This window comes from Seriola dumerili, unplaced genomic scaffold, assembly GCF_002260705.1.
Source record: "Seriola dumerili isolate Sdu_G_001 unplaced genomic scaffold, Sdu_1.0 BDQW01000413.1, whole genome shotgun sequence".
Lineage (NCBI taxonomy): Eukaryota > Metazoa > Chordata > Actinopteri > Carangiformes > Carangidae > Seriola > Seriola dumerili.
The window spans coordinates 1,562-142,741 of record NW_019174668.1 but is presented as its reverse complement, the minus strand read 5'-3'; the positions used below and the strand labels follow the sequence as shown (position 1 = coordinate 142,741).

At 40.1% G+C, this 141,180-nt stretch overlaps 5 protein-coding genes across 9 annotated transcripts; 3 read left to right on the top strand and 2 right to left on the bottom strand.

Annotated features, from left to right (window-relative positions):
* Nucleotides 1-21,019: 21,019 nt before the first annotated feature.
* arhgap42 (Rho GTPase activating protein 42) lies at nt 21,020-79,581 on the top strand. Of its 5 annotated transcripts, XM_022761504.1 has the most exons (26): nt 21,020-21,259; nt 37,697-37,792; nt 40,707-40,768; nt 56,196-56,267; nt 63,831-63,932; nt 64,176-64,286; nt 65,599-65,703; nt 66,560-66,689; nt 67,046-67,146; nt 67,773-67,882; nt 68,549-68,605; nt 70,327-70,405; nt 70,728-70,767; nt 71,087-71,149; nt 71,321-71,395; nt 72,359-72,443; nt 72,635-72,693; nt 73,914-74,019; nt 74,279-74,438; nt 74,722-74,872; nt 75,125-75,526; nt 75,880-76,036; nt 77,806-77,868; nt 77,972-78,051; nt 78,904-78,995; nt 79,107-79,581. In XM_022761504.1, the coding sequence occupies exons 1-25, from the start codon at nt 21,106-21,108 to the stop codon at nt 78,990-78,992; spliced, it is 2,709 nt and encodes a 902-aa protein (XP_022617225.1). In that variant the 5' UTR covers nt 21,020-21,105; the 3' UTR covers nt 78,993-78,995; nt 79,107-79,581. The 5 variants fall into 5 exon arrangements, with proteins under 5 accessions (XP_022617225.1, XP_022617226.1, XP_022617224.1 ...); XM_022761505.1 differs by having other exon boundaries at nt 75,137-75,526; nt 78,904-79,581; XM_022761503.1 differs by having other exon boundaries at nt 78,904-79,581.
* Nucleotides 79,582-79,681: 100 nt separating this feature from the next.
* pgr (progesterone receptor) lies at nt 79,682-86,599 on the bottom strand. The gene is made up of 8 exons (XM_022761509.1): nt 85,401-86,599; nt 84,780-84,889; nt 83,759-83,875; nt 83,127-83,432; nt 82,639-82,783; nt 82,348-82,478; nt 81,802-81,959; nt 79,682-81,699 (listed from the first exon to the last, which is right to left on the bottom strand). The coding sequence occupies exons 1-8, from the start codon at nt 86,297-86,299 to the stop codon at nt 81,544-81,546; spliced, it is 2,022 nt and encodes a 673-aa protein (XP_022617230.1). The 5' UTR covers nt 86,300-86,599; the 3' UTR covers nt 79,682-81,543.
* Nucleotides 86,600-88,450: 1,851 nt separating this feature from the next.
* On the bottom strand, nt 88,451-96,190 carry trpc6 (transient receptor potential cation channel subfamily C member 6). Its single transcript, XM_022761501.1, has 12 exons — nt 96,115-96,190; nt 93,987-94,755; nt 93,605-93,790; nt 92,729-92,893; nt 92,101-92,317; nt 91,317-91,544; nt 90,629-90,893; nt 90,295-90,490; nt 89,768-89,977; nt 89,486-89,542; nt 89,054-89,129; nt 88,451-88,957 (listed from the first exon to the last, which is right to left on the bottom strand). Exons 2-12 carry the CDS (start codon nt 94,731-94,733, stop codon nt 88,791-88,793), a joined length of 2,514 nt encoding a protein of 837 aa, XP_022617222.1. The 5' UTR covers nt 94,734-94,755; nt 96,115-96,190; the 3' UTR covers nt 88,451-88,790.
* A 1,089-nt stretch (nt 96,191-97,279) lies between these two features.
* On the top strand, nt 97,280-107,598 carry cep126 (centrosomal protein 126). The gene is made up of 13 exons (XM_022761497.1): nt 97,280-97,359; nt 97,654-97,710; nt 97,901-98,020; nt 99,608-99,753; nt 99,859-99,970; nt 100,192-100,363; nt 102,967-103,045; nt 103,979-104,929; nt 106,144-106,262; nt 106,616-106,685; nt 107,030-107,239; nt 107,363-107,427; nt 107,515-107,598. Exons 1-13 carry the CDS (start codon nt 97,280-97,282, stop codon nt 107,596-107,598), a joined length of 2,265 nt encoding a protein of 754 aa, XP_022617218.1.
* A 4,461-nt stretch (nt 107,599-112,059) lies between these two features.
* Nucleotides 112,060-136,669, top strand: yap1 (Yes associated protein 1). Its single transcript, XM_022761502.1, has 8 exons — nt 112,060-112,792; nt 114,072-114,307; nt 124,138-124,256; nt 124,883-124,996; nt 131,189-131,355; nt 133,487-133,614; nt 134,832-134,944; nt 135,809-136,669. Exons 1-8 carry the CDS (start codon nt 112,592-112,594, stop codon nt 136,042-136,044), a joined length of 1,314 nt encoding a protein of 437 aa, XP_022617223.1. The 5' UTR covers nt 112,060-112,591; the 3' UTR covers nt 136,045-136,669.
* Nucleotides 136,670-141,180: the final 4,511 nt, after the last annotated feature.

Genomic DNA, 141,180 nt, shown 5'->3' with positions numbered 1-141,180 from the left:
GAGATGAGCAGTAACTTCGCTTTTCAGGCAGGTCACAGTTTAATACTCGCTGCTGAAATTGAAGAGCAGGGCCCTCCAACAACCCTGTGCTTCTACAGTGGGAGGTAAACTGAAATATCATACAGTAAGAGACTTTTTCCCGTGCGCTATACAATTTTCCATCTTGCAGTTGATGTCTGTGTTGAGTTTTTCCACAGCTGATACTGTACATGACACTACAAGTGGTCGAATGTACAAATATGAGAAGTTTTTCAGGGGTTGTGGAGCTGAGGAGTCGAGGCAGGAGGATAAAAGATGGCGGTGAAAAGGCATTTCTCAAATGTTTCTTAAAGATTAGGGAAGAATGGGACAATAATAGTGTGTGTGTGTGTGTGTGTGTGTGTGTGTGTGGGGGGGGGGGGGGGGGGGGGGGGGGGGGGGGTGTGGGGACTTCTTCAAGACCATTAACAGATTCCATTGAATTATAAGTAATAATTGTGGTTCCACCCTATTTCAATTCTGCCTTCAATCTTTCTCAATAAGCTTTAATTAAGTGTGCTCAATTCATAATTTTCTTCCTATGTATGTCTGTTTAATAGTCTTATAGTATAATTAAAAGCTCACGTGTGATGTGAAACCCTGTGTGGTAAAGAAACATTCTCCAGATGAGATCATTTCTAAACCGTCGAGTGAGATAGCCGAGTTATTTCCTATCTTTGCTGCTGTACGAGACATCCTGTGTTTTTTTGTTTTGTTTTTTTTTTTTGGTATATAAATGTAAAAATATAACTGTTGGGTCTTCTGATAAAACCAGCTAATTTGTGTTTGCTGGAGGAGGTTTCTGTGATGTTTGGATTTTTTCGTCCTGTTGGTCCCCCCCCCCGGCAGTGGCAGAGATGGCAGAGAATGAGAATTAGGGAAGTGTGCCATGTTCTGTTGAAGACTGTGAACAGAGGGATTAAAGGAGCAGCTTTGCAGCGAGAGTCAACATCCAGCATTGTATTGCACCAGTCCAGTAATTATTGAAGTTATAATTGAAGTCGTCTTTTGACCTCTAAAACCAGCTGCACTGGAGAAGTACCATCAGGAAGCAACAGTGCACAATGTGTTGTGCTGCTGAGCTTTGCAGGAAATAAGAAGAAATCCTGTCTTTTTTCTGTTGTTTGTGTACAGTAGCATTAACAACTTGTTCCTCGTGTTGTTTTTCTTCCCTTTTTGGTCCATGAGCTACTAGAAAATGATGTGAGTTGGTTGGCCGGTCCCTCTGACACTTTGGTCAAGAGGTTGTTGAGATATATTTTCAATTACTGTTCAATGTGGCATAAAACCTGATATGGATATTCAGGCCCCAGAAGGTTAAATTGTAATGTTTCTGGTGAACACACTGACTTTTTCTACAGCAGCACACCAAGGAAAAAATAGTTCTACTCAAGAAATATAAAAATCTAATGAGCTGTTTTGTGATTACATTTACATTACAAGCCTCCGAGAGGATGAACTTGTTTAATTCCAGACCTTTTCTGTAGCTCCACACTCCACTCCACACAAAATTTCCAACACACACACACACACACAAACACACACACACACGATATCGGGCTGGTAGACTATAGAAATGCTCTGGCTGAATTCATGCTCCCACAGAGATAAACGTTTGTGATTGTAATGACCCAGTGGCCTTTCCTCTAGCACCACTCTCAACATTTTAGCTGTACTACCGAGGCTCAACTTTAAGTGCATTGTTTGTTACAACACTTTTATATTGTGTCCTCAGCAAGATAGTATGTTGTGGCATCAGTGTTTGTTCTACATGTCTTCTGTTGCCTTTGCAATACTATCTGATATATTTGAAAGAAAATAAAGAACTGCCTCATTCGGTCCTGAGATGGTCCGACATGTGCATGCATGGATGGTTTTATTAGAGCCATTAATTCAAAATGCAGCGTCCATCCAGCGTCCAGCACTTAAAGCCAAACTAAAGATCCACTAGTTGCAGATCTTGGTTATATTTTTTCAAAACAAATGCTCTTGCCTGTGTGATGGCAGATGGTGTACTATTAGAGGGGAACTTCAAGCAAATTTGATATACTGTGGATCCTCCCTCATAAGAAATTAAAGCAGAAGTGCCCTGCTGAGAGGCCTCATTAGGGAGGCACATTTAAGAGTAAATCAGAGAAGAAAAAAAGACAAATCCTGTTGATTAAACTTTCCCTCCCTTGTAGTTCACGCCTTGTGTTTTTCTACTTCCAATAATATAGTCATGGACTGCTCTATATAGTTGTACTTGCACAAAGCTCTATGTCTATACCATACTTTGCTAAACCACATGATTTCTAATTTTTATTTTTTTGCGTCATGCTGCTCAAGAGAAATCACTTGGAATAATTTCCCCTGCAGGTACAATCCCTTTCAGGACATTAAAGTCACATGTGGTGATTTGTTTATAGAGATATTGGAATTCAGCCAAATCCCTGCAGATTGGTGAAGGTGGTGATTCAATTTGGAGATCCAGGCTACTTTACTCCAGACCCATTGTGGGACTGAATATAATGGGCTGGATTTGTAAATCTGGAGGCTGCATAGGGAGATTTAAAGGTCAGGCAAGAAAGTAGTTATCTCAATGCAGACCTCTGCCAAGACCTTATAATCTGCCCAGCTACCTGTCTGTTATTGCTGGTGGCAGCAGCACAGGCAGAGAGGACCCAGGTGCAGACACACAGGCTGATAGACGGATGGATAAGCAGGTAGGCAGACAGGCAGACAGACAGACAGACCAACAGGCAGACAGGCAGACAGGCAGACAGACCAACAGGCAGACAGGCAGACAGACAGACAGACCGACAGGCAGACAGGCAGGCAGGCAGGCAGGCAGGCAGACTGGTAGCAGCTATCAGGCACATAGGGAAACACATAGAGACATGAGCAGACAATCTGACAAATGACTGGGAAAAAGGACTGGCATAAATAACAGGGAGCAAATCAGGGAAATTAGGAACAGGTGTGTAAGTGACTGAAATTAGGAGAGCAGGTGAAAGTGAACAGAGCTGAGACATGAGTCGTGACAGTGGGTAGGTAGGTCCAGAGGAGGGAACGAGAAGACGAATCATGACACCCTTTATTTTTACAGTCAATGTTGTACCATTTAGATAATTTATAGTCATACGAACATGGACAAAATTTGACCTGATGGTGACACAGGCATAAAGGTCAAGGAATCACCAACATCAAAAGGTTACTTCCTGATGGAAACACTGATGTGCACAATAACTTTTAGTAGATGGCATAAAATTTGAGCTGATGGTGGCGCTAGTCTAAGGGGCAGTAATTTGCATGATAAGTTTTATGCAAATCCATAAATAAGTTTTTGAGGTACTGTATCTAGGTTACACAGTTTATTCTCAGTTCATTCTCCTATTGTACAGATGTGGGTGATCTGCGGGGGGTCATTAAAACAGAATAGATTAGAGAACAGAACGGATAGATGAACACCAGATAAAAATCGGCATAACTCAGCTGTAGTTTTGTAGTTTTATTGCTTTCCAACCAGATAAACATACATTTAAAAGGATTTATATGTAAAACCATGAATTGAAAGTTAAAACTGAAATAAGAAATCATGTGTTTTTGCTCAACAGTTTTATTATTGTTATTATTTGACTGTTTTGGAGGGAAAAAAGAATATTATTAGACTGACATGATCTTGTACTGGGTTGATTAGATATCAAACTAGTGGGTAAAATCGAGCTGCAAAATAAGGCGCAAATTTGTACTGCATCTAGTGTTGTATAGTTTTGACAAGGATAAGCAGATATTCCATCAATAAGTGTTAAAAATGCCAAAGCTTTGTGCAGCAATAAGCTGTAATAACAGGAACAATGTATCTGTCTTCTTGTCCAAAGGATGCAGATAGGTAAGTAATAAATTAGGTATCAATATTAGCTACTGTACTGCTACTGTCACACTTCATAACAGCTGACCACACCCTCTTAGGAGGCAGGAAGTGTATACCATTTCATACAGCTTGTAATGGGTCATCTTTATTATAGAGCATCTCTGCACCCTATACAAAAAAGTAAACTCTGACCCCAGAAGGCAGAAGTGTGACATCACTACAGATACCCAACCAGCGATCATTACACTGTGTGCAGTCATTTTTAAAGATGTGAATTTTTTTTATCTAATTCAAATGCCATTAAATTGATTTTTTTTAGAAAAATCAACACAAGACCAAAAAAATCTGTAATTTATAATGTACACACACGGAAGAAAAAAAAGCTTTAAAACTTAAAAACACACCCTCCTCAGGCCTCTGGCCTGAGGAGGGTGTGTTTACATGATAACACAATCCTTGTATTTAATGTTTAGCTTGTCATCTTGCCAACGTAGATATAATGTAATATAATAATTTAATCTGCTAGGCATTGTGGGGATCTATCACTTTAAGAAACTTTTGGTGGGGTTCAGACACGCCCACCAGTGTGCCACTGTGAACACGACTCACCTGTGAGAAGGTCCACCGGCAATAAATAGAGGAAGAAGAAGAAGACGGTTCTACTAGGTCCAGTTAATCTGTAAAACGGTTGGTCACCAGGCTCTTAACTAACCCCGACAGTCCCACAGTCCACACGTCGTAGTCATCACATCCTACAGAGCTGACACGTCCAGGCCGTCCATCACGTGCAGCTGCTCTACGTCAGGTAACACACGAACTTTATTTAAGCTTATTGCAGCAGGATGTTCAAGTATGTGAGTTACTTCTGACTATTGGCTCAGAGCAAATAACTCAATTTGTTCATGCAGCCTTTACCAACCACAAAGTCCATTTCTTATATATTATTCTTGATAGAACATTGTGTGTATATTGTGCATTTTGATGCTCCTGAAGTCACTTTGCTGGCTTGCATGTGGTTAGGTTTCTTCTTTCATCATTGGTTCGTGGGTTTTCTTGTATCCATGTAGGCCTCACTCTGTATGGCACTCCTGTATTAAAATCCTACATCAAAACGTTAGCATTAGTTGGAAAAATACAGCTTAAGCTGATGGGAATTCAACCATCTGTTTTAGAGGTATTTTGCAATGAAAAGTGGTGGACAAGTGGAGACTTTTATCTGCTGGTAGACGGAGCCTTAAGCAATTTTTTGGTAGTCTGGATCAAAGTGTTTAACTGACAGACTGACCATCATCCTGAGACTCAGTTTAAAATTGCTTTGAGTACTGCATTTTAACTTTGTGAACCAAGTGCCATTGACCTTTCCCAACAAGAAGAGGCAACAATAATTTTATTGCACTTTTTAGTTCAAAGCTCAGATACCATCTATGTTATTTTTTTTAAATGGGAAAGAAAGAGAACCTTTCAATATTTTACACAGAGGATTTTGGAAAGTTAAGCATCTGTGAAAAAAATACAGATGTCTATCACCAGAATGTCACATACATGAGTTTTCTGGTGCCAGTGAATGCAGGGTGACTGCAGATGGTCAAATCTAATTTCGTCAAGGTTGCCTTGTAAATTTACCCATCACAGAATAGAAGAAGAAGCAATTGTGGCCACTCTCCTCTTTTCTAGGTAACAATTTTCCTCCTGAAATTAAGGCTCACTGAGTCGTTCTTTAACAGTGCACCTGTGATCTTGTACAGCTGGATATGAGGTGTACGGCGACAGGGCTACAAGCTTTCCTCAAAGGTCTCCAGTTGTCTATGAATTGTACTGAATCAGTCCAGCTTCACTGTTCCTGTGTCTCGGGTATTATTTATATATTTTTTATAGATCTAAATAACAAGTGGGTCTGAAGGTAATACTCAATGTTTTATTCATTACTTTCAGATTCAGATGAATCAAAGTCTCATCAGTTCCTTTAATGCACTGGCTTCTTCCGGGATTGAACTCTTCTGACCTGTCGCTAAGACCTTGCTGCAGCCCCCACCGTCGATTTTCCATGGAGGAAAGAGAGAGAGGTAAATGCTGGGTTTATCCTTGGTCTGGAGCCCGGCTGTGCAAGGGAGCATCCAGTTCATCGTTTGGCCTTTTACAGCTTCATTGCCTACTTTACAGTAAAGCCAGGTGCAGCAAACCTTTCAAGGGGCTGACATATTGCCTGATTTAAAGATTCCCTGGGTGGCAGGCCACAGTAAAACCTGGATCAGTTGAAGCAATCTGAGGGTTCCTTCAAAGTGAAACTAAGTAATAAAACAGTAAAGAGGCCACACTCTCCTCATCTCCTTGCTTCTTTTTGCTGTTCATCTCTAAGTTTAAATTGGGTGGATTATTGGAAAGCCCCACATTTGCCCATTGCAGACTCTGCAGAAGAAGAGATCTGAGAATTTCCATGACTAATAGAATAAAGTTGAAGCCCTTTTGAACTTGCATAGAAGTTTTGCTCTTATTTCAGCTTGACTGAAATGTGATTTTCAAATGTAATTAGCAATGTGCAAAGTAACAACAGCTGTATCATTTCACTACCCATTTATTCAAGTATCAAGTCTGTGACTATCATTGACGCTGACTGCTAACCAAGTGTTTCGGTGAGGATGTTGCTGATGGAGCATTTGAAATAATTCAATGAAGCTCTATTTGTGTCATGATGCATGAAATCAAAATGCATTATCTGACAAAGTGCATGGAATGTGTACAACATAAACCACTCAACGAATATGCTCAACGTTAAATAAACATAGGGGACAACAGCAACAATGTCTATTCACTCTGTTCACAGTTATTTCACTTGGCTCCTGAGATTCTCATTGTGAGCATGTGAATGAGCTTATTGTATTATGTTATTCAGAAGATGTACACTAAGAAGACATTAAGCATTGCCATGATAAGGATGAAAGAGAGGCAGAGGTGCACCTGTCAGGAAAGGCAAACCAGCCAAATGCTTGCGGCCCCCAAGGCCAAAGGGGCCCTCGATGGCCCCCCTTTAATGCCACATTTTGCAATGACAACTATAACCCCCCATAAACCTCCCATAAAGACACTATACAGTACACTGTTGCTGTCCCTAAACCCCCCCCAAAGTGGGGCCCCTGATGGGCGTTTACTGATTGCATACATGTGAGGAAACTTGGGGAGATATGTGCGAATTGTAGTGTCTGCCAATAGTCTACATGTTGGGTGTTTAGGGAACATCAGTAAATTGTAGTCTCTGTCAATAGTTTGCATGTGAGGCGTTTTGGGGACACCAGTAAATTTTAGTGTCTGCCAATAGTATGCCTGTGGGATGGTTCTTGATGTGCTTCTTCGCCTGGCCCCACCCCCCACCCCCCACCCCCAGAGTCTAGGATCACCACTGAAGAGAGGAGTAGACCTTTTAACCTTTTTATAGGCCAAAAAAGAGAGATAAAATAACTCCTTTTTCACTTGAACTGAAAGCATCAGTGCAGTCTCTTTCTATCTCATATTATTGTTTCAAGCATGCGGTACACAGCTGAAAAAGCCATTCACTCGCTCAATACAGAGGCAGATTATTATGGTATTATTATGTACAAATACACATACATTGAAAGTGTGTGTAAAAGTTTAAAAGTTTTTACTGGAGCTTCTTTCTACCAAAGAAATAGTCCGTTTGAAAACTGTTCACAAGGAGCATCAGTTGTTTATCCAGAGTATCCAGGACAGTGTTTTTGAAAGACACACTGCTGGGGTGTTTTTCAAATGTAATTCTTCAATGCTCTCAGCAGCACAAATAAAATTACCTCTTTTACAGTGGGATGACAGCAGAAGATTCATCGACCTAAATCTCAAAACTTCTGTGTATGTAAGACCAAAACTGTCGGCATGGCCAGAGACCAACGGGGGTGAGAAAAAATTTTTATTTTTGTTGTAAATTGTCTGAACCAACCTTTCAAATCTTTCATCTCTGAGTCCAAACTCCCTTCTCTTTGACCAGAGGAACACTTCATTGTATGAACTAGCTGGCTACAGCAGGTCATGTCGGTGTACGCCTCAAATGCCCTGCAGGAAACCAACATCTAAAGGGTGGATATAACCATGATACTTGGAGAATCAATGCAAGTGTCAATACCGTACAGACTGCCAATGCGCTCAAGGCTTAAATCATTCAGCTCTGATGTCTTACACAAGGTGTTGTCTGTATGTCGTCCTCCCTGTATGACAGTTGCACACAATCAAAGCCTGACAACAAACCGAGGTATAGTCCCAGTCGGGCTGCAATGTCCTCCAAGACTTGAGTGAAACCAGGTATACCCACATGCTGGAGAATCAATATACAAGGAGGCTGCAGCTGTAAGTCAGACCATGATGAATGAGACAGACTTGGAGGTGATTGAGCATGTCTGCTCTGATGGCGGTGCATTTAAATTGGGCTGTACATGTAAATGTTTTCCCTTAATTGGTAGCCAGAAGAGGTTTATCACCCGAGGTGAATACAGATCTGCAACACAGGCAACTGAGAAGAAATTCAATTCAGATTTAATGAGCTGTAGGCTGGAAATCTAGCTTTACGCTCATAGGTTGAGCAAGGAGCCACTTGTCTTTGTACCCAGACGTAGAGATTTTCTCCTTTTTTTTTTTCTTTTTTTTTTTTTTTTAACTCCAATGATTAATGTCCTATGTTTGACCTTATTGACTTAAAGCTCAAATGAGGAAATTGCTCTCAGGAGTGGTGCACTTTACCCTTCATTCAGACCAGTATGTCTCATGTACGGATCCTGTTTCCGTGGATGGTAGATCAAATCCGACTGATTTTCCTGTACAGAAGAAAACAGAAGCCAAATTAATTTAGAAAATGCACTACAAACATCCGGGATGGGCCACAGATGTCAGTGCTGTCTCTTCAGGTGGACCGGACATCAAGGTTCTTACTGTTGAGAGGGCTTCTTGATTAACGTTGTCTTGGAGACTAATCAGCGCGTTAGACAGCTCCTTTATGGTTGCGACAAAGCGTAGGCAAAAATACACGACAGGAAGGAGCCACGGGGAGCTGGAAAGTAAAGATCTGAAAACAAAGCAGATGCCCACACTGAGAGAATTACAATAAATCATCAAATAATAGTGGGAGCTGTCGGAGCTATCGTCTTCACACATCACAGCATGCAAACTCCTCACATTAAATGAGATGCCTCTCATTTCAGAATGGCCATGCACACATGTTTGATGCTGCACATGAGAAGATAAGTGCATTGTTGAGAGACCATTTATCCATTTTAACAGCTGAGAATTCTTATCAGGGTTGAGAGAAACAATTTGACTGCACAGAGAAAAATGATTTATGGATATCCTCTTTATGTTAGTAAAATCTAAATGATCTGATGCCGAAGTGAAATTGAAATTATTGTAAAGGCACTGCATGGAAGCACCAACGTCAAACTCATGTACTGATAGATGACTGTAATAAAGTGTTGCTAGAACGTGGCATTTTTCAACCAATGTTGAGGATTCCAGAGGTTATGAATAAAATGGAGATTTTGAATGAATGTACTTGAAATAAAATCGGCCATTTATCCCACAAAAACAGAACCGCAGAAATCAATAGAGCCACTGCTGTGTTTACTGTGCGTACGCTGGTACAAAATCAATGTAATATGGGCTTCAGAATGTCCTGCTGGATTTCTTAACTTGTGCAATTGGTGGATAATCTTCAGACATTTCCTTTGGGTTTCTTTTTGGAGCAGCTGTACAGTCTGTTTTAAGTGGTTCAGTTACAGGGCTCTCCACACCATCAGAGCAACTGTGTGATTACCGCGCACTCGTCTGAGGCTCTGTGTAGCCTGCTTGACCGCTGGAGCTAATCTCAGTTTAGCATTTCCACACAAAAGCCGACTTTGTGTTTATTCAAACAATGGCAGACCATGAGAAGCCTCAGATCAGGCCGTTTTGTGAAAACAGATGACATGTAGCCCTCGGTTTCAATCTTTTCCGAAATGGCAGTTCGCACATGTAAGCCGCAGCTCAAGTGGTCTCCCGCCGGACTGTCCCCGAGGTCTCGATCCTTTGGTATGAACACCGCCATGTTTTTGAGTCACGTTGTGCAGACAGCAGTGACAGCTATATATTGAATAAATGAACGTTGCGTACATGCATAGGGGTGAATTATGTATGCTGATGCGTCTTCAGTCGGACTGAGCTCTTCAGGCTGGTGAATCCAGAGTCCGAACTGCAGTGACTTGATCACCTCTGTGTTTTCACTCCGGTCACTGAAACAGTCAAAAAGTCTGAACACACACACGCTTGATGGCTCCTGGCTGTGATGTAAAACTGTGCAGCAACTCTGCTGCTCTAGCATAATGTTTTAACATGCTTAGCATTTCCACTGAGCCCTGTTGAAGTCCATACTTCGTTTATGATTCATGGCTTGCATACTAATGGGCCCTGTGCTAAACAAGAAATCCTGCGCTCGCCGGCTATTTGTAGCTTGTACCAGGATCACAAAATAAAAGCTGAAAGGTTTCTAGGGAAACAACACGCAGCGGTCTGGAATCGGAGAGAAAGAAAAAAATAATCACTGAACGTAATGTACTTTGACTGTAGGATCATTTCCAAATAAAAGCATGAGTCACATTAAAAATTTAGTAATGAAATGGGCATAAATTGGCCCAAGGATGATGAGCAAACCTGCAGCCTTCAGTGTGCTGAGACTGGATCTGGCCTGGGACCTTTTCTACATCATTTCTTCTGTGTCTTCATGTTGTTCCTCTGTCCGCTGCCTAATGAATGCAGAGGCAGATCGGTCTGTCTGTCCACACAGAGCAGTCTTCTGTGGAGAGAAAAAAAAAAAAAAAGAAAACACAAAGAGGGCTTCATGTATTACTTGTACTTGGAATTGTTTACTTATCCATGATGTACACATTGCATGTTTGCAAAGGATTTAATCTGTTTATTATATGCTGTTAAATGGAACTGTGTAAGATATAAGCACCATCACAGTATAACTGCAACTTTCACATTTATATTTATGGTATTCATCTCAAAACAGTGCTGCTGAGTTTTGATACAGTTTTGCCGACAACATCAGTGAGAGCAAATAGATATGGATGTTTAAATTATGCTCGCACTGCAATATTTATGATAAAACTGTTATTTGAAAGTTGTTTCTCACCAGGTAAGAGCCGCCATCAGAGCAAATGGTGTGTCACGCTGTAGACTGAAGGATTGTATTTTTCACACAATGTGTCAATTGTAAAATATAGTTATTTTACCATCCGCCTTGTCTCAAAAAACATGTTTATTCTTTATTCTATAGCATCCGTTGAAAGTAACGTATGTCATGATGTGCAAAGGGAGCGTATGTAAATAATAACGTAGACTCATATAACTTAATTGTTTTGTATCATTCAGCTGTGTCACATCCCTCCTCTCTGAGCTGCCTGTTTATAATCTGCAGCTGTTTTATGACAAAATTCACAGAGGGATTTGTCACACCTGAGCATCAGAATATTTTCCTCTCCTTCCTACAATACACTCCGTCCCACAATGCCTCGCATTTAACAGCGAGAGATGTTTGGCAAAGCAGCTCATCAAACCACATGACACATGAAAGCTAAGGGTATAATCTGCTTTCAAGAAAAGGATAAATCCAGACACACAAGTGAGGTATTGATAGTGCGGTCGCTCTGGTGCTTTCTGTGTGCACAGTATTTGTTACATAAACAGAAAAATGTTGAACACAGATGTTATATCAAGCCTTTTCTCAGAGGAATCGAGCTACATCCAGTTGAATATCAGAAAGATTGTTTTTAATTGTTTTTGGGCGTCTTTTATCCCGACGTGTTCATAAAAGCTGACACCGTGACAACAGCTGACTTGGCCAGTTCAATGCAACTTATCAGATTAGCATAAATCTTTAAAGTGGAAGCTGTCACTCATTTGGTTTGATTGGCATTGCTGGTGATGTGAGGCAAACGAAAAGTGGTTAGATAAGCCCTTTGTCTTTGTCTGTTAAATGCCCTGACCTTGGATTATTGAGTTTCTGTCAACTGCAGTCTCCAGTGCTCGTTGCTTATTTACCAGCTTTGTGCTTGTGTAAGGACATTGTGGTGAGGAGATGGGTGACAGTTTTGACTCTGTCTTTACAGACACTCATGACAGTCATTAGTCCTGACCTCACCTGGCACTCAGACCTAGGCTGCGAGGCTTTACTTTACAAAGTTTAACATGATGTCTGTGAAAGTGAAAATAATAACTTGACATTTGTGAGCAGCATCTGCTGCGCAGTGAGCACTGTGATGAGAAATGTGGAAATGTGGTCTTGTTTGTCCATTTGGGGAAAATGCTTTTGGACAGCATTGAGAAATGTCTGGGTCCAAATGTCACTGTGCCTACTTTAGAAAAGTCATGCCTGCTTGGATACCAAACTGATTTAACTAATGTACCAAAACACGACTACACAGCTATAAATTTAGGTGCTGTTGCAGCTGCCTGTTAGTTTACAACGCTTTGGAAAAGTCTTTAGTCTCCAATAGAATCAACAGTGGATTCATTTAGAGTTAGAAATGAAGTTACAGTGTTTTATCAGATTTTGTTACATTATATCTTGAGTCTGCTTTTACAGGAATGTCATTTTTGGAGTTGTGTTAACTTTCTTTTTTCTTTTGTCTGTCTTTCATTCCCATATACAGTAACTTGGTCATTGTCAATCATTGGGATCCATCCTCACTTCATCTTAAAGCTGCCAAGAGATCTAAATTTCCACTTTATTGCCACTTCATCCTTGTCAGGCTCAGCAGTAAGTAAAAGCAACACTATGTAAGTTCTGATAATGGACACATTATAGTCTGTCTGTCACTAAGGAAGAGCTCAATGAACAGTGAAACACGTCCTTGCTTGATACAACACACTCACTCTTACTCAGTCTGCTACAGCCTGGTAGCTTATGATGGCTAATAGCCACCTACTTGAGTCAGTTTTTTGACTTCATTAACGTTCTCTATTCCTTCCTGCTTCGTCACTTTTAGCCACAGCAGCCACTTTTTAATAAAAGTTACATTGTCTTACTTTTGCTTCACTAGTGGTGAGGAGCTAAAAGTCGTCTCTATATTTTTATGCATCCAACAATATTGTGTTTCTTGGCATTTTATGAAAATTACATCCTAGTGGGGCCTTTAGTGTAGCTATAGATTTTAGTCTAGAGGTGGTGTGGTTATTACATTCTTGTTTGTTATGTTATGTTTAGTAGTAGTAGTAGTAGTAGTAGTAGTTGTTGTCGTTGCTTTTGTATTCGTATAATTATCTACTTTGAAAGCGTAACTACCTGCCATTTCAATTTTCTAGTTTGTGCGTCTCGTTACAAAATGTCCAAAGTAGCTTGATTGAAAGGCACAGCGATGATGCAGCGTGGCACATTGTATAAGGTCTGCGCGGCATCAGTCTATTGAGCCCATTCAGAATTATGTAACTGCTGATGAGGCTGGTAGTGTTATGGATTTGTTGTCTCTCATCTGTGCCAGTGCTCAGGATTTAGCATTTCTTTCTGCTCTGTGGCAGCATTTACCCTGTCAGATGATATTCTATGCGTCATGTTGATGGACTGTGAAAATCCTAACTTCATTTGACTGAGCATGGAAGTGCAGGCTGTATTAATATATGTGTTCGTCAGAAAAAACAGCAGTGACTTTCAGCCACTTACTGCTTTTAGTTGCATAGGTCCTTTTTAGGTTTGACCAATACCAAGACTTTTTTTTTTTCCTTTTCAATTAATTACCTGCTCAAAGCTATAGGGATCCCATAGACAGCAAACAAAGCTTCCATCAGTCAATCACCAGCAGTGGAGGCATGTACTTATGTGCTTTTAAAATTGAAAGCTATTAGTTATTAAGGCTTTCCTTCAAAGCACACACCTCAGCAAGAAATACTGCTCTCTTCTGAGGGAGCTTTTCTTCCACTCACTTTATATTTTTTTTCAAACATGAAATTGACCCAATAACAGTTATTCAGCCTGAGCTCCAAAGTCATTTTGTTTCATCACCAGTGGCCCAAGATTGCCTTTGTGTCAGGTACTGAATGTGACATATACTTACAACAGGTCGCTCACATTTACACAGAAAATGTCTGAAGTCCTTAAAGTCTTGAATAGTGTCTTTCTGTGAGATGATGAAGTTTATCTTTTTAGCAACTCACTGCCACTCCGTGTCTCCACATGTAACTGCGCACCTACTGTATGTGCCTATATCGCTTCACTTAGAAACATAATACTCCTTCGTTGCCTCTGGGGAGTTGTACTGCAGATTTGAGTTTTGGGAGAATTGTTTGCTTGATTTCTCCTTTAGCATGCTCCGTGGAAGTTAATCTCTTTGGCCCTTTCTCTCTGTCAGCGGAAGAAATATATTGGATAGAGAAACTTCAGGTGACATAAAACTAATGGGCTTTAAATTTAACCATGAGAAGGGAAGATGATTGGAAAACTTTTTGAAGAATGTAAAATTATAATTCAGCCTCCCTGAGGAAGAGTCTGAAGCACTGGAGGACCTGTGTAATTCTCTCTCTGATGAAAACCCTTAATACTGATTTATCTGATCAAGAGCGTCTCAACAGCTTTCTCAGGTCTGCCTGAGGAATACTAATAAACCAGTCATCCAGAGGGCTTGTTCGGCAGAGAATGGAACAGGACTCAGGCCTTACAAACAACATCATTTGAGGGTGCAATATGTGATCAACCCACAAATCAGAACTGTGACAGCTCTACCGTGCCTACTGAAAAATGCACTCATTTTGTTCTCACTTTTACCCAGTAGTATAACTTTTATTACTTCAAACATTAAGTAAGTAAAAACCGAAATGTTGGTACCTGAAACTTTTAAAAACCAGCTTTTAAAGCACCATTAAAAAGTGCACACCACCGCTGCAATAGAGAAGAAAACACTTCACATTCACTTCACATTCTTCATGTTTATATTAAATGACATGCCGGATGGGGTAAAAATAAACTTGCCCAAACTTCTCTCCGTATCAAATATTTCCACAAAAGCTGCTAAAGCCCAGGATTTAATGAGGACGAAAGGAAAGCAGTGGCATCGTTTCCAACTGAAATGGCACTCAAAAAGGATGTCTGGTCAAAAGCATAGTGTCCAGATGGATTAAGCAGCGAGAGAGATTGATCCAGTTTTACATGCAATCTGTTGTTTTCTGTTGGGACCAGGATATGAACTGAATCCTATGCTATTAACTCCCAGATGGTTAAAAATGAATTGTCCAATAAATTATACCACTTATTGCATGTGGCTGGTTTTTAATCATGGTTTCTTTGAAATTTACTTCTTTTTTTTTAAGTAATGAACTAGTGTGTTTATTGGCTTGGACAGCAACAAATATTACTCCAAAGAATTGTGTTCAGGATTTTCTAAGACTAAAGAGATAAAAAAAAAATAAATAAAAAAAAAACATTTAGAAAGTAAAGAAAAAATATCTCTTGACAATTAAGGAAAACGGTAATAAATCGTTATATATTTATATCATATTTGATACATAAATGATAAAAGTTCCTGCTCAGTCTGGCTTTTCTCTTTCTTCCAAACAGAATTGTGTTTTTGTGGTCAAGGGGCAAGGAGGAAAAAATCTGTGTTCTCTGCCACGAGGAGAAGTGAATCATTCATTTTCCAATGACGTATTAGATGTGAAATATTCTACTTTGAGTTAAAATGGAATCAAAGTCTTTTCTGAGATGCAGAGTAAATCAAAAGCGGCTGCTGGCATTTGAAGTGCTAACCTGCATCCTACATCTGGTTTTAAAAATAAGAACAAAGGCTCCTCTCCAGTGTAGTAATGCTAAAATCTCTTAAGCACTATCCTCTGCTCCACAGTTTCAGAAATTTCACGTTCAGTGCGATGATCAGTGATGTATCAAAACATCCTCGCAGTGTGGGGCCAACAGATGAAGGTGCCAAAGAGTAGTTTATTTGGCTCGACAGGGGCGTGCTGCGGTTGAGAGGTCTCTTTTTGAATTTCTGCTGCTTCAAATTAAAGCCAAAGTCCCAGCAAAGCACACAGCAACTGTTTGCTTACAAAGCTGGTAGAGCAGCACTTGTAATTTATCACCCAGACTTAAATTTGTGCCCTGGGTCCACCTGGACAGGTTTCACCTTATGAAGGTCAATGAGGCAAAAAATAAAACCGCCTCTGTCCCGAGGACATCCCTTCTTAGGTGCACTGAGAAGATTTGTAAGTCAAAAGCTACAAACGCGGAGACACAGATGAGGCTTTCGTGTGTGCCGGATTGTATTTACTCTCCAGCATCTTGTAGAGGATGTGTCTCTGCTCGGACACGGCCGTGGGATTTCTAGCTAAAAAAAAAAGCTTACTATCCCATTTTTCTCTGTGCAGCGAAAAGCAATAAATGCAATCCCTGTGGACACTCGCATGCTTTAGAGACGCCTCTTTGTGTAAAGAGGAGGTAATCACGCATAACTGCTCGAACGTCATCTGGACATAGGAGTCATAAACGAGAGCCCGGCACTCGCCACTTTGGCAGATTGCACTGTCAGGAGGTAAACAACGGAAAGAATGAGGAAGGACTCATCTGATAGGAAATGTCAGAGCTTGATTGGATTAAAAAAAAAAAAAAAAAAAACTTCTAAATTAGGGTCATTAATCATGAGCTGGGAAAAACAGTGACAGGTCTTGTTCTCAAAAGCTGTCCTCTGGAACTAAGCTGCGTGCCACCCGGAAATTGTGCAATTACCTTAATACCTGATTGAAATGAAGAGTATGCATGGCAGTGTCAATTGTTAATTGGGGAAAACAGTTCGTGCTATTTCGAGGTAATTGTTGTCACAAGACGTCAAGTTATCTAATCCTGTCTTTTTTTTTTTATGGGGCATTTGTTTGTCTTGAATGCATAATTAACTCAATTAACATTGCCTCAAATGAACTTATATCTGATGCTACCCTACACGATGCGTCTGGGGCTGATACTGAATGTGATATGAAATATCCTCCTCTGGCTTAGTCAGAACTGTTTGCCAAATCCCAGCCAGTAATACACATGTCAAGTGTGACATCTTAAACTCTATCATTTCTGCACTTTCAGATGGAAAATTGAGAGCTGTGCATTGAGCAGAATTTTTTTTTTTTCTCGTAGTCCATCTCACAGTCATCATCTTTCACCCAATAACCCAGTTCAGCACTGCAGAGTGCACACAGCAATTAACTCGGAGCAACAGGGTTTCCACTAATGTATCACATTTCTCTGCTCGCTGTGTCGATGTAACAAACTGCACCCCTGAGGGCTGCTGCTGCAGAATGATGGCACGAGAGCTGGAATTGACAGGGGCATGTTAGGAACCAACAGCCCCCCCACCTCTCTCACCACAAGGAGACCAGACATCTTCCAACATACACTGACTGCCCTACTGTGTGATGCAGTGATATCAGAGGAAATCTAATCAGAAGTCTCCTGACTTGTGCATAGCTCACTGCAGAGCTAATCGATGCTTATTCTGCATGGATTATTGATATCTGTTGTGAAATCCAAGCCTTTTTTCCATTTGAGCTGATGATTCTCCATCAGGAAAGGCCGGAGAGGCCGTGTTTAATGCAGTGAGAACAAGACTAAGGATGTGGGAAGATGTGTGTCTCATATCTAATTTCTTCCCCCACATGTGTGATATGTGAAAGATGTCTCACTCACTTTGTGTGTGCAAAAAGCCAGTGTGGTTTGAGCATGTGTGTGTTTGGTGTGTGCATGCTCCTGTGGTTTTTTTTTTTTTTTTCTTGGTCTCCGTAGGAGCAGTCACAGAGAAAGACATGGGCACTGCTCCTCGGTAGACTTATGTTTGCATGACTAATATGAATGTGCACATGCCTTTTATGAGAGAGGAGTACAGGGACACAGTTCTCTATTGAGTATCATCTTAATTAAACCAAATTTCCCTCAAAGACTCTACAGGCAGCTATTTTAGATTGCAATTAGCCATGCTTCATACAGCTAACCACTCGTCCACAAGTCTCTGCTGGTGTGTTGTTGAGGCAATATTTTAGACTGCTTTCCTGCATAATTCTTGAAAAAGCATCATACAGCTGGAATGCACTATTTAGCTTTATTTTCGGGGAATTACCTCTTCACCGAACCATAGCTTTCCCCACAGTCATATTCCCACCAAATGGATAATGGATGCAAGAGTGTTATTATGACTCCAATAATCACACATCCCCAGGCAAACTGGGCTCTTTGGCCTTCTTTGTCACATGTAGATTTAATATGATTTTAGTGGTGACCATGATGAGCGTTACACCTCCCGATGAATCACCCTGGGTTTCTATTCGGTTTCATTACAAGACGTGAGATTTCATCACTGTAAATACATATGTGTAAGGAAACAGATGCGGCGGCTGTTGCTGCCTCCTCAGGTGCAGCCAGAGGCCAGTCTTCGTTCCACTTCCATGTCCTCACAGCTGTTTGACTGTGGCTCACTCCTGCCACGACTGAGGTATTTTGGGAATGTGTGTCACAGATTCAGAAATAGGCTAACACTGTGTCAAACGTGTAGACGGTTACCGAGATCAGAGGTGAAACGTTAAGCAGCGGAAGGTGATGGCAGATGGTGATCAGAGAATGCACGTAGTCCAGAGCCTGTGTGACTTTTAACTGGGAACCTCTGCACTGTAGTGTATACACATTGTGGTCTTTGGGTCCAAGTCTTTTGTTGTATGATTTTCAGTGGGAATTTCTTAGTGTTAGAGTGTCATGACTGTGGATTAATTCCTGGGATATGAGACAGGTTCTTCATCCTATATATGTAATATTTCTAAATCGGAAATCAAAAATATGAAGCTATAGACCTGTCTCCTTTAATTATAGGACACATGGGAAACAACCTTTTCAGCCCCCTTGCTTTAGCAGATTCATAATATAATTGGGGTCCTGCAGGTTGAAGCAGGAGCTAATTGATGCTTATTCTGCATGGATTATTGATATCTCTTGTGGAATCCAACCCATTTGAGCTGATGATTCTCCATCAGGAAAGGCCAGACAGACCCTGTTTAATGCAGTGAGAACAAGACTGCGGACGTGGGAAGATGTTGATATACCCCCTGTTGTATGATTTTCAGTGAGAATGTCTTACACAGTGTTAGGGCGGCGTGACTGTAGATTAATTCCTGGGATATGAGACAGGGTCCCTATCCTATTTATGTAATATTATATAAGTTGGAAATCACAATTTTGAAGTTGTACACCTGTCTCCTTCAATTACAGGACACATGGGAAACAACCTTTTCAGCCCCCTTTCTTTGGCAGATTCATAATGTAACCGGGGTCCCCTAGGGCGAAGCCGGACATGCTTGTCAAAGTTCTGACAAAATACTCCTGGCATGCTGCTTAAATTATTATTTTTTTTTTACCTGATCAGATGAAGCATCCTGGCATCACTTCCATATAGTTCATGAGCACAGTAAGTGGTAAAAAAAAAAAAAAAAAAAAAGTAATTTAGTGAAAATGCAGTTTGACCACAGGCCTAGTGGCCATTGCTGGAATTTGATGTTAACACACACTAACAACTCGGCTGCAGCCCCATGACGCTGCCCAGGAAGGTTATCTGTCTGGGATGATTTATCTCACCGCTACCTACAGTCAAATCAGCCATCTTATTAGGAAAAGGTTACTAGTTAGTTATCAGGGAAGAAGGATACAAGTCTCCCTTCCAAATGGCACTGAGCCAAAGCCTATCCCCACTCACAGAGCTTATGGTCTGCTCTTGATAGTGAAGCATTAAAATATTAATGCATTTTCATTTGTCTGTGTTGGTTCTAGCCAATGCTGCAACATCCGCCTCTCCACAGAGATGGTTTTTACACTTTGCTCAAAGATAAAGCCTCTTTCCGGCCCCCTGATGCTGTAAGTAGAAAGAGTCATCCAAACGACTTAGTGCCACTGGTGACAGAGCCTCTGCCTCATGCCTACCAAAATACTCATTTGGAGTGTGACATCATTATCACTATCCTTCCCTGTTGCATGAAGAGAATGTGACAAATTCCTCAGACTCCAATTAGACTCTAGTTTAATTACTTCCATTTACCAAGGTATTAATTCAGATCCCTCTCCTCAAACCCTCACTAATTCCAGTATGATGCATTGTCACCCATAATGTCTGCACAGTATACAATTCACAATTTTAAGCCCCCTGGCATAATTTAACCAAAAACCTAAGATGGGGGCACAGTCACTGCTCGGAATAATAATAATAAGATAAAATCAAATTAAAAAGTATAATGTAGCAACAGTGTTTGATGGAAGCAAACTTTAAAATACTACGATATTCAGCAGTTTGCTTTGTAGAGTTTGGATGTGAAGCGCAAACTCATTCATTCACTCACTCAGACTCAATTTATCACCAAATTTTCTGCCAAGAATAGTCTGTTTGGCAGCTCTAAAATATTTCTAAAAGGCTTCATCAGATAAATGCATGCGTGAACAAAAAGCATATTGATGACTGAAGAATGTCCTGATTCAAATCTGACCTGAGACTGAAGCAACCAGTGCTTTGGGCGTCCTGGCTACTATTTTGTCAAAAAATTACTATCTGATTATGATTTTATCTCATGGATCTGTCCTTTTTTTGTATTTGCACAAAAACTGAACTCAAGTTCAATTTAATCCAGTTATGGATTTATCTTTCTCTCAGTGATTTGTGGTTAAAATCCATAAAGAGTGTAAAGGGGTGGAGGTCAGAGTCTGCTTATACTTATCAAACCATAATAATGTGTAACCAACGGGGAAATCTGTAGAGATAAGCCTATAGTAGCCAACATAATTATGCATATGTTTTATTGTCTTGGTCTGCTGTTATTGAAATGCATTCATTACTAACGTGGGGAACATGTAGCTCTTGTGATTTTACAGACGTTTGAAGTGAAATGCACCATTTGAACGAGGCAGCGTGATGTAGACTATAAAGTGTAGTCCCTGAATGAGTAACACATGGACCGAGTCCTGGTCTCCAGAAACTGTTATAAACTATCCGAAACTAACCAGCAGGAGTCACACGACCACTATTTTTTATGATGGGGCGAAAAAAAAAAAAAAAACGGAGAAAATCAAAGCGGAAGTGAGGAACTAAGCGGAGCAGGAAAACTTTTTTTTTGGGGGGGGGGTGAAGTAAATCGGGACTACGTGATGAAAAGTAAAAGCTTCTACATGCCGAGTTACACAGATTGAAAGGCAACTTTGTCGTTGAGCTACAATGGGACTCCCCACTTTGGAGTTCAGTGACTCTTTCCTGGACAGTCCGGACTTCAGAGAGCGTCTCAAATGCCATGAAATAGAGCTGGAGCGGACGAATAAATTCATCAAAGACCTCATCAAGGATGGGAACATGCTCATCACTGCGCTCAAGAGTAAGTAGCCCAACACGGCCTCTCTCACTCCTACGGCTGCAGAAATCATCTTTTCATAATTGAATCTACCTGAAACCCACGGGCGGCTTGTAATGAGAGGATGCATTCATCACAGCTTATTTAAGTCTACTGTGATAGTGTGTGAATGGTCCCGTCTCTTTCTGAATAAGCCTGTGGTCTCCCACTGGGAAACATGTTTTTCTTGTATCTCAGATAAAAAGCTTGAAATCTACACACAAAAAAAAAAAAAAAACCAAGCGCACTTCATTATTCGGAGGTTGTTGTCATTTCAGGACATTAGTTTGCCTCTGTCCGCCTCCCCGGCTCCACTGCGTGCACAGGCTTGTCCAACAGAGCCGAGAGTAAATACCGGAGTCACAACAGTTACTGTGATATGAATGGCTTTACTCTGCTCTAATACCTGATCATAAGGCCACAGCAAGACATATGGAAGTCATTAGTGAAGGTCGGAATTTGCTTTAACTTAACGCTGTTAATAAAAGATGCTTTCACTCGCAAGGGCTTTTAAGTCACCTGTCAGAAGTGGAGAAATTATAGACGGTCTTTAATGGCTGCAAGAACCAGGGTTGTTTATCTGTCTGGATGAGGATGCCAGGACTTTGTTGTGGGTCATTGTCCTCTCAAATTCCAGCATGCTGATTAAAGTGGACTTCCTGTTCTGCTGTATCTCTGTGGGGATGAGAGTTTGGGCCATTAACATCAGAAATGTATCTGTGAAGTGCAGAAACACCATTAAACAGAATAATAATAACTTTTTCATAGTTCAGCCTAGCACGATTCTGCCAACCTTTACTGAAAGAAAGTATAATTCTATTAATGTGTTCACTCTTTTTTTTATCCCTATTCCTGCACAGTACGTGTTTTTGCCTTTTGCTGCTCTTGTGGTGAAGACGGTCGCTGTAAGTCACTGCAGCTAAAACGCCACCCATTTGTGGGGTTAAAGGCACAATATCAAAATGTTTTCACATTGTGTCAAATATATATATTTATTAGGTTTCACATTATTTGTCTGTATGTGTATATGACTGTGTCAAAGTCTAAATGTCTAAATGTGCCTGAAATGTCCGGGCCTTGTGCACAGTATACCATATCACATAGGTTTGAACCATGATATAGGCCTATACCCACTTGAGTTATATGCATCTGTTGTGTAGTGAGTGCTGAGCTGAGCTGTAATGAAGCACAAGCCCAGCACAAAGGCATTATAAAAAACCACAAAGTGTGTTGTTAACACAAATGATCATCTTCAGTATCAACTCTCCATTAACCAGTCAGTCATTTTAAAGAGGGGACAGTGATGAGCCTCTAATGTTTCACGAAATGTCTTCAGTATCCAGTCTGGCATGTAAGAATTTGATCGTGATGGGAAGATGAGTGGACACAGAGTAAACCAGTCAGGGAACTTTTTGCATTTTGCTTGATTTCCTCATTTGCTTCTATGGTGCATCCTCCTAAGTTAGAGCTACTCTGGTTAACCAAAGTGACTTTCAAAACATTATATTCTGTCATAGTGAGATGCTGGATTATTGTCACACTGTTTTAGTTTCATGTTTCTATACTACGGGTAAAACAAAAAAAAAACAATGAGCAGCACTTAGCATTTGGATCATCGTGTCTTACACTGGTATTTAAATGATTATACTATTTCTCAGAGCAGCTGAAGGCCAAACCTATTTCATACCTTTTTTCTTTGCAGGAAAGCTGTTTTGTCAGTGGGCAGGGCACCACAGGTGGAGAGGAATACCCTGCTGAATGGTTTATTCATGGCAGCGGGGAAACTCAGTAGCACAATGTCAAAGGTCTATGCAAACAGTTTAATACCAAATAAGACCTTAACACTCCAGGTTTCATTATGCATATGAGACAGTGGCGAGTGAAATGAGACTTTGATTGCTTTTGAGTGGGTTATTGATGCAGAAAAAACTTCATGTCCCACCAGGTTCAAGATTAAATTAGAATAGAGGAATGTTAATCAACTGGTGATGAACCTTAATGTGTAAACTTTTACAGTACATAACCCCAGAAACTGGGGCCAAACTCGACAAACCCATAGAGCCGTTTGGAGGGAAATTTTGGGTTGTATTTGTCTTTTCATTGTCGTGATGAGCGGGTCGGTCTTTTAACTGGAAATCCCAGTTTCAGTCAGGGGCGGAGTGAGAGTGCAGGAAGCGAAGAGACGAAAGTAAATAATTGATGGTCTTTAACTTAGGACGCCACAGAGGTTTATGACCCTTTATGACCTGCCATCAGAGGTGACATTACTGGAAGACCTTCAATGGACCTTTTTTTTTTTTTTTTTAATAGTAATCATCTCATGTTTCAACATTGAGTAGTATACCATAATTTATGTCCTCGCATGTGCTGTCTGTGTGAAAGATGCCCGGTTAGCAAAGGTTGACTTTCATGTTAATACATTACCTGTAAAATGGATCTTCACATTACTGAAACTGTACTTAGCAGTTTTTTAGCATTCGTAACTGTATTCTTACTGTGTGTGTGTGTGTGTGTGTGTGTGTGTGTGTGTGTGTGTGTGTGTGGTACATGTACATGGGATGTGAATGGGAAGTCAGTCACATGTTTAAAGACAATTATGTGTGATTCGAAACAGTGCTTTGTTTATTTCTTACTTCTTTATAGGATTAACCATGTGGTGACAGCTGTAATTAAATTTTACTGCGCCGATTCCGGGTTGTTGCTGAAATAATGAAGTAGTAAAGAAAGGCACATTATTGGCTTTGTGAAAAAAGAAAAGCTGTGTTATTTCATTGTTTATTATTATTTTTGCCACCCACCTCTATATGCAAACTATATGGTTATGAGATATAAAACACTGAAGTCTCTGTAGATGAGGTTTTCATGCTTGTATCTCCATTACAACGTGTATGTTAACGCTCATGATGAGGAGCGTGGTCGAAACATTCCCAAATCCCAAATGTTTTTTGTTGGCATGGATAATTTGTTCCAGGTGCGAGTAAGAGCTTCGCCTTACTGTCTGTGCCTGGTGCTCACTGTTCACACCTGGTGTAAATAACAACTGCTGACTCTTATTAATCCCCTCCGCTTGACTGCAGTAATTGAATTTACTAAAGGTACTAATTACCCTTTGGTGAGTAGGGTGGGAGAAACCACAGATACGAGGCAAATAATCATTTTAGATGAGAGTTTGTCTACAGGGTGGATAGCATAGGACGGCCGAAGTGTCACTTAGTGAAGTCGGATTTTTATTTTTACTTAAAAACCAACCACTATATCAACATTTCCTTTTGAGACCAAGCAGCAGTTAATTAAGGAGCTTTAGAGGTTCTGATTGGCGGAATTTGACACTATATATGCTAAAAAGAAAGAAAAGCTGCTCGCTATAGGTTTATTTTTACTGTGCACACAAGTGAGATCAATCTTCTCATCTGACTCTCAACAAAAAAGCATATAAGCATATTTGTCAAACTTGCGTGAGGACACATACTATTGCTTGGTGGATACAAAAGCTTCCACAAAATAAAAAGGTCCAACTTTATATTCTATAATAAGTTGGGCGCCCTGTACTTAATAGCCTACTCACTTCTTTCAATTTGTGGTTTATCAAATTTATCTTAGACCTCTGATCTGCATCAAGCATTAAAAAAAAAAAACTAGCAGGAAGAAAAACAACACTACAGCAAGAAAACGTACTACTGTATGATAATATTTGGGGTTTAGGTTCACAAATAATTGCCTTTGATTGCTTACGTTATCACCACTGCTACAGAAAATACTACTTTATAATTGGCTGGCAGGCATCTGTGAAAATGATGTAAAAGGATAAAAAACACCTGCTTCGTGCTAGCAGTTAACTCCAGATGGATGAAACTGAAAAGGTTAGAAAAAGAAATGGCAGTTTGAGCACATGAGATTTTCTATACATCGAAAATAATGGAAGGAAAATCATTTTCCTCCAATCCTCCGTCATTATTTTTGTTTATCACATCCTCATCATGAGTTGTTGTTAACGTGGGCATCCCATTTACAGCCCTCTTTCTCTCCCCACCTGTCAAGTACTGCAATTCCAATACTCATTAGCCTTTTAGCGGTGAATTGACTGACTCGCTGTTAATAAAAACATTTGAGACTGTTTGACTCTGCTCACTACGCGTTTGACCTTTTTCGCCAGCTGCTTGCTTCCTTGGCTTATGTCATTTTACACCGAGCGTGTAGCATACAGGAGGTATGTGTGTCAGCCTGTGTGCTGAAGAGGGGCTGCTATGCATCGGGTCATTTGATTCAAACAACAAGCTACAAGGCTACAGGTGATGACACAGATGCTCCATCTATATTTTCTATAGACTGGTTTAAACTGAGTCACTGGCAAAAAAAAAAAAAAAATCAAGCATTGTTAAAAACTGTTTCAAGTGGCTCCAGGGAACCACAAGCTGTTATTGTGTAGTATATTACATTTTTGTACAAACGATACGGATCGCAATTTGACATTGACGATTGATAATTGACAATGACATTGATAAATGTGCGTGGAAAACATGGTAAAACACTGCACTAAAGGTCCCATAGGTGGTCCCTGTGCAGCACAGGAATCCTCAGAGACCTGCTCAGACTCGGGCAGCCTTTGGGCGATGGCTTGTGTCCTTCACATACAATTTGTACAAATTTACAAGTAACAAGCCAACTGCTTGTTCCTTGCTCATAGTGGGAGAAGGTAGGGCACGTATTTTAAGAAATTATGCATCACTGACCTTTCTGCATATTACCTGCTGTTTAATTTTCTGAAAAAGTTGTCAAATTTAAGGTGTATTGTCCATTTTAAAGTTTTTTCTCTGCAAAGTTATTATTAAAAACCCTTTTGAAAAGAATGTTGCTTTGTATAAATCCAAGTAAGTATTTAATCTTCATAATAAGCTTTAATAAATGCAGCCAGATTAACACAGTCTAAAGCAGAAGACAACCCATTATTATGTAGCTGACTGTGTCTCTCTGCCACCACCCCATACCCGCGCCTGTTCACCAGCTACACAGCAATGCTTCCTCCCCGGGATACATGCAGTAATGAATGGTTGACATGCATGGGGGTTGTTAGTCTAAAAACTACAGTATTTAGCAAGTCTGTAAACAGCATCTTTACTTGCTCCAACAGTGCCTGCATAATTCTGAGGTATTTATTCAAGCTAATATAGCTGTAATTAGCGTTATTTTATTACATGAGGACATGACGTGTAGACTTGTTGTTAAAAGTGATTTCACAATAGCTTTCAGCTTTGGGAACTCTCAGTGTTTGTTTGTCTGAGGACAGATGATGCTCCCAAGGCTCAGTCACAGGAAATGTCCTGTAAACATGCTTGTATAACCATCCCCCATCCTCCCTCAGATAGCATTTGGCCTGACATCATTCTGCTTCAGTGTGAGGGTGTGTGTGTATGTGTTTCCTGTGTGTGTGTGTGTGTGTGTGTTTGTGTGTGTTTGTGTGTGTGTGTGTGTTGTACTGTGAAGAAAGAGCAGGCTGTGTGTTGCAGGATTATACCATTTATAATGTATTGCTGCTGCTTTGACTACTTTGATAAATTTGAACTCATGTAATGGAAATGAAATACAGCAGTACATTATGTGACTTGTTTAGCAATAAAGCTGAACGAAGCGGTAAGCACAGCTCATGCAGCACTGCAAGGGACTCGGCTGTTTTTGTGGACAGATTTTGATAAAAGGATTACACGTTGTATTCCTAAAAGCTGCTTCCCCTCAGACTGTGCAGGGAAATGTGTTAGACTCCAGATTGAGGTCTGTTCTGAAGTACTCTGTTGTTGCCCTGTCAGTCAAAGTGATTGTCACACCGAGCAAACCATTCTCATGCTCACAGTCGCATGGCATCGCATGCTGGTACGTTTGTTGCTTCTTCAGACTGGAAAAGGATGAGGCGACGCATTGTGTTTCTCCTCCACAACATCGAAAATTCCCTCGCTCTCTTCAGCCGGACGCGTTTATTGTTGCATCAGTCTGTGTGAATTTCTATAGATGAAACGGTAGTCCAGGTTACTAAAAGTCACATTGTGATGAGAGCAAAGACTGATCGGCTAAGTGTTGTGTCTTCCAAATGCAACGCAGTCACATTGTCTTGTGGTGCGTTAGCTTCGGTGCACATACTGTGTGTAGGTGATCTGTTAGAAACAGCTCATGCAGACTTGGCTTGGAAACATTATACAGTAAATGTTAAAAAAAAAAAAAAAAAGAAAGATTGTATGGTACAATATGGTGTGTTTGTGTGTCGACTTAGCCTACGCACATGCTAAACTCAGACTTTGGATGGCACATGAAAAAGTCTCCAGTGCCTGGCCTTATCGGTTGCCAAGTTTCATCAGAAAGTGTTTGGTCAATGGGGGTTTAAATTAGTTCTGTACACCTCTTGTTTGTTTTTTTTTAAATTGTCAAACTTGGAAGCGTTTCCTTGGCTAATTGTACTTCTCTTCATAAGAGCAAGAAGTCCTCTCACAAAATAGATCCTTTGTAAAAATGTTATTTGTGAAAGATCCACTGCCAACTTTTACTACCAATGTGAAATTGTGGTTTATTTTTCAGAGTGCTTTTTCTTTCAGAGGCAAGTTCTTCTCTGTCAGAACTTGTGTCAGATGTGTTGTCTTTGTGTCCTCTGAAGGAAAATCTCTCAACTCAGTCTAAAGGCTCTAGACTTGGTGATAAATGGCGGAGGCTGGCTTGGCTGGCTTTTTCCATTCCAGCTGAATTGCAGGGCTAATAACTCTGATCTTTCTCCTTAGAGCCAAAGAATAGGTTGTAGCATTGCATCAGCCTCGTATCAAAGAGTATCAGTATCCTCCATCTCTTCAATTGTCTTTAGTAATTTAGATAGCGGAAAAACAATGCAGATGTGTATTCAGCAGGAATTGTTGGGTATTAATGAGATTATTAGATGAGTTGATTTAATTAACTAACCAGTAATCAACATGCACACAGCAGATTGCTGTAAACAACTTGAATTATGTTAAGTTTGACCGTCCTTACACCACCCCAAACCGTGGAAATAGAAAGTGATGTGAAAACTGTTCAATTACGTCACAAAGCATCACCAACAGGACTTTTTAATTGTAAAGCATACCGTATACAGGCTATATCACTGCACCCCAGAGATGAATGTAGGTGCTGTAGTCTCTCTCGTTCATGTTTTATTCAGCCATGTTATGACCCCCCCTGTTGCTTAAGAATTAGTTTGCACTTTGCAGGTTGACCAACTACCACCTAAAGTTACTGCCTGCTACTACAGCCTCGAGTGTGGAGTTATTAGATTAGGCTTTGTTTCAGGCAACGGCTGGTGGTGGGAAATGTTCGGTATGCTTCGGGAGTGCGAGACCCCGTCTAGCTGGCTCTCCTCACTCTGCTACACTCCCTCCCCTGCTGGGCAGCTGACAGCCGAACGTAATAGTAAGCAAGTGGAAGAGGCCTTACCTGAAGGGCCGCTCCCCCGCTACAATCCCTCCAAATGGAATCAAAGTGGCACAATGCACCCTACTGTTGCATCAAAGAGATCTCCCTGTCTCTAGTTAAGCTGGGTGCATAGGAGCGTTCCCCTTTGAAGACCTTCTCATCTGAAATCAGCAGTGTCTCGCTGACAAGATAAAGTAGATATGGTGTTTCTCACTACAATGTTGATGTACAGGCAGACAGTGTGCTGCTGTCGCTACAAAAGGAGTGCATTGTTGTAGGATGCCTTTTGTTTCTGTTTGTTTGCCTCAGCAAAACACAAATATGTACAGTAATGTCAAAAAAAAAAAAATACCTCGAGTGCGTTCGGAGTCATTTGAAGGGACGTGTTAACGTGAAGCTATTTAGCAAAAGATGAAGATGACACATTCATGCCTGGGACTTCAGGTTTTCGAATCTTTTCTGCACTAATTTTTGAGTTAGCACTTCTTTAGAACCCCAGAGACTATTCAGAGGAGTGAAAGCACAACAAGGATGCTGCTCTGTAATTAGCATTGTGATGCGTACGTCAATCACATAACACAGGGTGCTGGAACTGCAGTACACTGATACTCTGGCATGCCTCAACACGTGGGAGTCGACAAGACATTTTGAAAATACTTTTTTTATATCCTCTTTTAGCCTTCAGCTATAGGTTTCTCTCTTTAAAAGGGTAGAGGTGTGACGATTCGTAAACCAAGACCAAAACCAAGATACAAACATCCACAATCTGTTAATTGCAACACAGGATGATGGAAGACTGATGAAGGAAAGGACCGACCAGCACCTCCCCCCCCCCCCAATTCCACCCCTGCAGGTGCAGTCTGTTGATCTCGTATTACTTTACTAATGTAACAAAACAAATTTTTCACACTTTATGCTTCATGCCTGCTCTTTGTTAATACAGTTTGTCTCTTGTTGGCAGTGTGATTTTTGAGACTATTCATATTACATTAGTTTAGTAGTTTAGCAGTTCCATTGACAAGTGCCTTTGCAATTAAAAGTTCAATTGCCATGGTATCCTTGGAGGCTTTTTGTCACATTACATTGAAACGTGAAGCAATTAAGAGAGAGATTCTGCTAATTGGGGTTCAACTCAGTATAACTCACCTTTGCATGTGTAATTATCTAAGTAGTAGTATGTTGTTGTATGTGTAGTTTATTTCTGAGATATTGATGTTCTAATATTTGTTGTTGCGCTTGAAAAAAAGGTACTTTATGCTTGTGTGTATTAGATGGTTGTGGTTCTGTGATACTGGGTACACTGGTTATTTTTCAGCACTATTTCATTTTTATATGTAATATGAAATATTGATTATAAGATATCTATATATCTTTATACAATATTTTGCCTGAATGAAATATGTGTTTCTGTGTGACACAGATACATACAAATATGTTACACAAATGTCACATAGAACGTCAGAGCTACATGTGAATCGTTTGAGGAAGTCATATTTTCAAAACTGCAAAATATGCAAATTATAATTCATGTGCTAATAGCTACTAAAGTAAGCATATACTGTCCTTAAGCTTTTTGCAAGAGAGCTGCAGACTTCCCTGCAGTGTTGTCTGTGTTTTGTCAGGGTTGTCGGCAGATGGAATTTTGTAGTATGTGGTTGCCCTGGAGACGAGATAAAGGGGGTACCCAGGGGGCTCTGCTGTGTGGTGACTGACAGTCATAGTCCTCTTTCACATCTCACACACTAGGCACTAGCTGCAGAAGCTGCTCCACCCAGGCATGTCTTGGCTGGGTGGTCAGAGCTCTGCTCTTTGATTAAAACCTGCACAGGAGGATGGTACACCATAACTTTTGTGCTTTCTATTACCCCTTTGTGCATGCCCGCTGTGTGAAGAATCATTACTGCAGGTCAAATACTGTGTTAGGAAAGTTGCCTGCTGGGTAAGATAAAATGTTTGTTGGGAGTAATAAAATTAGAAGGCACTATTTTAAGGTGGTGGTATAAATAGTGTATTAATGAGACAAATTTTCAAAAATAGCTTGTTTCTTTTCTTAATTCTTTCGCTCGTGCTGCAATAGCTCTTTCTTTGCTTATTTCATTGTTACACTTCATGTAGTAAATAAGAGATTCTTCAAATTCAGACCTTATCAAAGTTATGCTTTGTTCCTTATATTACTCCCCTGAACGGGACAGCTCTTTTTCACCACACATAGCGGATTGCAGTGGTTCTGTCAGAGGAGAGGAGTAAGATGAAATACCTGGAGGACCGTGAAGTATCTACTGTACTTCCAATACACCCAACAAAAGGGGCCTCTTTCTGCCTTTTATTGCTTATTTCCTTCCTTTCTTCTTGAATAGGAGCCTATCTGACCTGCAGCTGTATGTCTCTGTGTTGCATCAGTATTACCTGTGAGGTGTTATTTACTCTAACCATTGTAAAATGGCTGGCAATGACATTGCAAGTCTGCACAGAGCACCATATATATGAAAAGTGTAGAACCCCTAACCATAGCAAATGTTACTACATATAGGACACTATGTTTGTTAGTTTGTTGGTCAGATTTGTTTTGTTACACTTATTTGTAGGCTTGCTTGGTCATTTAGTATAGCCTATATTAAGCTAAATTAAGTTTTTAATTATTAAAATTTCCCCTTTGGAAGCTACACATCACCATTACTAAATTAAAAAGCTGATCAACAAAAACTTATAATAACTTATATTTTATCAGTAGATGTAAATAGTTGCTTGCAGAGGGCCAACAGTATGCATTGGCATTTAAACTGATAAACACACTGAAAGCAGAGGGTCTCCGTCTGCAGTGTCTCCACTTAAACTTTCAAATGTACAACCTGGATTGTGTTTCACCGATCATGACTTTACTGCTTACCTAAGGTTAAAAAATGTAAGCTGTTCATTTATCTTCCTTAATCCTGATTCTGTTTCCATTTATCTTTGCTGCTCGGCTTTGTGAGCATTTTAAGTGAGGCGGGTTCTTTGTAACTGGTTGAGCAATATTTTCTGCTTTACACGCTAATGGGCTAAAATCATTTGTGTCGATTCCCAAATGTAGTAAATAACGCATATAAATAGAAAATAAACTATAAAAACAGACTTATTGTTGCAGGACTTTCTTGAGCTTTGCCCTAATTAAAATATGGAAATATTCATTCATGCATACGTTCACATTGAGGTATAGCTTTAGGAGAATGTTAGTAGTGAGCCTCACCATGTAGGCAACCTAATTCCTAGTATTTTTCCTAGTAAAGTTAACATCTAAATCTTCTGTAGCAAACATAACATTATTGTATATATTCTTAAGGCACCGCTTAAGCAAAATATTGTTTATTACATTCCCAAATGTATATTGTTATCAAAATGTACAGGTGCAGGAGGTACATTTCCTTGTGATTCATCACATTGATATTTAAGAAAATATAAATAAATGTTCTGACATAAAGCAATCCATGAGATCAGCCCCCAATAAAAACAGATCATAATAAATGTAATATAGAGCTGGCAAATTGCCTAGTTGCATGTGCAGGCTTCAGCTGCAGAGAATGAACTGTGAGCTTGACCGCTCGGTTATAGAGGACACGAACTGTGAGTAAGTAGCCGAAGCCTGTGGTTAGTGTAGTATCTTTGCAGGTTAGTTAGGAATACAGAACCAAAATGCTGTTAAAGACTAATGAGAGCTGTGAAATGCTAATGGTAAATGCTCAAATAATCATTATCAAGTTAGCAAGCAAATAACTTACATCCATGTGTTTTACACATTTGCCTGCGCTGTGGCTGTGGAAGGTAAAATGACTGAAATTGAGATCTTTGAAGGAAAGTTGTAATCAGAAATATGTTTTATACCATTATGCTTTCAGCAGATTTTTCTAAGGTGAGCACATCAAGGCACCTTTGAAGATATGATATACTGTGTACTTCTTGCAGTTAGACCTCAGTTTTTGTTATAGTGCTGAGTCTGTACCTGAACCTTGGGGCCAGCAGCAAAGTTACACTCTTTTGATACCTTACTTTTAGAAATATGAATATGTTTTTCTACCATATATTATGTTGTTCATTCAACAAAATGTGCCAAACTGTCTGTTGCATTGGCTTAGTTATGTAATAGTTTTAGATATGAGCTATGGTGGACACATTTCAGTTGCTATGGTAGCCAGACATTATATCGGATGTTGTCACTTCAGAATTATTGCAAAGAAAGCAAAGATCGTGTGATCATGTTGATTTTGTTTTAGTTTTTTAGGTCAGTCGTTATGGGGGTTCCTGTGGGTCCCATTTATTTTATCTACAGTTCCATCCATAAGTAACACAATGACAGCACATGTGACTATTTTGGTCATGGGTTCAAACACTTCCTGTAATAAAACATCTGAAAGCAAAAATCTTGTCAGATGGGGGTCCATGATCTAATTTGTGTCAGTTTAGAGGTCCTTGATGTGAAAACGTTTGAGCACCACTGTTTCCCCTGGTTTTTGGGTGGCTGTAAGAAAACGGTGCACTCAGTGGACAGCAACATGTTTTTGTGAGGCTGGGGCCTGTCTGAATGTCAGAGCTAAAAGATCATCCATTATTGATGGTCCTGCGAGCATATCCAGACAACTGCAGCGAGGTATTGATCTCAAATCAGCAGCTTTAGAGTCAAAGCAGGAATGATACGAGCTCATCACTTGCACAATACATCTTCTGGAACAGGTCCACTCAGTGGCACCCAGGGCAGCCTCAGCAACATTTACAACTGGTCAGACATACTCAGTCAAGATAGTGTAGATGTCTGTAAAAGCCTTTCAATCTGTGGTCTCATTGAGTATAAGTCTTTTTATTCTGTTCCTCCGATAACTAAAACGCACTAAAAATGCAATATAACAATGGTGGCTGTTAGATATATAAAAAGATACTCACTGACAAATATGAAATCATTCTTTTTTTTTTTTTTTTCATCAGCTTTTCCAAGCAATTTATGTTCCTGTGGAGATGAGAGCATTGATTTTTGTGGGCTTTTAAGGCTGTTTTGTACTTTGTGAAGCCTGTTAGATAAACTATTGTTGTTAGACTTGGAGCTGTATAGATTCCAGCCCAATGTCCATTATGAACTGTCAAAGATTATCTCAAACAGACAAGTAATGGCAAACCGTAGAAATCGAAAAGTAATAATTGAAATCATAGATTGCTTTTTGCCTTTTATTCATTAATAATCTTATGTTTAGTTGCATATCAATAACACTCTGCTTTTATTTATGTCACACTTTATACTTCTTATTCTGTGTTAGCTTTTGTAAGTAGGGTTATGCTTGAGGTCCTTCTTAAAGAGCTAGAGCATAAATGTGTAATACCAGGATATTAAACACATGCACTATGAAAAGCATGTGTATCTATTCGTACAGTATATTACAGTTACAAGCTGCAAAACAAACCCTACAAATCCTTAAAAAGAAATAAATAAACAATGAGTCTTCTGTTAAATGAACAGGAGTTTGGCTGTCTCCATTATATACTGTATTACTGTGGATTTTCTTACTTTCGAGGCAAGACTCTTTTTAAGTTCACAGTTGTTTGAATAAAGACGTGGCTGCTGATGCGAGAAGAAGGGAGAGGAGCAATTAGTAAGCCATTGTCAATAATGGATATGAGAAAAAATGTGTACATTTCAAACAGTGTGGGCTGACAACTAAAATGTCAGAGTATTTTAGAATCTCTATCTTGTTTTGCCTAATTCAGCTGAATTATGAAATGTTAAAAGCCTCCATTACGCGCTGAGGCCTCATCCCACTCTTTAAAGTACTTGTAAACATAGGTTAGCTTCAACTCAGCAAGAATATCCTCACAGCAGACCCACACACTAACCTTTATGTAACTGAGGTATGAAACAAATTGAAATCAGTTGCGTAATAAATTATTAAATAAAACTACAAGTGATTCGTGCGCTTGGTCAGCTGTACGCAGGTCAGCGCTGCAGTTACTTTGCCCCTCGCCTTAAAAATGCAGCCTAATTGGTTCTCCCCCCAACGTGTTTGATTTTCTTGTTTCTCTGACTCGAGCCTGGTTACTAGCACGCAGAAGATGTGTACTCTGTATCTTTTAAACAATAGGTCTATGTTTTCATGCACTCATGAGTCGTATTAAAGATACGATCCAGATTTGAGAAGTGTTGGGTAGCCTTTATTTTTGTCTTGTACAGGAGTTGTTAGAACTCATCTTCTTACTTATTTTCCCCCAGCATAACTCTGAATCCATGCCATTATACAACTGTATTCAATAATTAGAAACATTTTATTGCCTCAAAATACAGAGTGATTTTGGTCCAGCTGATACAGGCTGTTATTTCAGAGAGGAAAAAAAAATGTCTGAAGCCCCGTAAAATCAGCTGTTGAGCGGTTCAGCAGTTTTGCCTTGATGTTGCCTAATTAGGGAGTTTAAGCGTTCTGATACTCCACATAAACTTTTGAAAAATGTTGCCACTGAGAGAATTAGCGTCACATCTCAACTCTAGCCTATAAAAACATAAAAGCCCATTAATCAACTAAAAATTGAGTATGAACACAATAATAAACATTACACATTTTTTATCACAAACATTAACTGTGATTTTGGACCTGAGAGAAAAGGTAAACACTGGTAAGCACAGGTCATGATGACATATCTGACATTTCAGGGCCCATTTTGTTGTTTGCTGCTGTGTTTTTCTTGATATGGATAATGGAGAAACAAAGTGTGAGGCTTTAGATGAGGCAGGCAGAGTTCAGGAAATGAAAACCTAGTCTTTTTTTTTTTCATAGACGGTATCAGGTCAGAGGCTGTTAAAGAACCTCTAATTCTTGAATGGACATGCAGCACTCTGGTTGACTCATCACAACAAACAGTGAGCAATTGTTCTTGGCTAATACTGGCTCACTGTTAATAAGTCGGTAGAAGGTAGAAGACTGTGTTCATAAAACTTTACGAGAGAAGTCAATGACCACTTTCAGAAGCCTTTGTGCTGCGCAGACACAGAGCTAACTGCTGCCTGTGGCTCTAACAGCTGGAGGAAAGCAGATTCTGAGCTTCGTAGAACTTGTTAAATACGTTGAATCAAGGCTTTCTGATTTTGGATGATATGTGGAGGATTCAGCAGCTATGATGCAGTGACTTGCTCCTGATTGCCACATTTGAAGCTCTATAAATGTGCTTGAACTGATTTACACCTTTAGCTGGCTTCCTCTCCGCAGCAGGATTGCTAAGGCTCATGTGTACTTTGGTATTAAGAGCCACTCAACTTATCAAAAAAAAAGGTCTCCTTGTCACAGCTGAAATATATGTAACACATGGATAAAAGATAGTTATGTACTATTTTTAATTTATACAGAGCTCTTTAAAGTCATTGAAAGTGAACTGTCAAATGTAAATTTACAACTGGAAAAATACTGAGACCATTATGATACCAATTTTTCCACTGACATCACCATTGAATATTTGAATGAAAGGCGGGATTCACTTTTTCTCAGCTGGAAAGTTATGGAATAGAAAAGGCTAAAGCTTTCTCCCTGGAGGTTGTCAAATGTCACTTTGAAAAAATTAGGGCAGCACTTTATCACAGCTAAAGTCCTGGAATGCAGTAAACAGCATAAATTTTTATCTAGCCGTGTGAGAGTGTCCAAAGGTGGAATTTTTCTAAGGGGTTTTACTCACTATAGTGTACTATATCATTTTCGACACAAAGGTTAGGCAGCTCAAATGGGCTTAATTTTTCTGGACACATCTGAATATTATGATCAATGGACGAGTGTTAAAGTAAATATAGCAGATATTTCAGTCACTCATAGGCCTGCTATTGTATGAATGCCAGTGGGCATGGAATTGGACAGTCAGCAGATCATAAAAGTGCATTCCTTTGCTCTTCTGCTCCCAGAAGCTGTCAGCCAATAGTTTTTTTTTTTTTTTAAGTTCCACTATTGTGTTTCTATAGTTGTTCCTAAAAGAAATACCAAACTAGAACTGACAGGCTCGTGTGTTTAAATATACTAAAAGTACCACTTTGTCTGCATAGGTAGGAACGATCGCAGTCTGCATGCGCGCTGGTGAATGTGATAAACTTGGATGTAATTTTCTACTAATCTTTCTCTTTCTAATTACCCTGCTGATGATTTGTCAGCAATTGAAAGGATGTTTGTGATGCTAAGGCGTCCTCACCACGCTGGTATAAACATATGACTTCTGAGTCATTAGATAACTCATACATAAGTGTATGTTATTTATAGTAAGTAGTTCATGGATGGCTACACTGTATATACATAGATAGGGGTGAGCGATCTGGCAAAAAGATCATGTGACAATCTTTTTGGGTTTTTACATACAGTCTATGGTTTATCTGCATTCTGTTCCACTCTGATTTTACTGTGAAAGTCATGACCGGAAGTTGTGATTCGTATCTTTCTGCCGCTTTGGAACTTTTTCTGGATGTTTGTCTGGCTCTCCGCTATCCTTCCCCCACAATTCTGTTTTTGATTTGTGTCACAACCAATCACATCTTTTTCTTTGTTCATATGGAGTATTTATGAGGTGCTATATATTTTAATTAGAAAGTTCAGTCGTTGCTGATTAGCTTGCCCCGGCTCGTCCCGCCTTGGGTCGTTAGTCCATCGCTTTGGACTGCAGCTGGTGATGCTGGTTCTTGTTCTGCTCAGGTGAAGAACTGGTACATGTGCCACTAAGCCAAGCTCGCTAAGTCTGCATAGCAGAACAAAGACTACCATCACCAACTGCAGTTAGCGGGCTAGCTGTTTAACCGTTAACTTTAAATTGAATATCTAAATATGCCATCTTTTAATGACATGGTCTGTATGATTCATCTGAAAAGTACATGATATGCTAAAGTAAGATCGTCCACGCCTATGCATAGAGCAAGGATGTTGCTTTAAGTTTGCTGTCTACTGCACATTGTTATCCATGTGTCTTTAATGTCTGATTCATTTGTGCAATGCTTTATTCTGATGCTCTGACCCTCTGATTCTCCAGATCTTTCTGCGGCCGTACAGAAGTTCTCCCAGTCCCTGCAGGAGTTCCAGTTTGAGTGCATAGGTGATGCAGAGACAGATGACGAGGTGAACATTGGTAAGTTCAGTTTCACCAGGGCCAGGACGGCAGATCTCTGTCTTTCTGGTACTTCATCATCTTTCCTCTCTGCTCTCCCCAATTAGTGAAACTGTCGCCTTAATCAGGACCTTTGCTGACAGTTCCGTAAGATTTCTGTTGGCAGATACTTGAACACAGTAGTTTTTACACGTACCAGAAGAGCTAATGTCCTGTGACTAAGGACCACTTGCTTAAAATATGATATTATTATATTTGAGGGATTTTACATCAGATAAATTAGTTAATAGAAAAGGGAAAAGCTTTATCAGAGGCAGTGGGAGCTGTTTTTAGACAAAATTAAGCGTACTCTGCATATTCTTGGAATGGGATTTGGCTTTGAGTATAGATCTTAAAGTTGTCTGTGATGCATGTATAATTGATGCTATTGATTTGCTTATGATGCTTCCCCTGTATCTTTTCAAGCCTATAAGAGATCAAAGGGACTAATTGTGATCAGTGTCAGAGATTAATGGAGGTGCGAACCTCCTAGCCTCCTACAGGAATATGAAAGCAGCTGTGCAGAGGGTCTCTCTGGCTCTAATGGGCAGGACTTCCAGTCTGGCCTCTTCTTCCTCTTTTTTTTTTTTTGCACTGCTCATTATCCCCAGCTTGAGTCCTTCACTCTGTGGAGCTGGAGACTGCTGAATTACTGTCCATCTGTGAGGGCTAGACTGGATATCGACCTCCTCTACATGAGGCTGTAATGTTCATCTGAATGCGTAATGAATAGTCCTTTTTCCCTTCTTTCTAACAAAGCTGCAGCGGCTGTATGATGGGCATGGGTGCGGGAGACCAATTATGCTTATTGGAAAAATCCACACCCAAATCCAAGCCTCATTAGAATCAAGCATGCTTTAATTTGAGGCTATGCGCCCCTTTCCTGGCCTTCGATCAAGAGCAGTGTCGAGCTCAGATTGAACAATGGACGTTTTAACTCCCCACCTGATGTGCTGCAGGACCTGCACACTATTTACAGCGCAAATCGCTGGCACAACAGCAGCCAGCGGTTTGGCCGTGCCTGTGGCATCTGTTTGGAAACATTGTGTTGACTGTGTAATGCAGGCAATGGTAAACTCGATCGGGAGGCTTTTAATCAAGACCACCGTGGATGAGACACTGGCGCAAATAACCGTAATGAAATTGAATATGTGAAATAACTCAACACCAGATAATACCAGACTAACTGGGTCATGTTACATGTAAGAAGTTTCAGTATCTTCTTAAAGAGAAATGATGCCCTCACGTTCGGCTCCTCTATTGTGTTCCCTCACAATCACGCAGAGAAAAGGCCATGATTACTATTTGAGAGAAAAAAATGAGACAGCCTGTTGAAATCAATCTAGTCATCAATGAAACTGAGCTTCCTGACTGACATAGCTAGACCCTTGTGTGAATGCCAGCCATGATCTTGATGCAGTATTGGTATACTTCACTTTGATGCTTCCAACTTCCCCACATAACATCGGGATCCTGTACGTGCTGCCAGACAGGTTCACCTGACCTTTTATTGATTTCACTCTATGACTTCCTGCAGTGACATTCACATTCTACAGCAGTTATATAGGAATCAATGGGGCCAAAAGATTGATGTGGCTATAGAAATTAAAATTTTTAGAAGTTACATGCCCTTCTCTCAGAAGGTCAATCCTTTAGTCTTCGAGAACTGTTGAAAGCCTTCTGAGATTAGCTCAAATCTAGACCAAAAAAGTTAAATATCAAGCAGAAAGGCAACATTTAAACCCACAAAACTGATGTAAATAAATATAGGAATCTTCTCAAAGGACACAGAAAAAATTGAGTTGTATGATAAATGTCTTTATTTTCGTATAAGCTCATCTTCCTCATCCACTCTCGAGGTCATACATTTTATTTCATTCAGTGATTCATCAGGTCTTTTACCTTCTCTCCATTTACCAGTGAATGATATGCAAGATGTAACCTCACTTTGACTCCCATTTCCTTTCTTCGGAGTCTAATCTTGTCCCATCAACGGCTCCAGCTGTGCCCTTTACCCCCTGAGAGGTTTGTGCTGTTGATAAAGGAGCTGGTGGCGTTAATAGGAGGCCAGCCTGCCTGCAGGATCACTGGCACAAAACCACTGCTCCCTGGTCTTTAAAATCTTTGGTGTGTAAATGGAACAAAGTGTCTAAGATGATGCATGGGTCCCCATGCCAGGCCGTCACGGCTGATAATGATGTTACTGTGTTGGCAAGCAGAGCAGCTCGACCGCTGCTAAATGGCTGAACACAGGGTGACACCGGGGCTGACCAACAGAGGCCACACTGTATCTGGCCCTCAATTTAATGAAGCTGTGAAGCTATCAAGGCACAATTCTCTGGCAGATAAGGTTCGATGTATTGTATGCTGAATTCATCTGGGCCTGCAGACTGTAATAGAAGCTACTGAAGTATAGCCCAGATGGTGTGAACACATCTCTACCACATCAGTCTTCCCTACATTGTGACAGTATGTTGTAAAGCCTAGCAGGGGCAGAAAATAAAGGGAAGCAATCAGTGGGTTCCATTCAATTAAAGTATTGTTTTTTACTGCTAGTCTTGGTTTTAAATTGGACAGCTGCATGATTTTATTAGGTTCTAAAATGCACTGCACTGAAAGCTCTGAAGCTGCAGTGCAAATAAACATTTTAGCACCATACCACAGTGCTTGTGGGGTTCCAGAAACATCTGATGTTTAATGACTGATCCACTGTGTTTCTTTTAAATATATATATTTTTTAATCATCTGAATGCAACAACACAGTTGTTTCGCTGTGTACTTGCTCGATGGTGAACATATTGTGCATGATGTCTCATATACGTTGATGTATTTATTGACCAAATATTCAGTGCCTTTTAATGTGGTGTTGTAGAAATGATCCATCTGTGTATTTCAGCCCAGTCATTCAAAGAGTTCTCCCAGCTGTTGAACACTGTCGAGGAAGAAAGAAGACGTCTGGTAAGAAAGCAGTTTTGATTTTCTTTTTGTATTTCAGAAACAGAATAAAACAGGAACATTGGATATAACTGAGTTATATTGCCTATTATCTAGTTTACATTTCTCCAATCTTTTTTTATGTGCATGCTCTAAATACATTGTCTCTCAATTAGTTTGCCATTTAAAGTCCAAACATTATGGTTCCAAACCCACTTTTGTCTTTATCATAACTAACCAGGACATGACACATTGTGGATGGAGGTGCAGTGGGAGTTGCTGTTAACTTTAGCTTGAACATTAATGATTAATCAGTCGCAATTCACAAACATATGTTATCATAACCATTTGTTCTCTCATAATGAAATGAATTATATTTCATGATGATGATGATCAGTAACTCACAGGCATTACTGTAGTTTATGAAGATATAGAGAGTGAAGTTAGAAACTGAGATACTTTGGAGGGCTTCTCTTCTTATGCTCGTCTGATAATTGATGGTAAAAAAAAAGAGCCTAATATAATTAATTGTATACAATAATACTTGTGAAAAATGCTTAACGTAAGCACAGTAAAACAGTAATAGAACAGAAAAAAACTTTGACAGAACCAATTAAACCGTCATGTTCTCTGTGATGGATTATTGAGCGCAGTTCATTTTCAAGTACATGGACACTGTTGTTCATTTTGTACAAAAAAGTGGCAGCTTTGACCCTGTCTAAAGGCTGGAAAACAAGCCTCCAATTCTGCTGAATGTCTGCAGACAAACCAGGCATGGCGTAAAGGGCAAGAGCGATGGAGGGGGGTGGGGGGGTGGGGGGGTGCATGTCCCACCCAGTGTGAAAGTGTTGCAGAGCTGGCCCCTTGCCTCCATACAGTAATATGCAGAAAAAAAGGATGATTTTTTAGATGTTTAAAACCAAAGAGACGAAGAACACCTACATGCCTGGCTGTAATGCTCTGTGAGAATAACCAGTCTGACAGAAACTGGTTCGTGCTGTCATATTTGTTTTAATTTAATTTGTATTAATTGTAATTGTAATGAATTTGTATTAATTCTAGCCTGTGGATTCTTCCACTTTGTCTGTATACCAGTCAGTTGCTGTATTCAGCTGTGGTAAGACACTGGTGCTCTGTTTAAAGAAAGGAAAGCTGGAATTATCCCAAAGTCACAGGAGTAGGAACTGAAAGAGAGAAACAGGTACAGGATATACACAGTAAAGCAGAACATGAGGTGCCTTATTGATGTACATGTACATATTGTTTTGCATTCATTTCCTTACATTTACTCGGTGTGCTTCTTCAACATTGTGTGGAAATGTCAAAGCCTTAGAACCAAATTAAAGTTTGAAAAAAAAAAAAAAAAACAATTTTTTTCCTCTTACTTCGTTTTGGCTCACCAGCTTTACGGTTCACTGCACAACTTTCTGAGCTTTATCACTGTGTTGCTCTGTTTGTGCAGAAAAAAAAACCCAGGGCCTCCACTAAAAGTAGACATTTTAGAGGGTGCTACTGAGAAATGCCTTAAGGCAGGAATTAGCTTAGTCCACATACTTCAGCTACGCATCTGATTTACCAAGTCTGATATGCAAATGAGTCCAGGTGCGAGTTTGCAGCCATAGGTTTTGTAGCTACCTGAGACATTTTCATTAGGATTCTGTTCTTGGTGAAGCGGCAGGCGACAAACTTTTTGCAGCCACTTTTGTCGGTCTGCAGGGGGTGAGTATTAGATACTGACACAATTTAGTTTGGCATAACAACTCAATTGGGGAGCACAGATGAGACTTTAATGACAAGTTTAAGGTTATTCTAGGAGTATTAGAATAATGTGATGAAACTGCTGATCAAGAGCATCATTCACATAAAGAACCACAGTTATATTGTACCTCTGTTTGACTGTGCATTGGTATAGACTCAGTCTCTAGACAAGCTCATCCTGTAGAGGTGAATGTAAAAGCTCAAGTTTATGTAGGGCCTCAGTGTGAACATTTTCCTCCTGACAATTCATAGTGCAGCTATATTTAATGATGGAAAGAGTTGGCCTTGATAGAAAGAAGTGGGTCACCTCTGTACAGGTCATGCAGTGTCATTGAATATTGTCATTTAATAATTCTGACAAGTATAAAGTCACTGTTCATAAAGACATATTGCCTTTTCAATGTTAGAGAGTTTGGGGGGGGGGGTCCCCCTAAACTCCTACCCTTATAAATTATTTAGTTTGTGTAGATGATGCATGGCCTGTAATAAGGTGTCAGTCTGAACTAGTAATGACTGGGAAATTTAGCAAATGATGGAGAGCTTGAAAATATTGTCTCCAGGATGGAAATGACATTTGCTTTTAATTAATTAAATAATAATTTTATAATAACTTGATCCTTTTTTTGTTATCCTACATTAACACACCTGAAAAATGCAAAAATATTAATGCCGTGTAGAATATGCAGTGATATTCTTCTGTATCTTAAGCATTCAAAATGCATATAACCACGGTAAGTTAAAACTGTTTGACTGTGTGCATACAGCTCCATTTGCTACAACTTAAGTCGGTCTGGTCTTTGTGTGCATTGCCTGCAGCATGAAATACAGCAAATAGAGCACTTTACCTTTATGGATATGAAGCATCAGGATAGCCTGAGGAGTAGGACTCCAGGCCTATGATCGAGCCAGAATTTGAGTGTGAAAGGATTTTGTGAAAGTAGTTCACAGTATTTAGAAATATTATGTGTATATACAATGTGTTTGGATGCACTGCATTTGTCTAACCTTAATAAGTGCTTATTTTAACCCAACCACGATCTAGAACCTAACTAAGCAGTTTTTGTGTCTATACCTTACCAAAGCGTGACTGTTCCATAAGCCTAACCTGGTGTTTATTATTGTCACCATGACAACAAATATCCAATAAGCCGCCACCGTTGGGGAGCTAGTTAGGAAACACTCCAATGGGTCCAATCAAAAGGGTAGAGACAGTCCAGCTCTTTGCCTTTGTTTATTTCAATCACAAGACAGAGCTGCCGCTGTTACTGCTTGAACCACATCCTGGGCAGCAAAAGGTTTCCATTAACAAGCTTTTCTGGCTGTTGAGTCAAAGCAGCAAAAGCGACACGCATTTCTATTACAACGCATTTATCAGAATCATCCTGGATGCAGAAACAGGATGTGACAATAGTGGCCAGTGAACTCAGTGTGACACAGGGCTGGTTGGCTCTCACTGTCCCTGGTGCCTCAAACTAGGCTCTGGCATATGGTTGTGACTCTGTCTCTCTGGTGTAGCGCTGGTCATTTGATGGCTGTCGAGGATGATCGGGGAAGATTTGCACACAGTTTTGTGACACTTAAAGCAGCCTTTTTGTTGTGTGTGTGTTTGTGTGTGTGTGTGTGTGTGTGTGTGTGTGTGGGTGCCTGTCACAAAGGAGTACAGTATATATTTGGGGGTCAGAAATTTGGATTGCACAAAGAGGAACCACTGTTTTACAGTTTGATGTGTTTCCTGCATTTGTATGCACAAATGATAGAAAGACAGATAAAAAAGACAAATACATATTAATGTCAGTGTTTTCAGGGTTTTTTTTTTTTTAAAAATAAAGCATCTAATTTAAAGGGGTGCAAAGAAACAAAAACAAATCAAAATGATAAGCAGAGACACGGCTGAACTGGGTAACAGAAATTAAATGACACAGCAGCTGAGTAGAAGGAAAACTGTAAGACAACAACAAAATGCATGATTGCATAGTAATCGAAATACACGTAATAAATCAAAGCAGCTATGACTAGTCACAGATGCTATAGGATATGCAGTACTTCATTCAGCCGTGATAGATTTAATAAGTAAAAACCTATTCATAGCACATACACGCCCTCACTCATATACTGTATCCCTCTCTACTTGCTTGAAAAGCATCTTCTTTGCATCATCTCTTTCTTTCTTCACCAAGCAGTCTTCTGTCTCCTCAGATCACAGGAATATGCGGAAAGCCGGCTCTGATCCTTGCACTTTGAGCTGTTGGTTGATGGTAATGTTGGTGATGTAGGAAGTAAAGCTTATTCTCTACTCGCACACATTTTAAACCTCTTGGGATACAAGTGCCACCAATGTTACTAGTGTTATATGTTAACCAAGAACTTTTAAAACAACTTTTTGATGAAGTTTTCCATGAGGTTCACACTGGTGCTTACTTTGAAATGAAAAAGCAACAGTTTTTTTTAAAGTTTAGTTGTTGTTTTTTGGGTTTTTTTGTTCGCTCCCATAAATGAACTGTAAACTACTAATGACTCACCTCACCGCTAGTGTGAAACTGTGATTGACATTGCTTAATAAGCTACTGTAGGTGCTGTGCTCATTTTCAAGTTGTTTTTTTTTTTTATAGAAACAGGCAGTGTATACCAAGTTCAGTGATTATTAGGCAGGTTTCCAGGACTGTGACTTAAAACCAGGCATATTTGATTCCAATTTCCAAAACTCCCTCTCTCTCATTCACAGTATTTACAACACTCCCACCTTGGCATAAATACTGCCCCTATCATAACTAAATAAAAAAAAAAAACTATTTTATGTAATCTAGGCCAAATAAACAGACCCAGCATTGGAAACGTATTAATGAAAATTAATTGACCTCATTCGCGTCATAGCGATTTAAGCTCCCATCAAACCCGAGGTCAGAAACTCACAAAGCTCTGTCCCGCTGTTGTAAATCAAGATGAATGTTAGACAGACTTTGGAAATAAGATAAACCATCATCATTCCAAAGATTCACCACTGAAAAACAGAGAAGTATTATTTTTTCTGAATGTGTATGTAGTCCAGCCAACGCCACAGCAGATTGTCAGAATCCAACTAAGTTAGCGAATTCTCTCAGAAGCTTTCTAACTTACTTTTTTTTTTATTCTTTTATGTTCTTCTTTACTTTATATAGTTTCTTTCCCAGGCCTGCTGCTGTTCTTTTAGAATCTATCACCACAAATATAATATTAACTCTAATGGGAATAAGCTCAGCGAACAGTTCTGAGATACTGTAATAGCTTCCTGTTGATGGAAATTTAATGAGCATCAAGTTATTCAGATGTAATATATAGGAAATACAGACTTCACATGCCTCTGGACTGAGTCCACACTGAAAGGACCCTGAGCCTCTACTTAGTTCATATTCTAGAAGTATTGTACGTGTTCCTATTGAGTTTTATTATGTGCTGCCCTCTAACAAATACATCCAGTGAGCAGCAAACACTCAGCAGTCACCTTTCTAACTACAGTTTGCATACCCTGTGATTTTTAGATATCAAAGAACTGCGATAAAAAGCTTGTACAAATCATGTTTGTCAAGGGAGATCAGGTGTTTACTCACAACATTACACAAAAGAAGTAATGAATCCATAATACTACATAAATACATAAAGTACTAGAACTGAAATGGCTCCAGTGGAGCAGCCAGTTCCAATTCAGGAAGGTTTGTAAATGCTGTTCCTGATGTCAGGTTCAGCTTTTAATCGTGCTCTGTTTGTAGAATAAACACAAGGATCATATAGCGCAGTAGTTCTTAAAATAACTGTAGACCCATTGTGAGCATGTTATAATCTGCCACCAGTCATTAAAATCACTGTTGCACCTCAACCTCTATGTGCACATTCTATTTGATGCCACTAGATATCTCACATATACATATTTTCTACTGCTGTTAAATAATAAAAGGAATAAAGGAATAAAAGAATAACTTTCCCTTTCGTGACTTTCGTAACAGGGAGCCATGTCCACAGCGGAGCTGCAGTCAGGTGAACAGTAAAGTGAGTTCTTCAGTGAATTTCAGATTTCTACCTGTGCTGTATGCTGGTGTTGCGACAGCTGTATCATTGTAACATATCGTGTCATTTCCAAGTAGCACGGGGTGTCACTCATTCTCAGCGACAGATATAATCAGGACTGACAGTATGCAAACAACAATATAGAGATGAGGTATGTGTGATTGTCAGGGAGAGAGGTGCCAAAAAGGCATATTCAGCTGTCTGTCACTGGCTTAAATGTTGTTACAAAAGACTAAAGGCTTATTTGTTATATCCCTTTCGCTGAACAGCTTTTATTTTATGATAAACAGTTCACTAACTGTCACATGAGAGAGTATAACATTTTCCAGATCCTCCAGGCTGTCAGTGTGTTTGCATCCGGTTGGCTGAAAAAGTGCAGATGACCAGAAGCTATCATTCTGGTCTTTGTGTAATTGGAAAGTAGAGCTCAATTAGCACATCTCAAACGAACACATGTTCACCAAATGTATGAAATCCTTCTTAACAAGGGAAGTATGCTACTGTACATTGAGTGGGTGTAAACTTTCAGCAGCAGCTCCAGAAATAAAACCCAGATTTCTCCCATCCCCCTTACTCCAATTTCACATCTGGACTGAATCTGTGAACTAAAAATAGAAGGACACAGACTGATAAGAGTTAGTGAAACACAGACATTTCAAAGCAGATGGAGAGGAAACCTGTATGTCTCAAATCGAGCCCTGTGTCCTTTGTGGAATGTTAACTAGCGTACTGTAAATCTAAGGTGCTTCTGCTGCATGGGAGAGACTCCTACCAGTAGCCCAATTTCTGCAGGCCTTGTCAAGCATGAAGCGTTTTATTGTCTGTTTGCTTGGCAGGTGGCCAAGCCTGAAATCTTTTTGCTTGTGCACTTTGTGATTGGCTTACCAACTACCCAAGTGTGTTATTCCACGTGAAGACTTCCCAAATTCTGTCTTTTTACAAAGATTTCTGCTATAATTCCCCTGCTGATAAACCTTTCAACGGCATAAAAAGAGTGAAAGTGGTTCAAGTTCTGCATGGTTTGAGGAGGTTCAGCACTGCTGAGCATGGATGGCATTTAGGAGTGGAAGGGGCAGTGCCCTGATGTTGTGGCTTTTGGAGTGATGATCATATCCCCCTGGGAGGGAGCCTTTCATGGCTGCGGTGTAGAACAGATTGTGTTTTCCTGTTCTTCTTCTTTTGAGTGAAAGTGAACAAAAAAAAAAAAAAAAAAAATCAGGTATAGCTTCATTATCTTCCAACTCATTAAGTACAGATAGTGAGAATCGGAGGTGTGAACAATTACAGTAAAGTACATTTGTTTTAATGAACAGCTGTGCTAAAAATACAGTTGTATGTAAAAGTGGAAGCATGAGAACTTATTAAAGAAGTCTTTTATTTTCAAATTCCTAAAGAAAAAGGTCAGTAATGTATAGCGTTGAATTATTGGCGTCTTTAAATGGCTAGCCCTCATTATGCTCACTGTTGGTCTTGTAATGTGATCGGTGAGTGAGTCTCACCACGTTAGCTTTAGCCAGGTTGAGCTGACTGTTTTCACTTTTTTATTAGATTTCATCCTTATTGCAAGTTCAAAAAATCATTTATAAATACAAACAAGCCTCTTAATAGTGTTCAAGGACCGTGGTCATGTATGATAGATGGAGAAAAAAGTAAAGACATATTTTGTGTTCAATCCGCTATCAGCTCATTAATGACTGTAATAAATATGAATGACATGAAGTCAGTATTTAGGGTCTCATTTTTCCTCAATTTCATTTTGAATTAGAAAAACAAGCTCGTAAAGCATGACATCTCTCAAATCTAAGAGAGCTCGGCAATATTCAACAAGCTGTAGCATCATTACTTTTCTCTCAGTAAGTGCGAGATACATGTTGTAATTCTCTTCTCCTTTTTCCTGCTGTTCTACGAAATGAACAACAAAAGCCCTCTCTGGTCTCTTAAGTGCTGATTTGTAGCACTGTGCTACATTTATTTCCCATGTTGAGTTTTCCTTTGGTTCACATTTTCTTCAGCAGCCTTTAAACACATACAATTAAACATAATCTGTCAATGCCACAGAACTGAAACCAAATGGTATAAAGTGTGTCTGTGTCTGGGGTGAGGTACATGACTGCTGCTGCTGCTGCTGCTGCTGCTGCTGCTGCTGTGTTTTCAGGATTTAACAGTACAGTAGGTCTGCTCTGTGGGTACCTTGTGTGGCGGCCTGTGAACTGAGGAATGTCCCACTGACCCTGAAACAACAGTGTGAGATAAAGGCAGTCATTGTTCTAAGCAGCATTGGTGGTGGCTTGTTTAATGAAAGTCTGAAAAGTATTTGGAACGAACAGTATCAAACCTTTGTGCTTTCCCACCCACACCACCCCCACCACTGTTGCTAAAATGAGCCAGGATATCACTGTGTATATCATTAAAAGGAACAGATGTTTTTTTTTAACATGAAATGAGATTCAGTTTAGGCTCTGGGCTTCTTTCTGTAGCAGCTTACTGACAGGTATTTGATGATTTGATCTATTTATCCTATCTCAATGTATGTCAGTCTAATTCATGTATAACACTTTATTTTCACTTCACTCCAACAAGCATTCTGTTTGAAACCATAAGCACCTCGGGTAAAGAACAAAACACCTTTTATTCTACAGATTTCCTGGAAAAAAACCCTTACTTATTTCAACAAAGCGAGGCATATTGACTTAGTGCGTTCCTTGTGTATCTCCAGATCACGTGTTGGCTGAGACAAACCACAAGAACAAACCACAATCGCAGCTGACAAATGTCACTGTTTTAAAGCCCGCTCATGCTGCGCTGCAGTGATCCCTTTCCTTCGTGCTGCTCTCGTTGTCTTTATGCTTTCTGCTTGTTATGTGTCACTTCAGTAAAGCAAGGTCACAGATTACTGTGATGGAAAGCATTTTCTCTCCTGATGCAAACAGGCAGTCTGAAGACAGCTGTTTCTTGGGAAGTGTGCAGAGCAAAGACGTAATTTACACAGTCGCCAGAAAGAGCTGTTTGCTGACATAATGTATTTCCTGCTGCACGTCTATGCTAAGGAGGGACTGGATCCCACAGAGCCAGGCGTGCTGAAATACCTCTCCATGGTGAGAATTTTTATGATCCGATATATCAACCTGAAGCTCCACCCGGCATACATTAATTAATACATGAAATATGGTACTTAAATATCTACGTTACTTCAGGAGACAAATTATCTCGCTCACTCAGGGTTCTCAGTAAACTCCGCCTGCCAGCTTTACTAACTTACTGACAGCTACCTTCATTTTTTAGGATCCAATTGAATTTTTTATGGCGACAGTTGGGTTGTTGTTCTAAATGTTTAGTTTCATTGCTCTGGGACTGCAGTGTGGGGGACAGCTTTACTTTTGCACTGGCTCTCTCCCCATAATGTGGCCCACTCACACACATGACTGACAGCAAAGTTTCTTGTTGTGACATGAATCATGAGTAAATTCTAATACTATTTTTAAAAGATCTAGCTGTCATTTCCCCCTGGTGACTTCAAATTTAATGTTTTATGCTTTTCTGTTCAGAATAACAAAAGTTTCACTATTAGACAATATAACTGTCTAACTAACTTTATTTTGTTGTCGACATGCAACAAATGACTTTACAAGTCAATTACAAATGTGGTTATTCTTACATTAAAGGTCCCATATTTAACACTTTTGCTGTGTTTGATTTCAAGTTTTGATATCCAAGTACCAAAAACCAACTCATTGTAGTTTTACATTTCCTCCCTCAGGCTTCTCTCTGTAGCTCTAGTAACAACAGGTCATTGAGCCAATCAGAAGAGAAGAGGCTCTGAGCCTGTCTTCTGATTGGCTGACTGTTTTCTGTGTGATCTAATTAAAATATAGCCGATTTTCAGGTAAACACTCAGAGAAACCAAATCCTACAAGGTTGGTCCAGGTGGGGCATGACTGAGAGCAGTGACTGCTTTGTTGTGACATCACAAAGTTACAGAAGTCCTGATGGCTCGTGAATATGTGATGTGTGCATTTCTCTGTGGAATGAGCACTTTGATACTTTCACAGTATTCATATAGAACCTAGACCTGCTTTATAATCAAAAGAAGACATGAAAATCTACTTCTATACCATATGGGACCTTTTAAAGGTACAAACTGCGATCCAAATGTAAACAAAGGCGTCACCTGATGACCAAATTTCCTGATACCTGTAATAGAAAATCAGGGTTTTATTTTTATTGATGATCATTTGACAGACACACTAAATCGTGATTCTTTATAATTCAGACTTTTGTTATGTGAAAATACTCTCAATCTGTGTTGGCTTTTCTTAACACTTTATTTGTAGAAAGTGGTTTTCATGCACAAGGATAAGCCGACACAGACAACTACTCTGCCGCAGCTCTCAAATTCGGGTATCAACAAGCATTACAATATATCACAGGCAACCAAACTGTACTTAAAACAAACAACAGAAAATCCTCATGGGACCCACAAACCAGCGGCTGGCTCCTTTTCAGCGTCTGCTTCATATCCTTGTTTAACAGCTTACTCTCCGATGAAATGTGTAGGGCAAATGTGTCACATCTACTCTCACACTGCTGTGTGCGACTCTGTCTTCAGAAGGTTTGTTTTTTTTTTTGTTTTTTTTTCTTCTTTTTTTTTTTCATAGCTCATAAAAGTTAGGGGAGGATGACTCTTCAGCTTGCTGCAGGTATCAGTACTGCAGCAGATAAAGATTTAGCTCTGCAATGAGATTGTTACTCCCACCCACACGCGCGCACACACACACACACACACACACCTCCCCTCCAAAACAATCTGCAGAGAGAAGTGACTGAAACGCACAGCTGCAGCACTCCCCCTTTTAATAAAGGTCATATCACACATCAGCATGAAATGGGACATTTTATTCTGTCACAGTGATGAGGGCAATAATGTTTATTATGCATTTAACACATTAATTAGCTTGTGGGGGCTTTGCTTACACCTACTTTAATGAGTTAGGCTAATTCCGTTTGGTTGCGGATGCTGTCACTATGTAGTTATTGGTGTGAGTGTTGCTGCTATTTTTATGTGGTGCTGCTCGCTATCATTAGCTGTCATACGACTCAAGACAGAGAAGTGCAGATGTCAGGCACTCGGGCAGTGTTTTTCACATAAAGGAACACACGTGCATTTTATCCCACTCAGAAGCTCCACCAGTAGCGCTACACATGTCGGCCTCTCACTGCTGGATTTTACGCTTAATAAATTCACGCAATTGTACATTCAAATCAGCTGCATGCCAGCCCCCAAAAGGCTTTAGTCGATCATTCATATACATCACTGAATTTAGATGAGGAAAATGTAATCACTTCCAAGAATGAAGGCCACTTTCAGGATTCATAGTTAAACCAATATATTAATGTTTATATAATGTACAGAACTCTTCATGGTTTCAAGGTGAAAAGAGAAGTTGGTTAATTTTAATCGGACGAATTTCACAAAAAGTGCTTTTAGTATCATTAGAAACAAACTTACAGTATTATTTATTTATGGTTTTTCTAATGCTCTGAGATCGATAGCTTGTTAAAAGCCAGACTTATACATTGAGAAATTCTAGACTTGTGTCTGCTGAGACTAAATGTTTTTTCTGGACTCATCATCTATTCATTCCCTCAATCTGCTCGTGCAAACCAGCAGACTCTAAAACAAATCAATTCTGGCCAAAAGCCTGCATTAGATCACATCTAAAGATGCCAGGGTTTCTGTCAGAGGCTTTTACTAAATTGTCACAGACCGATAAAACACCTACTTGTCAAAGCTTGGTTGCCTTTTTCCTAGAACTTTTTTCTCTGCCTGCAGCCAAGTTTGCTCGGATATTCAATGTGAGGGTGAAATTGCCGAACAACAAACAAAAAATATGCTTTTTCATTTGAATGATATTGCAGCACAGTGACCAAGCAAGCTTTTATGACACCCCTTCAACCAGCAAAATATGGCAGGACTGCTGTGAATGTATATGTGTGTGTTTGTGTGTATTCATATACTATGTATTAAGTTGGCTTTTCATTGTGAGGACATGGAATGGGCAAAAGGCCTATAAAAGTTATTTACTACCAAGTTATAGACATACTGTAACCAGTGAGTCAGAGCAATTCACAGTTAAATGCATTAATGATTATAACGTACAAGCATACACTGTACTATAAGAACAGAAATGCACACACCGTTCCCCAGGAATGGATTTGACCTATACAACCTACAGTATATGCATTTAAATCCATTCCAGTAGATCTGTAACACAATATACGGCATAAAAATTTGCAAAATAAACTGCACGGTCTACAATTCATGAGCCAATGAGATACACCTGATGAGTGCTGTACTAACAAGAACTGGCCTGGGTGATGGTTATCTATGGGCCTCTCTGGGATTTATGCATATGTACGCACACTGTTAAGAGACTGAATATACTGTGTGTGTTGGAAAAGTTAATATCCTTCGGGCCATATTTTTATTGGTCGATAGATGAATGAGGGAGAGAGTTGTGTTTCCAAATAGATGTTCACATTTAAACAAATTCTAAAGAGATTTCTTTTTTTTTTGACACGTGTCAAAGGGAAATTTCAATTGCTCCACTTTGCACTATTCAATTCCCGTTCTTGGTGGCAGTCTGATCTGTCTTTGGAAATTAACCTCAGAGCAACACTTTTGATCCGCTTGATATTTGGACTAGTAAAAGCAGGAGCAAGGGAAATACAGCACATTGACATTCCTCCCCCTATCCAGTAATGAAATTGCTTAGCGCTATTGCATCCTTTCAAGCATCACACTGTGCTCGCTCATATGGATTTAATCCTGTTGAAAGAGGCTGTTGCTAAGGGCATTCGGCACAATGCCAGTTTGAAAGTAATCCATCGAGTCTTAAATAAGTTGGCCTCTTTCAAGTATAGATATCTGAATGAGCTTATTGGAAATTAATAATCAAAACTGATCTGGAATCTTGAGCATTTCAAATCTTTACATGCTGATAACAATCTATATGTTCTGCATTGACTTGGATGTAATGTGCACTGATTGGCACTACCACTACTCCACTGATAATTCTTTTTATATGAAAAATTGATCATATATCTGCTCTCATTGCTTGTCAAGGTGTAAATGTAAGCCTGAACATGTCAGGTCTCAGGTACCAGTAACATTCAGAAATAATTCAACTCAACAACCAACCCTATACAATTTCCATAAAAAAAAAACCACAAGACTTATTTTTTCCTTGATTTAACTCGGGTCTAAATATTGGACCCTAATCTCAAAATGTTATAGTGATGTGTCTTTAATTGTCCTGTCCATTAAACTCAAAATGAAAAAAAAAAGCTAATGGTATTAGAAATCTACATTTAAAGCATGGTAATACTGTAGGCTCAATTAGACTGAAAGCTTGAGAGATGGGAGAGAGGAAATGACATTATCACACTGGCAGAGTGGTATAATTCTTGCTGTTGACACAGTAGATAACACGATGACTTCGATATGACTGGGGGATTATAACAGTTAGATATGATGACCGTCAAATGTCCTCTATAGTGTTAATGGAGTGTCACTTGTAACTGAATTGTCTTGGTTTATTCTCGCAGAAGTACTTTACTTTTCAATGCTTTTAAACTCCATGTAGTGACAGCCTGTAATAGAAGGTTCGAGTGGTTATGTTGTACGTGAAGTGATTGCTGCATACATTCAAATTTATGATAAGCACCTGATTGTGAATACATAGGGTTCTTAACATCATTTGTACATTGGTAGCTTCCTAATTTAAACATAACTCCTTATTATTTCAAATATGTCATCATCATTTAAAAAAAAAAAATCTCAACAGTATGCCTATGTCTTTTTGTGAAACTGAACATAATCTTGCAGGACACATGTCACATGTCATCAAAGTGCGACTTTATCTAAAATGGTCATTCTACAGTCTGAGTAGAGAGTGAACCCATGTGCCACTGAAGGCCCACAGTCTACACTCTTTTGGTTCAGTTAACATTTTCTACGGTACGGCTGTATAATTAATGCTTCAGTATTGATTATCTTTCCATTAATCCAATAATTATTTAGTCCATAATTGTCAAAGATATAAAAATCATTTCAGCCCCATTCGCTTTGCTTTTTATAGTGCACTCAATTCTGAAAACAAATGAAAACACATAGCATGTCCATAGTATGTACATTACTTTTTGCTAAATCAGTGCAATGTGCAAATGATCATTATGCAACATTGCACCTCTCAGTGATGGTGCAAAATGACTTCATGACTCACAGTTTAAATTCTCAGTTAAGTATTAATAGAAATGCTGAAACATGAGGTAGGGAGCGGTAATTGCACAACCAGTATTAGACAGCGAACATTTGGAATTTGCAATATAGTTTAACCACCATAATCTGAACGAGATTATAGTTTCAAGTGTGAAACGTCTGTCTATATTTGAAGGACCACAAATATCACGGTGTAATTAAAGTGCATTATTACAACAAAGCTACAAATTTATACTACAAGCTTACAACATCCCACATCGCTGCATATAAAAGGAGAAGGAGAATTTGCAGGCTCAGGGTGATTGAAGCTTCCTTTTGAAGTCACTCGTTCTGGTTGGGTGATGGAGCTGACAGGGTTATTTTGGGACAATGAAAATGTGCTGTGATTAATGGTTCAAAACAAAAACTCTATCCCGAGACAGTGTGTGTTCAGAGGACTGTAGCTGGGGAGCTGATAGTCCATCTGAGCCGACACCTCTAAATTAGTGCAGGTATGATAGCTGTGTTATGGCGCTCAGGCCTTAGTTTATCTCATACACTCACCACACCGAATAACACCTTAAATCAACCTAAGAGCCATGTCATTTGTGACAGCGCCTCCCGTAGAGCGGCCCCGCCAGTCTGATGTCATCTGCTCTCGGTGGATGAAAGCCCATCCACGGGAAATTCAGCAGCACCTTAATGGCCCCTTTCTGAAATGCTCACCTGCAAGGATTGAGCAGAGACTGTAACTGGCACAATATATCTCACCTTATCTGTTTCTGTCTGGAATGAGAAGGCAGAGCCTCCGGGAGAGACCTTTAACTCCGGTCATGATGCAGAGGAGGTCACCAATATGTGGAGACATGCCTCAAAAATTTAAATGCATTGCAGGCTGCAGTTGTAAAGCTTCCTCATCTTCTGTGCTGTGTCATATTTCAGCGAGGTTTGACAACGCTGGTGCTTCACAGCTCACATAAAAAGGCTTCATTTTCTTCTATCTAGCAGGACCATTGTTGAGTGCTCTATCTCTTATCTCTGCTGTACTCATTTTAGTACCTCATAGTAGTGCATTGTTCATTGTCACTGGTTTAAGAGATATTAATGGATGTGATTGCTCTATCCTCCACTTGCGTTTGGACTCAATGCATCCGTATTTGACTTGGGCCGGATAATTCTCAGTGCTATAATTTCCTGTGTGTCATACACTTTGTGGCACATTTGTAAAGCAAGAGCATTGTAATATAACTGAATGACTGCTAGATTAAAAGTTTTTGTGATATTTTTCCCTCTGATAGTCATATTGAATTATTCAGAAGGTTACAGTGAGCCAGATCACATCTTTCATTCAGTCTGACATCTGTCTGTCTTTGTATTTCTCTTTATTTTTCATTTCAGATTCAGAATGCTGATGATGTTTTGATTACACCCTTGGAAAAATTTCGGAAGGAGCAAATCGGCGCTGCGAAGGTAAGAGACCACCTACATGCGCAATTAGCGGTTGAACAGCGGAGGATATTTCATGTGTTCTGACACTCTCACTTCTCCTCCTCACCCCCTTCATTTCCCCTACAGTATGTAAATCATTAATTAAAAGTAAATCGTGACACTGCCTAGAGAAGTGGCCTGCTCCTAATTAATCAGACTGACAGGGGGTATAAACAAAGATGTCAGTTTGCAAGCGTGATATTAAAAGATATTAAGACTCATAAATTGAAAAGATCATCAGTTTTCTTAGGGGGGTGCTTTATGTGAGTTCAATGTGGCATATTGAACAAAACAATTATTTCTTTGAAAAGCACGTCAATGAATTCTTGACTGTGTTCTCCACTTTATTTCATTTCATGTATTTCCACACAAATAGCAAATATTTGAAATATGTGTAAAGACTATAGGTCACCGTCCTTCCATATCACAGCTTAGTACTACTGCTCTTTCTTCAAAGACACTTCTGCTTGATCAAGCAGCAAAAACTTTTTTTTAATGCATTTACAATCTGATTACTATAAACTCCCAGTATCTAACATATTGCATTCACCATTTTTGTAATCAGATTACTGTAACCCTGTTACATGTAATGCATTCCTCCCTAACCTATTGGACATAGAGGATTGATATCAGTAGGGGTTTTGCGGAGAGTTGCTCGAGGGCATCCTGGTTCCACAGTGGATATGTTGCTGAAGCTGGAGTTGACTGCAAAGAACAGTGTGGGTTTGTCGCTACAAGCTATGCTTTCATTCCCGGCCAACACAAAGGCATAAAATGAAAGTACAGCAGCTTGTTTGTGGTCATTCCCTTGGTGAGATCACATATGAACAAGCTGGTAGAACTCAAGCCTTTATATAGACCTCCCACTGAGTTTCTGAGTCCACTGCTAACTCTGCACTGGACTCTGTGAATCATTTGCACATCTATTCACAGACCTCACTCATGTGAGGGACATTCCAGCCTTAAAGTCAGACTCCGGCCAACGTTTATTTATTTTACATGACTCTGCAGCCACTGGTCTGCAAAAATAGTAACTATACTTCACTGGTGTCTTCACAAGCCAACCCGTAATATAAGAAGAAGAACTATTTCTCCTCTTAGTGTTGAGGAGTGAACATCAATCACTCTACTTTTCACTGGCCAGACTAAATAACCATTGTCACTTCAACCATCACATGTATCTACGGTAATGAAATGGCACATTCTTCTGCCATCTCTTTCTCTCACTCCCCCCGTCACGGCGCTCAGTGTTATTGCACCGACTCCTCTCCACGTTTATGAAATGGTTTCTTAAAAGCCACGGCCCCCGTTACTCCCACCACCACTTATTTCCTCCGACCACTTCCTCCTAATGGCTCTCTCCTCCTACGGCCCATCCCCCGCTAAACATTAGCCCAAGTAGAGTGAGATAAAAGGCAGACTTCACGAGTGGCTGAGCAACTTTCCACTGTTCCGAGAATCTGGAGAGATCTGCAGGCTGTCTGACCCTTGTAGTTACTGTGCTTCATGTCTGAGAACGTCAGATGGACAAATGGGGAGCTCTTGCCTTATTTGGGTATGCTGTGAGTAATCCCACTGAGGTTACGTACCAGTGTATCAGCTTCCTAGGCACAAGCACAACACTTTTTCATGGCCATAACACACCAGCAGATTGACTGCAGCACTACAGGACATATTAGGCACAGTCTGCTTCACACAAGGCTGAACTAAATGCTTTGGAATAAAAAAACCCCAAACTTTGCTCAGTCTACAACAAATACTCATCGTGAAATCCAAACAGTCTTTCATTTTCACTGGAACATAGGACTTACCATATGTGCTGACTGCTAGAGCGGGATGTAGAACTGAAATTATTGTAGCACTTCTTTTTTTTTTGTATGTTTCAGATGTATTTTATGTGAACTGAAAGCCGATAACTTCCCAGAGAAAGAACGACACTCTCAGAACTGAAATACGGAATGAAATCCTGTCCTGGTTTCAGTGCACTGTACACATTGAGTTTGCTGTCACTGCGTCAACATGGTCAACCTCTGTTCATCCGCTAATTTACTAACTGATTTACTACAACAATAGGGCTCAACCTGAGGCCTGAGCTTTCACAAGGACCTGCTGTTCTAAGGGTTACATGTTTTTCTCATAAACTGAAGCCATTGGAGGTAAACTGCCTAAAGCTGGGTCTACACCCTTTGTGTGTGCTTGTGTGTGTGTGTGTGTTAGATGTCAGATTGTTAAGACCTTGAAATTTAAACAAACCACAGGGACACTTTCTCAAAAAAATACCGTGGGGTGAGGTGGGGTGGTATGTGACTGGTGGGTGGCATTCCTGCTCTCTGAAATGTTGACAATATTATATCCCCTCCAAGGGTCTTCAGCATTAGGGGCACCATAGGGGTCCCCCCAGCTAGATGAGTGTGAAGAATTAGTGCAAACAGACCCAGATGGGAGTCAGATGGCCACCGATAATTTGAGCTGTCCTCGTCCTACAAAGGGTGCACAGACATCAGAAGATTTTTGGCTGGTTATGGTCTCCAGAGGCACAAATGACATTTGCATTCATACAAAATCCCCAAATATGCTAACCAAGACGCTGTGGAGTAAAGGGGTCAATTAAAGTGGTTTGGGGATATGTTTGCCAGCTGTGGGCTGCACTAAAAGTTTCATACGAATATGTACAGTATACAGTATTTTTATACTTTCATTAACCTTGGGTAACCTTGTTGTGGTGAGTCAGTAGGCCCTGGTGAGTACCTCCTGTATGAATATGCTTTTTCCTCTACCCATTTCTCTTGATTTGTGCTGCAAAAAAAACACTGGAAATTAGGTTTTGGGCAGCAAAAAAATTCAGTGGAACTGATGATATGACTGTAATTTGTTATTGTTTGCTGGCCACAGATATTCACACTATTTATGTGTCATAGACCGTGTCCACAGTCACCCATTTCACAGCAGTTACCCCAGCTATACTGAAATCTGGCACCAGTCCAACCATTTAAAATGCCAGATGATCAAAGACGGAAGTGATGTCCTGGAGATATGCAAATCACGTTGCACAAAAGCAGATCACCAGTTAATATATTATTGATTAATCAAAGGAATGCACACTGCAATAAAACAAGAAAACTGCATTGGGTTTTGAAAACACTTTACATAATAATAATAGTGAGAGAAAAAACTGAACATGGCAGCGTTGCAGATAACACTCAAACTTTATGCTGCAAAAACAACAAAATGCAAATGAAGATTTTTCTTTCCGCTGTTCTCGTGTCGGTCCCATCATTTTCCACTGTGCCCTAACCCAGGAAAGCAGAAACACCATTAAAACAATGAAAGTAATTACTTTTTCTCCTGATCGCCAGATTTTCACAAGGCAGTCAGAGAAGACCTTGAGAGGTCGGTTTTTTACCTGTTTGACGGCAGCAGCCATCCACTGTAAATATGTCAGCTTCTTGCCTCTTTCATAAGCAATATGTTTTAAATTAGATATTAGATTGTATGCAAACACTAACATCATCCAGAATTGAAAGAAAGGGCCTTGGCGTATGATAATTCAGGAGTATTCTGTATTATTACTGTGATGTATAATTTTGAAATGATTAATGCATGATAAGATGAGAAACAAACAAACGATTCCTCTAACTCTTTATCTACTGTTATATTTTCACATAATCTTCAAAAAGGACCGGATAACTAATCTTACTGTTGCGTAATTCACGTATTCATGTCAGTTTGTTTTTACATTGGCAGGACAGTTTTACTCTAATAACCTTTTATCAGTCTGAGAGCTGATGTTTCAGTCCCCCTCTCTCTGTGATGGACCTCTCCTGTCAGTCTTTAGTGTCTTTGGGTTTAATAAAGCAGAACTGTCATGAAAAACAATGTTGATGAATAAACACAAGCAGGGCCAGCAGTTAAAAGTTCACTAACTAATGAAATCTTCGTCCCTCAGAGCTGGCTTCAGCAGCTATTTCGAATGGACACTGAAATCAAATGCGTAACAAAACAAAACAAACTCAGAAGTGACCCTTATTATAAAATCTAGATCTATGAGAAGATAGCCTCGATGCTAACACGAAATAACTTCCTGTTATGTTGAACATAATTAGGGTGGTCCGAGGGAGCTCCTTAGTCATAGACTTAGTCATGGGCAGCACTAATCAGTGGCATAGTCCAAAATAAATAATCATCAGATGTACAATCTTAACAAGGAGTTCCAAACTTCCCGATGACTCAAACTGTGTCTTCCCACTCATTATCACTCCAGTTAGGTGGTGAGAGCAAGGTTTAGCTTGATCTTGACAGGAAGGAGCCTAAGGGATCCCTGTAGTATACAGTATAGGCCTATATTTATGCAGAGCTTGTCAAAAGACTTTTTCATTCCGTAATAATAAAGGATCTTTTGAAGATTCGTCTTATGAAGATACCAGCTTCTTTTTTTTTTCTCCTTGCAGCTTTGCTCAGACCTTTTAAGAGTTACTCTGAGATCACATACAAAGGAAATATCACTGTTTATCTGCAGAGTGTGCACAGTATATGGAGCCTTAGCGCTCTTATTTTTGTTATTTTAGATTTATTGCATCATGTGTCAGAGAGAGCTGAAGCGCTGGTAGATGTTCGGTTTTAGACTAATAGTTTGCAGTTTGCCACACACACACATACACACACACACTAAATATGACCTGTATAGAAGTCAGTGTATTTGTTTTTCAACTCCTCAGAAGCAGATGTTTGCAATTATTTCATATTAATTGGCCAACGTCTCGCTGTCTGTGATGTCTCCACAGGAAGTGGGATTCCAGGTAAGGAAGGAGACATTCTTGGCTCTGAAGCGAAGTGACTGAACTCAAAGTGAAGCCTTCTGTTCTCTCTGCCTCCCCTGTGGAAGCGAGGCCAGCTCGTGTGTGGTGGAGCATCAAAATAACCCGGTCATTGCTATTTAATCACCATTCTGGACCCCTGCTCCAATTAGATGCCTCTAATGAGCTGATAGAGATAGGTTGCAGAGTTCTCTCTTTCATGTCAGTGCTTAGAGAATCCATTTAAAATGAACATGTGGTGAAATATGCTGCATGTGATGCCTTGCTAGCCACTGATGTTTGTATTATTCCAGGGTGTTGGACAGGAGTGAGGAAATGTAGTGTGATGATATCTGGGGTTCTTTACTCTATACACACACACACACACATACACAGAGACACATTCGACCTCCCTTGCCGCTTACATCTGTTACCATGGTGATGAGGCTCAGAAATGATGGCCCTGAGGATCATTAGGACCAGTGTCAGAACTGGCGTTGTACTGCTCGTGCCCAAGTGTTCCTTCTGCCGCCTTGATGCCGATTCTCAGCATCTTTTTTTCTTTCACAAACTGAGTTCACCTGATGACCAGAAGTAAAAGCTGCCTGCAGTTTTTCTCTCCGCAATAATATAACAGCAATTAGTAAACTCACCCATACTACAGCTGGCATCAAAGCGCTCTTAACAGCAACATGAGACTTGCCAGTTAGAAATTCTACTACAGAGGAATCTGCATCAGAATATTCTCTTCCTGCATCTGATTTATTCATGAGGGCGAACAAAGCAATCAGATGAGGAAATCTCCCAAGTGGTAAGTTCATGTGTGTTTTGTGCACCACATAGTGTTGGGAAGTGCTTTGGCTTTATCCATTCCCAGCCAGCTGATTACACTGGGGTGCTGGCACTAGTTTGTATCAGAAGCTCCCACCTTCAGGGTACATATCTATCCACATCTGTGTCCTCTGCCACCACATGTTGGGTCTTCAAAGCCTTTCGCCTGCGCTGCAACCCCCTTCTCTGGGACAGTCTTTGCAATTTAGATTGCTCATATTCCACTCTGGTTGCACAAACATGCGCTCAACACATGGACAAACCAACAAACACCTGGTGTTCTGCGAGGGTATCATTACGGTAGCACCAGTTTGTACACGTCCTGCCTGCATCAACAAAAAAAAAAAAAAAAGAAAAAAAAAAAAGAAAAGAAGCAGGGCACTTTGTGTGACTTAATCAGGCTGGCTCTGCCTCACAGATTCACTGCAGCTCTGAGTCACTACACGCTCTTTGTAAGTGTGAAAGAGTTAGTCCAGACGTACAGAGGAGGTTTTTTTTTTTTTCCTTCTGGCACACTCACACTGGTCAGCAGTGCTGGGTGATTCCTGCTGTGACTGCGGGGCTCAGCTAAACCTAAAGCTTATAATTTAATGTGATCCCCGGTGTGTTTGTGTGTGTGTACGTGGCTCCGGTTGTATGCGTTGCTCAAAAAATAATGTCACGTCAACAGCACTCACAATGGCAGATAGTCAGCTCCCTTTTGTTTTCTAATCCAAAAAAAAAAAAAAAACTCGATCCTTCAGGGAAATTTATTTCCCGTCAGCTTGATATCATATTTAATCATATGTTTATTTTGCTATCCACCTGTTTATTTTCTCTTTCATTCTGAATCTGGAGTATATGCACAATTGATTTTTTTTCTCCCACTACTGAAAAGATCATTCGTAGGCCAGGCATGACAAGAAAGATGGAAATAAGATGCTACTACATGAGATTATCTATTGATTTTTGTGCTGTATTTGTAATAGTTATGTACGAGGGTTACAGTGTCTTGTGGTAAATTCCTCCAGTGAGTTTAAATGCTGTGGGGGTTGCTGAGGCAGAACACTGTTCTAGGTCATATCAGTAGCCAGTAGATTAGACTTGCTAAATTTCAGGGCCATGGAAATGAAAACAAACAAGCAGAATCTGGTTACAGTGGCTGTTTCCTCACAGCCACTCCCCCCTCCTCCCAAAAATCGTCCCTCCACTAGCCACTTTATGAATGTTTGCGTAGCGAGATGGGCATTAAGTGGGCAAAGCTTCGTTTAGAGGTCAGACTTGCAGATGCGACACTTGAGTGCCCTCACACAGACAGGTTCTCTCTGCTCGGGCAGAGTTTGATTAATGCCTGTGAAGTGGATCTTTTTTCGGTGAAGTTTTCAATCTCTTAGTCCATATGCTTTATAGATGGGCATCTGGCATGAAAAGCCCATTTCCTGTTCCCTCCTCACAGCCTTCTGGGACACTGTTTGAATCCTGGGACTCATGACTAAACAGCTTGACTTGTCCTTGCAGGTGGAGCATAACAAAGGAGGAAAATGCAAACACCGTGTCCTGTCTGTGACGGTGCCAATTGCATTATGCTATTGATGATTTACGTTATGTGTTTTTTGCTGTGAACCTACGTCCCCATCAGGCATCAGGGGCAGTGTGAGAATAATAGGGTATATTTCTCAGAAGCCATATTTATAATGCACAGTCTTTATTGACCATGCCGACACTGTCTACTCGTCATTACACGCTCATATGCCACTTTTATGGCCTGTAATAATCTATTAACAGAAATTTTAAATGACATGTGGCAAACGGCATGTGAAAATGCAGTTAGACCTCCACCTAGTGGCAATTCAATCACACACCCCCACCACACCAAGGATACATGACACATGTTCGGTAATGTTAAATAAAGCCTTTCATGTGTCTTGTGGACCTTTTTTAGGAGGGGAAGAAGAAATTCGATAAGGAGACAGAGAAATACTACTCCACACTTGAGAGACACCTCAACTTGTCATCCAAAAAGAAGGAGGCATATCTGCAGGAGGTAAGTCCAAAACAAATTTCCTCATCCCCAACAGGTTTTTGAATAATGCTCTTTTATGGTTGGCTGAGTGTCTCCTAAAAATAAAGCTATTGTTTGTGCGTCGGTCTTTGCTCATTACCTCTCTAAGCACACACGGTCTCCAGGTGGTGAGGTAAGCATTAACTCTCTGACCACACAGTGCTCTCCCAGCTTGACCCCTGTCTTTGTTACGGCACTAACCCTGGTTTGTTTGTTCATTCTCAGGCTGACACAAAGATTGATAAGGAGAGGCAGCTCTTTTATGATGCGTCCCTTGAGTACGTTTTCAAAATACAAGAAGTGCAAGAAAAGAAGAAATTCGAGTTTGTTGAGCCGGTAAGAGAAGTATCGGTTTTTACATATTTCTGTGCTCAGCTGGCGTTGAACACATATTGAAGATGCAGTAATTGCTTTGCCTTTTTTGTAAAAGATTAGTGTAAGTGACATATAGTCAAAATGACATATTTGTACGTATTACTGACGAAAGTGGCTTTTTAAATGTCTGCTATCTTCTCCTGAGTTAAGACAGGCACAATTATACATCTCTCACAGGTATATATCTGTGTTTATATATTCCACACATTTGTCATCTTCATCACAAATGGTCTGTAATATGGTCAATCCATTTGGGGAAGCTAGTGGGTAAAATTAAATAAAGTGGCTGTTGTCAAAACGAGACAAAGTGCAAGTGCAAATCAAAGGCTCTATAAAAGCCCCCACCTTACAGATATCTGGAGTCTAACATGTTTAGTAGAGAAGTTACCGGGAAACATTAAGTTCCCAAGGTGTTAAATGTCTGGGAACGTGAGATGGGAGCAAAGTGGTTTGTTTTAAAAGCCCCCACTCCTGTTTATTTACATCCATTGGCAGCTCAGCCAGAACCCAGGCCAGAAATGTAAATCTCCAGGCCCAGGTAGTGCAGGGAAAAAAATGACAAGGCTCAGCCTTGCCTGTGATGAATCTGGGCACAGATAAGATGGTTCATCCTTGAACATTTGATATACCAGGCCTCATCCTAGAAATCAAATCAGTGGTTTGTCTGAGGATTTGACTGAAAGCAGCCCTATGTATGCGGGATCCTCTATGCTAGATATGGGATCTGTTTTTTTCCTCCAGCAATACTGACAGTGCTTTTTACGCAATGGTCAAGGATGTTTTTGTGTTATACAGAAAATAAGATCAATATCTGTCAGCCATAAAAAACACAACTTTTTAAAACTTTCCTTTTTTCTCCTTCATCTTATGTGCAATATTCATTTAATTTCCATTTGCATTTTTTTCCTTTGGTAAAATTAATATTAGTTAATTAGTTTTTTTTACTGACAGTGCAATATGTATATTATAAGTGGAGTTTACTCCAAATGGGTGTTTGACAGCACACAATTAAAGCAAATTACATATTTTTAGATGACAGCGATATAATTAAATCCATGAAAAACTAAAAAAACAAAAATGTTTTATAGATAAAAAAAAAAAAAAAGATAATTGTTTGATTGAAATAGTGATTTGGGTTTCTTGTGTTCAAAATGGATATTTCATGTTGCAGCATATACCTTTTAGACATGTGCTTTCCTTGCATGAATAGGTTGTCAAGCTCTATATTGTTTATTAATTCAGTAAATCACTCTTAAATATTGTTCCTCCCCAGCTCCTGTCCTTTCTTCAGGGCTTGTTTACGTTCTACCATGAAGGATATGAGCTGGCTCACGAATTTGAGCCGTACAAACAGCAGCTCCAGTTCAACCTACAGAACGTAAGTCTCAACACCTCAGGGTTGCACACACAAAGGCAACCAGCCACGTAATCAGATTCTGCAGCTTATCATACCCCAATATAACAAGCGGGCTTTTCACAAATGGATAGCTGTGTGATTAAATGAGATTCTTTTGCTGCACAGAGGATCGATATTTTCAATGTTGTGTTGCAGGCAGTTACTGCTGGCCATTTAATGTTACTGTGTCAAAAATAGTCAGGGTTTGAAGTAAAACTGCAGCTGCTGCCATGTGCCCTCCTTCCATCGCTGTGACCTCACCACTTGTAGCCTGAGGGCCCAAATTTCACTCTGACCCAAAATGTCAGCGCCACTGCCCTGACAATTTCTACACCATAGCCCTCTCTCCATGTCTTCAGGTGCAGAGAGCTCTAAAAGGAGCTGTTGAAGACGAGGCTGTCTCAGCTTCTCTCCACTAGGTGATATGAAACAGCCTCATGCTGTACTTTTTGACTCCAAAAGAAAAAAAAAAAGAAAAAAAAGAGAGAGGATGTCTGGCAGCATTAAAAACTGAGTCTCTGTCCTAATGCGGGATCAGCTCAAGTACTTTTTTCCAATATAAATGTAATGTGTTTGAATAAGATGTCATGTCTGTATTTCCAAATGGTTTCCCAATGTGTTATTCTTTTTCTCAGGTGTTTTCATACAGCTGCACAAATACGAAGCACTTGTCAGTTGTTTAACACTTTGCCTTCATTCGTTGTTGGAGGCAAAATACGTTTTTTTTGTTGTTTTGTTTTTTTTGGATGAGAAATCACAAGAAAAAAAAAAAAAAAACCAGGACACAACATGTCATCTGTTAATGCAATGATAACGCAAACCGACATTTTCCACACAGACACGAAACAACTTTGTGAGCACCAAGCAGGAAGTGGAGAAGCTGATGAAGAGGATAAGGTCTGCAGATCAGGACTATAAACCCCCGGGCCAGTGGACGATGGAAGGCTTCCTGTACGTCCAGGAGAAACGTGAGTCTTTCAAGCTGGGCTCCCCGCCAGCCAGGCCCTCTCACACTCTCCCCCGCGCCTCACTTATAAGTGCATGGTTTTACATCCATCACCATAAACATGTCTTGAGTTCTCCCAGGTCTCTGCAGAACAGATCCTCGGACACAGAGCTCATAATTCATCCTGTTTACAGATTCGCTTTGATCTGCTCTCAAACAAGGGGGGGGGGTGTGGGATGGGGGTACCACAAATGGTAGATTTTTATCAGCAGCGATAAACAACTTTTGATTTATCACTGTTTAATTGCAAATTGATTTTCAGAAGTCTCTCCAGAAGCCTGAGATTCAGAGGAAAATATTTTTGGCTTTCTGTCCTAGGTCCCCTGGGATGCACTTGGACACGTCACTACTGCACGTACGAGAAAGGCAGCAAGACCTTTACCATGAGCAACACTGAGAATAAGTCGGCCGGGAAACAGGTAGCTTTATCTATTTTAGCTTAGTTCAGCTTAGTTCAGTTTAGTTTAGAGTAGTTGCACACACAAATGATACAAGCTGAGAAAAGACTGAGCAAGTTTAATCTGTGGGTGAAACAAAAGAACCCCGTTGAGGTTTATAAGAGTGTGTCACCCCAGAGGGAATAAAGAGAGGGAAAAAAAAAAAAAAAAAAAAAAGTCAAGATGACAGAGCTGCAAATTGGGCACAGAAAACAAAAGACTTGTTAACTCAAGGCGGACAAAAATGTTTCAAAGATAACAAAATCCACAAATAACAAGAAAAGGCAACTCAAGGAATGAAAATAACCCTTGAACAGAGATTGTCAACGGAACGGATTCACTTCACTTCATGCACAAGCATTTATGTTTATTAATGAGAGGAAACTTCATGCAGATCAAATAATGAAGTTAGAATTATTTCATACTTTGCGTAGCAGATCAACCAATTGCCACCATCCTACAGGCTTTTGCATGCACTAGTCAAATGATCATATTACTGTTTTTAGACTTGTATGAGCAGAGTTATAGATCAAGCCTTAAGAACTACAGTCATATTTCTATTTTCCATCTTGGTTTATATGTATTAATTTAAGGTGTTTTTATTTTAGAATGGTCTTGTTCTGAACCAGCCAGAGATGTTCAAACTCAAGTCCTGCATTCGGAGGAAAACAGACTCCATCGACAAGCGTTTCTGCTTTGATATCGAAGTGGTGGAGAGGTCTGTGACTGTCTGAATCATCTCCATGTTCCCAAAATGTCTTCTCACTTAACGTGGACTGAAAACATACACAAAACATGATATTTAATGCTATTGCCACCACCTTTGTTTTCCACTCCTATTTGTTTTCCATCACTAGTTAGGACTAGTTAGGGGTGTATTTGAAAAATCATTCATAAAAATATTACAAATGATTCAGCATCCACACATTAGTATGCTAGTATTTATTCCATTTGAACTTGATATAGTGTACAATATGAATAGAATAAACCCACTCCTATATTATGATCGTTACCATGGCAATACTCTTGGTCTATCCAATCCATCTATTTTTACGACTAACATAGTTTTGGATTGATGCAGTGCATGTGAGATGTTTTGTTCTCATGCATTTTGTGTTCCATTGAACCCGACTGATTCTGGCACTTAACCCAGATTATCATGGGAATACACAGCGTTTGAACATGCAAGAGCTGTTCAGGTCTGATTAACATCTTCAAAGACTCCAGTGTTTACCAGTGTTACATGTTTTCAGCTCTGTTTGTGTCCTGCATGTTCCTCAAGTCCTCTCTCTACCAAGCTCTTGTTTGTTGTATGTCTGCAACGTCGATATTTACCCCATTTTTGAACCAATTCCGTCTTTTCTCTGTGTTCATGTCAATGTAGAAATGACATCTATCGTGGAACTCTTTTCAGACCACTTCAGTTTTTCTGTAAAGTCCGGTATGTGAACTGACCAGTGCTGCCCTTTCAGTGCAGTTGCATGTGCTGCATGTGTTCTGCTAATCGTATCATTCACTCAATCTCAAATCCGAATCTTCTAATGAAATACTGTTGCCTTCTTACCACTTCACACAATCAGACACCACTTAGTCAATATGGGCTAAAGGATACAGACATATTGTTAAATTATTTGAACTCGTCTGCAATTACTCAAATGATTTGTTTATTTACGACAATCGATTGATCAGTTTGCCTCTCTTTTATGGGTAAAATCTTTTTGCTGTATGGGAAGATTCACAACTGATTTCTATGTAATGTTTTACTGGATTGGCCAAAGATCACAACACCTCATTCAAGAAAGCTTGACATGAGCTCATTATTGTGAGGTGTACCTCAGAATATAGACTTAGCTCATCACTGGGGGTTATTGTTGCAATGCACCAGCAGGGCTGGCACTGCTCACCCTCTGTGAGTGTTGCTGAGCATGGACAATAACTGCAGTTTATTTGCAGGACAACTCATTTATCATAAACGGTGATGCCCCAAGGTGCTTGTTCCAACCACAAGGACAATGTGGGCCAAGCTCCACTCAGCTTCAAGCTCATCCATTCATCCTCATTATAATAAACATGCTCTTATACCTATAGCCCAGCCAGAATCAGGCCAACCAACTCAGTGGCTAATTTTTAAAGGGTTTGTTCACCCAAATTACTAAAAAGCTTATTTAGTCATGCGAATAGCTTTCATTTATTTGCCGAGATTCTGAGATCTCCATCTCTGAAACGTCTGCCTTCTCCCCAATGAACAGTATTTCATTTGAGGTGCTGAAAGCAATGAAAAAACATTATTTAGAAAATCAACAGCAGCATGTCTTTCACAAAAGAGTGTCCCAGATACTCTGGATGATCCACTGGCCTGTCAACAGCTGTCACACAGACTTCAGCAGGAAGTACTTTCAATGAAAGGTGATAAAAGGTTGTTATATGGGTTAGAGTAATGGGGTCACTAGTTGTGGAAAGAGATGCTGCTTTTGAAACTTTTAGATGTTTTTAATATTGTGAGCATCATAAATACACAGTTTTTTTTCACACATCCACTGTATTGGGGTGAAGGCCATAGACATTGGGGACAGATATCTGAAAACCTGGCTAAATAAATTCAAAACTGTCTGCATGGCAAAATACCTCTAGAGGTTACTTTAAAAATGTGTTTTTGTAATTTGGTTGAAATGACACAATAATTGTAACACATGCAACCTGACATGGCTCCATGCTAGTACTAACTTTCACTACTGGGTGGGGTTACATTTTTCTGTTTGCCGGTGTCATCAGATAATGTTGTATCAACTTGTTAATGCTAACTGAAGCAGTGCTACAAATTAAATGCAGATCATGCTTAGACCAATTTCAAGCTATGTAGCACATAGTGAGGTGAGAGGAGCTGCTGTGCTGTAAAACACAGAGGAGATAAAGGTACATGCATGTTGGGTGCAAAAGAATTAATCACTCTAATGCTAAGCACATGTAGCTTTTAATTGGGTGTGGAATGTGAAGCACCGAGCCAACCAGGGGCACATATTTGATGTCAAGCATTTGCACACATGCTATTTTAGTCACAGTAGTCCTTTTATAGTGGTCTCAGCCAGCGTAAACATGGTCTGTCCAGAGCCCCCAAGGCAATGAGATCAGACTTAGACCAGTTTTTCTCTGAAATCTTTCCAGGCATGGCGTTATGACACTGCAGGCACTGTCAGAGTCCAACAGAAGACTGTGGCTGGAGGCCATGGATGGCAAGGAGCCGGTGAGGAACTCTGTCTCTGTTTGTCTTTTGAAATATTCATTTTGTGCTGGCTGCTGTTTGGCCAGGGCGTTTTTTCTTTTTTGCTTGTTTGTTTGAAAGAAAAACAGTACCAAAACTGATTTATTTGTCACTGGCACCCTCTTCTGGTGGCTTCAGTTTAGGTTGTCTTAAGAAACCATGACCTCACCCTCCACTTGTGCTAATAATAGAACAGTCCAGGAGCACTGGGTAAAGAAACTGGGTGACATAATTCTCATCTTTCTGGAATTTTGTTGAGTTTTGAAGCAAAGGATTAATAATGACTTTTGTAACCTCTCTCTAGATTTACAACTTGCCAGCCATATTAAGCAAAAAGGAAGAGAGTAAGTGTGGTTTTTTTGGTTTTTTTAAAATCTTTCCAAATCTCTATTATCAGTTTAAAATCAGCTTTGTAAGACTTGGAATAAAATCCCCAACACAGACATATCAAATACATACTTTATTACCTATAGCTATGTCTGTTCATTAACACAATTACTTGACATGCACCCACTCAGCTGACATAGCAGCAGCCTTCCAGCACAAGGGTTGTATCTTATTAGTCAGAGCACAAGCACGGGGAGAGCTTATTATTCCTGCATGATGCATGGTTAACCCAGACGGTAACTGACGTGTCAATCCTATTCTCCCGTTGTATTACAGCATTTCTTAATGAGGCGGGATTTAACTTTGTAAGGAAATGCATTGACCTGGTGGAGATGAGAGGTGAGGCCGTTTAAATCTCTCAGCTTTCATCCGTCAAACACCTTGATCACAGTCTGGCTGTGATTATGAATAACAATGGGCTTCATTCATTAATGGACATGGCAACACGTTGCATCGCAAATCTTTGTTCCATGTTCCACTTCTTTCATTTCCTTTTCCATTGTCCTGCAGGTATAACTACAATGGGGCTGTACAGAATTGGAGGGGTCAACTCCAAAGTGCAGAGGCTAATGACCACAGTCTTTTGTAAGTATCCCTGATAACAGCAAAAAACATATATGTTCCCACTCACAGCTTTGTAATATAGACGCTCCTAATGGTTCATGTGTTAAGGGACTGGAGCCTGTATATAATTAAGGATGGCTAAACATGTAATTTCAGATACCTCACACCCACTACACTCAGAGGTTGATTCAGGGCCCCAAGCCAGCCAAAACATATACAATAAGTCATTTATTCCCTATGCCTTACAGGCATTGAACAAAAAATGACTGCATCAGGATTACTTGCTGTTACTTGTCTTGTTATTGTTATTATTGTATGATTTGCTCTCTGGTATTTATATAACCTATCTGCTGCTACCTGCTCATTTGCACTACTGCATGTTGTACAAGTTGTATGTTTTTAATGGTGTGGTGTGTTTTGTGGATTGAATGTATTTTTACTGTACTTCAATCAATCAAAGACATTCTCACATGCCATGTAGCAAAACAGTCAGAGAGATAATTCTGCAAATCCTAAATGTCTGACAAATCATTTTCTCTTTTCAGAGCTTTTACATCTGTAGTGTAAATGGCTCATTTTTGTACCATCATCTCAGGTTGAATCTAGAGCTTTATTTTCAGCAAGGAAACATTCTGTGACCCCGTAGAGTGAGGAAAGAGGTCCTCCTTGTGGTGTGACAGAGTAACAGCCATCTGTCATTTACCTGATTAGATAACCCAAGGTAATCCTGTTTCATGCATTTGAACAGGAAATGTCTGAATGGACTCTAAAACTTGATCTCCATCTCTGTGAGACACCACACATGTACCCTCATGTCTATTTCAGATTCTCCTCTTCACTGCCTTTACACAAGAAAGACAGTCAGTATTTTTACTGCTTATTTAAGCTGCCTATCAGGCCATGTCAGTTTGTATTGGTTTTTCTTTGGGCAGTTTACGGCTTAATCCTTGTGGTGATATAAAAAACAAAATGTGTTTCCAATAGCATCCAAGGCATCTGTGGATATGGACCTGGATCCAGAGACGTGGGACAACAAAACTATCACCAGTGGTCTGAAGAATTACCTCAGGTCAGCTCGCCCTGCCAGCTGCGTGTCCTTACCTGCCAGGAATCATCATTACCTCCATAATGTTTCTTTGAAACCTCCCCGGTGTTAGTCATGCATTTAGTGCTGCCACTGACTCACAGAGGAAGGTGGCTGCATTCAAAAGACCCATGTCACTCAGGAAATAAATGGAAACTGTTCATTTTATTCACCAGGTGTCTCTCTGAGCCTCTAATGACCTTCAAGCTCCACAAAGATTTTATCCTGGCTGTCAGTAAGTTATGAAATGTTAATAACATTGATAATATATTTCACCAGCTTCTCTATTTGCTTTAGTTATTACCCATGAAAGAGAGATTCTTAAGTTGGCAGGCCACTAATGAAGCAGACACATCTGTTTACTTCAGAAAATGTTGTTTTTAATCAAGGATGTCTGTGGGTTAATTGTATTTGTGCCAGAAGACGGCACGTTTGAATTTGAAAATGCTTTGATCAGATTGAATTTGTCTAACATATTGTTCATTTGTATCCAACCTTTTAAAGAGGAACAGACTTTGAACTGAACCACATTTCGAATTTAGTCATTTAAAAGGAGACAGCTTTGTGGGAACTACATCCAGGCACTGACAGTGGGAAAATCAAACAAGCAGAGATTGAACCAATTAAACCGTTTCCATCTCAGACAACGGCAACATGCCATGTGCATCACTTTGCTTGTGTCGTGTCAAACTGAGAAATTCAATTGGTTTAATCTGTGCTCATTCGCTTCTCTCTGCACCTCTGGGTATAGTGCCTCATCTTTAATCTGAAAATTTAATGTGTGACCCCCCCCCCNCAATATGAGCAATTTAACAGATGATTTAAATGACAGATTAAGTTATTTTAGATAATTGTGAATATTGGGGTTTATGTGAGGACAGATGATAGAGATTAAGACACGAATATACTATGGATTGTGTAATCCTTTCATTGATTTTGAGTGGGCGGTACAACAAGGCTTTATTAGAAATTATTTCAGTCAGCTGAGCTCTGTGGACTTCATGGTCTGCTTCTATGAGTCTGTTTGAATCACCCCTCTGTTTTCTGTGGGGACTTCATTAGCTGCTCTAGGTTCATTTGGGATCCTCAAAGGCTTGACTGAACTCATTGTGCATAAAAGTTTTTGATGGCCACTACTCTCTATTCTCTTTTATCCCATTTTTCTTAACTCTCTATCTCCCTTTCCCTCATCATAACTTCCCCCCCCCCATCACAGTTTGAAGTAGAAATGTTCTATTATCCACAGGTTCAATTTGATACAATCTAATGTTAAAGGTCAGATATTACAGTGGCAGTGTAGTTAGTTAATATAGACTATTCTGCTCTGTTATCACAGTCACTGTAATACTTATTGGACGGATCTAAAATATGTCCACTTAAAAAAGTCAGCTTGGTATTTCTTGTGTTAGTATATCACCATCCTGATTATTTTACATCCGTTTTGTCTTTTCTCAGAGTCAGATGACCAGAACTACAGGGTGTGTGCTGTCCATGCCTTGGTTCATAAGCTGCCCGAGAGGAACAAGCAAATGCTGGAGCTACTAATAAAACACCTTGTCACGTACGTGATTCTGCAGTGCATCAGTTACAGCCTTGAAAAAAGTGCAGCTCGATGAGAGACAATAAAAATTGCTGTGACTTATTATATTGTCTTCACAGTACGTGGACATCTTAATGCGTTTGTCAGTGCCCCTAAAACTGTCAGTGTCTGGTAAAGAATAAAACTGTCACCACATGGTAAAGAGTTTGCATTATATGTGTCAGCAGAGGACAATGTCTTTCACTAAGCACTATGTAATGCCCATGTCCTCTGCCTGCAGCGTTTCCACACAAAGCCAGTACAACCTGATGACAGTGTCCAACCTGGGTGTCATCTTTGGGCCCACCCTGATGCGGTCACAAGAGGAGACTGTGGCCGCCATGATGAACATCAAGTTCCAGAACATTGTGGTGGAAATACTTATCGAGAACTTCAACAAGGTAATACACACACACACACACATATATTGCATTACACCTTGCAGCAGGTTTAAGGCAACCAGAGATAGAAAGGGATGCTACCTGAAAATGTTTCGCTAAATCGCTGACGTTTGACAAAATTCTCGAGTGTCATGAGACAGATCGTCATTTCCTCCAGCCAAATTCTTAAAAACATCAGTAACAAACTTCAAATACCCAGTTGAAATACAGCCTGTATTGGAAATACACTGATTGTTGTTTAGTAGTTATAGGGAGTAATCAGTGTTCTTGCCTGGACCTCCAGATCTTCCACCAGCCTCCGGACCCCAATGTGCCCCTGCCGCAACCCCAGAGCCGCCCTGGCTCTCGCAGAAGCAGGGCCATCTGTCTGTCCACGGGGCCCAGAAAGCCCCGCAGCATCTACACCCCAACGCTGTGCCTGGCAGATGCAGAAAGTGAGTACCAAAGCAGGGATTACCACAGCAGGCCATCACACCATAAATTGCCAAAATCTGTCGGTGGCCTTTAATATTTCTCTGCAATCTGCATAATTTCTGAAAGATTCACACCATGCTATCTTAAATCAAAAGCAACTGAATTAATATTCTCTCGTCAGAAAAAAGGAATTTTCATTTAAGCCATAAAAGAACCGCAATCACTTCCTCACTCAGCAGATTTTAATGGGGGCTTTGTATGCCTCTTCTCTGGTCCCTGCATAGGTGACACTTTCAGCAGCAGTCCAAGCAGCACCCCCATGGGCAGCATGGAGTCTCTGTCCTCGCACTCCTCTGAGCAAAATACCTCCTCCAAAACAGCCTCCTCGGCTCAGGTCAAGGAGAAGTCGCTCCTGGACCTCCGCAGAACGCCATCGCAGCTCTCAAATGGCCCCAGGAGCACGGTGTGTGTGAGCAGCCCCGAGTCAAGCTCCAGGGAGGATGCAGGTCGTACAGATGGAGAGTCAGAGGATGCTCTCAGCTTGTCCTCAGTCAGTACAGCACCCAGGCTGTCTCCTGCACCCAAAAAAGCCCCACACATCCGCACTGACCTCAGACCAGCACTGCTGAATCGTTGCACTGCTCCCTCCCTGAAATCACTGCATATATCTGAAGGTAGGGTAATCATCAAGTAATCAGTCAGCGGTGCCTGTCATTAGTTCATTGATTTTGTTGCCTTCACAGTGGAGAATGAAGTGGAAAGTAGCATCATGAAAGTGTAATTTCCAGGACCATATTCATAAACTTAATAGTTTTATTGTCATAACTTATTCCTCCAAGACTTATTGCTTTCACAAACTGACAGGACTCCCTTCGTTTAAGCATAATTTAACAGCAGTATTAAAATATTATTTACATGGCTCATTTCCTGAGTTACTTGGTGCAGTTTGGGGGGGGGGGGGGATACTTAAGTATCTGTATGTCATTTACTAGTAGACAGAAGTAATTATATGTATCTGTTCCTGAAGGCCACAGGAGCTGCTCTGGATCTATCAAAAGTCTGTCAACACTGGAGCCCAAAGAGAGTTTGAAGCCGACTGAGCACCCAGACCTGCCACCAAAACAAGTGATCCGCCGCAGGATGGACACCTCAGCCAGCAATGGCTACCAAAGACCTGGCTCAGTGTAATGATTTACAAAAGGCTAATCATTTTGCTCATTATGAATTATTGCTTCTAATACTAATGATGATATCAATTGCAGTGTGACACCATCTATGAAATCTTATGACTTATTATTCATTATTACTCATCTAAAACCCAGTGGCAAAACAATTAGTGGAATAATCAATCACCCAACTGGCAGAAAATTCACAACAATTCCGATTATTGATTAATAGTAGTTATCCATCAAGCAAAAATACCAAAGAATCACTGGTTTCAATTATAAATCTAATACATTTGGGTTTTGGGCTGAGAAAACAAGTGATTTAAAGCTGTTGCCTTGGCTCATGGAAAATGTAATGACCATTTATTCACAAGTGTGTGTGTGTGTGTGTGTGTGTGTGTGTGTGTGTGTGTCGCTCGCTGTAGTGTGTGTCCTTGTTGCTGTCGCTGATTGATATGGTTGATATATTGGGCAAGCGTTTTTTAGTGTTGTGTGGCGTTTTTGAGTGCTGGTGTGCTCGTGCGTGCGTGTGTGTGTCTCTTCCTCCCTCTCTGTCTCTCCCCTCTGAGTCGTCAGCCTCCTCCTTCGTCTGTTTATGAGCACTGAGCATTGAGAGGTCTCTCAGATCACATAAGTATGTGTTAGGAGATTTATGTCTTTTCCTCTATGGTGGGAGAGCTGGCTTTAATTACACTCTGCTCTGGGGTTGATGTGACCCAGCAGCAGTCTGCGCTTGTTCTCTTGGGACAAATAGATTGTTTGACTTGTCATGTCTGAAAGCCAGTCACATGGTATCTCAAGTAGTGTCCTTGTATAGCACCCACCCAGCTCGCCCCAAGGCTGTGCTGTCCCCCTTGACTCTGAGGTTGTCGTGCACGGGGTCAAGAGCAGCCTCGTTATATAGCTTAACTCAGTTTAGCTCCATGCTGAAGCTTACCCTGCCCGGAGGAAGGAAACCTCCAGCATTGTATCGTTACGCCTTTCACATTATTCTCAACAATGAGAAATGCTGGCAAGGCCGAGAGAAAGTGAACAGACTTGTTCTGGTCAGAAAAGGTCAGATTGGCTTGAATTTCTCTCCGAGGCAGCACTGCTGACTTTATTGAGTTTTTAGCAGATTGTGACTCGGAACCACCTGAGGAGTTTCTCACAGTGGAATGTGAAGAAAGGTGTTTAGGATAGATTTATTTCTTACATGTTTGACAGCCCCTTTAGATACTAACTGTTACTATTCACGGAAACTTGCAAAACAGCCTTTTCATCGGCAAAATCAATTAGTAACTCTTTAATATTTTTCGGCGCAAATCTGCATGTTATGCATACACACGTGATATAAGGGACGCATTTTAACATTAAAACACAGGCTACCAAGGATATACTGGATGGTCATGATTTTAATCCTGAAAGTCACTTTTCTGAATTTTATGTATTTGTATGAATTTGATTATTCACAAACAATAATTAATACATAGAAATGTATTTAGAAATTGAAATAAGAAAAAAACAGGGATTTCCTCAGTGAAACTACATGATTAAATGCAGGGTCAGGGACCACCTGCAATGCCTACACCGTCAACCAGGAGGCCGCAGACCACCGGTTGAAAACCCCTGTTATACGCAATGATATATTAAACTAGATTTCCCCATATATTTACAAATTACAAATCATCCTATCACAGGACACATTTTTCTTTGGATGACATCATTTACCAAATATTTTGTTTTTCAGCTGTTTATCTTGATACAATCGAGTGCAGTCAACTCCACTGTTTTTCTTATTTTTGCAGGGTTGCTGCCAGAGCACTGCTTTTTGAAAATGCCTCTTCCCCACAATCCGTTCCAGTCGGAAGGTGCAGTAAAAACGTGACACCATCTTCAACAGGTTCGCCCAATTAATCACTCTCTCATCCCAGTTCTGCCATGACATTGCCTTTTTGTTTGTTGTCTTTACAGAGATGCCAAGGCCATGTATTCCTGTGAAGCAGAGCACAGCCACGAGCTCAGCTTCCCCCAGGGGGCGCACTTCTCAAATGGTGAGTCGAGCCAGAACAAGACAAACATTATATGCTTCAGCTGATAGCTACTTTTCTGCAGCAGTGCTCGCAGCAGCACACATGCCTCCTTGCGTAGGCTGATTGGATGTTTAAACAGTATACACACACACAGTCTGTTGCGCACTGGCAGCACACAGCAAGCACTTGGCTAATTCCCAGTGTTATGGGGAGGCATAAAATAATTTTGCTCTTAGTGTGACACCCCCATATGCATTACTAAAGACCAAACAGTCCCAGGATTTTTTATTACCTCATGCTTTTTCCATGAAGATATGACTTGGCCCACAACCAGTGCAAGCAGGTCACTGTAACCTAGTGATGGAAGGAACCAGTGCCTGTTCCCTGTTAACACAACCAGCAGAGCCAGCAGCCAAACGCAAAAACGTCAACAAACGCTCCCTTCCATTTACCAGCAGCCAGAGCACTTTTATTGCTATCTGTATTAACAGGCCTTTTTTTTTCTCCACATCCTAGATGATTTTCGGTGATAATTATGAAAGCTGTTCCTCTTAATTTTGGCACATCTCTTGTTGTTTTTATGGTCTCTGCTGTATGTGTGTGATTAAGCAAAGCGATCCCACCTTCAAGCCTGCTAAAACATTCTGTGAGGACTGAATTTAAAGAGCAGTCTGACCCCCAGTCTTCCTCAGTCTGCTATGAGTGTTTATAGCTGCCTTATAGCATCTTTTATTTCTTCATTTTTTGTGATTTTGTTTTTTGCTGCTTTCGCTTCACTAAGTCCTGGGAAATAAATTCAAATTAATTTAAATTAAGCATCTGGTTCTCTCTTCTTTTTTACCTCAGTAATTTCTCTCCCTTTCTGTTTTATAGTCTATCCCTCTGTTGAACCAGGCTGGCTCCAAGCAACATATGAGGGGAAAACAGGTTTAATCCCTGAGAATTATGTCGTCTTCTTCTAACAGGTGGGGAACAACTTTTTCATGGCATCCATGGAAAGGAAAAAGACAAGATGTGATTGATTGTTGTAATGTTGCTGGTAACTATTAATTCTGCATTTTATGCATTCCTAACAGATATGAAGTTGGGCAGTAATTGCTTTTACAGTGCTAGAAGTTCAAAGTCCAGGATTGTACCTCCTTTTCTGTAATGACTTCATGGTGAAATGCTGGGGAATCTGCAGAGATTCAGATGTAAATATATTTAGCCAATGACTGCACTGGTGTTTTTTAGTCCCAGTATTTGCTTACAAAATCACAAGACAATCAGATCCCATTTCACAAGTTTTATTCTCAGAAATATGTTATCTTTTAACTTCCGATTATAACAACAAAACACTTTCATCAAGTTTTTAATGGAAATCTATAGTTTCATAAACATTTTGTATTAACTGTCATTGAACAAACTGTGATTTAAAGTAAGGATACTCAACTAATCTATTAGAAAAAAGCATAATGGGTTTGCACCTTAACTTTCATGTTTATGGCCTGTGATCATTGTTCAACCACTGAACCTGCTCACTGCTGCAGTGCACTTTCTGGTTAGCTACACAGTACAGTACTGTACATTAATGCTCATATGTTCTTCTGTAGTTGCTAATCAAAAATATTTACTTCTTGTAACTGTTTATTACTATAAATTATCACATCAGACATATGCCATATGTAAAAATGTGTTTTTTTTATACTGTCATGAACGCAATGTTCATGAGGTGGAACCTTCACCTTTAATGCTTGTTGTGGTACTGTACTCACTGGTACACTGGTGTACTAGTAATGACAACTAGACATTTAGCAGATTATATTATGGTAAAGATGCTGTTTAATATTTAATTTTCTATTACTGTCACAACATTTCCAAAGACATAATCATCTAAAAAGTGATATTATTTCAGGAAAAGTTAAAAGAAAAAAAATAATCACAACCTTTTCGTTCTTCAGTTATTACAAACTGAAGGTTTACTCCAAAGTAAAACTTTCTCTGGTGGCCAAAAATTTATTTGGAAAGTTATTTGAGATCTCTCACTTCCCAAGATCAGGATGTTCTTTTACATCTTTAAGAATGTGAAATGGCCTTGAACAGTGATGCTGGAATAATACTCCCTTACAGTCTGAATTTGGAGGAGCATATCAGGGAAATGACATCCACATCCTGAATATGTAACATTTGGCATCCCCCTTCTTTTTTTTTTTTTTATATGGCAAGCTTGTTTCCTTGCAATCATCTACTGTGTCTTGAAGGTGCAAAAACATTTCTATAAATAAACAGAGTGATTTATTAGACCTGTGGTCCAAATCCTTTGTCACAATTAGTGAGTATATTTTGTGCTCACTGCAGCAAGGAACTCTAAATTCAACATCTAAAACAGAATGGTGAGAAAGTCCTGTGACTGACTGACTGTTGGAAGGTGAAATGTATTTGTCTCCATGTGTCCCTACTTTAAGACATGGTTGTGTTTATCACTGAGAAAGTCTAGGATTAGACTGACGGATAATGTAGTTATCTTCTATACCTTCCTTCGTGAAAATTTGTTTTTATTGCACATTTTCATTACCATGGCACTTATGTGTTACATCCCGCTTAAGCTTAACTGACTTAAATAGAATTTGGTGTAAAGTACGATTATTGGACGAAGGAGAGGTGATCAGCTGTTGTTACACATGTGAATGCTGTTCCAGAATTTTTTAAAGGTTTTTCTTGACATTGTTAAATACATTGAACACTTTTGGTTTTTTTTTTTTTTTTTACATTTTTTCATGAACTACTGCACTCACTTGAATTAAATTTGTCACATGCATCCTTCTGACATCTGTCATTGTGTGTATTTTGATTCAGATCCAGATGCAGAATAAAAAATCTTAAATCCGTTCCATTTTTAAAAAAAATAACACATTTAAGGCATATTGTGCAGTGCTGGCAGAGATGTGCGGTGACTGAATTATTTGTAGTTCACTTAAGCTTACTTTTTTTAAACACACACATTTTAAAGACAGTTATCTTTCTGTCTCTCCTCCCTGAAATAGGTGCATTAAGTTGCTCTGCTGTGAACCATAAAAGCTTTTCATTAGTTTAAGCAGCAGGTTTCAGTGTCTCCTGTGATTTTCCTTTATTAAGAATACAATTTTGGTGAGAATAAATCCTGAAATTTTCTGTTTGATTTTTTTTTTTCTTTTTTACAGCTTCAGTACAAAAATATCAGTATCTCTAAGGGTTCTCAAAACCTACTGTATATCAGCTAGTAAGTACCATCTGTACACAAGCTGTAGGATGGGAGAGGGTGGCTACTCCAGAATTTAAACAGAGGACCTTTAATAAACGATGCCTCTGAATTTATAATATATGAGATAGTTCTCTACTAAAAACTGTATTTTAAGGAATGTGTTCATTATAGTTTACCTCATAAAGAGCATTAGAGGCAGTTTGGCAAAGTACAGATGACCGACTATATTTATAATTGTGAATAATCCAGTCGCAAGTTGTCTCCGCAGAGTTGTGACGTCTGAGCCGGCATCATCACTTGGTGTGGAATAAGAGGGGCCTCACCATGCCTGCCAGGACCTTGGGAAGCTGGGAGGCAATGACCTCTGACATCATCTCTGGAAACTCCACTTTCATGGCGTCTGCCTGGATGAAGGTGCTCAGACAGAACAGGTTGACCTTCTTCACTATCTGTCAGAAAAGAGACATTCACATTTACCTTGGCGCTCAGTAAAGTAGCAGTTCGATTAAGACACATGAATTAATGCTGTTTCACTACGAGGTCAGCCCTACATCATGCATGGCGTCCATCAGTTTGGTGAGGTGGTAGAATCGCTGTGAGCTGGCAACCATGCCCTTCTCCCTCATGTGGATAGCCTTGGTCAGCTCCCGGACGTAGTTTTGTCTCATCTCTTCAAAGACTGCCTGGCTTTTGAGTCCCTCAAGAGGCACTGAGAGCAGATAAGACACTTATAGTTTCAAAAAAATACATTTCTCCAAACATCATCTCCTTTTAAAATGTAGAAAAATGACTATTCTGTCTTGAACACACACTAAGGAAATGCAGAAGAGCCGGTCAACAATGACTGTTATAGAAGTAACATGCTGCTATTAAAAACATTGTTTTTCGGCCTGTAAAACTAGTACTCGATAGCAGCTGCTACATAAATCTTGTCAAGGTCCAGTCACCCTGTACAACACTCCCTTTTATTGTGCGGCTCTACAGTAGAGGCTCATCATAGCAACATTGTATCCTGAATGCTTTTACATCAAACTAGGTCACCGTAAGGAAAACAGGAGTTATCTTGAGTCCGATTCACTAAGTCTTCTGTCTTTTACCTGTGTTGAGTAGTATTATGGCTTTCATGCAGAGAAACTCCTCGCGGGTGACTTGAAGATTTGCAAACTCCTGAGGAATAAACTGTATTGCCAGGCAGAGCTCGTAAATGGGAGATCTCCTCATTTGCTCCCTGAAGGACAAAAACAAAAATGGTCTCATGTTTAGGAACAATTATTGAAAATCATTGCTTTTTGAATACATGCCATCATTGTCATGTCTATAACTCTTTACTATAAATCACTGTGAAGCAAGAGCCAACTTAAATTGCCTGCGTGAGGTCGGTTACTTACTGACTAAGAACCAGATCAGGTGCGAAGTATAGATATTCACTGGTGACATTCTGAAAGGAGCGCCACCCAAGCGAGAACACCATGAGGTTCATCCACGAGTACTGGATGAGGGTCATCTGATCAGTGATATGAAGATTACGAAACCCTTAGAAAGAAAATGAAATTCTGTATTAGAGTACATTTAATTTCTCAGCCTCTTGGTCCCTTTTTTATTTTTTATAGTAGATACGACCTGTGTCCTAACACCTGTGCACCAGTATACCATCATACTCCAGTGGTGCAGCACATTGGTTTTCTAGTGATATTTTGATTCAGACAGTCAAATTATTTTATATTACTTGGAATCACTTCTCTCATATCTACGTTAATATTCATGGCATTACAAAGCCTTCTATCTAAATCAGCGTTTAAGCCTGAGACTTTCAGCGAGGCCCGTCAGTGGATCCCCATGGCAACAACAGGTGACCCTGAGCTGAGAGAGCCGTTACCTGGCAAGGACTTGGACCACTTGACAATCCACAGCAGCTGTTTCTCACACAGCCTGTTGAGACTGGTGAGCAGAAGATGGGGAGCATCGGGCTGCGAGCTGTCATAACCGGAGTACATGATCTCTGGTTCGATGTTTTCCAGGATATTGATGATCTGTTGGGTGAGTTGCACCTCACGGATGCCTGGTATGCAAGACATGGAGGTCAAGGCCTGGCCGTCACTGGACATGGCCAAATGGGACTGGAACATCAGGGACGGGGCCAAACCGAAGGCTTTCAAGGCCCCGAAACGCTTCAACTTCCTGCCTGTGACATGAATACAAGGCCTGGTTAGATTTGATGACAAGTACAATTTGTGCCCATAACTCATCACAGAGCTTCAGTGTTGCCAAGTCAATTCAAAATTTGAGTGGTAAAGTTGCTCAAACACGCTTTTGAAAAAGGAGTTCAATACCTCTTCCTGCAAAAGGCTCCTGTTTAATTTCAATTCACTATTGTCTTTTTGATCCGAGCACTTTGAACATTCTCTTTGAGGCTAATCATTATTTCAAAGTGTGACTTAACCAATCAGTTTCATTTCTGCCTTACGGGCGAATTAGCTCTGTGCAAAGAGAAATCCGACCAAATGTTACCTCCAAGCATCATTCCCGCTTGATAGCACTTTCGCAGGCGACACGCAGGGCAATTCTTCCTCCGGATTTTGTCCACAATGCAGTCATTTCGCCCAGCGCAGAGATAGCTATGACTGCCTGTTGAGTGAAAGGGTACAGAAAGTGCACACAATTTTAACAGTGTTTGATTTTCAAATATCAAGGGAGGAGGAGAGGCATATAATGAGGAAAAAAGTGTTGAAGGGCTCTTGACTATTAACGTGGCTACTCCACTCCACACTGAGGCAGCATTATGGGGAGAGATCTAAAGAAGAAAATTAGATAGAGGCAAGGCTGTGAGGACAGAGTGACACGGCCATGGTGAGACATAGTGGCTCTTATATATCTCGCATTGCAAGATAACAAGAAAAACAAGTCCAAGATGAAGAACACAGTGAACACTGGTCAGCGTGATACTGTTGCTAATGACCTCTAATAACTACCATAGAAGGTCAGTCAAATTTGGAATGGTAACTCCCTTTCACTGTACCACATCAGTCATTGTGGACATGCGCTATCTGATGTCAGAGATTAATATTCTGCTACAGCCTCTAGATCCTTCAGTGTTTTTTTTATTTTATTTTTTTTATTTTTACCTTTTGGTTGATTTTTCTGGAACAATGCCCACTGATCAACAAAGAAACCAACAACAGTGGACATGAGACGACACGCACCAACAGAGCACAGGCAACAGAAAAAGATTCACTGTTCCAGCGTAGACTGAAGTAGGGAGATGAAAAACAAAGGGAGGATAGCTGATAAAAAAAAGTCATGCACGTTTGATCTGTTGTCAAAGCATCTTGAAACATAATAAAATCTGAAGGTAAAAAAAGACTGTTCAGCTGCCTGTTTTCTGATGACTTAGGTTCCTCCCTTTTATAACAGTACCAATACACTATATACTATTTGTACTGTACTGAACTGAAGTGTGCACAAAAACAAGAAAAAAGAAAACCTAGAACCCGACATTTCCAGAAGCAGGGAAAAAGTTTTCTCAGCTCACCTTCAACTGCTCTTTTAAAAAAGACTTTACAGCTCCCACAGGTTAAGACTCCATAGTGGCAACCAGATGCCTCATCGCCACAGATCACACACAGTCTCTGAGGTGGCATACTGAAGAAAAAGAGAAGAAAAACACACATTAATGAACTCATCTATGAGGCTAAATTCACAGAATAGTTCGATCCTTATCAGATGGAAGATCAAAGGCTGAAACAAACTAAGTAAACTTCAAATAGCACTCTGCTCTTACATAAATGATTGGCGTGTTCAACCCTTGAGTGAATTCAAAGCTGATTTAAGGGGTCTCTCTCCATGTTTAGGGAGTAAGGTAAGACTTAAGGGCCCTTAAGGATCCTTTATATTAAAGAAAATAGTGAGATGGTTAAAAGAATGTTTTAAGACAGATATTTCTGCTGCCTCAAAATGACAGAACAGATTATTTTCAGAGGAAGACCAAACAGCATAAGATGTTCTCATTCACTCTAACTTGTTTTCAACACAAAATAAACTTGTTTGATAAAGTTTCCATTAGAGACAGATGACAGTCGAGATATAAAGAAGTGAGTGGAAGTGACTTCTTTTCAAACAAGTTGGCGAAAGTTTATAGTAACGGACTAATTACCCGGGGAATGCAGAGAAAGGTGAAGGGTTCCTCTGGGACAGGGCCTGGTTCTGGATCCCATCATAGCCGCGGTGTGTGAACGGGTCCTCGGTCACCCCTGCGGACTGGCACCAGTACTGAGGCTCAGCCGGAGATGTCTGCATCTGCCAACGGGGAGCCTCGTTCTTGTACATCATCTGTTGCGAGGCTGCGTGCGTGTTGGCGTCAAAGTTGATGGAAGTCTTCCCGGACAGAGCACACCTGGAGTCCGTCCTCACCTGGCTCAGCTGCTCCGACTGGTTCAGGTCAATCAAAAAGTTTGGAGATCCTTCCAGCCCAGGCGGAGGACCCGCCGGGGTCGACCTGAAGCTTGTGGACTCGCAGCCACTGAGCCCCAGCTGCTGCTTCCTGTCGGTGTCACAGCAGGTGTCAAGAGGAAATATCTCCGATGATGGCTCAAAGGTGGGACAGGGGGTGTCCATAATCACAGAAGGCTCCTTTTCGTCTTTGATGAACTTACACGCACCGGTGGTCGAGGAGAGACTTACACTTGCGCCTGACAAACTTTCGGATGTGGCTACATTCGTCCTCTGAACTTTTACAAAATCCTCCCACGGCACACTGTCACACTTCAGATATTCACCGCTACGGTCATAAAAGTGTTTTGTAGCGAGTGAACCATCGAGTATGTTACAGTCTTTGAAAACTGCGCCGTCGCCACTTGAATTTAGACCGTGGATCAGTGTGCCGCCGTTTCCAAAATTACGCACGGAGGAGGACATGCAAGTTAAAGACTGCGAATCGTTAGATAATTTACTATTACTGTTCCCAGCTTCCATCAAGTCACTTACTCTTGTATCGGTTGAATCAGCGATCGGAGTACTGATGGTGCTCATCCTTCCGTTTATTTTACTTTCCATTTTCTGAGCTGCGAAGCGCACAGCAGAGACTGGAGTGCGTCCGGAGGCTGGATGGGGTGTGATAAGCTGTGGCTCAGAGACCTTCCTGTAATCCTCCTCCCTGTCGAGAAAGGCTGTGACTTCGCCTTTCTTTCACATCAGAGTCTGCTCCATAAAATTTAACAACTGAACAGAAAAGAAAAGAGACCCAACTATTAGCCTGTTAGCCTATTAGAGTGTTGATGATGAGGGATTAAGAGTGCGTAGTTCTGAGCTCTTTCAGGAAATAAATTTAGCAAACTCAAGTAAATGAGAATATTTCCTTGTTCTTGTGGGTGTCATGTTTCAAAGCTGAATGTGTGTTATCTTCCTTTCCCACAGATTTTCAATGGCTTTCTTCATTCAGACCAAATAGTCAACCCTCCAAAGGATGCCAGAGGAAGTATCAATGCAGAACCCCTCTGGAGAAAATGTATTGGTACCCTATCTTTACAGCAGACTTAATAATATAGCCAGCCAATGAGGAGAATCAGCAATGGATCTCTTCAATGTCAAGGGCCATTAGTCCCCTCCCTTCTATTCATGGATGAGGTTGAACATGGTGACATTTTTGGCCAAGTGAGAAAATGTTAGAAACTAGGATCCATTAGATGATGACACAAATGTCAAATGACAAAAAAAAATGCTTACACTAAGTTGATGAGTGTCCCAAAATTCATTCATCCTGAACAGCCCTGTTGAGTTTAATTGGAGGTCAAGACCCAATGTTGTGAGAGAGTCTGAGGACAAAATGTATTGTCTCCAATTTAACATTTTATTCACCATTTTGAACCATCCTCCAGTGTAAATTGCAGTGAGCTATTCAAGTAACGTAATAAAGTGAAAGCCATGAGAAAGCTGCCTTTCTTTTCCTTTTGCCTCCTGCAGAGGATCATTCTAAATGTTTGTTTTTTTTTTACTTTCGTTTTCAGATATTTTCCATTTTTGTACATTGGATCTATTTTTAAGCTGCTTCAAACTAAAGCTCTCAATTTAAACATCATGTTTTTGCTGTATATTTGTCAAACGCACATGAACAGCCTTTGACGTTTGATGATGAAGTGAAGAATATTTATCTAAGCATCTCCTGTTTGGTGCTCCTCTATAATTATTACAGACACTGTGCCATAACAGCATCCCCACCTCCTTTGCAATCATCGTTTCTGTTGTCCTGAATAGATAACAGAACGTTTTACTATTCAGTTTAATCAGTCGAGTATAGATATTGCTGTTGCATGTAGTTATGATGCACACACAGGCCTTGGTCCTATCTCTTGCGTCATGTGTTTGACATTATCAGAGGGGATTCTCTCTGCTGTGGCCCACATAATTCTTGGATAACAGTTTCACATTCATATCGCAATGATTTGTTCTTCAAATGCTGTAATGGTCTAGCTTTCAGACAAGACTTTAATCTGGAAATGTGACGCTCATGGCTCATGGTGACCACCAACAGCTTTCCGTTTTGTGTAACCCCATCCTCTGGTGCTTTTTAAATCAAATGTTTAATATTGCAGACACATGGGGTGAATATATTTTACCGAGGCAATCAGTTTATACAAATGTATAGAAATGATTCATGTTACTGTTTTAGTAACTGCTATGTCTGTCCCTTTAGTTTTTACCTTCGTATAACTGCTTCATACTGGCTCTCTGGCTTGAGTCAGTAGCTTTTACTCTCCTGGCCTGGCTGTAGATGGAGGCAAGCTGTTTGTCTACCTGACAGGTCAGACTGTCCTCAGACATTTGTTTTGCGTCACAGCAAGTGTGAGAGAGCACAACAGTGCTGCAATGATTTAAAAAACCCATAAACCCTCTGCACTGTGTGAGGAGAAAAAAAATCAACATCAATCTTAACTCTATTCATTAAACTTTATGCTTAAGTGGTCAACATTTTAATAAAACACATCATTAAAAAGTCCAACAAAGCTTATGGTTTGTGTAAAAAAAAAAAAAAAAAACACAGTCCTGTTTATTGATTTTAAGGGTACATCACAGAAAAACATTACCTCATAACTTGAAAATCACAGGAAGCTCAGAAGGCAGTTCATACTAACAAGCTTTCATTTGTTTTTATGTTATGTCTGATTTATGAACCTGCCACTGACACAACCAAACATATGCTTCCTTTTTTTTAATCTGAAATGCTTTTCTACTTGAGATTAGAAATCACGCCTACATCAAACTATATAAACACCATATGTTAGCAGCCAGTAGTGTCCATATTAGTGTGACAGAGCTGTGCAAGAAAAAAGTTCCATTAGTGCCACCGTGTGGTTAACTGTGCAGGGACAGGGACAGGATCAAAGAGAGTTTGATGAGTTATCCTGCAAAAAGGGGGGAAATAAAGCAAAGGCGATGATTTTATATTTAAAATACACAATATCCAGTTCTATCAGGTAAGTTTTTGTCCAAAAAAAGAGTTAAGTCTGTGCTTTAGGGCAGTCTGCCCCTGAATGAAGTGCAGTGCAATTTAGGAATGCATTGACAGCTTGTGCCTCTGCTCTTCTTTCTGCCGAACATGCAAGACTTCTCCCAGTTGCCTGATGAGCTCTGTCAGTGTCTCCATGTCACGGTTCTCCCTCTCCAGCAGCTCATAGCGGAGACTGGAGATGTCTTGTTTGATCTCTTTCAGTTCACCTGTGGGACAGTAAGTGAAACAGCGTCGAATGATGTCTCATAGTTTGGTGATATGTACATGAAAAGCACTGTCTCCGGAAAACCCGCTGAACTCACCTTCGTTCACTTCATCGTTATCTTTGTCTCTTTGTGCTTTTACGATGTATCTTTTGATGAGGCGATTCATAATCTTCTGTAGTAAAGAATAGAAAAATTTGAGTCTTCAACCTATGAGCTGATTGTTCCTAAAAAAAGTTTTAGTTAGTTAAGGAAAGAAAAGCAGCAGCCAACTTGATCAGTGAGCACGTTTGATCATACATATGGTTTTGACTGACTCATTATATTGACACATGTATGTATGGCAGTTTTCCTTTTGAGTATCTTAAGTTGTCCTCCAGATATGAATAGAGGACTAGATATGTACTAAAATAACTTACTAACATTGCATTCTGTCTGTTCATTCTATGTGTATAAAACTTCACCCAGGAAATACAATTTGCTCCAGCGCAGATATAAGGATTTAGCATTAGGAAACAAAAACTGCTTTACCTGGTGGTGGGTTGGACCAAGTGATGCTTCCGTACTCAGATCTTCCTGTTGCCTCAACTAAGATTAAAAAGAACAAAAAGATATGAAGGATTGTTAATATTATAACTTATTTTAATATGTGTTTTTCTGGGATACAGTAAAAGCTGCAACTTACAAATGTGACACAAGAGGGCCCTCAAATAAACTTTACCCCAGGAATGTTACAAATGTCTACATTCAAAAAAATTGATTTGGTCATTTCCCTGCCTCAGATATCAGTTGTATCAGCCGTTGATGCCTCACCTTGTTAAGCTCCATCTCATCATTTGAACTTTCTTTGCTTTTGTCTTCTTGAGGTGCAGCCCAGAGAAACTTCCTTATCCCCAGCAGGAGGGAAACAACAGACTTAGGGCTCGGTACAAGGTTGAAGGGCACAGGCAGCGTGCCGCCATACTCAAAGTACGAGAACCAGAGCTTAGCTCTGGCAAACTTCCACTCAACATCAGCATCATCCTGCATCAACAGAGAAGAGTAAGAAGGGGTAAGAGCAGTTCATCAATATGCGTTTCTGATGTGCAACCGCCTGCTTATCTACATTTCTTTGCAGCATTACTTTGTGAACAAGAAATTAAAACTGAAACTGAACTGAAATGTGATGACACTGACATAAATCAACAGTACATCATAACAGCTACTCATATTTTTGTCAAATTGAGTGATTCTAAAATAATTATGACCGTACAACAAAATGTGTTGACTTTATCACCAATGATAATATACAAGACACAAAAATAAATACTAATATAGAAATGTGGCTGGTTGAAACTTACCTCAATTTCTTGGAAGGAGCTGTTGAACATGGCAATGAGCATATTCAGCAAGACAATCACCATGATGATGTTGTACACTCCGTACAGAATATAGCCAATATTCTCAATGAACTTATGGTCAATATTGATGACCACTGATTTCACTTCTGACAAGCCAAAGATGGCCCAAAATAATGTTTTAAAGCTCTCTTCAAGCCTGGAGGGATGGAGAGATGGCAATTTAATTACTGTAGTGAAACAAGTGTTTTAATCTTACGTCATATTAATTCAACAAAGATTGTATCCAGAGCTACAGTTTTTTTTGTTAGTGGAACAGTCTATAGTTGACACTCACGTTGTAAATGCATCGTTGTGCTTGGCTCCGAGGTAATACGAGTACAGATTGAACATTCCCACCATGAAAGCCACAAAAACTGTTATGAAAATCACCATAAACTTAAAGATGTCTTTTACAGTTCTTCCTAGAGAGATCTGCAAAGGCCCAAAGCTCTCATTGGCAGGCAGGATGTATGCAATGCGAGAGAAACTCAGCACAACTGCGATTGCATAGAGGCCTTCAGAAATGAGTTGCGGGTCAGAGGGCACCCAGTGGATTCGAGCTGAAAATAAACAAATCCTTAATGAGAACAGTTTTCATGCAGTAAACTTTCACTCGGAGAAGATCATTACCTGAGTAAACAATTCAAGGAACTAATTTTAGCTTGTGTGCTTTTTCATAATGAGTTAGCAGGAAAATTAAGCAGTCCAAAAATGCTGCAGTGATACTTTATAAAACCTGGTGAGTATAATTCCTTTATGTTCATTGGTTTTCTGTTTTGAGTCTTAAAATTATCTGGGAGAAAAAACATCTTTAAATATCTCCCCAGATCAATACTAAAAATCAATATTCAGTGATGTAACCTAAAACAGTCTGAACAAGGAAGTTCTCTTTAATAACAGTATTTACGTTTAATTTTATATGTGTAAGAAACTCATTATTGAATCATTACTTATAATACATGAATTCTTTGGTCCACACTTACCCAGCTGGAAATACTGTATCTCAAAGGGCAAGGTCATATTGGACAGGTCAGTATAGTTCTCATCAACATAACACTGGGCACAATATGCATGCCAGAAAGCCATTAATCTGGCAATGAAAGAGGTCATAAATATGGCCAAAATACTAAAGTCAAGAAGGTTCCAAGGTTCAGAGATGTATTCCCGGATGTCCTGCGACCAAAGATCTTTACATTCTTCCCAGATCTTCCCTGCAAGAGAAAAAAATCACATATTGGGTTGACAATCTCTCTAAAATTAAATAATATGATATGATTTGAACACACATAAACATGATAAATAAGCCTTGAGCTGGTAGTCATATCACATAAGATTTACTAATGCTGTATACTGGCAAAGTGTGTGTGATGTGGCTCCAAAGTCTCGCCTGTAGAGCTAAGTGAAGGTGTCACCTTGCCTTTTTCATCTTTGGAAATTCATTACGAGTCGGATTTATTATGGTACACGTGGTACGAATATATAAAAATCTATGTGGGCAATTTCCTAGCAAGATAGATGTTTGGGATTTATAACTCCTCAATGACTCGTAATATCCTTGACCCTGCATGCAGAGCAGAGTGATGTAATTGTGTAGGAGCCTGACTTAAATCACGACAAGTCGACAAGACTGAGTGCCAGAAAGAGGAATAAATTAACATAATCTAAAAATGACTAACCTAATAGGAAAAGATATTATAGTTAACTGTGGTTCTATATAAGAATGGGAAAGGGACAGGGTGGGAGGGAAAGCGTGTTCACACTCGTGACCTATGACCCAGGATATGATGAGAATCTCCATCCAGGTGAAGGGGGTGGTCTTCATACGAAACAGCTGCGATGGGTAGTCGTGGATGGTCATGTTAGGTAGCAGGGATGTTCCCTCAAAGCGGTCTGCTGCGTTCATGACCAGCAGGCAAAGGAATATCATAAAGGAAGCTGCGTGGGCCACAAACTTCAGGAAAGGTCCAGACATGAGTTTCCCTAACTGAGAGAAGTTGGGGCATGGCAAACAAGAACAAAATGTAACATTAGTTCAAGCATGTAATGGTTAGCCTCTGATAGAATATGCTCTTTTCACAATGAGAGATTAATCAACACTAAACTCTTCCATATAGCAGTAGGCATAAAGGGATGTTGAAACACTACCATGATTGAACCAGTCAAGAACAAACACAGGTCTGAGAGCTTTCTGACATTACTGCATTAATCCTGTTTGTCCATTAGTAGCTATTCAAACATCTAACAAACACGGAGCAACGTTTATATCGTGTCAAATGAAAATGTGACATTCACTCTCCTTTTCGCTCTGAGAAAACATTTTTCAAATATTTCCTGAAAAAAAAGTCAAGACAATAAATGCTGAGTTAAAACAATGTATGACCTTTTTGGAACTAACCTTACTTGACGGTGCTATCCAGTACATAAAGGCCAGGACAGGCAACCCAATGGCTACACCAAGGACAAGTAAGATTTTAACTGCTGTGGTTTGCTGACGTAGTCCAGAAAAGTTCTCGTACCAGATGGAGAGGAGTTGCTGCTGGCAGTTGGGATGTGCTACAAACTGCTCCATTGGCAGTAAGTGTGTGTGTGTGTGTGGTGTGTGTGTGGTGTGTGTGTGTGTGTGTGTGTGTGTGTGTGTGTGTGTGTGTGTGTGTGTGTGTGTGTGTGTGTGTGTGTGTGTGTGTGTGTGTAAATGACAGAGAGAAAGAGAGAGAGAGAGAGTGAAGGATTGCATATTACATTCAAACACGAGGTTGAGTATGAATACAAGTGCATCAATTCAAAACCAAAAAATTAAAGGTCCCATATTTTACACCTTTATTTGAAGTGTTGATATCCATTAAAGATATATTTGAGGTTTTAAAACCAAAAACCATCTCAGTGCAGTTTTACATCTCCTCTCTCAGGCTTCTCTCTAGAACTCTAGTAACAACAGGTGTTACAACAACAGGCCTCTGATTGGCTGACTGTCTTCTGAAAGACTGAATAAAAATACAGCAGATTTCAGGATGGATGTTTGGATTGGATTGGCTGGACATGGGGCATGGCTGAGAGCAGTGACTGCTTTGTTGTGACATCACAAAGTTACAGAAATCCTGATGGCTTGTTTTGAGTTACAATTTCTGAATACAGGCTGTAAGCATTTCTCTGTGGACTGCGCACTTTGATACTTTCAAGGTGTTAACATAGAACCTAGACCTGCATGGACCTGACATGGAAATCTCATTTTATACAATATGGGAACTTTAAAGTTCATTGCACATATGCTTACCTTTTTAACTTCATACTTTATTGCAAGTTTTAACCTGATAAGGTTTTGTCTGCCAAAGATCTCTGTGTTTTGACATGATTCAATGTCCCCATTTAAGATGGCTTCCACTTCCTCTGTGTTTCGACACAAATCCAGGAGTCCCACCACGAAATCTTTACACTGCATGGACAGTTTCTTGTAATCATTCTGTAACAGAGAAAGGCAAGATCTATGGCACCTTGTTCTTATATTTGTATGAATCACTAGCAGCATTAATAGCACAAAACTGTCAGAACCTCAGGTCTTGTCATAGCCAACAACCTTTCAATCAACATGATGTATAGCTGTCATCTCTAATTTGTTTGTGAAAAATCTGGTACATTTTAACACAACATAACTTCACCTTGAACTCCTTCTCAATGTTGGCTAGAACTGCAAGCTCATTGCTCAGCTCCAGAGCTGCCATCACAGGGTCTTCATTGGAGAGGGACAGATATGCTGGACTAGCCAGACCTTTATATGCATTGATGCGGGATTGTGAATGGCTGAAAGCGTCATGCCTCTGCTGCTCGCTGCAGGTCCTGCACTGACAGAAGTAGTTATGGGGCCTCTCTATACAGGCCCCCTTCATGAGAAGAATATGCACGATTTCATACTCGTGGCACTGGGAAGCCAGGATGATGGGAGTGATGTCGTGAGAGAAACGTGTGCCATCCTCATCGTAGGCAAAGAAGTCATCTTGTGTTTCTGCCTGGCTTGGACTGTTAGTGAGCCTCTGACTGTCCACAAAGGCCTGGTGGCTCAGTATGGCCTCCACTATACGGATGTAGCCTTTACTGATGGCTAACAGCAAAGCATCTCCTATTCTAGCAAGGTCTTTCTTCCTAAGTAGGAGTTTAGTCACCTCTAAATGCTCATTGGCAACTGCCAGCTGCAGTGCACTTTGGCCCATGTAATTTACACAGTTGACATTGAGGTCTGGCAGCTCCTCTAGCATCCGCCTCACTTCAGGAATGTTACCATATTCTGCAGCATCTAAGAAAAGCTCCTCTGTCATAGAAAGACAGGAGGAGGATTGGGCATGAAACAGGTATCCAGCTCCCCGTAAAGCTTGTCTCCGGGGTTTGGCCATGACCTGCCGCAGCATCATGGTTTTCTCTTCATTGCTCCATCTAAACACAGGTAAAAATATTTTAGATGATACAAAACCATAATCATTTGAATGCAAATATAGATTAAATAATTGTTAATGGCAGCCAAAATACAAAATTTTCACCCCCAAATTCAAATCACTCCTGCTTCAGGATGAATAAGATTTACTATGAATTTCTTACTAAGCAGACACATTTATTTAGTCTACCGGTTTAGATATATGAAGATCAGCTCCATCTATATTTCTGAAAAAGGTCTTGAGAACCCAAGCAGTGAATGGACAACAATGTGCAATGGACAGCTGGTCTCAGCTGAATTATAACTACAAGTGTGACACCACCCACAGACTCATCATCTGCTCCCTTTCATTTCATCGCCTGGCACTGTCCATCTACTCAGCCTCTGCCTGTTAGTTGGACTTTTGATACTAATTATATTTTGTGTCATTGCCAACCGAGTAAATGTACTTTCTGTTCAATAATTACATTTGAATAATGTGGTTATCTCAGAAGCTAATTGCTTCAGCACTGATAATGACAATGGCCCTTCATTCAATCATAATTAGAGTTAACAAGATTTTACATGACTGAGAAATCTGATGCGCGCATACAGTATATACAGAATATTTTCCAATACAAACTGGCAAATTATTCATTTTTGGCTTCTTGTCTATATCAGCTGAGAAAAGATAAAATAAGAATGGTGTCATGCTGTTCAAAGTGAAAAAATCCCAACTAAAATGGAAAAGGGAATTATTATGAATATGACATAAAAAGCTAATTTTGCTGTTTTGTTTTTAAACTTGCATATGTAAATAGCTGTTCCATGTGGATTTTCCTGCCTGGATTTCTGAGACAGGCAACTGGGACACGACTCAAACCAAGCGGGGGATCACTAATAACTGAGACTAAAAAGCCAAAAACAAAACAAAACAAAAAGCCAAAAAAACAAACAAAAAAAAAACATTGCTGTGGCATGATTAGCCATCAATAACATCACTTTAAATAAGCACTATATGATAGGTAAGATTATTGTGCAATAAATTTCTTTGAGTGGGCTGTGCATGTGATGTTAATACACATTTGTAGTAAGTGAAAAATGTTCTACTGCCGCAACATGTAGAGGAGAAGACATCAGTGTATACAGGTCAAGGAAAGTTACATTGAAAAATGGGATACTGCAGGATCAGATCACTGACTACTCTTATACTCCTGGTGCTTTTAGGAATATCATGGGCCTGAAGCTTTTTCTCAAAAACTCTTTCCACCAACATTTCTCAATTGTCTTCTGAAAATAAGCCACAGAATTTCATTATCTTCAATGCGTATCTTATATGTTCCACAGCAATATGAAAAAGTCCAACAGGGTGGTCCACTCACCTCAGAGACAACTGCTAGGCCAAATGACTTCACTTTCACTTCAATAAGTAAAACTACGCCCGAAAGTGACCAGCTGCACCTCATGTATACCCGACTGCCGTCAGCCTCTATCATCTGTCAGACGGACTCTCTCGTCCAACCTTAGGCGATGATGCTCACAGTGCTGCCTCTGCACACCCAGTGGGCGGTTTTCTAGGAGCTTTTAAGGTGTGCTTTGTAACATGGGATATTAGCATTTGTTGGATACATTTGGGTCCTGTTTTTGAGATGCTATAACTGTTGATGATATAATTGTTTATATCTCAATTTGATTTCCTGATTTCCTATAACTGTGCCCGGTCAGCCCACAAAGCAAGATATTAAAACACTTTGTCAAACTAATGGAGGTTTTAAGCACACCAAAAGTGCACTGACCTAACTGGTTATTGTGCCGTAAATTAAATCAGGCCAAGAGATTATTTTCTTATGACCTATGTATGATTGTGATTGTCAGTTCATGGGCTTCATGCAATAGCACCACTAATACTCTATATGGTGTTTGGCGCGCTGAAAATAGATTATTTGATGTATTGACCCCTGTCCATAAGACCGCATAAACAATCTGGAAAAAGCAGATTTTTCTAAATCCTCTTAACTCATGGGGCCATCAGATGTAACAGGTTATAACCTTTAAATTTTATGAGGGACTTTATCCCGAGCAGTTAAAAGCTGTGCAAAAATAATTATGAGTAATCAAACTGTTTGAATGAAGATGTTGGCCGACATGCATATAGAGGTCATGGCTGGAAATATGGTTAAACTGTAAATCTTTCAGATTTAAATGTATCTTTTTTTTCTTTTTTTTTTTACTTAGGGTTATTTTATATATTAGGCCATAGGCCTATATCTTCAGTCAGACTACTGTATGCCTTTATGTGCGAAATTACTGGTCACCAAAGTTTTTATCATATCATCAAATCATACGATTGTTATACTTCGATATTACACGACTACAGCCTATGGTGCTTTCACATACGCAGTTTTTCCTAATCTTTTAACAGCAAAATTAAAACTAAATCACGTATCATCTAAACCTAACAGCATTACTCTATCATTTTGGTTGTTTTCTTCATCTCCTTGTTTTCATGTATATATTACGACACTTCCAGGTGTACCTGAAAGCAGCATGCACTCATCATCGAGCCCTCTGCTGGACATGGCGGGTATAATCACCACGGTGCCCGTTGTCAAGAAACTGCGTCCCTGGTTGCTATCATGGAGGGACTGTACACAGACAGACTTGGTGAGACCGCTAGAAAAGTGTCAACGTAGACGGAGCGATTATTACTTTTTTTAAACGACCAACGAGGCCGTCATTCTTCAGGAAAAGTTGCTGCGAACATTTTCTGTCTAAGTTTATCTTCGCCCTGAGCGATTTGATTGAGGGTTGATTGAGTTAATGTGGAGTACCGCTGACGTTAGCTAAAAAGAAACCAACAAGACAGGTTAGCAGCTAAGAGCTTTGCTGGGAGCTGAACCTGTATGTCTGCCCGGTGTCAGCGAGGACCAACAGCCTCGGAGGATGCAGGTTCTTCAGGACAACTTCTTGTACCACTCGTATCCTACAAACGTTTAGTTATTTATCCTGTAGTTATAGAAATGTGTATTAAACCAGTACACCTGTGTTAAGGCAAATGTAAAAAAGCATATAAATTAACCTAGGAATCACTACAATAAGGTTACATTAAGGTGAAACATATCCACACGCTGCCATTTAAAACTGCTCTCCTTAGCACCTGACTCGTAGAAACTCGAGGTTTGGAGATGATGGAGGCCTGGGAGATGAGAGACAACTTTTGGTTGAAGAGCAGAAGTTATGCAAAGCCCGAGCTCGCAAGTTTTCCCAGGAAACAAACCGACGCCAGAAGTCAGTTATAGTGTCTAATAATTAGCCTATGCATTGTGGTTTATATTTTAGCCCTAACAGATGTGTGTTTGTGTGTGCCATTTCAGGTCAAAGTACTGTCTGTATTTTGCAGCCCAAACCTGCACAGACAGCCAGTAAAGCATCTTCCATTTCTTCCCGGAAGTAGATGCAGTTTTCCTGCTTTATAGTATGCACCTCCTGGACAGACGACTTATGGTTCTGTCCTGGGCTTGGCACCTTTGAGGCAGTGATGGCGTTGACAGGATTTTGCAGTCTAGACCTGGAAATAGATCTGCTGGCCCAGAGGGTAACTGTGGGTCAGAGCAGTGACTGAAGTGTCACCTCTCTGACGACCAAAGCTGCTAAGTTCTGCCCCGTCTGAGGCTGAAATCCCTTACAGATATTAATAACCCTCTAAATTTGTATTTCTAAAGTTATAAGCAGGGGATAAAAATGAGTGTCCCTGTTTTTAAACTAAGAATTTGGTTAATATAAGCATGTGGATATGTGGTGGTCAGATATGTTGTGTAATATCAAAAACTGGTAATATCATAGACAGATTTGGGTTTTACAGAGGCAGGTGACCATTATTTCTTAAACATAATGTTAAATGTTTAACAGCTTAACATGTCTGCACAAGAAAAAAAGCAACCTACAATTGGTGTTTTGTTGTTCTGTTTAAAGGAGGTAAATAAGCTATCCCTTTAACATTACATATAATTGAATTTGTTTTTGTTTCACTTAGGAAAACAGTGGCCACATGACAGTGTGTCATGATTGAAAATGTTATGCACTGATCAAACTTGTACAGACTGTCAGAGTTTATGCAGCAATATTGAATTCTATTATCATTTTTATAGATCACACTGATGCTGGCAACCAAAATAATGCAAAGTGCATAGTACATTATTACCTTGATAATCAGAAATGCAAAATTTGGACATTAAATTAAAAATGACTTCTTGCACCGTGCTAAAGAAAAGGTTTTGATTGTCAATATTTGCTTGCCTCCCTCCGTGCCATAGTAATCAGAAACATGTTTGCAAATTTAATTTATGAGAACTAAAGTGACACCTCTTCATGTTGTGTGATTGTGTTTGCTGTATTAGTCTCAAATTTAATATCATATTATTTTTCAAAACTGTGGAGTTTCAAACTTTTCAGCTCCAATAAGAAGCACTTATAAATCAAGATATTAGATACTAGATATACAGTAATAAAGATTCTGTTTATTTTTAATAGAAGTGAAGAACAGAAGTGTGTTAACTAAAAGCTTGAGCTACTTTTTGTTCTGGTTGTCAACAGTGTTTTAAAATGTACACTGCTCTTGTTGTCAAAGATTACCATTTTTGTCAATTCAAGAAAAAGAAAAAAACAAAGATGCTGAACTTGACTGACCCCGTTGGTGTTATTATTGGCTTACTCTGTGAACCCAGTAGTGAGTGGTAGCTTTAATTTATTAATGACTGTGTTGAAAACATATCTGGAGGAACAGACTCAGGTTTCTGAATATAAAACAAGGCTGGTCTAGATTTAATCAGTTAAAATGTGCCTCAGGTACATGCTCTGCTATTTTTCATGGCTCAGGGCCCTGGAGGAGAGACGGAAGCAGCGGGATGTGCAGGAACAGCGGCTGAGAGAGAACATCTTACAGCAACGCAGACAGCGAGTACAGGATGCAACTGAGCGCTTCCAAAGAGCCCATCTACCTCCTTCTCAGAGACGTAGACAATGTTAGTGATGTATCTTACATATGATTCTTAGAACTGAGAAATAACACACACAACCGTCCTGACACATTTCAATTTGTTTGTATGTTTTCCTTTATGGTGTTTTAGCTTTTAGAAGAAATGTCCCAAATATTGAAGATGCGCTTAGTCAACTTCAAGGCAGCTTGAGTTCTTACACCCGGCAGTCCTCTTTCTTGTGCAGCACCTCTAACATTAGCAGGTAAAAAGTCTGATTATTGATCATATCATTCTCATGTGTCCTACATATAAAAATAGCCCCATCACCACTCTGGATCAAATTCTCATTGTTTTGGTGATATTTTTGTCAGTAAATTTTGATTTGTAATATTACAAATTAAAAAGGGTACACATAAAATGTACCCTTTTTAATGGCTGGAGAAGTCACAAATTTTATTTATAGTTTTCTGTTTTCTCTTGAAGAAGCTGCACTCCCTCTCCCAAGCCTCCCACAGTTTCTAAATCCTCCCACCGCCAAGCACTCTCTGCTGTAGAGGCCTACACTAAACTGCTTCAGGAGCAGAGCATGACATACTTCAAGAACAGTCAAGAAACTGGAAAGACACAAGAGAGGCTACAAGATCACAGTCCACGGGTATGTTTATTATTTCATTTGAATGTACAGGACATAAAATATTTTTCTGGCATCCTCACAAAGAGGTTTTATCTCACCTCTTGCTAGTGCTCTATGTTGTAAGATGTTGTTTTCTCTCACACAAACACCCCACTAATGCTGTAAGTCAATGGAGTGACCATTTCCTGCTGTTAAAAGATTACTTAGAAAAATACCTGTGCTAAACCAGACTGCAATTGCTTGGCTACCATCTTCTTAAAGTTTAGAAGTTTTAAAATGGGCAGAAGTTGTTAAGGATGAGAGCAGTGTCTACACTGGGCTTTTTGAAGAGAAGTCTGACTGTTCCTGTCTTAAAATAACCATGAACAAGGTCAGATGACAGAGGGTAGTTCATCAGAACTGAAATAAATTACAAGTTGAAGAAATGAAATCTTGAACTGACACTTAATTTGTCATTGGAAATTTTAAGCAAACAGTTTTTTTTGGTGATCAGCCAGTCGTGTAGCATGTAGACACACTGTCACTAACTAGGAGTTCTCTCAGTTCTGCATTTTAGTAGCTTTTGTACCATGTCAGTAATTTCACTTTAACTCTCATCAGCTTATAAAACATTGATCTATTGATCAAAGATCCCCTGATATTTAATAACTTATTTTAAAAACTTTACTTGAAGTGCTCTCAATATTTAATCTTACTTAACCATCTATCATCCAGTAGTTTTCTACACTTATATGGGTCTTCTTATATCTTGATAGAAGCTGTGTAATGTCACCATATGTTCCCACTGCAGGATGATATATTGATTCTGGGCACACTTTACAGTAATATGTATATTTGCATGTTAATGAGTAAAACAGGGGTTCAGATATTAATGTCTCCAATGTGGTGTGTGAGGAAAGAAATTTGAAATACTGAGTGCACTGATTATGTTAATCACTGAATATTTGAGCAACAACTATTTTTTATTTTTCATAGTGATTATAATGTTGGGCAGGTCAAGTACCTACAGTATTATTCTACACAAGTAGACCCCTAGGGTGCAGCAGTGTGTCATTTCCTGAACCAGTAGCATACCTTTTTGCTGTCACAAGCTTTAGCACCCTCTGGTGAAATGTGTGTGTCAATAGTTGTCTCAAATTGTACTAACTGTAATAGTCCCCTGATTGGATTTTGTGAAAAATTACTGCCATACCTCCATCAATGACAGACAGCACAGGGCAGCATAGTGTGAGGCTTGATATGCTTGAATGAGACTCTATTCTCTCACATAATCAAAAAAAAAAAAAAAGTTTATTTATAAAGCACATTTCAAACAACGAGAGTTGACCGAAGTGCTGTACAATAAAATACAAAGAAATAGCATAACAGTGGTAACAGTCAAAAGGAAACAAATGCAAGAACATTTGAGATGAATTAAAAAACATTTCCCATAGGCATTAACAGACGGGGAAGAGTTTGAAATATAAAACACAGAAGGCTGCAAGTGAAAAATAAAACCTTAAGGACACTCAAAAGCCTGAGAAAACATGTGGGTTTGCAGTTTAGCCTTAAAAGTGGCCATGGAGGAGAAACACACAATTAAAAGAGGTAAACTGTTCCAAAGCTTTGGGGCAGCTAAAGCGAAGGCAAGATCACCTTTCCCCCTAAACCTTGACCAAGGGACAGCGAGGAGCAGCTGGTCTGAGGATCTGTGAGATATGGGGATGGAAAGAAGCCAGAGGTAGTTAGAGATGTGCTGGGGCGCCAGACCATGTAGAGCTTTAAAAACAAATAAAAGAACCTTAAATTAAATTTGATACTTGACTGGTAGCCAGTGCAGGGATGCAAGTACAGGTGAAATGCTGTCTCTCTTCCGGGTGCCAGTTAGCAGTCTAGCAGCAGCATTCTGCACCAGCTTCAAGTCATAAAAACTTACATGTCTGGACTGGACCCACCACAACACTTCAGAAATACAGATATCTGTATGAAACAACACATTTCTTATTGGAAAATCTGTAAAATGCCCTTCTTACCCGTGACCTTGTATATAACATGCATACTGATCCAACTCCATTCCAAAGCTTCTTTCTTTTCACTGCTGTACTATCCCAGCTTTGTTACTATCCGCAACTATTGTGTGAGATGTGAATTAAAATGACCTAAGAAAGTGGAGTGGGATCTCATGGCCAGCAAGCAGACCAGTCTGAAACCTTCAATTGACCAGGATGGTTTTCTAGTAGTTGTGGGCCGATATTTGATAATATTGAATATTGCGATATTTCCTGCCATATGTGATATATGTGATATTTGGACTGGACTGCAGTGAGATACTAAGTCTAGGATATTGCCTATTTTCTAGTTGTTGACCGTTTTACAATAATAATTTATGTACTCATGAACTATAGCTCAGCAAATGTACAAAACACCTACATAATCACATTTAATCGTTTCTGTCTTCAGGTGACAGAATTTTCATCATGAGCTTAAATGGTCCTGCACAGTTTGGGTGTGCTTATCATCAATAAAAATTAATTTTTTGGGAGAAATATAAAGGGCAAAATTCTTATTTCATTGAGTTCTTATCACATTTGAGACAATATAAATCGTATTATTATTTGATATTCCTCACCTCTCTTTCTTTTCAGGACAGCCACGTGTCTGATTGCTGTATTTCTGAAAGCCTTTCATGTAAGGACAGTTTGGAGAATGAGGACCCCAGCCACAGTAAAAATAATTCCTATTCATTATTCTTGCTTGACTCAGAGAAGCCACATCTAAACCTGAGGAAGCAAAATGATTTGTTTCCAACATCAGACCTAACTTCGTCAGCAATGCTGCTTCTTGGTGATAACTTGACCCAATCGCGAAAACTTCCCGAGTTTAAGCAGAAAAAGCAAGAGGACTCTGAAAGGCCTAACCATAAGATGCACATTTCTAAAGCTTCTTGGGGGTTCACATCTGAGCAGACGCCTAAAACAGAAACCCAACCTGCTCTGCACAACTGCAACTTATTAACTTTTTGTGAAATTATTAGTTCAGACCCAGAGCACTTTGAGCTAACCTCCCCACAAAACAGTCCCAATGACAACATCATTGTTACAAATAGAGTTACTACGGACAGCACAGCACTTGAGTCTTCATGTCCGAAACAAGAGTCTCTGTTGGATCTCAGACAGCAGAGGGTCCACGATGACAGACAGTTAAAACAGCCATCAGCTACAGAGATTCTTTTTCCTGCCAAAAATGGCAATAGTAAAGACATTTTGTTTGGGTCTCCCCCAAAGCCAAATATTTTCCTGAATGATAGCCCAACAGATAATGTCTCACGAGAAGGGACTCTTCAGCAAACAGGAAAAGAAAACCACTATCCATCATCCCAGAAAGAGCCTAGTGCTTCCATAAACAACCTCAATAAGGTTTCAAACTCAGAGCCCAAAACAGAGAAGCCCATTAATACAGCATTGGTGCAGCACACATGCTTGTCTAACATTCAGTCAGATACTCTTAAATGCCTTAGGTGTCCTGAGGAGGAAGTACAAAAGTTGCCCGTTTCAATGGGGGCATCTCATTCAGTATGTGAAGTCAGATTCATTAAAGGAATTCTTAAAAAGCAGTCCAAATATATGTCAGGAGATACTACATGTGTATATGGTTCAGGGCATTTGATTTTTGCAAAACAAGTAGCTTTAGCAATCAGAGATAGTGTTGAATTGACAAGGGTGAAGACAAAGGACATGGAGAACAACAACGCTATCAAAAAGAAGCTGCGCTGGTTTGACGAGGTACATGTGGGAAAAGAGGACAAAGCACAGAACATAATGAAACAGATGAAAGGCAAGTCTTCCAATGTTTCTCAGTCAAAGAAAAACCCAGAAGACCACCAGCTAAGTCTCACTACAGTCTCAGGGGCTTCCAAGCCTGGACCCAGCGTGACCCCTCCAGCTTCCACTGGTTATCACTTTACAAAGCAAGCGTGGGCAGATGTTGGGGTTCAAGTCAGCTTACCCCAGGAACGAGCAGACGAGGTCAAGGTGCCGCGGGGCAGCACCAGGACCGGTGGCCCCAAGGTCCCTTGGAGAGAGCGCTCTGCCAGAGTTGGAGTGGGTCCTGTTTCCTCGCGGACTAGAAAGGGCACCGTCATACGACCTCAATCTGCCACAGAGGTGAATCAGATTGCCAAAACCCAAGGGAAGATCATGGTGCCCTGCCCACCTCCTAGGATAGAATCGGTGGAAGAAAGGACGGCATATATGGCTAAGACTCCATATGGCATGGATCATGCTAGTGTCAACTGTAAACAAGCTCCAGCCCTAGAGCAGGCCCTGCACAAGGACACCTCAGAAGGCTTTTTCTCACCATACACACATCATCTAATCAGAACAGATAGTACTGTCATGTACACACCACTACCGCCCTCGTACACATGCCCTGTCTCCGAGGGCAACAGGAAGGGTACACTCAGTTCAGGTCATCAGGAGACTCATGGCTGCAGTAGAAGAAGAGGGATGGTGTTCAATGAAAAAGGCCTCTGTTTAGATTGCACCCCCACGGATGAGGAGATCTCACAGCTTTGGCACGGTGTCCGCAGCGCCTTAGCCACCAAGGACGGTAATGTATATTTTGGCTGACAGCCCCTCACACAGCTTAGGCTTGGTTTGTGTGTCTGCAGAGATTTGCATGCAGTTTCTCTCAAGCCTATTTGTTTCTACTCATTAGCTATAAAACTTCAAGTTTCAAGTTAACAATGTGAATATTAGCTACAGTACAACACACTGATCCCCTTTGTACTTTATCCTTAACATACAATTATAAACTCAATGAGCCTTTGAATCTGTCCTTTTGTCTCTAACTGTCTTCACATATAATCACATTGAAGGAAAATCTAGTGAATGAGCTGCGTGGTGTTTGTGTGACTGCCAATTTGCAAATCAACTCATATAATAACTGACATAGTGTTCTTTTTGCGTCATCTCATGTTTTGATATTGAAAAGTCAGTGGGCTTGAAGTGTTTATTACTTATCTAGAGAAAAGGAAGCCAGTAATATCTGTGAAAGTGGACTTAGTCGACCCTAAAACCTGTTTCACAATGACCTGTTGTCTGCCTTGCCTGGAGCCCATGCCAATCCGCCCCATGTTTCCATCAACGGCTATAGTGTTGTTGTTGTTTCCTCCTTCTACTGGTGAAATCAAACAATGGCTCTGAACCATATTTTTCCACTGTATCACTCTGTACTGTTAATACTTTTAACATAATTACTTACTTAATTTGAGCTTCTACATACATTTGGACACTACTATTTAAAACAGCACAGCTGAACAGATCCAGGTTGAACTACATAATATAGACAAACTCATTTTTTGCTTGCTTTTAGCAGGACAAAACAGAAAGCCCCAACAAAAGCGAGAACAGCAACAACAATTACAGTACAATGTTATTAAGTGGGATCTTTTCCTGCACATTGTATTTTAGGTCACAAACTCATCTACTTTGTTGGCTTTCAGGTCTGCTTTCTCAATTTCACTGACCTTGGAGTCAGCGATGTGTGTCTCCTCAATATAACAGCCATCTTTTAATGTATTTGTTTTGCTCCATTTATTGACTTTGTTTAGAAAAATGCTACATATATGCAGTTCTTATTCACAAGTGTAGCATTATCTGTCATAATTTTCAGTGAAATGGAAACTATTTTGTTATTCATCCTCTTTAAAGGATTTTACTGGGGCCTGGACTCACCACATACTAGTTAACATTATCATTTATATTGATGTAGATAATTTTTTATGTTATTTTAATGATTCCAGCGAATACATCTTCTTTCAGCAAAAACAATGCTCAGAAGACAGGCCCTGGAGAGTGGGCGAGCTGTAAGGAAACACTGCGTGGAGCAGAGCAGGCAGTCTTCTGGCTCAGGGAATAGACGGCTTCCTCAGCCCTCTCAGGTATATGCATGCAGTTGCCCTGTGGGGAGGAAGATTGTGAATAATTGCTAAAGATCAGTAAATGGGTGTGTTTGAACTTGTTGAATCAGTTGTGCAGTCCCTTTCATGCTGTCCTTAGTGTTAGTAAAACTGACAAGATGCCACTATTTATGAATCTCAATACAAGATTTTCCGGATGGACTGAAGCAGGCATTGTTCTACAAAAAATAAGCATTGATGCATAACCTTTTTGTTTACAACTTGCTCTACCTGTTATTGTGATTTTGCCTGTCACCTAGAAAATGTGCATAAACATAAATATTGTGTAAGGTTAACCTAAGCCTGACATAACACATCCTTTTTGTTTTGTGCAGCCAACGAAACAGCCCACAGAGCCAGTCAGAATGTTTTCCAATACTTGCAACGTGGCCTTTACAGATGAAGGTATTGTGTTCACTGTATATCTACATTTATGTTTCTATAAAAGTTAAAACAAACTGAATTTCTATAAGTGTTACAAAATGCCTGCCTGTCAAGTTCCATATTTCATAAAACATCTCTCCTGCATGTATATCATACATAAAGTTCATAGAGATAATGTGAAAGTAGAGTTAATGTTCTGAGACAATACCATGCTTAATAATTTCAGCAGTGCAACAAGGACATCAGGAATTTAGAAAGACATCAGTGCAGCTGTATTTTACATATAAATGCATAAAACCCAACTAAAGTAAAGTGGAAACAGGTGAGAATGCATGCCTTTGATCTGACTTTGCCTGCGCTCTCAGCATTGGAAAGTGCAGCCCAGTTACACCTGGCTGAAGTACATACTGAAGGCCTACTGGAAGAAAGAGATATTGTAGCTGCCATGGACACAGCCCAAACACAGGGTCCAGGAACAGTGCTGCAGCACAGCCAACAGCAGGGACTCACCAGCATTTCCTTTGAAGAGCAGAAAATCCTACTCTCTCTGGACAGACTTAACCACCAGCTGCATTGTAAGCACTTTGTAAAGGTTGTTTGCAATATGCCATAACTGATCAACTCTGGCCTAATGCAAAGTGTTGTTATTGTTGTCATTTCAATGCGAGATAACCACTCCTGTCTGTTACTGTTTATAGGTGTGCGAGAACATGTAGCTAGCAAAACTGGCACACGAGGCCTCGTACTTATTGATGCACCTTCTGTAAGTATGAATTTCTCAGGGATACATTGCTTGCCTCAACACATAATGTGATTTTGTTTGACATGTTTTATTCCTTATTTTCTTCAGACAAAGGAAATTAAAGTCACAAACCATCTCAAGCACCGTGCATCTTCAGCTAACAACCGCTCTCGATACCTGAAGAAATTCTGACTTAAAGCATGTGAGGTCCATAGTGGCCTTCACTCCCATCAGTGCATTATATCTTGCGTCATACTGTGTAACTAAGCACTTTATTACCCTGTAAAATGGATTTAGTCTTTTTTAAAAGTAAATGTGCCTATTGGAATATCTTCAAAACCTAAAAGACCAGCCACAATGGACTGTAGAGATAAAGCAAAATGAGACCCATTTCAAAGTTGTTGTGTGGAAATTAGTTTTGTATTTTTTTGATCGGCCTAGGCAAGAACACATAGTAATAAAAAACTTACTTTAGCTTTTGTTAAGCCACTTACTATTAAGCAATCAAATTCTAAGTGCCTTTCATACTGGCTTCAATTTGTTTTATTTCACAAATGCAAATAGCCCATTCTTAAAATTGACACATGACAAGACTTGACTGCAAAGTATACACAGTAAATTAGGATTAATTAAGATTAAAATTTATTTTTCAAAGATGTCTTATTCTGTATTTATTTTTTTATAGTAAAATTATAATTTGATGGAAACTCTTTTGTGACCATATTGGCAAGTGAACTGAATAAAGCTTGTTGTCAGTGCACTGATAAACTGACTGGGTGCAGTGTGTTCAGCAGTATCATTACTTCCTCAGCCATACATAGCACAGTCAATAATTGGACTGAGGACCTGAAATAGTTTATGAAGAGAGGTGTTGCAACGTTGAAGGTGTGTTTGTCTGTCTTTGATGGCTGCAGAAAGGATGATTATGTCTTGTGCACTAGACTCAACCTACTGGCTCAACAAGGTGAGCTGCCACAGAGTTTCCAGCCTTCTGCTGCAGTTACATCTAACCTGAACTTTACTCTAGCTTTAAGTCCTATTTCATCAGTAGACTATAGACTATATTTATTTAATTTGCATTCTCAGCTACTGCATTGTGTATGTGTGAAATAAGATAGTTATTAATTAAATGTTTCTCTGTCTCCCTTGCCAGAAAATGAGTGCATCAGGGAGAAAATAGCTATAGGGATTAATGATGTGAATTCAGTTGCCCCTCCTTCACCAGCATGTCTGGTTTTGCCCTTCAGTCAGCCTGCTAGGACTTGCTTCAAGAGGTGGAGGAAGCCAAAGCTCATTTGAAGTGTCAGATTCCCAACAGTGATGAAACTTTTTTTGGTTTAACTGCAGGTTTCTGGTTCTTTGCATGCATTAATTCTTAAATGTTTCAACAAGGAGCTGTAAACAATGATGTGGCTGTGTTGTCTTGCTGCCATGTAGAGTCATGCATCACCTCCTTGTTATGTTTCACCAAAACAGCAAACAATATGTTCAGCTTTGATTCTGCCCGCAGCAGCAGATTGGCAGGAGACGGGTTGTGTGCAAAGAGATTCTCCACTCTTGTTATTTGAGACAGGACATTGATGTCACTTTAAATCCAATGGTCATTAGGTGGTAAGAGGAAAAAAAAAACACTGACATTTTATCTGAATAGTTCAGTGCTGACTTTTTACATATTAAACTGTTACTGAATTAAATATATTTTCAGTAGAAACAACCAGCACAGCCAAATGACTAGGCCTCATCTCCACCTTTCTTTTCATCAAGTGAATTTCACCTCAGTGTACTGTACTTGCATAAAAGAACAGTATTAACAAAGTCAAAACACCCCTTCACTTTCATTGGTGAATGGATAAATCTGAATGCACATGCACAAATTAACAAAGCAGCAAAATCATGTGCAGTAAGCGTCCATCTGTGCAAACTCTCTGCACAACATTGACCAAACTCTTACTCAATATTCCACTGCAGGTTTACTCTGAAATCTGTTCCCTTTGGCCTACTGTCGTTAATGTTCAGAGTCATTATACCACACAATGGTGAGCTTAATGACATTTAAGCCTTTGCCAGCACAACACCCAGAAACTCGACAAGAAAGGGCAAGAGTGCTGAAAATAAGGGAAGACGTTTCCACAGATGCAAGTTCAAGCTTGTATTTTGGTCTGTTGTGAAGCTTAATCTCACAAGTCTTTTGTCATATTTTGTTACAGTTCATTTAACATGCAATGAATGGGTGTCTGGTGTGGCTCATGCTCTGGAATACTGAGTAATTACAAGGATGCGTGTAAACACATTAAAACTGACTGGACAGGTTGCAGCTGTGCTCAGCAATATTGCATATGAAGACAAAATATTGATATGAGCTGTTTGGATCACAGCAGGTTTCACTGAGGTAAAAATGGGTGAAAGAAAAGCAAGATTTTAAGCATAAAATTGAAAAATTATAGATGATAAAAATACTAAAAGCTACTCAAAGTAACTTATTTCCTACATATTGTACTTGATGAATTCATTTTCAAGGAAAGGCGGGCAGGAAGGTGCATGTGAGGGAGAGAGAGAGCGTGTGTGTGTGTGTGTTTGTGAGAGAGACACAAAGTTTGCTTGGGTTTATTATGATGCCCCATGGATTGTATGTACCCATTAGACACTATAGGGGGCACTCAAGCTCCCATCTGCCCATCTGCCCATCTGCCTGTAGCAACACCGTGCGTCACTAAATCCGATAATAACACGAGACCAAAGCGGGACAACTGGTACAGCCGCGCTGCGTTTCAGGAGTGCAGGGTGACAATAGAGCCCAGCAAATCGTTTCTGCTGATATCCCGCAGCATCCAGTCAAAGCGCAGTGAGACTGAGTCGCTTCAGAGGGATGAAGAGATGTTGACCAAAAGTGACCAAGCTCTGCTAAGTGGGTGGTCCCTTCAGGGCTGCCGGGACACTGCAGTCCATCTCTTTAATGTGTCTGACTGCGTTACAATGATGTGAAAATGACCACTTTCATCCGAATAATGGACATCTCTTGACTGGAAGCATGTGTGCACACAGTGCTTCATTCATACACCAAAATATGTGGGCTTATAGTACAGTCATTAAGTAGGCCAATTGCTTTACATTTCTTAAAAAACTTATGGATCATAATAACTCCTCAAAGCGCCTGAATGGACACAACATAGCAGGACAAATTTGAATGGAGGACAGGAATATTAAAGTGATACAGGAATAGAATAAATCGAATGAAGTACAATAGTTTTTAAAACTCGTGATGATGAATGCCATAATACCAGGACGTCATTATATCAAACCTGTTGCATGCTGTGTATTTTACAGTTTTATTTTTCCTATTATTATTATTTTGCATGTTACATGTTTTAAAGTTGCCGAAGTTTTGACATTAAATAAAGAATAAACATAACTTGAACAAATAGCCTAACAGTAAATGAACAAACTAAACTTGAGACGTGCATCTGTTTAGAAACATGAGCATGTAGGCTATGTGACTGACAGAGCGAAGCTCTTTAATCTGTTCATCGAGGCTTTACAGTGTCTGCGGGTATTTAATAGGGCTTCATAATCATTCATTCAGTGGATGTATGGGAAAAAGGCTTGAAACAGAGCCTCTGTATCCAAAGAGACTGGATCTTGACAAAATGATTTCTCAATGGAAGAGGGGCCTCATTAGCATAACAATTGTGGGAACTGCATGGATCTACTTTTTCATGAGCACTGTAAAAACAAAAAAGAGAGAGAGAAATAGTACCATTATACATTCTTATGGGAGAAAGTGTGGTTTCGAATTATTGTTACAATTGTTGAGTTGTGAAAATGTTTATTGTCTCATGATCTATAGCCTAAAGACCTACATTATGTCCTAAACAAACATATTTCCAAAGAGTAAAGATGCAGTAAATCCTTTATGTTTAAGTAATTCACAAAAACACCTAAAAGGCTAAAACAAACGTAAACAGTAAAAGAAAAAAAAACTACTAATAATTACTCAACCTGTTTGTTTTTGCTGAATTCTGTATGCATTTAAAGTTTTGATGTTGCTACCATACACCCTAAATTTTTAAACTGCATGTGCATATCTGAAAGTGAAAAAAATAACGAAACTTGTGAATGTTTATTGTATTTTTCTACGTACTACTTAGCACTCTGGCACTTCTACATTTTGTGTTGCAAATGAGCCATAATTCAATGTTTTCCCAAGTGGGGTCCATGCATCAGCAGGGGTCCTTGTACTATTCAAGAGGTTGTCAAAAAATAAGGAATTCTTTAATTCAGCGAGTGTTGGCCAAATTATCTAAGTAAAGTGTAAGAATGCCCCGTCGATTATTAAATAAACAATAATAAAAGTCAGCATATGGAGACTGTCAAAATCCTGTCAAATGGAAGTGAGGGGGATTTTCAAAATAAAAAGTTGTCATATGTAATGAATCAAATGTGGGTCTTTTTTGGTTATATTTATTTAATGAAAGTTCATGTTGTGATGTTTTTTGTTTTTTTTTTTAAAGGGAAAACTACGATATAAACATGTCATAAGGCCCACGGACCTCCTCGGGCCCCTGGACTACAGACTGTACCTTTAAAGACTCTTGTCCCAATTAAAGCCAAGCCCCGCCTCTAGAGCAGACATCCCATGAGTCATAAAGTTTGATGTCCTGCCCAAAGTTTAGACCCGACTGGAGCTAAACTTTTTTTTCTAGAAAGTGAGCTGCTGAGATTTGTCCTACGGACCATGAATTTTTCTTGTAAGAATATACACTAACACCTTCAACTTGGCCGAAACTCAGAAAAAGTGGGAATTTTCCAGCCAAGCGTTTGTTGTGTTTTCCTCTTTTGTGGCTGCGTCTGCTTTTTTTTTTTTGGAAAAGTTGGGGCCGGACGACAACATAGATTCCAGTGTGGAGTAGATATGCGCTTTGTTACATTCACAAGTATGCCAGCAAGAAACAACAGGAAAACGCTGTGTTTCACTGCAGATTTCGACAGCTAACACACTTTGGAAGAAAACAAAGTCCTCAGCTGTTTCACTTTAGAATGACTCCGGATAACTTTTACTGAGTGTCGTCGAGATTTCCAGATTTCCTCCTGCGTGAAAAAAAAGTTTGGGATTGGCTCAAACTTCTTTTTGTGAATTTCTGAACGCGACATTTTCGGACACACAAAGTTCGCAGAGTGTTTTGGGACAATGGATCCGAGCCAGCACAACCCTCCCGCTGGACACCAAATCGTCCATGTACGGGGTGACTCTGAGACCGACCTGGAGGCGCTTTTTAACGCCGTGATGAACCCGAAAAGCACTATCGTGCCCCCTTCCGTACCTATGAGGATGAGGAAGCTGCCAGACTCCTTCTTCAAACCCCCTGAACCAAAGTCCCATTCCAGACAAGTAAGCCCGCCCTGTCTCTCCTCTACCCCTTCCCAGAAATCACGATTAAAGCTGAGGCCCATCCTGTGGGAGCTCAGGCCTACAGTACGTGACTGGTACAGTCAGTTAAAAGTTAGGCTACTTTATCCTTCTAGTTAGTCATTTTTATCCTTTGAGACTTAAGAACGTATTTGTAGTTCCATCCTAAATGTAGGATATAGTATTTATTTTCATTAAGAGTAAAATGTGTTCATTTACCCTCACCTCTAACACAAATCATTACAATAAAGTTGAGTGAAACTTCCCAACAAGTTACAATTACATTGGCAAAATCACTGGAGAGAAAAAACATGTCCCGTGTGGCCTGTGCGTAAAAGTTATAGAGTAACCAAAATATCCTCAAAGCCATTTGTTTGGCCTCAGCGGTTGGCCTAGAAGAGAATATTATTAGACTTAAAGTTATTTGTCAGACTGGCTGAACCCACACAGGATAAGGGAACTTATATATGTGCAACTGTTTTGGTTAGATCCATGACTGTATATTTATAGAAGGGCAGCAATCACGTGGAAATAATCGAATGACGTCCAACATGGAGTTTTTGAAATCTAGATGATTTGCAATGAAGAAATCATATGATGGTTGAATTCGTCCTATTAACCCCCCACCCCACCCCACCCTCCCCCGTCCTCCACCCTCCCCCACGTCCCCCCACAACTGTTGCTTGTGGTCTCTCTGGAGTTCTATCATCAGTGCGCATGTGTTGTTGTGCAGCCAGTCTGCGCTCTCCTCTGTCCCACACAGGCCTTGGATCCCCCCTCCCCGGACCTAAACAACACTCAAACATGCCTACACACGCACATGAATGGAACTTCCTAACATACATGTGAAGTGATTATAACATAAGTGACCGAAATGTTAAATCTGTGTAATGCATTTAGACTTTTGAGTCCACAAAAATCACTAATCTTTTATGGAGTGTGTCTTGTAGTTCTGTGAATCCTTACAATTAATCTGGCCTCATATACACTATGGTATTTTCCAATCAAAATCATAATATTTATTTTATGTATTCTTTTATAAATACTTATACTTGCTTTGCTGAGGCTCTCAAATTAAACAAACATTGATTTTTGAATAGTTATAGTCCTTTTTAACTAAGGATAACTGAACAAACTTAGGATTTAGACAAATGTATTTCTCCTCAGTAGCTACAATACAAGATGAAACTTAAGGGAAATCACATTGTTACATTAGACTGTAGGACTGCATTCATGATGCCTCTCTTTAACCCCTACACAGGCCAGCACTGATGCTGGGAGTGGCGGTGCGCTCACCCCCCACCATGTCCGTGCACACTCGTCCCCAGCCTCCCTGCAGCTGGGAGCTGTTTCTGGTGGCTCTCTGTCTGGCATGGCCTCAGCAGGTGCTTCCCCTCAACATCTTCGTCAGTCCTCTTATGAGATTCCTGATGATGTGCCCCTGCCCCCAGGATGGGAAATGGCCAAGACCGCGTCTGGCCAGAGATACTTCCTCAAGTAAGTGTGCTGGCAACAAATGTCAACTCTGTTTCTGTCATGTTTTTATTTCATTTGTTTATGTTATAGGGACAATGCACATTAATGAACATCAGTAGAAAGTACAAGATGTAAACATGACAGATTGTAGCAAAAATGCTAATATTCATCCATAGCCCCTGTAGGCAGGTAACATAAGACAAGAACATTACAAGTAAGAATATACCGACACAAATGTCCAGTACACAATATAGTCCTTGAAAACCTGGAAAGTTTTCAGACTAAGAGAATGTGTTTTTGAAAAATGATTGGATGTCTTTAAAAGTAGATGATTATCAATCATCAGTTTACATCAGTCCTATGGTCATGGACATGCTTTACTGTCATCACTTTACATCCCAATGAAGGCAGTGTCGTCAACATTTTTGTTAAAAGAGAAACTTTAAAATATTTCTTTTACGTAAGTAAGAGTAAGAAATTAGGTATTTGTGATATTTACGTTAACCACCCAACTATCGTATCCCTGTTATGGAAATGTTATGTCTCTTAATTTGACGAAACAAGACCATGTTAGTCATTCGAAAGGTCCTGACTTTAATGTGAGAGTGAGAAACCTGTTTAAAACCTGGTGTTGAGAAGAGTCACTGCATTATGTCCAATCAGTGAAATGGGTATAATTAAAGGGGTCAAGACCTACTTAAGGTAAAAAAAAGGTCATTAACATACAGTCTATACAATAAAAATAATACTCAGGTTTCTTCTTAACTTGTAACTGAACCTTTCGATGTGCAGCTTACAGGCAAAGGTTAGAAACTTGTTTTACAATTTTTAGGTAAGAAGGGAAAATTTTAGCTTCCAGCAACAAGTCCAAGTTACCAGAGAGGGGGTCCTGAGATGGGACTCTCATACTGCAGCTCTTTTCAGTGTACATTATGCTGACAATCATTTGCAAATCTGCTACAATGTGCAATTGTGGCCAGTGTGCTCAAAAAAGACAATTGCAATAATCAAATTGTAGGTTATTAAATTTGGTGGCCCCTGCAAACAAGAGGAGTCTTTTGAGGAACTGCTGCTGTATGCGGTGTTCCTTTACTTGCTCTCAGGTTTCAGTAGAAACAATGGACCACTGTAGCTGCCCCAGACAGCAAAGGACAGACAGCTCTGCAAAACTCATCTGCAACCCAGCAGATCTTCTCCACATTAATGATCCAAAGTGGACTTTTAGAATAGTAGGTAGCAGGTATACCAGAGCCCTTTAGGCTTGTCACAGAGTTTATCAGTAACATTTTTGGTTGTGAGTGTTTTCATGTTACTCTTTATTGATTTCTTATGTATTTATTCGCCTTTTTAATGCATTCACTCTCTGTAGTTCTGTGAAAAGATGGATTGAATTATTCATAAAAGTGATGTCCTTGTCAGAAATTTATGTTAATATAATCTATTCATTGTGAAATGTCTCAAAGTTTGTGAAAAGTTCCGCTGCTCATGCTTAGAGATGATTTGACATTGAAAGATGTCATTCTTATTCCTCTTAAAGACAAAATGTTGTCATAGGAAATATTACTCTCTGACACAGAGTCTGAACAAACATGATAGCCTCAAATTTACTTGGATCAAAAAAGAGCTTTCAGTACCAGATGTTTTAAGGTTTCACATCTGGAGAACATCTGGCCTGTTTTGAGGAGGCTCTTCTAAAATTGTACAAAAGGACTGGGTGGGGGGGTGGGGGGTTGGAGAGAGAAAACACTCTCCTCGTAGACTCTCCCAAGATCATTGCAGTTGTTTAGAAACTGACTGATCAAATGCCCTTCCAGACAATGAAGCAATTCTGTAAACTAAATTAAAGTTTAGTTTGGAAAGTCCAATCTTGTACAACTTATAGTTCAAACGATAGTTGCACTACTCAGTGTTGTTACTGTTCATTGGAATACATCAGTTACTTTTTAAAATTAAAACACTATGTGTTTTTTTTTTCTTGTTATTTAAGAATTGTGTAATTGTCAAAGTTTGAAATGTTTTACTGCTTTTACACTGAAAACTAAACAGGAAAGCAGAGAGAGAGAATTGCAATGACTGATTGGCTGACTGATTGGTGAACAGTGTAAGTCACAAAATCTAATAGCATTACCAAAGTCACAAAACTCTAAATTGTGATGTAAAAAAACTTTTTATACAGCTTGGTAGTGGAGACAAGTCTTTTATACTCAACTAGAAGAAATGTAAAGACTGAAATCATGTATACACTAATCTTAAATAGCTGAAAAAGGTCCAATAACATAAACTAAGACAATATGTTCACAATGTAGGTTTGATCCATATGTCAACAGACTAGCTTTCTTGTTACAAAAAGAACAGTTTACTCTAAACCCTCTTGCCTGTTTAGCTTTTAGCTTTCTGCTAACAAGCAAAACTGATGTAAACTTATGGAATTGGAAAAACAGCTGAGTAACTCTGTAAAGAACTGTGTTTCAACTGGCTAGAGTGAGTAGTACACAGTGTTTGTGTTCAAGTAAGGAAAACTGGAGGAGACATCTTCCACGCACCGCACATCAAAGTGCAGATATTTGATCTGGAATAAAGACAGCCTCGGCAGAGCTGCTGGAAAAGACACTCCCCTATTTATAAACAGGGGTTGTCTGACCAAGACATGTTGCAGAAGGAGTGAAGCAGAGTGAGAGAGTGTGTGTGTGGGTGGGTGGATGGACGGGTGGGGGTGGGGAGTTGGTCACCAGCTAACAGAACCAAGCAGAGAGCAGGGGCTCACATTTCACTCAGTCGATCACTGTTGTCCTTATAGTTATCAAACCAGGGTGAAAGTTTTTATTTCTTAAAGAAGAATCTGTTTCTCCTTCCTGTTCTGTTGTTTACTTGTATACAGTTGGGAGTGATTGGCCTCTGTGAGTCACAGCAGCTCTGCGGATGCCGATGTCCCACTCTCTTTAAAAGCCCGGCTCCGTTTTGGAATGAATGGAGCTGTGGCGCTGTGATGGTGCCTCTTTTGTGTCAATGGAGTTAAATGGCAGCCATGTGGAGATGACTAGAAGAGGGGCCAAGAGAAACTCCGGCCCTCCCTTTGTCCTAGCAGTGAAACAGTGATCTTTATTCAGACCACAGGCCTGTTGAGACTCATGTGAGCCTTCCCAAAATAGACAAATGGCTGACATGAAGTTTGAAGATGGCGGGGAGAGAGGGCAGTGGCTTTCTTAGGGGGTTAACCATGTTCTTCACACCTGAAATGTTCAACTTGTGTCAGGTTAGGAGTTTGGTGTGAATTTTAATCAGTGAGAAATGATTGACCTAATGCATGTGTAACAGTGCTGACAGCTTCAGTTTGGCCCAATGTTTTTCTTTTGAATAGTGATTAGTGCTGAAATAATTAGCAGATCAATTGAATATTCAGTCCCCAAAAAATACCTTTGACAACAAATCTGATAATCTCTCTCTCTCTCTCTCTCTCTCTCTCTTTCTCTCTCTCTCTCTCCTTCTCTCTTTACATATATATATATATGGATTTTCTGCTGTTCACCGTTCTCCATTGTAAATCCATTGGCTTGGGTTTTGGGATGGTGTGATAAAGTTTCAATAATAAATAAACAGTCAATTAAAATAATATGTAGCTGCAGCCCTAATGGACATAGGAGTCAGATATCAACAGTCTCCTGTAAAATATATCTCCATTTTGTTTTGGCTATTACATAAAAAACAAAACCCTTAAGCTTGGAGAAGACTGGGAGAATGTCAACAAAGTCTGTTGACCTTTCCTCCTCTTTCTTCCAGCAGTTTGCTGTGGCCTTTGATTTATGACAGCAGGGGCAGGGAGGTTGGGTCACCTTGCTTGGTGCTGGGATGGGGGAAGGGCCGGTCTCCAGGGCTGGGTCATAAACTAATGAAGGTTTCTAATTTAGACACACCGGTGAACTAGGAGGGGTAATCACTGTTTCCGGGCACTTATTAAATGCAGCTTTGAATGAGCTTTTAGTCCGTGGGAAGTCAGCCCTAAGCAGAGGAAAGCTTTGGGGGAGTAGCTATTGTCTGCCCTCAGGGGCAGGTAGAGCCATGTGTTGATGGACACTTTTGTCTTTTCTCAGTTGGATTTTAAACTGTTTTGATGAGCCTGGTTTCCCACAACGAGAATGGCTGACTTTGTCTTCCCATAATTAACTTAACAGTGACTGTAAATGATGCAATTATTCACTGTGACCTCATTTGATAAATCCTTTAAGGTGTATATTTTTTTCCCGTGTTTTTTACACTTTGTAGCTGCACGCTCCTGGGTAACCAGGAACACTAAACAGACTGATAACTAGTCTAGCTTGAGTATACACTATCTAGAGTTTCCTGAACATCTGTTGCACTAAATAGAAGTCAAGGCCCCCTTTTAGAGCAGGAAGGATCAAAGTGACCCAGACCTTATGCTCTTATTGTATACAGACTGTATCTGTGTAGTGCTGATTTGGACTATAATAATATTTTGAGATTTTCAGCAGACAGTTGTACCTGTACCTGAATATTAAGCTGGTTTAAAACAGTTTTTTCCTTATTTTAAAATCCCCAACATCTTCTTAATAAGCACAAAAAAACTATCTTTGCATTCTTTTTTATCTCAGTTCCTTTCAACACTGCAACCTTTTGCCAATTTGTGGTTATCAATATTGTTTTAATAAATATATGATAAATATACACCCAAATCATATTTAAATATTGCATTGTGCACAGTCCATTGTGTGACACACACACAAATACAGAGGTTGTTAAAATGAAACATTTGATACTGTCCAGCAGCCCAGAGGATTGTCTGATGAGTGTGACTGCTGTGTAAAATGAAGTTGCCAGTTAGCTGGCCTACTTTTTAAGTACTACTCCACATTTGTTAACATCTTGTATCACAGCAGCGTTGACTGTCTGTCCAATTTTATAGTTTGAACACTGTCCTCATACTTCAGCATCTAATGTAAACATACTACCTAAATATTTTCTTTATTGTTATTAACCTCGGCTGCGCGTAAAGCTTGACGTGATTAATATGCAAATTGGATTTCAAACTAAGCTGTTATGAACCGACGCCACTCGGGTCGGTCACAAATGGTGCTGGGAAGAGCAGGCTGTAAGCCTGCGTGAAGCACTCATTTGGAGAAACTTTGTGTTTGACAAACTTTTGGTTTATTGACCACACACAGACAAGACCCTTCCTGTTCCACTGGGGCCTGTCAGCTCAGTACACAAATGGGACTGTGAGAAAGTCAGGCTAGTGTTTACCAAAGTCTTGATGTAACACCTCTGTTCCAGACATCAATGCCTCCACTGTCACTGAGGGCATCACCACAGAGATGTAGTATCTGAGAAGTGGACCCTCTCAGGTGGGGTGGAGAGTTCCCAAAGGCACTCAGACCCATAGCAACAGAAAAGTGGTTCCATTAACAAAATAAAGAAACATTTGTATATGTGTTGTTAGTTGCAGCATGCATACATGTGAACCATTTTTACTATTTAACTATATGTATTTACCCATGAATAACAAGCGTGATATTGCAATTTATTAAATCAAGTAGCAACAGCTTTTGCAAAAAAGAAAAAGTGAAAACCTTTGTGGACTGACTGATTAATCTTCAGTCCTGGTACTTTGTGAATTAGTTGCTTCGTTAGGAAGCATGATGATACAAACACTCCTTCAAAGGGAAACTTAAAGCCACAATAGGGTCACAGAGGTCGCTTCAATAATCTCTCTTGATGATGCCCTGCTGATAGAGAGGCAGCCAGGCATGCCCAGTCAACCAGAGTGGAGATGGTCATCCCCATCTTAGAGGCCTGATTACATCTGGCCTCCCTCAGTGCACTCTTTAGTCATCGGCTTCAACCACCTTCCAAGCATATACTCCCTGGGTGGAGCCCCTGTGGCCTGAGGAGCCCATTTTTAACATTTGACAACTCAGCTGTGGGGTGTGTTTCATCATTGCTGCACTCCCCATAGCTTCACTCCCCTGTTTTACACCAGTGAAATGCAGCTTTTGACAGCTGGCTTTGAAGAGAAACAATTTCAGTGGAATAAACAGTCGACCTGGCTTCAGATCGAGCTTTGATGCGCTGTTTTGACAGGTAGCAAAGCTTCTTCGCAGACTTTTAAACGATAGAGCTGACTTATTTTTGGCTCGAACGCTCTCCTTAAAGCCAGATGTAAACGCTACAGTTTTCATGGGTGTAAACAGGCAATATGTGAGTTAACTTTGTCGTAATCAGATGAAGTCTAAAACAGCAAGTGCAGTATTCATACGTCTTCACTGGTATCTATTTATTTAAGCAAGTTATCCTTTAAAGCTCAGGCAAGAACTTTGAATTCAGTTGCAGCCTTTTAAACACACATTTAGATATTGATAGGAAAGAAGTTCTATCTTGAATGATCTTAGAAAAAGAAACACAAGTTGATGGGGACTAGCTTCCATGTGATTGGCACTGAACAGAAAAGTTGTTGCATTTAAGCAAAGTCAAGTTTAACCTTTATGCAAAAGGCGCCCCTCCCCCTTCCTCAGCAAGAGACATTATAAATAACATTGGCACAATAAATGCCGGCTTGATAATTGGGCCATCAGTCAAGGAGATGTCAAGTGCCTGGGTGGATCAAGAGTCCTACTCTGTGCTCTGCAAAGCCACAAGTCGACCATGATGACAGCTTGAGCAAAAATTAGCCAGTAAAGCACCATACTACAGTCAACCAACATGATAATGGGTCATATTTGAGCCACAGTGCTCTCCTCTGCTGCAGTACCTGGCCATTTACAGACAGTTTCCCATGAAGAAGAAAACAATGGGTTACGTTTTGTCTTTGCTTGTTCACAACAGAATACCACATCACATTGTGTCCATGTCCACAGTAATGCAGATTCGATGTGTTTTTTTTTTCTGCTGTTTTGTCCAGTCATCTACAAGAGGAGCATGTTGGAATACCAAAAACATACTCTTCATTTGAAGATGCTGTCCTACGTTATTGAATTTGGAATAAAAAATGAAGCACTCCATTCATGACTGCTTTGTGCACAAACAGTGCTTTGAAAATGATGGTAACCACTTGACAGAAATCCTATAAAGCTGCCGTCTCATCTGTGGAGGCTTGGAAGGTGGCTGTGTGTTTGGTAATTTGCTCCGTCATGATGATTAGCCGCATTGGCTAGTTTAATTTCAATCAGTTACAACTGATTCTAATAGTGATAAATTTTAATGGCAGCAAGCAGCAGTAAAGTGCTGGAGTGTGATCCAGTTCTCCGGTTCTCTGTTCACGTCAAGCTGATCACAGCCACAGTTCTTTATGGAGACATTTAAGGTAGAAACATCTTAATGTTTTGGCGTGTCGGTTTGGACAACAACCCAAACTGTAGCGTGGTTTGAAAACCTTGAACATGTAAACATTGGTTTCAAATGTATCAGTGTTTGTGTAGACGAGGCCTGACCACTGCCCTGCCCCAGGGACGGAGTTTTGGGGGATGGTGCGGTGGCTGTCCCGCTGAGCTCGCTGTGGTGTCAGAGACATGTAAAGACAACACCGAGCAGTTGTGACCGTGGAGGTTGCAGATCATCAGCAATTCCTAACAGCAACTGGTGGCCTCCAGCCGTCCCAACAGTTGCCATGACATTGTTTTGTTTTATGTTTCGCCTACAGGAAGCGGTGTGTAGCCCTGGCCATATAGGGTTCAGGGCAGGTTGAGTGAATGGATTATCTTTTAGTTTTAAAACCTGGTGATGAATTACTGGCTCTTGGTAACTCATTTACCACCTCTCTCAGTTCCCATACACAGGTTCTTTGAATACAGTGCAGCGCTGACTTGGAAGCTCTCAGGTGTTTTGATTATCATCTCCTCTGTTTTGAACTGAAGCTTTGTTTACATCGGTTGTGATTGATTTGAGCTACAAAAGTTGGCATCTCAAGCTAGTGTTTGATAAAAAAAAATTCAATATTTGTACTTTCAACTGTGCTAAGAGGAGCACAGCTTTGTTGGGGGGTGCAGGGGGTGGGGCGGGCAGAGACGAATTTTTAATCAGAGCCCTTGGAGGCTTTGAGGTTGAATATTTCCATCCATGTTTTCCAGTTGTAGCATTTCTGTTCAGCATTGGTGTACCAGGATGTGCAGGCCTCTCATTTACAATAAAGCCTCCCTTCCCTCATCCCAGTGCTCGTCTCCCAGTCTCCTCCCCTGTTCTCCCCTCCCCTCTATAATAAATGTCATAGTTTCCAGAGTGGGAAGGAGGCAGCGAAGGGGGCAGGGCGGGCGCTTGGAGTGTAACAGGACCACAGTAACTCATGCAGCCAATGGAATTCAGAGGGATTGCTTCCGTAGATGTTTTTTTCCTCTTTCACTCTTTTTTTTTTTTTTTTTTTTTTTTTTTTTTTTTTTTCTTTTCTGTAGTTGTCTCGCCCCGCTCACTGTGACCCCTCTTTCTCAAGGGGCCCCTCCAGTCTGAGCAGTTCCAGCTATTTTGCTTGGTTTGTGGTGTTTGTGTGTGTGTGTGTGAGGGCTGGGGGAGGGTTTGGTAGGGGATTTGGCAGCTCCTTTGATCAGTAAAGCATAAACAAGAGGGGGCTTCAAAATGGGTTGCATTGTGTGGGGGGGAGGAGTGCTGAGTCAGGCCCTCTCGCTCTCTGGCCTGGGATAGAGAGCAGACAGGCAGGCCGGGATTACCACAGAGGCCAAGAGAAACTTTTCTGCAGCTCTCACTTCACCCAGCTGTTCCAAAATCTGGGCTAATGGCGCTTTTGGATCAAATTAACAGTGAGTTGTAAAGAATCACAGTGGGTGGAAGAACACATACATAACATGAGTATTATAGGGTGCCATAGATAGATTGATGAGGGTAATGTTTCATTTCATTAAGAAAAAAAACTGTTTTTATTTTTGACATGTGGACTGAAATAATTCAGCCACTGTCACAATATAAATGTAAGAGTTGTGGTGTTGCATAAACAAGCTGCTGGAGTTTGGTGCCTATTTGTTTGAGATGAGGGGGGTCTCTTAAATGGGATGGTTCAAAAAACAAAAAAACAAAAAAAAAAAGAACAAGTGAATAGTGGGGTTTTAGGTCGTAGCTCAGTCTGTGCCTTTGTCAAGCAGGTGAAAGCTTTGTAAATGTGGCGCCAGATTGTTAAAGCCCCTGACACTCCACAGTGTCCGAGCCGCTTCCAGGAAAAAGGACCCCCTGCGTTGAGCCCTGGGACTGACCCTCCCTCAATAGAGAGGGTCCTGCTCGGGAGAGGAGGGCTTCCTGTATTAGCTTTCCATCTTAATCAAGCAACAAGTACCAACAAAGCACTAATTATCAATGCCTTCACAGAATGCAACACAATGCCACCTCCCCCGCTCCCCGCTCCTGTCCCAGCAAAGACGAGCCGTAAAATAGATGGAGCAACATTGTTTGATGTTACAATAGTTGTTTTGAAACCAATCATAGCCTCCTAGACATTTTCAAGAAGAAGTTTTCAGCCTACCTACAGTCACAGATGTTTGACTTGATTTATGTCCACTCTTTTTTTGTCTTAATTATTCGTTACTTTATTTTAATTCAAAACAAGATGCAGTGAGTTGAATCCAAACAAAGAATGAAAGCCTTGTGTGAATCTATATTGAATTGTGGGTTCATACTGGGTCCAAACAGACACAGCTGAGCTTGGCTTCCTGTAACAGTCATCGTTTACAGAAAGCAAGGGTTAGATTCAGTGTTTTCATCAAAGAGCTTGTTGAAACTGCTGTGAGTCATCAGTTCCTGCATGTGACCTGCTTTTTCGCATTGATATGGCTCCTAGTTTGAATTTACAGATTATGGGTGGTGGTATTTTTTTCTTACTTTTTGTCTATCCTGTCTCCTTACAGCCATATTGATCAGACCACCACTTGGCAGGATCCCCGCAAAGCCCTGCTCCAGATGAACCAGGCTGCTCCGGCCAGTTCTGTGCCAGTCCAGCAACAGAACCTTATGAACCCAGCTAGTGGTATGCACATGTTGACTTGAATTAAATTAGAAGCAGCACATGAAATGTATTACAAACCATATTCATCATATTGTGGGTTTTTTTTTTTTTTCGGGCATTTTCTTACTTTCATGCAACCTGCGGTAGAAGGCAGGAGCTGTCTAGTCTAGTTCTTACATGTCACTAAGACTCGTGTACCTCAGTTCTGTCCATGCGGTTGGAATTTGCCCTAGGTGAGGTAAGACTGAGGTAGAACGTGACAGGTCCTGTCTGACATGTTTGGGAGCTCTGTGACTCACAGATTACAGAGTTTACAGATGAAGTATCTCTCAAATTGTCACTGTTCTGGATACCTATGAGTAAATCTAAAGAAAAATAATAACGTTGACAAACAGGCACGCTTGTTTTCAGTGACAGAAGAAATAGAAAAATATTAATATCAAAGATGAAAAAATAATTTCCTTCTATATGTCTAGGATACCTTTTGTCCATGTAGTGTGTTTATTTTTGCTCTAGCATGTGTGCATTAGCATATATACCTGATGTTAGAGCTACAGCTACTTAAAGTGTGTCTATAACTACAATATGTAATAATCACGTGAACCACCAACATGTCTACAACGTGATTTTTACCTGTCATCCGTTAGGGCCTCTCCCCGAGGGCTGGGAACAAGCTATTACATCAGAGGGAGAAATTTACTACATCAACCACAAGAACAAGACCACATCCTGGCTGGACCCACGACTTGACCAACGCTATGGTGAGTTTGGTATAGAAAGGGATTTTTTTTAATTTGTTTAGGTCTTGATTAAGTACAATACCATGTATGTCTTATTTATAAAATAAATGCAGTTTTCTATTAGGTACCTCAAAGTCATAGCTTCTTAAAATGATAATAATACTCATATTTAAACAAAGAAGTTATAACCATTTCTGCAGTAAAGAGTTTCTTAAACGTTTGGATTTTGTGACAGCAGTTTACTTTCCTGAGTAGAAAGCTGTACTTAATCCAAAAAAGATGCATCACCGCAATTGTAATAGTGAGTTCAAGTCTGTATGATTCATAGTTCATTTCACCACACGACATTGTTTTGGAGTGACTAGCCGTACAATTTGGTTGTTGAAACCAGATTTCACCTAAACCCCACCCTCAAAAATCCGCACCTAACCTTTTGTCAGCCATTTTAGTGTCAGAGCAACAGCTGAGTTGGCCATTAATCCCCCAGGCCAGGCTAAAGTTTGACAGTTAGCTTTCAGTGTGTGGTAGCCAGGGTTGGTGAATTAGTGACAGGACCACGTACATGTGTTGAGACTTCTCTGTGGCCATGGGAATGAGCTAATCCTCCAGTTGTGCCAGGAAGACTTCAAGAGATGAAGGTTCCTGCTTATGTCACTCTGACTCATTTACGCTTCAGATGCCATCCCTTCATTAAAGCAGCGTTCCCCAGGGTAGCTCACCCCGGTTCACAAAGGCAACATGTGTGAATCAGCACGCAGCCTGTTATCCTGTTTAATTTCGGGGTTACTTTTTTCACGAACCCGGGCACTTAAAGGGCAGGTTTTCTGTAAGCAATTGCGTATCCTGCTCTGACGGCAGGCAGGAAAGTTCAAAACAGAGTTGTAAGGGGAGTGGGGCAGCTGGGAAGAGATGGCGGCTCTGATCGGCAAAGCCCTTTGAAGATTTATAAGTCTTGAACACACAAGGCTGCTAGGCCCCTGAAAGCGAGTGAGAGGGGGAAAGAGACCATGTTAACTCATTATATGCCATCAAACATAATTTTGTTCCACACTAGATAAAATCTTTGCTTAATTATTACAGGCCTTACACTTATACCTGTTCTTATGTTGCTTATCTGCTGTTGTTTGTACTTTTGATCATTTAGATTTTTAGAAAGATTTCTAAATGCGCTGCACTTCAAACAACTTGATATTGTACACATGGCTCTGTGCTTGACGTAAAACTTAATTTTATTGCTTTTAGTTATTTTTAATATTTTTTATTTTTGCATAGAAATGGGCTCTTATGCATCAGAAATCTCTACACTGCTGCTATGTAGGTCTCCAATCATAAGCCAGCTGCTTTGATAATGGAGGCTAATTTGAGCTTTGAGAAGAAAAGCAGCACAGCGCCTTTAACTGAGGGTTGTTGCCGGCTGGCTTTCCCCTGCGTGAGGCCCAGTGCAGGCACAGCCCCATCCTGCTGTAGCCCCAGACAGACTTGAATCTCTGCCAGGCCTCTTTATTCTGTGGTCCAACTCTTAATCTGTTCCAGACCTTTTCAGTCAAAGAACTCCAATGTGAGAGGGGAGGTGGGGGGCAGGGAGAGGCAAGGCGAAAGGGGAAGAAAGAAAAACGGAGGAACAGAGGGAAAATGCCGACGGGATAAGCATGCATCCTCTTTAAGATCCAGGGAGGTGGTGAGCAGTGAACAAGCCATGAGTGCACTGTGGCTGGGTTCAAAAGGGGACTGGCCTATGTGGATTTGTTGTTTTCTGTACATACTACTCTGGGTGAACAGTAGGGAAAACATACTGGGGAGATAGTCGTGTGCACAAAAAGACAGATGTCCTCTGGGAGTTAAATGTTTTGCTTTGATGTCTTAATGTACACCATTCGTCAAACGCATCGCTGTGTCATGTGATGTTTTTCTGCCTCTGCTGTCAGAGGACCTCAGCAGAAAAATTAGCACCTTTGTTGATGATGTCACCACCGTGAAATATTCATAGTGTAATGAAGCAGCAGTGAGCCAGTTAAAAGCCCCTATTCATGTAGACACTGTTGGTTCCATTTGATTTTTCCAAAACAAATGGAGGTCAACAAAAGAAATAGACGCTCTTAAGATTTATTTATTTATTTTTTAGGAATTTAGATTAACTGACCCTTTAACGGAGACACCATCCAGATGATTTTAAGAGTTGGAGGGGGAAAAAATGCACTAACTTGTGTTTAGGCTTAATTTTTAAGCTTTTATTTTGTAAACAAAGTGGCTGTGCTTAAATCAAACAGGTAAATTCAGCACAACTTTTACCTGTTGTGTATTAAAATAAATTCCCTGATAGGCTGCCCTACACTGTTGATATAACCTGATTAAGTCTTTTTTCCATCTCCTTGCCATTCATAGCCAAGTCAACACAGACTGGCCTTACTCAGACCTTACTGAAGTACAAGAAGATAAAACAGAGTTTGTATCACATCCAGACTGTTTCTCCACTTATCTTTGACGCTAGAAACACAACACCTTCCCAGGAGGCCTTTTTTTTTTTTTTTTTTTTTTTTTTAAACTTGTTAAATTGACAGCAGACAAATATTTACCATGCCTTCAAAGGTGCTTTGCCGTGGTAACATAGAGAAACTTCCCACAGCTGGCACACCCTCAACTCTACCTGCCCCAGGTGATCTTGTGGTGTAATATGCCTGCCAGTGTGATTGTCAGATAAGGGCCTGTGTTGCTGGCTCGTTGTGTTGCAGGAGTGCGTGAAGAGGACAAAAGGCAGACGGCATTAACTTGTCTCTTATCTGCCTGGCCCACCAGCTATCGCCGCCCGTATGTGCCACCCCTCCAAACACACACACACACACACACACACACACACTTTCTAAGCCAGTCTTCTAAGTCTGGACTGGCCTCCTTTTTAAGCTATCGCTCTGGCCCTGAACTGAACCTGTCCTTCGCTCCTATCTCACCCGCAGATGTAATTCCCTGCTTCGATATGCTCATTGTTTGTGCATAGTTACTGTTAGCTGTTTGGTCTGTGAGGTAGTCCTTGACTTGGTGGTTCAGTACAAAATGCAGCTGTAAGACTGCATTTGGCAATCGGTGGATCTCTTTCTTTAAGCCCCCCTCACTTTTTAATGCAAAAACTCACAAAAGTAAAAAATCTCATAATTTCAACTTGAGTTTGTCAAGCAATTATCCAAAAGCTACTGGACTTGCTTGAGGTTCGCGAAGGCGTTTCACCTCTCATCCGTAAGGCTTCTTCAGTTTCGTCAGTTTTATTTACATTGAGGCCATCGTTTCTATCAGCTATGATAACATTGCATTCACCGGAGTGATGCTTAGATTTGGGAACATGGTGGTATCAATACAATAAATCAAATGGGGCAAGAAACATGAGCAGGGATACAATCAGAGAGGTTGTAAACAAGCCAACATTTTATCCAGGTGATAAGGGGGAGGTAAAAGTGAATGCGAAATGTCATTTAAAATAATAATTGCACAGGAAAGGAGTGCACACACAACTGGTTAAAACAGGTAGATTTTCATGGATGTTTATAGTGGACAGTGCTTTTACAGCAAGTCCTCATTTTCTCATTCAAATAGGTTTGACTAGTCGCCACTTCTTGCCCTGTCAGATCTTCCTTCCTTCCTTTCAGCGATGTTGACATGTAAATGAGTAAGGTGTTCATATCATCGATAGACTATTATTGTCAAAACTACAAAAACAAAAACCCAGGTTGTGTGGCCTTGTTTTTCAGTGGATCTCTCTCCCTTCACTTTTAATGCATGGCCCTCTTCAAAGCTCAGACCTTAACAGATCTACAGCTGCTGACACGGCCCATGTGCAGCACTTCTGTTTTGAGAACAGCTAATGGTGCCCTGATGGTGGAGTGATCCAGCCACAAAAGACCTCAGTATCTGCCAAAAGATAAGAAGTGGAGAGAAGTGACACACTCCCATGGATTCAATTGATGTGTGTGGGAGAGAGGAGGCTCCTTCATGACTCTGTCTGTGTGTGTGTGTGTGTGTGTGTGTGTGTGCTGGGGTGGGGTGGGGTTGTTGGGGGGGGGCAGCGTGGACACAGGGAGAGGGAGGGAGGGAGGAGGGAGACTGAAGGCAGGGCAGGGTGGGGCCTCCAGAGCTTCCCAGGGAGAGCCCTGAGCCACGGTTCATTCAGCTCGTGAGACAGTGTAAACAGTGATTGAATGGTGATGAGAAAGGTGCCGGGGTGGGCAGGATACCACAGGGAGAGACAGCCCCGCATGAATATTGTGCCCTCGTCAAGGCTTTGTTTTGGTTGGTGCTACAAGCGCATAAGCAAACAGCGCTCCTCATTGGTTCCATTACTGTTACACCCCTCATGTTCAAGCACATTTGCTTCTCTTTCTCTACTACAGTGATAAAACGTGTGACCTACTTTGCATGCATAGATTGCAGCATTTGCTGTGCTCCCTTATACTCATGTTTATTATACCCACCCCCACTACAGTGAAGAATAACAAAAGATTTCACTGGGGAACAGCTGTGCTTTCAATACACACACATTTGTTCTAATATTGTTAACATGTAGTTAGCTTGTTAGTGCACAATGCAATTACATTTGTTGGGTGAAAGAACTTTGAAGCTAAAGTTAAGAGCGGTACAGTGTTAACAGAACCTGATGTAGGTGTATTTTAAATGAACCTGTGAGATTTACATACTGTGCTCATATTGCATTCATTAAATCAGCTGAAGTGGACCCATCAGGCCAGGGCAAGGAGGCAGCCAGTCTTCAGGGATAATCTGCGATTTGTTTAGAAAAAAAAAAAAGCACAATGAAAGGATAAGTCATGACTGATGCAATGTACAAAACTAACAAAGCCTGTCTTAGTCAGTGAGTGGGAGGGGATCAGGTCTTACAGGAATAGTGATTGTTTCAGACGCTAGGAGGAAAACTTGCGTTGGGACTTCCCTTGTCCTACACAACCTGCTGCACTGGCTCCACTCTTTAACAAGTTCACCGTGTAGACAAAGTGTTCAAGTTGTCAGGCTTGTTAAGCAGCGTTTAAATGCAGCCAGGCATTAAAAGATGTAGATCAAAGACATTAGTGTAATTATAGACTGCTTTAGATCCTATATGTGGTACACTACAGGTAAAAAGTTTTAGAATACCACCATTTTTGCGGTTTTTATTGAAAGCGGTTCAAATCCAGTGAATAACCTTAAGTGGTACAAAGGTAAAAGGTAAACTGCCCAAGTTAAAGGAAAAGTTTAGGTCTCCAAAAACTGAAAATGTAAATTGAATAGGAAACAGGCTTTATTCAGGGATTAAGACGCTGCATAACTTACAGCTTTGTGCAGCGATGGAAGTAAATGAAGCCTAGTGAAAGTTATTCCTATAGGTTGATGACTTATAAACTGTCTCTCTGTACAAAGGCAGGGTTGGAACAAACTGTGTTACTACACCCTTTGATGCAGGAAGTAGTACTGTATGTTGCTGTCAGAATGATGACAAAGACACGTAACAAAGGAAGACAGACTGGTTGGTCAGGGGTTACTCCCGGCTTCACATGATGGTGCTTCGCAGGTTCCAGAGTGATGAGCTGGACAGAGGATGACAGCAAACTGCAACTTTTGCAACAGTGTTGGGATGAACTTTCTGAGCAATATTTAATTTCTATTGTAATAAGAAGGTACAATTTTGTTCAACTGCTGGATGAGTCCAAAATTTTGATTAAATTTGGTCCATGATTCCTTGGTTTTAAAATTTTGTAATTGCTTTAATTTCAGAAACACAGAGACATTGAATCATGTAAAATTAAATAACAGCAAGAAAAAGGGAGGTGTGCTAAAACGTTTGACTGATTGACTGACTGTTTTTTTTTTTCAGTTTTTTTGTTGCATACAATAATTGAAAACTGTCATTGTTAACTGCATGTTTCTTACTTGCCTAAACATGGAATGGGAAAGCAAAAGAGGTCTCCTAACCTACTTAATCTAGAGCCAATTTTGCTGTTGGGTTTAGGATTTCCCCACAAAAGAAAAAAAAGAACATGTAACTGTCTTGTATATTCTGTACCTGCAGCAGGTGCCTTATTCAGACCAGGTTAATATCATCATCCTCTGTAGTTTCTTTGTAGTTTAAATTTGCCACTTACAACCTCGGTATGCAAAGTTTAAAGTGAGCACTGGTGTCTGTGCACCACATATTATGCTGACAGTAGTGACAGATCTGAACTCTTGTCTCTTTTACAGCCCTGAACCAGCAGAGGATCACCCAGAGTGCTCCAGTGAAGCAGGGTGGCCAGCTGCCCCCCAGCCACAGTGCAGTCATGGGAGCCAACAATCAGATGAGACTGCAGCAGATCGAGAAGGAAAGGCTGAGACTGAAGCAACAGGAGCTGCTTCGACAGAGACCACAGGTCAGGATTCAGAGTTAAAGCATTTCAAAAATATTTGGAGGCCTTTTGAGGAACAACTAACCTCCATCAAAAAGGTCACAAGGTCATTACTTTCAGTATGTATCGCTCAGTCCATCAGTGAAGTAGGAAGAAACTGGACCCCTAATTGCTCGTTGAGTGAGGGCACCAACAAACTGTTTATATAGTCAAACATAATGTACATCTTAAATAATCCTTTAAAGAAGAGACATCATTCATAGGTATAGTGGTGGACCTTGAGCCTGTTTGATCTGTCTTCATTGTTACACCGCCCTGCAGTGAAGTCCTGTGAGTCATCTGTGGTAATTTTATCACTTCCTAACGGTGATGTGTCACAGTGTCACCCGCCCACACAGGGTGGTGCAGCCGAGTCCAGCAGTTTACTCAAGGCTGTGTCACAACACCAGAAACAGAGCTTTATGATTATGAATGACATTGCTGGTGACTTTGTTTACCATGATATTTCACACGGGTTGTTTAAAGTTCATAGTGTAGGAAGTGACCTGAGTGTGTGCATGCACCTGTCTGTAGGGGAAGAAAGATCATTTATACCATCCTTACTGAAAGTCCTCAGAGCATACGCACTGTATGCTTAAGTAACCTGGTTATTGTTGACTTTGTGAAACATCATATGCAGGAGAAATCTGGTTACCATAATAGTGTAAGGGATTAAAAGAAATGTGTTTAGCACTTTTTTGCTAAAGAATCCTGATTTCATAGCCATGTCAAAGTCTAAACGGGCTTCTAGTTTAGTTTTTACAAGAGCACACTGTACGTGCACGACAAAGACTTCATGCATGTACACAAAGGTCTTAGAGTAACTGGGCTATTTCAGTGCATGTGTTCTCCGTTTCCTGTCTTCCTGCCTGATTTCTCCTGGTGTACTGTGCACATGTAAATAGCGACAGATACAGAACCCATTTCTAAAGATGTCACATGAGCAGCTCAATTACCAAAACCTCAGACATCCACGCTTACCTGTTAAACAAAGAATGTAATATAGAGTAAAATATGGAACAACAACTGCAGACTGTATACCCCACACTATATACATTTAAAGAGCACCTCTGTCAGGCTGGATTCCAGTACACCTCAGACTCCTGTAACTTTTTAGATACTTTAATACATGTTTGGATTACAGAGGCCACGGTGTATTTTAAAATATTGTAGCGAATGAATATAGGAGGAAATTGTATAATCGTGCAGGCTGTATGCTTTGTGTAGGGAGTTCAACTTTGGGGCAAAATTTGCTGCCACACCCAAATGTATTCCACATGGCAGAACTGTGATGAAGTGACCTGGTAGCAATGCATTCGTCTTGCTGGTAACAGTCGAGTGCTGATGCTGCTCAGTCATGCACAAAAACAGAGCCAATAAAACCATAAAGGTTGTTTATAGTACACAACCCTCATAATCCTTCTTAATCAAAACCAGATTGTTTATATGTGCGCATGGGATTCTGGGATAGATCTTGACAAGGAAACACCTTCAAGCTCTGTTGCCACTACATCTGAAGTTAAAACAGAAAAAAAGGAGAAAAAAAAACATATTATTACTTTATAAAAGGGCTAATTAAGGCTTTTCATTCATCTTTTTGCCCCAGAACATTGTGTCCATTTCTCCTCAACCACAACCAGTAGAAGCTTCTACTAACCACGCAGAGTGTCTAGCAGCAATTTTACAAAACATCTCATCTCATTGGCTGCCTCCTTTTTGTCATCTATGACCCTGTAAAATTTTAATGAGATCTCTCCGGTCAAGTCATTCCAGCTTCCCGTTGGAGGACTTGAAGGGAAGGAGGTGAAAAAGAACAACATGACTTCATATCCTCAACCTTATCTGATGCAGCATGTGTAGAAAACAATTGTCTCCCAACTGTGCTTGGCCCCTCATGTAATTTGACACTCTGTATGTGGAGAAATGGAGAGCACCATGTTGGCAGTCTGTGTGTAATTCCTCAGTTTAACATGTTATGCGGTGACAGCAGATGAGCGGGCGTAAAAGGCTGTTCAGAAATATTTTCATGACGCTGTAGCTGTATATAATTAGCCTCTGAGGTTAGGGGTGGGGTTGATTGTGTTGCTTATGGGTTTTTGTGTTTTATCGTCCATAGGAGCTCGCTTTAAGGAATCAGCTGCCTACCAGTATGGATCAAGATGGCAGCACGAACCCTGTGTCCTCCCCTATGGCCCAGGACGCCCGGACCATGACTGCCAACAGCTCTGACCCATTCCTCAACAGGTTGGTTTCACGCAGAAGCCAGGGATGTCCTTCTGTAGAGCAAATGGAGGAAATTTTCCCCTAGTACAGTACAATTGCAGCTGAGGTGCACTGGGTGACGTCAGTGTACTTGGAAGAGGGCTCCCACTCTGGTTCAGCTCATCAGACCTGATGCATCCTGTCTGAGGGACTCTGTGTGCTCGGCTGTTTGAGTTTGCGCTCTGGTGAGAGCTCCCTGAGTTACACAAGTAGTAAAAACACAAGGCCAGTCTCTGGGCTTAACCCTCTTCACATGGTAATGACTCATTCATACCAGCAGCTCTGTGCTCTGAGTTCATTGCACAATGATGACCTCTGGTGTACGACTGCTGCACTAAAGGCAATCACAACCTAAATGGTGCTGTAACCCTGAAAAATTATATAACACCATCCTCAATTCAAAGTGGAGACAGACACTTTCCACAACTCGAGTAGTAAAGACATAAAACCTGATACCTGAGACCTGAACTGAAACTAGACTTGAAAAGAGCTGTAATTAGGAAGGGACAGGAGGTTTTCCTCACTATCTGTGAACGCTGCTCTGTGGCATAATTCCTAGCAGTTCAAGCTCTAGTTCTTCTGTAAGGGGACGAAGTGAGGAAAGGGCTGAATAGCAAGCAGGCCATGAGAACATGTGGTCCAGTCAGTAGACAGGCCAACCTAATCTCCCCTCCTCCCGTTGCCTCCACTCCCCTGCTCTCACAATGGCCTCATTCATCCTGCCTCTGCCATACTCTGCCTACATATTTTTCCTCTGCTAATTAGTATAGGCTTGTCAAATGTCCTCTCTCACTCCCTCTTTGTCTCTTTTGCCCCTTTCATCGTTGCTCTTTTCCGTATATTCTGCAATAGAGGGCGAAAAAGCATAGCTCAGTTTCAGCGGTGTCACCGTGGATTAGTTGCCACAGTCGTTCAGATAGATATAACTGTGGAAACGTGCATGTATGCAGAGGGTCCCTGAGGGAATTGAGGCCGCACTGTTACTTTTCAGCCTGTGTGCTTTTAATAACCCAGTGTGTTTGTTTTGCGGGATCGTTTAATTAGATTCACGTAGTTCACTTTCAAAGTAGAATTGTGAAGGTCGTTAAGGTCATCCCAGACAAAAAGCTTTTATTTCCTTCAGTCTGATGAAAATCATGATGTTTATTAGCATCTATGCAGAGCTTTTAACCCACTTTACCTTACTTTTGTATCCTCAGCGGGACCTACCACTCCAGGGATGAGAGCACAGACAGCGGCTTGAGTATGAGCAGCTACAGCGTCCCTCGCACTCCAGATGACTTCCTCAACAGCGTGGACGAGATGGACACAGGTGAATATGATCACAGTGTGGTGTGGTGATGCCTCTCACTCACTGCTGCTGGTTACTATCCAGTTTTATTGTACATTTAGTTGGCAGTTTATTAGGAACACGTGGCCAGAACTAATGCAGTCTAATACAACAGTCCTGCCACACATCCTCCTTCATGAAGATTTGTGTTCAAGCTGTTTTAGAGAGGTGTAGCAGGATGTGTTGCTGTTGAACAGTATTGCATTATACAGAGAAATGTTTCTGTTATTTATCTCTCCGCATTGATACAAGTGGGATGGACAAAATAATTGAAACATCTGTCCGTATACCTCAACATGATTCTGCAGCACATGATCTACCAGTGTACCAGCTGGCTATATATAAAGCTGCGTTCACTTCATGTTGGAAGAAAAGAAAATGTCCCATTGTTGCAGGATGGTAACCTGCATCTTTAGCCCTGTTGTCACACCATGTGAGGATCCTCAGTTGACCACTGAATTGCATAACAGATTTCTAGCCATTCATCAACAAGTTAAATCAAATATAACCAAACTCTCCTTTTTAATTAGCTGAATCAACTGTTGCAGTGTTACTGGTGGATTGCAATTACATTGAAGTGCTACTAATGTCAGTGACTTTGAATTCTTTCCACTATGTGGTTGATGTCGTAGCTGTCAGAAATTCCCCAAATCCCCTGCTCATAATTATAGCTGAAGTTTGATGTGACTGTTTTTTCCCACTTGGCTGCTCATATTTATGGTCTGTACAAAAAGATATGAGTGTGGTGCAGTTACTAACTATTATGCACCAAGCTGAATATGGCCTCAAAACATCCTCTAACTTGCTAAGTCAAATAATTTGGATATTTTTTTTTCTGTTCATTAGGGGACCCACTCCCACCCTCCATGGCAACACAGCCCAGTCGTTTCCCCGACTACCTGGACGCCATTCCAGGAACAGATGTGGACCTGGGCACCCTGGAGGGTGAGAGCATGGCGGTGGAGGGCGAAGAGCTGATGCCCAGTCTGCAGGAGGCCCTGAGCTCCGACATCCTCAACGACATGGAGTCTGTGCTGGCAGCTACCAAGATCGACAAGGAGAGCTTCCTCACATGGTTATAGAAGACCCGAGCAGGCTGCTCCTTACTCCTCTCCATACACTCTGAACTGCTGCCTGCTCTAATCTGTGAAGGATTCATAGATGCTATTACAAGACATTTCAGCGAGCCTCTCTGGACTTCTATCTCTGTCTCGGCGCGTAAGGCCAACCTCCTTTGAGGCAGTATTGTTCTGTTCTTTTCTTTTCACTGGTGTGTTATCTCTTTATTTTGTCTGTGTCTTCAAGGCTGGCCCATGAACAGACAATTACGCAAGGGTCCCCAAATCTTTCACAGTGAATCTAGGGCATCTTTACCTAGAGCAGGGGTCGCTCCTCCCCCTGGTCTCCCCTCATAGCTGAGCGAGGCAGATCCCTGTACTCCTCTGCAAGGACTGCCCTCGTCAGTTATCGCCTGGAGTCTCTGGTGCCTCTTTTTCTTGCAATATAGCGTGAAGCAGCACTACTTAACTGTGTTTGGGACTATTGCATCTAGCTTAAGTAGCTTTATATTTGGCCTTGTAAGTTTTTCTTTTTTTTGTTTGTATTCAACGAGCCTGACAAACCAAAAATGATGTATTTGAAGCATAAAGAACAATACTGATTTGGAGTAAAGGTAATGTGAGGCCTAGTTTGGACATGTTAGCTTTGCTGGGGGGAGGGGGGGGGGGGGGGGGTTGGGGTTGGAGCCTGGGGACCGACTACATTGCTGCTTGGCTGTGCCAGCAAGTCTAAGTTAAACCTTTGATAGATCAAGTGCCTTCAGTTGTATTTTTTGAGATGCGAGCACCACGAACAATTACCAAGTTTCTGTTAATGCAGCAATAAGCATTAGGCTGTATTCAGCCACACAAACATCAGCCACACTTTCCTCTATCTAATGTTCAATAATCAGAATTGTATTTTTGTTTTATAAACACATTATAAGGGGATTTAGGGATTTTTTTTAACCCTAACTTCTTTTTATCTCAGTCTTATCCAAGCCTAATCCATGATTCATCCTTTTTATCTTTTTAATATTCTTTTATTTTTAGGTTACTACATATGTATGATAGCTTAGATCAAAATGGCATTTTGCTTTTGTTTTTAAATACTTTCGTAGATGGATTTATACATTTAACAGGGTCGACTGTTATCACAGCACCTCACTTCACCAAGATGAAGTCTGCCAAGGCACAGATTGATTCAGTTTTGACTTTTTTAACCATCTAGCTGAGTCATCTTTTGTCTCTGATTTACTATATACATATTAGTGTGATTGTTTATTTGTTGATCACATGCAGCTTTTACTATCTTTCCTAAACATTAACCAAAAAAAAGGCAGATCTCTTGGCTAAACAAACTATAGCTCTTTGATCAATTACACCTTATGACAACGTACAGTATACAAGAGTTACAATGTTTGAAAGTGTCTTCATAAAGAGGGAGCTGAATCCCTCTGCGCGATGCTGTGCTGTGTGTTGAAATTAGGGGTGTATAGACTACAGCTAGGACAAGTTTAAGCAGGTTTAAGAGTCATGTCGAGGGGTATTGTAGAAGGCCAGGGTTTGACTGACGGTGATGAGTTACGTGGATTGTTCATTTTTTTTTGTGGAATAATTAAGAAACAATCAGTTATTATCTCAGTCAGGAATTGTTGTGGCAGATTCCAAAGATGTTTTTGTAACACCAACACTTACTTTTGCTTCCATTTTCACAGTCCAGAAACGGTGTGATTTGTAAATCAGCGTCTATATGAACAAACTATATAAGCTAATGAGAAAATGATGTAGGTTTTAGTGTTGATGGACACGTCTGAATAGGTCTAGCTGAGAGATTCTTTTTTATTTTTTAGACAAGATGGTTGTTTTGAGTGACTAACCCTGAGATTTAAGGATGAGGTTTCAGAACAGAGAAGCAAGTGTTTCTTCTATAAGCGCTCACATGTTTACATGCTCTCTGATTAAGAAACTGCTACAGCCGCAGTGGAGACAACACACTGACAATTCTCTCATAATCACGCTATTTTGATGTTTACACCATGACTACATTTTTTTTAATCACTGCAGTAACCTTTGAATAATCAGCCTGCCTTACATGCCCTTGGATGAGGCCTCGCAGGATGTCACAATGATTCTGTTGCCAGCCAATACTTAATTGGTAGCATTAACTTGACGGAACAATTTTTTTTAGATCTGAGAACATGAACGTTTTTTTTATTCTGTGTGAGAATTTTTTTTTTTTTAGTTTTTAGTGATCATTAAATCATGTGTTGATGGTGGATTAAGATGGATAAACAGTGTTGGTGAGAACAATGCAACTAAAATGACTGGTACACTGCAGTGCTTGTATTGCACGGCTACAGAGTTTTCATTTTGATGCAATGATGCATTTTGTCACACAAACCTGATTTTATGCTTACTTAGTGTGTAATTGTCAGAGCATATTAGCTGTTGACTGTCATAGTAGCAGTAGAACTAATCACACAAGTTAAAAGATTTTGTATTTAGAGTTTTCTAAATGCACATGAAATGATTTATATTCATTAATGATCTATTCATTTTTTTGATAGATATGTGCATGTGTTTTAGAACAATAAATGTTACATATATCTTTCTTCATATGATATTTTAAAATTGGCCTAAAATAAAGTATATACTTTGTGGTAATATTTTCGTTGTGTGGTAATTTATTGTTTGTATTTTGGAGAATAAATTCTAAACTTATCAATACATAGCACATACATACATATACATATACATACACACAGGATATTCCTATCTGTACCCTACCCTATAGTTTTCATTGTTCTCAGAGTGACAGCATGTTAAAATCAGCCAGTCCAGATGCAGAATTGTATTCTTTTAACTAGTATTTAATTATAACGATTAATCAGCAATAATGATTAATAACATTATTATTATTATTGTTGTTCTTGGTGGTGTAATAATATTATAATATACAGTATATAACACAATTCTGCATCTGGACCTGTGATGATATTAGTTAATCTATGATGCAACATGCAGTATAGTGTTTTGCTGTGACCATCTTGACTTGAGAAAATTTTGTTTTTAAATATTCCAGTTCAAATGTTTTATTTTGAAAGTATTCATCAGAAGTGCTTCTTTGCTGTGGGACGGAAGCTTGACTTTCAAGTGCTACAGTTCCTCACTGTTGCCACTGGAGGGCAGTACTCACATTTTAAATCAGCTGTGGTTGTCTGCCTTGTAGTTTTGAGTAAATAAGAAAAGTCAAGCGCACTGGCACGCTATTTTTAAAGTATAACATTTGCATACATGATAATCCTGTTCTTTCATCAAAGTATACCTATAGACACTGCAAATATGCTAGATTTTCCATCCAAAGCCAACAAAAGCTATCCGTAGAGGGACGAGTGTTCACTGCCCTCTAGCGGCCACAGTGAGAAACTAAGACATTACTCAAGTAGCGTCCATGTACACAATAATGTACTGACACTTCCGACAAAAACTTTCAAAATATGGTTACCAAATTTAAGCAATCGGTTTAAATAGTTTTTTGGTCATTATTTCTGTCCTCCTCTATGCTTTTTCACCTGTTGAATATGAATATTAAAATGTTTGTAGAGTTCTTTTTAAAAATAGCTAAGTGTTACTGTACTTGAATTGGAAACTGTTCGGTAGTTTTAATATTTTTTTTATTCATTTGAAAGTTAAAACTGTCAGTTAAATAAAGGCCCAGAGACGTAAAAAAAACCCCCAAAAAACACATCAAAGAATATAGAGAATGATTGATAATTGTCAATTAATGTATTTCCATGTGGTTATATTACACATTGATTTGTTGAGTGCAGCTGTACGTCTTATATCCAAATTAACAGTTTTCTTTGGGTTACAGGTCTGGAATAAAACTTTATAGATATGTATTTTGTGCAGTGCAGAATAAAAATTATTAACACAGAAATAATAAAAACATTTTAATCGATACACCTGGCGCACACACCCATACCTATGGCGCATGGCTGCATCTGCAAAGATTCTGCTGAGATTTATTGGATTGTTATTTTTTATTCATTGTATGCTGTTGTTTGCATTTTACAATTGTTCTACCTGGAGATGACGCGCAAGTTGTCAGAAACCGGTGTGGCTGGACTGCACAGCAACTGGCAGCCCTGTTGAGATTATTGGAGTTGCATATGGACGGTAAGGATTTTTTTATGCCTTACTGTACTATGATGTTTTTAGGACTTTTTATGCCACACTGTACTGTGGGGTATTATGACTTTTAATGCCTTACTATACTATTACGTTTTTATTACTTTTTATGCCATATTATACTATGACATTTTTATGACTTTTTATGCCATACTATAGTATGTTGTATTCATGACTTTTTTATACCTTACTATGCTATGACGTTTTTATGCCTTCCTATACTATGTCGTATTTATGACTTTTTATGGCATATTATACTGTGACGTTTTTATACCTTGCTATACTATGAGGTTTTTTTTTAAGACTTTTTATGCCTTACTATACTATGTTGTCTTTAGGACTTCTAATGACTTACTATACTAGGATGTTTTTATAACTTTTTATGCCTTTTAGGCATAAAACGTGATAAAAACAACATAGTACATTATGTCGTTTTTATGACGTTTTATGCCTTACTATTCTGCGACGTCTTTAAATAGTACTATCATATCGGCAAATGTAAAATTGGCAGGGAAGTAGACTGGTTACAAGAACATCTCATTCCATAGATCGTGGGTTCGGATCCAGGTTGGGGCCTTTTCTGTGTGAAGTTTGCAAGATCTCTCGGTGCCTGCATGGTTACCCTCGAGAAACCCTACCTGTACTATGATGTTATTGGACAATTTACTATACTATGAGGTTTTTATGCCTTACTATAGGCTACTATGATTTTTTTTTACATGTTTTGCCTTACGATATTATGATGTTGTTTGACGATTTTATGCCTTGCTATACTACGACGTTTTTTGAAATAGTCTGCCTTACTATACTATGAAGTTTTTTTTACCTTACTATACTATGATGTTTTTTGATGATTTTATGCCTTACTATACTATGACGTTTTTATGCATTACTATACTATGACGTTTTTTGATGTTTTTATGCCTTACTATAATATGACGTTTTTTGAAATTTTCTGCATTACTATACTATGACGTTTTTTGAGGT

Excerpts from the sequence above, each read along its gene's own strand:
- arhgap42 (XM_022761504.1), top strand. The coding sequence starts at position 21,106 with ATGGGACTCCCCACTTTGGAGTTCAGTGACTCTTTCCTGGACAGTCCG. Across the intron at positions 71,150-71,320 it reads TGACCTGGTGGAGATGAGAG|GTATAACTACAATGGGGCTG; the intron begins GTGAGGCCGTTT and ends ATTGTCCTGCAG. Across the intron at positions 75,527-75,879 it reads ATCACTGCATATATCTGAAG|GCCACAGGAGCTGCTCTGGA; the intron begins GTAGGGTAATCA and ends CTGTTCCTGAAG.
- pgr (XM_022761509.1), bottom strand. The coding sequence starts at position 86,299 with ATGGAAAGTAAAATAAACGGAAGGATGAGCACCATCAGTACTCCGATC. Across the intron at positions 83,876-84,779 it reads TTTTAAAAGAGCAGTTGAAG|GCAGTCATAGCTATCTCTGC; the intron begins GTGAGCTGAGAA and ends TTCACTCAACAG. Across the intron at positions 82,784-83,126 it reads GTGGTCCAAGTCCTTGCCAG|GGTTTCGTAATCTTCATATC; the intron begins GTAACGGCTCTC and ends TTTCTTTCTAAG.
- trpc6 (XM_022761501.1), bottom strand. The coding sequence starts at position 94,733 with ATGATGCTGCGGCAGGTCATGGCCAAACCCCGGAGACAAGCTTTACGG. Across the intron at positions 93,791-93,986 it reads ACATTGAGAAGGAGTTCAAG|AATGATTACAAGAAACTGTC; the intron begins GTGAAGTTATGT and ends TCTCTGTTACAG. Across the intron at positions 91,545-92,100 it reads CATCATATCCTGGGTCATAG|GGAAGATCTGGGAAGAATGT; the intron begins GTCACGAGTGTG and ends TTTCTCTTGCAG.
- cep126 (XM_022761497.1), top strand. The coding sequence starts at position 97,280 with ATGCACTCATCATCGAGCCCTCTGCTGGACATGGCGGGTATAATCACC. Across the intron at positions 97,360-97,653 it reads GTCAAGAAACTGCGTCCCTG|CGAGGACCAACAGCCTCGGA; the intron begins GTTGCTATCATG and ends GCCCGGTGTCAG. Across the intron at positions 103,046-103,978 it reads GAATGAGGACCCCAGCCACA|GGCATTTGATTTTTGCAAAA; the intron begins GTAAAAATAATT and ends TATATGGTTCAG.
- yap1 (XM_022761502.1), top strand. The coding sequence starts at position 112,592 with ATGGATCCGAGCCAGCACAACCCTCCCGCTGGACACCAAATCGTCCAT. Across the intron at positions 112,793-114,071 it reads CAAAGTCCCATTCCAGACAA|GCCAGCACTGATGCTGGGAG; the intron begins GTAAGCCCGCCC and ends ACCCCTACACAG. Across the intron at positions 131,356-133,486 it reads TGCTTCGACAGAGACCACAG|GAGCTCGCTTTAAGGAATCA; the intron begins GTCAGGATTCAG and ends TATCGTCCATAG.